This window comes from Pagrus pagrus (genome assembly GCF_965226575.1).
Source record: "Pagrus pagrus genome assembly, chromosome: 10".
NCBI classification, from domain to species: Eukaryota; Metazoa; Chordata; class Actinopteri; order Spariformes; family Sparidae; genus Pagrus; species Pagrus pagrus.
Genome location: NC_140194.1, coordinates 29,767,521 through 29,899,655, shown reverse-complemented (window position 1 = coordinate 29,899,655; position 132,135 = coordinate 29,767,521). Strand labels below are relative to the sequence as shown.

The window sequence follows — 132,135 nt, the reverse complement described above, 5'->3', positions numbered from 1 at the left end:
ATACCAGAGATGATCTGCACATATGCTCCACATATTTTATCAGAACACACAGGGATGCATAGCACAACTACAGCATGATGAAAAATGAAAGAAGAAAAGTCTGGATATATAATGCAGAAATGTAATGCAGGGCACATGGGGTCACAGAATAGATTTGACTAGTATGAATATGGTGTCAATCATATGCTTTGACCTTCACCACCTATAGACCCAGTAATAATAATAAAACCCAGTTTGTTAGACAGCCAAGTCCACCACCAACAAACCACCATGTAGGGATGTCTGCTAGAGGAATGCAGTTCATGGAGATCCTACGACAAGGAGCGCTGAAGCTGATCTGAAGGTTTGTCCAGTGCTTAGTTAGATGCCTGATAGTTTTTCCTGGACAAATTGATATTTGACAAATTATCTGCATGTCAGTTAAGAGATGTGATGTTTTAGTAGTTAAGTTAACACCATGCATTGAACTTGCATCTTCAATGGAATCTCTTCTTGTATTTGTGTCAGAAATGTTTGTTTGCTCCTGTGAGCTCAGGATGTTCAGCCTGCCTCGGGAGCTGCTGATCCGGTCTCACACTGCAATCATCCGGTCTGTGCTGTTCACATTCATCACTGTCTGCTTAGGATCGACTAACCTGCCCTCCATTCAGGACACGTCCAGAGCAAAGAAATGGGCAGGAAACATCTCTGCGAAACCTGTTCCAACTTCTCTCCTCTAGTGGGCGCTGTAGAGTATTGTATGCCAACACAACCAGACATGAGAACAGTTTCCTTTCACATGCCATCACTCAGGTGAACACTTAAATCAGCCATACACTGTCAATCAACCTTTATCACAAAACATCGACTTACCTTTTAATTATACATTACATATTCACAGGCTAAAACACGCTGTGTTTAACACATACTGAATAGAGTTGATTTTTGGTATTTCGAGCCAACACACTGGATTTTTCAGCCTCACTTGTGACTGAATGGAAATTATGATTGACAATTAAATGTGTTTAGTGCTGGAAGGGAACAGACTTGTCTGCTCTCCTCACCTTAAATATTTATGATGCAGATTAAAAGGGGAAATAACTGGTCATGGAAAACATCCTTCTAATGAATAATGGAAAGTTGTGAATGTTTCTCTTGTCAATCCGACTTAAACATCCACTTCTGTTATTTATCCGTCCACACTGGTATAAAACTGCCGTGATGAATCAGTCCAATCACCAACAGATTTTCAATTAACTGTCATTTTGGTCAATTAAAGAACTTCAATTAAGGCTTGTTTCATCTCTTTTATTATTTCTGGCCCAAATGAGGAATGAGAAACAATCAAGGGCGATGACGGGTATCTACCATCTTGTTCTTCTTTGTTTACTGTTCTGTTTTAGTGCAAGTTGATTCTATGTTGCCTCATGAAACTGAATTGTGTTGTCAGTTTTAGCCGGGACAGATGTCAATCTCACCAGACCTCTGTGGGTAAGTAGAAGTTAAATAAACACATGAATAAATTAGCTCTCTGTTCTTGCTTGGTCAGTAGACTTCTGCCCTGTAAACACCTTTAAAGATATCTGAACACCCAAGAGAGACTATATTTCTCTCTAACTATACATTCATTTTTAGATTATATTGCATTAATTAGTTTGAGTGAGAGAGGGGGGCTGCAGAGAAGTACTTGGACGCCCTCATCATAAATGTTGTCAGTTGCACTTGGGCTTGTTGTTATTTCTGCTTATGCAGACGTGTAGGTGTTCAGCTACGGCTTAATTTGAATACACGCCCACACACTGTTGCTTTGCTCTGTTTATCTCCCCATTCCCATGTTAACAGATTACTAAGGATACCACATTCAACCAGCAAGGGACGTATTTAATTCATTCAGTCATTTAAAGGAAGTAGCAAACTTCAACGCTATCAGGCTTTAATTGCTTAAGAGACTCTTTTACTCAAATCTTGGACTTCTCAGACACTAATTACTGTTTTTCCATCGATTTTTTTTCTTTGGTGTGTGTTTGAGTGTGTGTATATGTTAGTGTGTATTGTGTGTATATCACTCACATTGTGGGGACCTTAATCTGTTCCGCACTCACATTGTGGGGACGTGCCTTCTTCATGGGGACATGGTTATGATTAGGGTTAGTCTCTGATAAACAAGTCTGTCATTTTCCCAAAAGTGCTGGAAACACAACAATGTGTGTGTGTGTGTGTGTGTGTGTGTGTGTGTTCTCTCAGACTAAAGCTGAGTACAGTAAGTCAGCGTTTGTTAGTTTGTTAATGGTTGGCTTGGTTGATTAAATCAAAGTTAGAGTTAACCCAAAGCACCAGTAAAACCTGGCAAGGTAAGTGGTTTTGACACTGATCAAGGCGGGAATGAATTAATGAATGACCACATCTCTCCCTCATAACCAGACGGAGAAGTGTTCACCATTCACCGTTCACCACACATTTTCACCATCTTGTTAAATGGAGACACTATATTCCCTCTGCATGTGTGTGTGTGTGTGTGTGTGTGTGTGTGTTTGACCTCAGAAAGAACAAGGAAAAAGGAAGGGGGTTGGGAAGGTAGTATTGAGACCATCCCACGAGTAAGGAGCATTTATTTGAAAGAGCAGCAAACAAAATCACTTAGTCTGCAACCACACCATCACCAATGGGACTCGTATGAACGGCGCACGCACGCACGCACGCACGCACGCACACACACACACACACACACACACAATGTAATGGTTCAGGCCTGCTAATGGTTCCTCTGTGGAGATGTATTCTCTTCTTCCTGTCACTGAGCAGTGAATTACTGACTTGTTTGTGAGCTCAAGGTGGAAAAACATGCATGATCAGATGCACTAAAATAACATGTAGTAACACATGAATGCATTGCTAATGCACTAAAATAACATGTAGTAACACATGAATGCATTGCTAAGGAACATAAGCTGAATGCATGGAAAAACAGCCATGTAAAGACAATGTAATGTAATGTAATCACTTAATCATTTATCATGGATGTTTGAGCAGCTGACACACAGGCATGCATGTGAATTTTTAGAACATGTCATAAAAAGCTTGGAGAATAGATTGACTTGAAATGAGATCATGAATATTTCACATCTGCTGGTAAATCAGAGCGCTGCTCTAGACTTTGAGCCGCTTTCAGCTGTCCACCAGAGCTGGCAAACCTAACTAGATAAAGCCGAACCCACAGGGACCAGCTGCCTGATGACAGAGAGCATGCTGGGCAGGAACCCCTGAATAAAACAGGGACTTGAAGAAATCCTCTGTGGGAAGCACCAGCGGTTCAAGGAGCTGCGTATTTACATGTATGTGCTGCAAAGTCTTCTCGTGGGGGTTGGGGTTCTGTTTTACATATCATTTAATCTGGATCCTATAACCTTGTTAGTAATTGCTTGAAAGCTGCCCTAGATTACAATGCTTCATGGCTTTAACAGCTAAAAGGAGCATGTTTCAATTCTGCAGGAGGGTGCTGAAGTGAAAATTGCCCAACAGCGCTTAAGAAAAAAGTAACAGGCTTTGCTGTTTTTACAGAACTAACAAGGAATCGCTCTCTGGTAGTCTGGTGATGGATGGAAAAGCACTGGACCATAATGCAGCCTTTATCCCTGTTATTGTCACACACATACACTGTATCGTGTTATAAGAGAATCTAGGGATGGCCAGTCGGTAAACCACTTTGGTCAAGCCTTAAACATCTCAGCAGCCATGTTATGAATTACCATGACATTTAGTGCAGAGAGTCATGGTCTGCAGACTAATAGTCTAATGACTTTGATGAGCCCCTGATTTTTCCGCCAACAGCAGTTTGACATTTGTCGTTTTAGCGACACGTTCTATCAACTATTAAACATTAAACAGGGACCCCTCAGGATGAACTGTAATCACTTTGGTGACACGTGAGTATGACTACCTGAAAAATAAAAGACTCAAAGCTAGTTAGCATGCTAAAACTGCAAAATCAGCCCCGTCGCCAGAAATAAGTGCTGGCTATTAACGTTTCTGCAAACCACTGATATGTTCACATTTGAGCATGTCATATAGTACATACCATGTTGACATTTCTACAATCTGTTTCATATTACGCTCACATAATATATTCATGACTCCCATGTCAGGAGGTGAAGGGGATGGTGGTGGAGTCTAAGGTCGGCGACAAGGCTGCCAAGCAAGTGACCGCAGTTCGAGACTGCGTTTTCAGCATTTGTCAGCATGACATCACTGGATGTTTTTAAGGGGAACTCAAGGCAATTTCAAGCCATGTTTGTGGCAACCAAAACAGATATTTTTGGCCAAAACATGATCTTCTCCTAACCCTAACCAAAGCATACTTAAAGAAACTTAAAGTTTTAACATATCCATGGTTTGCAGAAATGTACAGTGTCAAAAATGTATTCTAACAATTGGGTTGGCTTAACATCAGCATGTTAGAATTGTCTCTGTTATGCCATGTTAGCATGCTGATGTTTCTCATTAAGCACACACAAGTACAGCCTCTCACAGCTGCTAGCATGGCTGTTTGACTCTTTTATGTAAGGTAACATGAGGCCATGGACTGGTATTAGAAAATGCCCCACCACCCCACTGTGACTTAATGAATGTTACTGAATCATAGAATTCAGTGATCCTGCTAAGGAATGATGACATTGACAAAGAAATTGAAATGAATTCACCAGTAGATCAGAAAGGCCATGGCTGATACTAAATCTGTATATCAGATCACTGCATCTTCACTACAACCCTTTTTTGGTTATGTAGCCCTCCCAACCAACTCTATTTTATTATAGCATTGTCATGGTAAAACCCCTTATACCTGATGACACCTCGAGCCTAGGAACTGAATTGGAGGGAGTCCACGAAAATATCAACCTTTTAATGTGTTTACTTAAACTAGAGCGTATGACTCTGCCTAGGGTGCAGAGAGGCCTGGTTAGCTTATTTTATAGCTACATTGTTATTGTGAACTTTAACACTCCCATGCATGTACCTTTAACACACTATAGCCCTAATAACACCACATTCAAATAAACATTTGTGACTGCAAATACACGTTGCAACAGGAAGAAGTGTTTATTACACAGAAAGAAAACATAGGCAATCGCCCTTTACTTTTGACCTGGTGACCTTTGAGTTCAGAAAATAAAATAAAAAATAAATAAATACCCGGGTTTTGTAAGTCAGTTATGGTACCATATCGTTGGCGCGCATGTCGAGTTGGAGCTCATGTATCCTTGTGAAAGTGTTTCTCAGTAATCACGGATAACCACAGTTTCCTCAAACCCTCGCTCAGAGGAGTGAGGTGACAGGAGATGAAGAAAACTAGTCCTGCTGACACGTCCTCGTGCAGCAGCAGTCTCTCTGGCGACAGCGGGGATCCTGAGCACCCTCTACAGCAGCAGCAGATCAGCGGCAGGCAGGCATGTAGGTCGGAGATACACTGAGCATAATTCAAAACACTAATAAACTCACTGTTCGTTCTCATACATTTCCATATTGTTACCAGCTCAAATAGTGCTCATACTCACTCAGGAAACTCGGCGCAAAATATTTCTCCCTCACACACACGCGGTCTCCTTCCAGCTAGCAGAGACGAGGCTAACTCTAGCTCTATACACAACGATAATGGCGTCTCGGACACTCGGTACAATTCCCGGCTGAAACAGCTCTGAACTCGGCTTACTTCCACATTTGGTACCGGTAACACACAAACTGACCTTCCGGTTTAAGGTTTTAGTAACAACAGTAACTTTATAGGGTCTCAAATAGCTTACAACTACTTTTCCATGGTGTTGTCACTCTTTTTCCTCGTCTCTCCCCGTTACTAGCCCGAGCCTCGTCTCCTCTCTTTTTTTTTAGTCCCACCCCCTTCCGAATCCGGTAGGTAATTGACACTCATCTCTGACAGGCACGGATTGGCTAATAACAGATTGATACCTGGTTACTCAAATAAACAAAAGAAACGTCATGAGACATTCACAAACCATGAAAAACATGGGACATTTTAGTACCTTCCCCAAATGAAGTGCACTTATTAATTTCTCTGTATTACTTCAAGGTTATTTCACCATAGAACTAATTTAACAGGCAATATTGCAAAATATACTGAATATTTGTAAACCCAAACACATGAAATAACATATCATTTATAGCAAGGCGCTACAGTTAATTCAATTATTTGATAATTCAGCCGTAAGATATGAACTTCATGTGAGTAATATGAACTTATTAATAGTGTAGGCAGTAATATTATCTGTCTTTGCACAAAAATGTAATAATTTTAAGTGGCTGCTCACAAGAGTGTTGATCAGCTGCATCAGTTTACATAACCTCAAATGTTTACATTCTATTTTAAGCTTGTGTTATATTTTCTTCTTTGCTGTATCATCTTACTGCTGATGCTTCAATATCCCACTTTATCCATGGGGACCACACAAGTGTCCTCTTACCTTCACAGCACAATAGAGAAACACAACATGTGACGGAGTGTTGTTACACTGCAGCAGAACAGTCCTCCATCGGTCCACCAGCTCTTCATCTATTACCTCAGGACAGGGTCTGCACCTGCATTATCCCTGCCTGCTGCTGCCAGTAATGCAGACCTACCACAGGTAATGATAAATAATTTGAACAAATATACAAATTACATCACCATCAAATCATTATTAGTAATATTATTGTAACACAATGAGATAATGAGAGTTTGAACGAGACTGGATTTTTGAGGCTGATACTGATATTGATATTGAAGAATTACTTAAAATATATAATTTACAAACTGTACAATGTAGTGTTTCCAAATTTCCCCAAAAACGATTCAGTAATTCTGTTATTTTGGACTGTTTTTTTTTTGTTTTTTTTAATTATTGGCCAATACTGATATATCTGTGATAAGCTAATAATGGTCAAATAAATTAGCCTGCTGGTAACACTTTTTAACAACCATCATTAATAAATAAAAATGTTTTGTTAATTCAACTTTAGTTAGTTTAGTTCATTCAGTTTAGTTTGTCCATCCAGATACTGTTCACAGATTAACTGCACAGTATTTATTAACATTTACAAAGTATTAGAAACATCAGTTGCAACTTTACACTAAACAATTGCTTAATAAATGGTTTATAAAGCATTTCATTGAAATAACTATGAACTACAGTTTGTTAACTATAAATTTACCATTTATAAAAGCTTTAACATATCCATGGTTTACAGAAACGTACACTGCCACATTCATTCTGGCGACTGGGTTGGCTAACCATCAGCCTGTTAGCATTGTCACTGTGATAATGTTAGCACGCTGACATTTCCATTTAGCTCAAAACACTGCTATAACTGAGTACAGCCTCAAACAGCTGCTTGCATGGCTGCCTGACTCTTTTATGCAAGGTAACATGAGGCCAAGGACTGGTACTACACAGCCCACTGTGACTGAATAAGTGTGGCTGAAATGCTTTATTTTCATTGAAATAGCCCTTAACCAAAGTTCAGTTAGTATAAATCTACCATTTACTAACTATAAAACGTTACTGGCCAGCCAAGAAATGGGTTAGTCTGGCTCCAAATATGATAATATATGATAGAAAATAATAGTGATTATACACATGCACCTTATAAAAGAATGGTCTTCATAAATCATCCAGCTTTGCTTGATGTGCAGTATACTGTAAGGCCAGTGTGGAAAGGGTGAACACATACAGTAACATTTTCACACCTGCAAGCAACACGTTTTCATAACCGACATTTGGACCTGTCATAGTAGGAACAGCACAGGTGTTACCGGTAACATGAAACTGTGGCAGCTAAATAAAATTCAGCCCGCCTTAATTTCATTATTAACACTCCTCATTTCCCTGCTGTGATATGACAAAATGCCTTCTGTGAAAAATGCCTACTTGATAAGATGCTGAACTGCTGCTTGTATACTCTTACTTCATCACACATCTGTATTTGGCAACGGATTCATGCTAAACATTTTTATGTCCTCATAGACTGCACATTGTTCCTCCACCTGATGGAGAAAACATGACAGAAATGACTACAGCAGGCCGTCACACACTTGTACATAATTGAAGTCCTGACCACTGTACATGTGCACAGGTGATTGGAGTTCTCACGACCAAGCACCTGTGAGCTCCTCCAGTACAACAACCAGGCAGTGATTCATTTCACTTTCATTCGCTTCACACTCAGCATGCAACAAAGCCACAGAATGGCTGCAAACGTGCACGTACAGCTTTGGTCCAGTGCGATCGCTGCATGAATTCCTGCGCCACATGTGGCAACCTTCACAGCTGGATGTGCAGAGAGCATGAGAGCCAAATCTACGCCACATACGTGTCACATGTTATGATATCAAATCCATCACTGCCTGAGCACTGGTGTTTGTGATTACCCAGTAAAGATGGAATCCATGGAATTCAGGTGGGGCTATGGATGAATTGCGTTGCATGCTGACTCCACATGTAGATGTAGAGACTGACAGGACATCATCATGGTACTGAAGATGTTTTTCAGCACTAATAAAATTAATCAGTGCAAAGCAGGAGTTAAAGGAAGGAACAACTTTCTTGAACCCTCTGTTGGAGAGAGCCTGATAACAGAGTGCAGGCAGCATGTGCTGCCAAAAGCTTTCCAAATAAACTTTAAATTTACTGTGCGATAAATTACATCAGGCACTTGTGGTGAAATACTTTCAGCTACAACAGCTAATCCAGGGGACTCATTTCTGTGTTTACTTTTCATTTGTTAAACTTACATTACACCAGTTTTCTGCTTTAACTTGTCAATCTGAAATAAATGCTGATTGCACAGTGTAATGGATGAAGAAAAATGACACCATCCGCGTATAGATTGGTGATCCTACAGGGTGGATTTCTCCTTGAAAAATGAAGGTCAAATTACTGCGAGTGAGTCTGTCAGTGTGCAACCAAAACAGGAAGAGGCAGTCTCTTCTCCGGTCACGATCCCCAGGTAACGGTGGAATGACTTGAATAACTGTGGAAACTCTACACTACAGAAGAAAAAGAAACCTGCTGATGGAGGAGGCAAAGAAGGTGAAGAGGGAGAATGACACCGAGTTTAAAACTGGAGAGCGCTCTGGTGATGTCCGATATATGTTTCATCTTACCAACTAGACTTGAGATGAATCAAAACCAGCACTCTTTCTTTGGACAGTAGCCAGGAAGGTAATACCACAGGGAAACACTAAGGAGGAGGTAAAGAATGGTTTTAACAATGGTTTAGGAAGCTCAAACTACCTGTCCTGATATAAGGTTTTATTACTGAGTGAGTGGAAAGTTGCTACTTATGTTAGCTAAAAATAACTTCTGAAAAAATACCTTTGGGTTGGGTGTGTATACAGACCACTGGCTTCAGCACTCAGTGGACAGTTGTCCGTGTGTCTACCCCCCAACCCCCACCACCTGCCCTGCCCCTTCTCCTCACACACTAATGCATAGGCATACTGATAATGCATTTACATGTACATCTTTCTGCTGGCCTCCCTTCACCTCTCTGGAGGGATGCTGAGCCCAGGGGTCATTTTTCCTTGATGCTGCCCTTTGCATTCCCTGGAAAAGTCCAAGTAGTGCAGTTTAGTATGCACACACAGTGTTGCGTTTGCCCTGGGATCAAAGGAATGTGAGGGAATTATGTTAATAGAGGGCAGCGAGCCAGACTCAGAGGAGGTATACATACACTGGAGGAAAAAGACAAGTGAGAGAGAGATCTATAGTGAATCTTCCCTTTAACACGACATGTTACATAATACTCAAGTAATTATGAGCCTTCTAAAAATGGAGTGTATACCGGCTAGGAAGAATCAGATACTGGATAACAAATAGAGGTTTCCCACAGGATCATTCACATTGTGGGGGGTCCACTGAGCTTTACAATACCACCAGGGAAACATGGGTCTTGATGGTCCCCAGTGGATGAACTGTTCTATTAGATAAACTCCATACGAGTCCAATTTTCTACCTTGTATGTAAAAAGCAATGGCCCAATTTTTGTATCATTTTCTGTTTGAATGAACAGTTCCTTTTGAGAAATACACTAGAGCCTGAAGGTTAGCTTAGCTTATCATTAAGGCCAGAAACAAGGGAAACTGCTAGCCTATGTGCGAAGGCAATCCCAGCAAAAACCAAGTATAAAAACAACTGGTTTTACAAGAGGTTATGTTCCTGACTGTTTTGTCTGGGCGCAGTGGCTTACTGGTGCTGGTAGGTGGACTAGCTGTTTCCCTGTTTCCAGCCATTGTGCTAAACTAAAGTAAATCTTTATTACAGCAGATGATAAGTGGTAATGATTCTTGTCAGAAAGTGTTTGGTGGTTAGACAGCAGTAAACAACAAAAAAACAACAAAACAACAGCAGCAGCTAGAGGATTGTTGGTGGTGTGAGAAATAACCTGAGGACTGAGTGGCCAAAGAGAAGTCTTTCCATCCAAACTTTTGCTAGAGCTTCATTTCAAAACATGTTGAAATATTCCTTTAAATATTTTCTCTTTCATGTATTGAACTTCTCTACTTGGAACATGATGAACATTCAAAGGACAGTGAGGAGGTCTTGAGACTTTTATCTCCCATGAAGGACTAACACTTTATAAGCTTTTAAGAGCCTCTTCAGGTCTACAGCAGGTTAGTTTAAACTCAAAAGATTTGTGCTTCGTACAAGCATAAAGAAGATTAACATCTCCTCTTTTCCTTCCACAATGAAAGGGATGTTTTCTCTTTGGATAAAGTGGAAGATGTAACTCCTGAGGGCAGAGCAGGACAAAACCTCTCCGGGAAACAAGTGGAGATTGAATGACGTAATGAACAGGAGATGTTGAATGTGTGCTTTTGTTTGTGTGTGTAATAGCCCCGTTTCTCACAGATTTACTGTAACTGGCAGCAAATGGGCTCTTAATAAAGCAGATGAACCATTAAGATGCAAATTAAACTCTGACTCAGACGGATTATTGCAGTCGAAGAATCCTTTATTAATTGATGACTAACAATTATTACTGCAAATCGGCTTATTAGAAACTGAGGAACCTGTGAGCTCTGATGAGTGACTCACTCACATTCTAATGAGCCATGAAATGTGCAGTTGTAAATGTTGATACAGTAAGTTAATAGACTTTGGTTCAGATGTTCTTGATGAAATGGCTGCACAATGGATATTTAGTTTGGCTTATTATGGATTTCTAAAACTTAAATACATTAATATGAATAAAAATGCTACTAGACACAAGTTTATTAGTGCTATTACAATTGTTTGCTTTATTTAAATGGAAAAAATAAGACTGGGAGAGATGAACAAAGACATGTAACAAACTTAAACCAGGCAGTTTTCATTAAAAGAAGTTTAACACTTTTGGGAAACAAACTCACACTATGGTGAAATGAGACTACAGCAATACTAGACTACAATAGTACTTGGGTTAAAGTATCTAGTAATCTGATAAATTGCTGTCAGTGATGTCAGTCTGTGGCTAAGTTGCATTGTGGGTAATGTAGGCTCCAGGTTTTTAAACGTATTCCACTGGTTGAATTGAACTCCTGTAACACTGTTGGGCACATTATGGTTAGTTCAGAAACAAATGATCAAAAGTGATACAACAGAAGCTTTTTATTACACGCTTCTTCTTTTTCAAAACCTGGTAAATACATTACCCACAATTCAACTGAGCCACTGAGTGACTTCACTGATGGCAATTGATCAGATTACATGCAGCTTCCTTTGGAGCCTTGAAAGGCTTTATACTACTCTTTCCACATACTGTATGCAGGAGTACACACCAAGACCTGTAAACACACTTTAATGTGTCAAACTGGAGAGTATTAAAGTTCAAATAAAAGTAAATTATACATATTTATATGCATTTAAAAACAACATATAACAAAGAAAAAAAAACAGGCAGTTTTCATTTAAAGAATAGTTTATCACTGTACACTATAGGTCAACAGATTTGTTCCCGTTTCCTGTTTTACTTTGAAGTTTTACCCTTGTGTGTCGCATTGTGCTTGTCACTTCTTCCTGTGTGTTTTTCCGTTAATTCCCTCACCTGTCCGTGTCCCTCCTCACTTCACCTGTTCCTCGTCCTGTCACTAGTGTGTCTGTATATAGCCTTTGTTTTCCCTCACGTCTTGGTCTGTGTTCCGTATCCTGTTACTCCGTCATCCCTCTGTGATGTCCCGTTCCCGACCTTCTTTGCGTTAGCTCGTAGCCTGTGATAGCTTGTGTCCGTCTTCGTCCATCATCCTCCATCTTGGTTTGTCTCTCCCCGTGTTGCCTTCCAGCCTCTTCCAAAGTGTTTCCTCCAGTGTCTCCTCATGTCTCCAGTTTGGTATGTTCCTAGTTTTGGTTTCTGGTTTCTCTTTTGATTTGTACGTTGCTTTTGTTTGCACTTTGTTTTAGCCTTTAGTTGTTACTTTGTTTTTGTCTACGTAACGCATTTTAGTTTTTCTGTATTTCCTAATTTTTGTGTAATTCAGCTTGGTTTATTAAAAGCTCGCCTTTTGTTTCCCCCAATCCTGCTTCCTGTGTGTGTCTGCACTTGGGTCCTCATTGAAATATACCGTAAAACATTTTATATTTTGATATTCAAGCATTTTTCTGATTACCATTAATTTTTTGATCCCTGATTAAATAAATGTAATGAAATATGGGTTACTTTGGCTCTGATACCGCCTGAAATCCGCAAAGGAACTAGTAACAGAAGTTATCACATAAATGTAGTTGAGAAAAAGGTACAAATATTTGCTTCCAAATTGTAGTGGAGTGGAAGTATAAAGTAACAGAAAATGGAATTACTCAATAAGTATCTCAAAATTGTAGTTTGTACATTGTTTCCAGTCTTTATACTCAGCTAGGCTAACCACCTGCTGCTGTAGCTTCATATTTAAGGGACAGATATGAGAGTGGTATCTCAAACACTCTGTACAGTCATAATGTACAGAAGGTGTGTTGTGTGACCTCAGTTCCAGTTGAGACTTTCAGTGTCCCTTGATGGTATGTAATGCATTGCTGAAAGAACCACACACGAGCATAGAGCTAAACTGTGTTGTTTTACCTCAATGCCGAGCATTCGTACGGCAGCCTGCTAGGACATACACAAGTCGTGACGTCACACAGCTACAGCAGGCGCAGTTATCAACACTGGTGCTTACGAACACAATATGTTACATCTCCCCTCCTTAGAAAAATAGACAGTGTGAGTGGGGCAGTTCAGGGGGGCAGGAAGGATGTGACTCCTTCTCAGGCAGACTTGGGGGGTCAGTCCATTGTTCGTCACACATGTAGTGGCGGGGACTGTTAGCTGCCGCTGTGCTTCTGCGCAGATGTTGGCTGTTGCGGCGGTACTGCTTGCCTCCACAATCCACCACGTAGGACCGAGGAGCACTGTATGGCTTAGACACAACTCCAGGGGACCATTTGCTGTTGCCAGGATACGGCTGCATCCTGATCTCATCACCAGGTTTAAGAGCAACAGGAGGGTTTCCTGCTCTCTTGGAGTCATAGTAGAACTTTTGAGTGCCTTTTGTCTTGTAGCAGGCGCTTCACTTTGAGGGGATTATAAGCTGTTGGTGTGAGCAGGGCTCGAGCAGCTGGTAGCTTATTGCGAGGTCTCCTGCCCATTAACAGCTGTGCAGGTGACTCAAGTGGAGTAGTTCTGTAGTCTATCAGTGCAAGGTGTTTGCTGCTTTACTCCAAAGTCTCTTCACTGTTTGCACTGCGCGCTCTGCTTCACCATTTGAGTGCGGAGTGTGTGGTGAAGATGTTTAGTGTGCTATTCCATAGCTTTCACAGAAGTCTTTGAACTCCTCTGAGGAGTTCTGACGGCCATTATCAGACAGGAGCAAGGATGGGATCCCATGTCTAGAAAACTGAGCTTTCAGAGTCTCTATGACGGTGCGGCTTCTCATGTCCTTTAGTTCATCCGCTTCAATGAACATTGAGTTGTAATCCACAAGCAGAATGTACTGTTTTCCATCAAACTCAAACAGATCTGATGCCACCTCTTCAAATGGCAGCTCTGGCGTTACTGTCAGTTTGAGGGGATGTCTGGGCAGTTTGTTTTGAAAGTCAGCACACTTGCTGCAATTTCTGACCGCCTCCTCAATTTCTGCACTCATACCTGGCCAGTAAAGCACTTCACGTGCTCGCTGTTTGCTTTTCACCATCCCCAGATGAGACTGGTGAATGAGTTTCAGCATGTGCTCTCGCATGGTGGGGGGAACCACAATGCGTAACTCATCCCCATGAGTCCATCAGAAGAAGCAAGTTGACTTCTTGAGTCCCAGTACGGCTGTACAGGCATGGGTGCATCTCGTCTGCGTTCGTGCCAGCCACTTTGAATTGTCTGTAGGAGACAGCTTAGCTCCTCTTGTGTGCACTCCTTCAGTTCTGTGTATTTTTGGTTGCTGGCTGAGACAAAGCTGAGCATGGAGACACATCCTAGTCCATCGATCTCTGGCATGCACTCTGAAAGCTGTGCTCTGGATAGCTTGTCGGGCAACTCCATGTCTTTTCCTCTCCTGTACTGTGCATTCCTGTACTCCTGTAGGTCGTACCACTGCAGGCGAAAGACGCATTCTCTGGATGCGCATTGGAGTGGACAGCAGGGATTTTTTGTAGATGTCTTCGAGAGGTTTGTGGTCGTTGGAACACTGTGAAATGCTTGCCGAATATGTAGCTGTGAAACTTTGCACAGGCATGGACAATAGAGAGCATCTCTTTTTCAATTTGCTCATAGCTCGTTTCTGCATCAGTCAGTGACCTGAACGAGAAGGCTATGGGCTGCCCATTCTGCAGGAGAACAGCTCCTAATCCATTACTGCTGGCATCACAGAATATTTCCACGGGTTTCGCAGGGTTGAAGAACTGTAGCACTGGTAGACACGTGCACATCTCCTTGAGTCTGGCGAAGGCTTTCTGCTGCAGTGGTTGCCACGCGAACTCCACATCACTCTTTAGAAGTTGACGCAGTGGAGCGTCCACTTCACTGAGGTTCGGTATAAACTTTGAGAGGCAGCTGACAAAGCCCAGAAAACGGCGAACACCATCTTTGTCAGTTAGTTGCGACCTGCTGCACTGCTTTGATTTTAGCCGGGTCGGGCTTGAGCCCATCAGCAGTTATCAGATGACCCACATATGGTACCGTTGGTTGGCGGATGTGGCACTTGTTGAAGTTGAGCCTGAGGTTGTAGCTCATTGCTCTCTCAACTACTTTGCGCATATATTGTGTCATGCTCCTCCACTGAGGGGGCTGCCACGAGGATGTCATCCATGACACTTATGGCTCCAGTGACAACTTCAAAGCATCTCATCTATGATGCGTGGAAAGATTTCAGGGGTGCATTTTAGTCCAAATGGGAGCCTCAGCCATCGGTACCTCTTGATTGGTGTGTTGAAGGTCGTGAGGAGGGATGAAGGCCTCATCCAGTTTTATCTGGAGAAATCCTGATTTGGCATCCAGAACTGAAAACACTTTAGCACCAGGCATTGTTGACACAACCTCTTCTATGGTGCGCATCGGGTGGTGCTCTCTCTTTATGACCTTATTTAAGTCACTTGGATCAATGCAGATTCTTATCTTGCCATTACGTACTACAGCTACCATTGAACTCACCCACTCAGTAGGTTGGCCAACTTTTGTAATGTAGCCGTCTTCCACCATCTCATGCAGCTTCTCTATAATCTTTGCTTTAAGTGCGGCGGGTTGGCGGCAGACGAGATGGACCACACCCCTGACGTCCGGATCGATCTTGATTGTGTATGTACCTGGTACCTGTCCAGCGTTAGGGTGTTGCACTTGGTGCCTGTGTCAATCCTGAACAACACTTCCTGTGACAGGATATCCAAGTTTACAGTCCATGTATCATCCCCAGATCTCTCATCTTGTGTAAGGTTGATGTTCAGTATCTGCTCCTCTGAAGAATCCTGGTCTGGTTCAATATCCACTGTGTTGAAGAATCAACTGTTAACCAGCTTGTTTTGGTGAAACAGCAACTGTTACAGTGTAGTGTTGCAACATGTAACCGAAGACTGCACACAGTGAAATACATCTTTAACAACAGAAACATGTTAATTACACTCTTCGTACATTGTTAAAAAAGTGCGAGGCGGAGGCAACGTGTCTCGTTTTGGTCACGTGCGATGCTGACTGGTTAAACAGGAAGTTACTGTAGTGATCAAGGCTCTCTGAGTGATAAGGATCACTTCTTCTACCTTAAACTGCAGCGTGTAAATAACTGGAGCCAGGCATAAACTGAGATTCGAAGTATGAACAACATGTTATAAAGTACAACCCTGATTGTACTTTATAACAATCAGGTACGCTTGCGACGTACAGTTACCCAGTGATTGGGTTTGTGGCAGTATGAACACACTGATCCCTTTGCTGGGCATTTTCCTTTGCTCCATTTATGCTCTGGATCTTTCCCACAGCTTGTGCAGCTCCTCTGCCTGTTATCTGGTGTTTGTTTCTGGTGAGTGGGTTTTGTCTGTCCTTTGTGCATTTTCTTATTAGGTGTTGCATGTTTGGGTTTCACAGTCACTACAGACACCTTTGCTGCTTATTCTTCTTCTTCTTTCAAACTGCTGGGAAATTTCAATAGCTTTCGGCGTTGTCAGCTCCTCACCTCTATCCAGCAGCCTTTCTTGTACTCTTTTTTCTCTCACTCCCGCGATGATCATACCTGTCAAGTTTTGGATTTGAAAATAAGGGAAATTTTCCGGCGCCCGCCGCAAGTGGTCCCACCACCCCAACCAAGCTCCAGTATCCCTTACATTTTAAGACAGGTGTACAAGAAAGCTAAAATCACTACTTGTCAACCACTTACAAACTACAATTGGCTTTATGCACAGCTCCACTACTTCCTGAACTTCAGCCAGCTCCTTTAACTCCTGTCTTTCATTATTGGACACATTCATTAATCCAGGTGTGTCTGATCATTGTTGTTGTGACTACTGAGGTCAGGCACACCTGGACATTATAACCTAAATGGAAACACAAAAAGGGTATATGAAGAGCATTTATTTAAGGATTATTTGTATATTTTCTTTTATTTTCATTCCACACATTCTTTTCATTTTATATTGCTTTTCTTTTACAGTTTTTCTTTTCATTTCACATAACTTTTCTTTACTGTTTTCTACTTTATATTATTTACCTAATAAAAGGATAGTGGGGTGGGGGACTGGTTTACTCCTCCTGATGTGAATTGTTGTACACATATGTCACACATCATCCATCTCTCTCGTCTCGCACTGTCACTCCGACAGTGTCACACTAACATCGCGACAACTGCCACCTACAGTTACCGTAGTAGGCTACTGCAGGTGGCAGTTATCGCGAGGCTAGTGACAGAGCTCAGATTGGGAATGCTTTTTAATACTCCGCCCGGGGATAATGCCACTGTATTATTATTTTTTTAATAACGCAGGTTAAAATACGGGAGATTTACGGGAAAATACTAATACAGGAGAACCGCGGGAAAGAACGGTAAAATACGGTATTTTCCCGGCCAAAAAGTGATACTTGACAGCTATGGCGATGATTGCATCAATTAATATATCATCCGGATCAGGATATTCACAGTCCATCAGGATGAGTCTCTCAAATCCTTCAAAAAGTTGTCAAAACTTTCAGTCTGACCTTGTTTCTTCTCCTTGAAGCGATGTCTTGCAATCCTTTTATTCTTTCTTGGTCTGATGTAGCTTGCAAACTTATCCAGCACCTTAGAGGGATCCTCTTTTTCACCCACAGCCCAGATGAATGTCTTGTACACTTCCCTGCCCTGCTCCCCGGGCCACGTACCTCGCCAACCGGCTTGTTGTTTAGCTGCTAGCTCCGAGAGCAGACCGTCAAAGACGAACGTGACATGACTTTGGAATCTTCCAAACTCTTGGTATAAGTCGGCAGCTTCCCAGTCGATCCTCGGGTGCTCAAACTGTGAGGACGCCATCACCGATGTTTATTTTCTGCACTTCAGACTTCTGACACCATGTAATGCATTGCTGAAAGAATCACACACGAGCATAGAGCTGAACTGTGTCGTTTTACTTCTGTGCCGAACATTCGTACGGCAGCCCGCTAGGACATACACGAGTCATGACGTCACACAGCTACAGCAGGCGCAGTTATCAACACTGGTGCTTACGAACACAATATGTCACAGTCTAAAAACTTTGTCTTCCATAGCAAGAATAAAACTCTGGTAATCAAACAAAATAGGCCTAAACTGTGAACACTTAAACTACAGATGTTCCCAATATTCTTACTCTCTTCACAGTGCTATTTTTACAATTTGAAATATTCAAATCCAAGAAATCATATTTCATGAGCACCCTCAAAACACTATCAGATGCTTCATTCTTTACACATTTCCTATAATTTTGTAAAATATTTTGTGTTTGGTGGATTTGGAATCCTGCTAAAAACAAAAATGTTCCGAGGATTTGCGCAACATAAGTGTGTGTGGTTAATTATTGAATATGTGAATTGACTGTTTTTTCCCCTCCGCTGCTTCGAGATGCATGTCCTCAGTGAAATGTTTCAGTCTCGGAGGTTTTACATAAAGGAAAATGACTGCAGCTATTATCATGGGAACTGTCACAAAGTGCTTCTGTCTGATACTGTTTGAAGCTGAATGCATGTCTAATTGCTGCTCTCATTGTATGAGCTGAAACACCATGCCCACAACCTAACTCCTGCAAAACATCATTCAATATTGATCATTAGTAGATCAAAAGCTATTGTACTTCATCTAGCATTCATTATTCATCAGAATACTTTGCTCGTGATATGTGGGCTGACTTCATAACACTTAATGTCTCATTGTATCGCACAGTTCACTTAAACAGGCAGCCCAAACTTGACATCAGTGGCAGATGTGCAACATCGAAGACTTTGGGTTTAACAAGTTCATCAGATATAAAGCGCTCAATATGTAACTTCTGCCACTCTCTACATCATGACAAAACAGAAAGTGTTTGCTGAGGGTTATGTGGGGAGAGCCGGGCAGACCATGGAGAGGGGAGGGGCACAGAGCCAATGCTCAGAGCCGACAAGCTCTGGAGGAGAGAGGCGGCTGCAGAGCCAGACCTTCTTGAGGAATGAACACCCAGAGTTACATCCAGTTCTGTTCTGTTCACCGTCAGGAGGAGAGCTCAGAGATTACTATAATTAAAAAAATTTTTTTTTTTAATTATTTGTGTCCTGTAGTGTTGAATACTGACTGAGGCTGGAGGGGAAAACTTTACCTCATGAGCATAACGTTAAAGAGACACTAGGGGAGAAAAGAAAAGAGAACCAGAGTCCATGATGAGTGCTGAGTTTTTAGTGAGGCACCTGAATTAAGTCACACACGCGCACACACACACACACACACACACACACGAGTGATCTGGCTGTTTGGGGCAGTTAACACTTTACAATTGAATGACCACCATGAAAGTCTTTCAGACTCGACGCAGGCACAAATAATATTTCACAGTTTGATTCATGTGAACACTTGTTAGCCGACTTCCTTCCCCACTAAGTTCCCCCAAGTTTCAGGCAACCAATGTTACCTTGACTAAACTTGTGAATTTCTCTGGACATTGTTGGAAACATTCGGGATAATGTAAGTACACAACTCTTACATGCTGTATTATACCTTAAGTGTACAAAATATAACTCTAAAGTGCGACCTAACATTCAGTTTTGTCATGAGTCTTTTTCATTTCATCTGGATAGTTAAAGGGGCAATCCACTAATTCAACATGTCAGTATCAGTTTACTAGTTATGGTGAATACAACTCAACCTGTGAAGGCTACTGAATAATTGCTTCTAGAGAGCTTTGTTGAGCCTGAGAAAATAAATCCTAATGATCATATACTGTAATGATGTAATCAGGTATCATCACGTATTACAGAAAGCAAAATTGCTGGATCTTTATTCATGATGAATCATCTTGTAAAATAGTTTCAATGGGTTTATGATCATGTCTGGAATATGTCTATAATAATGAGGGAGGCCAAGATATAACTATGATGTTAAATGTCAAACTACAAAAACACAATGTCTGAGTTTGAATCACTTCTTCTATTTATGGGCTCCAGTATCATCTTGAGTTGGCCATGAGTTCCTTATAGCCTACATGATTTTTATTCTTCTAGCTCCATCTAGTGGACGGACATTGTAAGTACAGTACCAGAGCAGAGGGAGCCGTTGGGGCTACAGTCTCAGTGACCATGCAGTCACTGAGACTGAGACCCCCCCCCCACACACACACAAATACCTGCATTGGAATCCTTTTACCGGTCTTACATTTATGATCCCTTCAACCTTTTGTTTTGTTGACATCAGCTTTACCAAAATAAATGTCTTTTATTTTTTTCTGACCTCATTAACACCTCATTTGTAGAAGAGTAGTAAAAGAGACAGAAAACAGAATATAAATCATGGAAAGATAAATAAAAATAAGGAAATATCTTGTCTTATATGACATATGGATAATGCATAAACATAACAAACCACCCATCTTATCCAAACAAAAAAGACTGTCAGACACAGATCCCTGTGTCTGCATCTTCCAAAAGTTGGCATTAGCACAATATCATATTCGTGATATTACGTGCTATAACTCCTTCAAAATAACATACTGAAAAAAAAAAGTTATTGGCCTTGGTGGACTAAACATTGCTGAGTAAAGACAGATGGTTCAAGCACCTGCATACCCTCCAAAGCAGTCTTCCATTCCTGTCAATGTCACCATCACTTCAACTTCAAAAACACGTGACACAAGAATGTCTATGTGCCTTGAAAATTTTGCAAAACCTCAACTTCAAGTCTGCATAAACACTAATACACAAGAAACAGCATCCCGCATGTTGTAGAAACTGACAGTATACTGTGTGATGCTGACTGTTGATGCTGGCTATGCAAAATGTATTTTATTTGCACTGAAAATGTTTTAGTTGTTAAAAAAGACTATTTGTGGAGCTCAATTTTATGTGGCTGCATCCATTTCTGTACAAGGTGCAGTATTTTCAGTGTGTGACGATAAAGTTATCCAAAAGTTTTCAGATTTTCCAATCCAATGGATTTCATTACTAATTACGGCCATTTAGTTTGTATTCAGTAACCGACTACATTTCAAAGTAACCTGATCCAACCCCAAAGGGAGTCCATGAAAAATGATAATGTACCAAGTTGATATCTGATCTGAACATTCAGAACATTACAGCTGATCAAAATGAGTCCAGTGAAGACATGATTTTCACATTTACAGTTTTTATTGTAAAGGTGGTTTCTTAGAAAATAGTCACGTGATACAGAGGCAAAGAAATAAAAGAAAGAGGCCTGAAAACAGAAAAGAGTGAAGGCAACAGAGTCAAGAAAACATCTACAGAAAATAGAAACTTTGGTGATGACATTCTTATTAAAACAGGAAACATGATCTAAAGTCATTCTAGAAAAAGATTTTACACGTCACTCATCATGGCAATACAATGAAAAGCTCAATAAAAACAATACATGAAAATAAAGTGTGTCATAACCAAGGCCCCTGGTAACAGTCTACTGTATGTTGAGCCGTCTACAGTTTGTAATACTATAGAAAAAAACACTGCAGCGATTCTCCATCTAAACTCTTTTGCAGCAGCACACGTGTGAGACGTGACACCTCTGTTTGTGGAGGCAGACGGTCATTTATCTATCTGTTCAAGACAACATCTACAGCAGAGAAAGCAGAATGTCCAACCAAACATGATCATCTTTGCACATGCTAAAACAAGATCTTCTGACGGAGCGAGAGCTATCGCAGGTTTAATGCTACATCAGCTGAAACGACAGATAAACAGCAGTACAGTATATAAAGACTAATCGGAACAGTAGAAAACATCTCCATTTAAATGCGTCTGTTTTATTAGGGAAAGTGGTTTTTAGTACTTACATAGTCGTGTCATTTATAAGTGTTGGTTAGATAGTAGATATACAGTACATCCATACGTCTTTAGAGACTTGCTGTATGAGCATCTAGGTCTTGCAAAAATTCCTACACCTTCAGTTTAGTCTGTTTTTATTCTTTTTATCATTAAGTGACAGTTTTCAACTTGAAATAGTCCAGACTTCCAGCAGTTTGTCTGTGATTTAAGAAGGACTACCTTCTGGGAAAGATTTACTTCAATTCAGATTTTCGGATATTATTCTTTAGTTTGTGTGGTGGTTAAACAGCAAACGCTCTCAGAAGCAAACCAGCTTTAACGTGGTAAAAATGCAACATGGAGACTTCATCAGCGATCGCTTCATATTTGTAGTTGTGTGTGCCCTCTCAGCAGACTACTAGTGTTTAAGCCGTAATCACTGTGTATGAAGCGCATTAGTTTTCCTTAAGACATTGCTTCTCCCCTGGCTCGGTACCTTTTTATGGATGTAATTATGTTGCCTGCCTTTAGGGCTAAAGTCAGGGAGCAAAAGTCTATTTGAACATGTAAATACAACAGATTATAGCATTGCCTGCTGTCTTGTCCTAAAAGATATCTGTGGCTATTTCAGGCAGGTATAACTCAGATTCCAAAAAGGTTAGACGCTGTATAAAACACAAATAAAACAGAACGTGATCATTTCTTAATCATTTTTGAAATTGGAAATTGGAAACTGGAAACAATAAAATGACAATACATTTAATGTTTGACCTCAACAACTTCCCTGATTTTTGTAAATATGTGCTTACTGTGAATTTGATGGCAGCAAAACACCTGTTTGGAACTTTCCACATGTAAACAGGTTCATGGGTACCAGGTGATAGTATCATGACTGGGTATTGAAAGGCTCAGTCGTTCACGAGCAAGGATCGGGCGAGGTGCATCACTTTGTGAAACACATGACTGTATAAAGGAGATTACTACATGGGCTCAGGAACACTTCATAAAATGATGACTACATTCTGCTTTTATTTAAGTTATACACAGCATCCCAAACCTTTTTGAATCGGGGTTGTTGTTTAATCGCCCTGTGTGGGTGTGTGGGTACACTTTGCTTCGTTCACACTCACTCTTATTATCATAAAAAGCTAATCATATGATGGTAACAATGCAATTTGAAGGCCGGACTATAGCTTTGTTTGGAGAAGGTATCTTTGTGTCAGTACAGGGAATACAAAAATCCCAGGCTCCTGTTTTCTTTTTCCTCAGACAATAACAGCAGATTAACGAGAATTTGCAGGAAATATAAGGATTGCAATTCCAACCCTATTTCATACCCCAGGGGCCAAAGTTACTGAAAATGACCAGACAAATATTGCATGTTTCAGAGGCAAATCTACTGTTTATTTGTCTAAAATTCCTGAAAAGAAGGTATTTTTGCAGGACACAGACGTTACTCTCTAATACTTCCATTGTGGTCTAAAGTAAAAGTCAGGCCTGTTAACTACATGCCTACAATGGCTTCACTAAACAGCACATTATCATATTCTCCTTATTTCCTCCTTTCCTTCCCTCTACTTACATGAACTCATCTCCTTTTTTCCGAAGTGTCAAACTAACCCATCATCTTCACCTCCCTGTACACTAAAAGTTAATCCCCAGCATCATCTTTATCAAATAAACCCATATTTTCAGGACTCATTTATTCAACCTGTTGCTCCTCTGCCCTCCTCTGTAGCTCAGTAGTGCCCCCTAGCAGGGATGAACGTTACAGGCACGGATCTCCTTCCGGTCCTTACAGCTGGGTATCAGAGGGCCTCTAGGTCTTTTCCTCACCACCATGAAACGTTCCTGGATCCCCCCTCCGCATGGTTTGGTACAGTCCGTCCAGCTGGTCCACGGCTGCATCTTGCAACCTGCTGGAACTGACAACAGACAGCAACATCTCAACTCTGCTCAGGTGAAACCTTTAATATTGATGACAACAGATTATTTAAACCAACCTGCCGGCTGCTCCTCGACCGCTGAATCTTTTCCTTGTTTACCCCGTCTCCGTCTCTTTCCTCCTCCCCCTCCTCCTCCTCCTCCTCCTCCTGCTCCTCCTCTCTCCTCCTTCGTTTTCGTCCGGCACTTCCTGATCTTGCATTTCTTCCTTTGGATGGTCTCGGGACAAGCGCTGCCGCCGAACTGCGGCTCCAGTTTGACCATACGGGTCCGAATGGTGTGTCCTTTACCGCAGGACTTGTTGCACTCGGACCACTCGGACCACTCAGACACCATGCAGTCAACGGCTGCAAGGAAGAACAGAAGGAGGAACACAAATGGAAATGTTAGAGAAAGTTCAGTTCACAGTCTAAAGACCACATTTTCAGCCACAGCGTGTCAAATACTCTTCCAGTAATCACAACAAGCTCGGAACAAAAACAAAATGGATCTTTTTACAGCAGCCATGAGATAAATCAGACAGTGAACTGCTCAAGCTGAAAGACAGCCAGCCAAAACTTTTCAACCTGCCAGACTGTCCATCAGTTAGATCATTGATCATTTAGGTGATTAATCGTGCGTTCTGATCCTCGTCAAACTGCACATCAAACAGCGACTCATCTGGCAGACTTTCAGCCCAATTCTAAAATTAGTCGGGGACAGCTGAAATGAAATGTAGCTCCATCGGCACAGTGTCTGCCCAGCTTCAGTGTGACTAAACAGAAATTTGCAGGCTATTTAGATTCATTTCTTTCCAATCACTAATTCTTTATCTGTCAAGGCCACATTCAGATCAACAGTGACCCTGAGTGTGAAAACGCAGGATTCCTTTACATTTGAATCGGCCCAGTCCATCTGCGCAGCGGGGTGCCAACATACAGTCACCGAGCAGAACAATGTTAGGTAGTCAGGCATACAAATTGAGCCTGGTTTAACTTTTGCTGCAACATGCTGAGCTGGCAAATCAAATACGTAAAAGTGCACAGTGCATCATTAATGCAGGGCCACTTCTCATCTGTATCTCAGTTCTCAGGCCTGCTCAACAGCCGGTGTTTCCAGTCCTCTGCTCTACCTTCTACAAACTGCCACCTCATGACATACGGCTCTGCATATTACCAAGGTCAGAGGAGAAGAGAGGCATACTAAATAATTACTGAAATGCAGAGTGGCTATAGGGATGGGAAAGGCAAATGATGTATGGATGTGTGGCTGGGCCATCGTTGACATCCAGATTAACAGAGGTGAAATGAAAAGAGGCATGTTTGTCCTCACGGCACTCGGGCAGCATGCACTTCTCCGTCTGCTCCAGCTCCTCGGTGCACTCTGCAGGGTCAGACTTCAGCATCCTCTGACGTGTTCGCAGGCCCCGCCCACACGTCACGCTGCACTCGCTCCAGTCGGACCAGGGCGACATCATGCACGGGATGGTATCTGCAGAGGCACACAAACACATACGACAGTGAGCGCTGATTATCAGGTGGAGCTGTTTTATGTAATAAAGCACACTGATGGTTATTTATCTAACCTGATTCACACTCATGTACAGCAACTCTGTCTCATCTGTTTGCTTACTCGTCACAGTGAACTGATCTGAACTTAAGTATATATTTACTTAATTTACTAAGTAAAAATCTAATGATGTAAGTGTAATAAAACTGCAATACCACGGAAATAAAAGGAAATGAATATGTGATAACTCACGACATTCTGGCATCATGCACTTCTCCACTTCAGCCACCTCAGTCTTACACATGGACCCGTCTATAGGAGGCATCTTCACCATGCGCTCACGTCTCCTCATTCCCAACCCACAGGTGGCGCTGCAAGGGTCCCACTCACCCCACTCAGTCACCACACAGCTGCTGGGTGCTGTGGGAAGGACAAAAACACAAAAAACACATTAGTAGGTTCATTTTAAAATCTAATTTTAACTTTGAATCGCAGACACACACACAAACCCACACAGCCGTGCACAAAGAAAGACTCACAGCATTCATCGTTGACTACACACTTCTCCGTCTCCTCGGTGTTGAGCTGGCAGAGCGAGCCGTCCTCAGGATACTGTTTGACGTAACGCTCTCTAGACCTCATCCCCATCCCGCAGGACACACTGCAGGCCGACCAGCTGATCCACTCCGACATCATACACGTCGATGGCTCTGTCCACCAGGAACAGAAGAAAACACAACAGCGAGGCCTATCACACAACAGATCCCCTTAGAAGAACATCTAGACATTTTATTTTTTCGATTTATCACTGAAAGGACAGAATGAAAAAGGTACGTTTTTTAAAAAAAGTGAAGTTGCATGATGCAGAGGTTTTCTACCTGGAAATTATTGTCAACAAACATTGTGATTGGTTCTGTGGGACTCAGATAAACACACAGTGCAAGTTTGAAAGGTCTGCTTTTTGTGGTTGGAAATTGTCATCATTGTAGAATTCAGTTTAACATACATCACAGTCATCATTCTTCAACTGTAGCTATTATTCTCTTGGAATCTTTCTCCTCCACACCGTTTCTGAGCTATGTAAAGCCGCCATGAGACAGGGTGGCCTCATGACATAATGATAACCCTGTATAACAGTCCAAGTAATGCTTCAGGGAGACATTTCAATAGTTGCCATTTTGTCAGCTATCTTGTGAAGAGTCAAAGATCGTGTTCTTTCTTTTTAAATGTTGCTTCTTGTGGATTTAACAGTGAGAAATCTTTAAAGTGTGTTTGTGCTTTTTGTTCTCTGTTTCTGTTGGATCAAGACGAACCGGTGAGTCACGTTCTACTTTGTTTAGCAGCTGCTTTTTTATTTCAAACTTTTTAGCCCTTTTGAATGTTTAAAGCTGTGTTTCATAATTATTTAATTAAACACTCTGTAAGCCCACAGGCCACTGCAGTGATTTAATGATATTTCTATAGTTAAATACTTGAGGGAGAAGTTTTGATTATTAAAGCAGCTGCTGGTGTTTTTGCACTCTGACTGAGGTGGGCTGTATTTTATCCAAGGACCGACCATAATCACAGGTTTATAAATTGAATCTGCAAATTTTTTGGCCTTGTGCAAACTGTACTCCATATTTAATGTGGATCCACTCATTTCTGAACTGTAATACATACAAAGGAGTGCCTACAATCCTGGATCTGATTTCCCTAAATGTCCAGCAAAGTGTTAACAATTAGTTCTCAGATCCAGCTTCATGACATTATGTTTACACACTTGCATTTGTTTTTCATGTACATGATGACTGCTTGAAGCAATTTGGTGATCAGCGTCTTTCTGAGAACCGTCATCATGAGAGGCCACCGATTCAATGATTACTGACCAGTCTGTGCTATGATCTAAGATACAGCCACAGTACAAAGGTGCAATGGTATGGAGGTTAAAAAAATGACTTATTTATCAATAATTAATATATATATATATTTAAATTTAGTACATACAATAATGAAAGAAGGAAGGAAGGTTATGCATTTTTATTATTACAGGCTTCTATCTTTAAAATATGTATTTGATTTTATTCATTACAGCATTCATTTAGGTATTTTTTTATTCATCAATGAAAATGTCATGTAGGACCATTTGGAAACTAATGCAGGACTGAGTTTTGACAGCAGTAATGTAACACTTTGCCAAATGAAGGAATGAACCGAGGATCGTAAGATGTTCAGTCTAACAGTCTCTCGACTGAGCTGTTTTGGCTACACTAAGTGCTGAAGAGCCCTTCAAAAAAGGAGGATGCCTGACATGGACACTTGAACCCAGTTCCTCCAGTTACAGGACGCTCTCCCTTCACACCACACTCTCTACCAGCTGCTGGGATTTCAGCCGTTAAGTGACCTCAAAGTTGAAGGTGCCGTTTTGAAAAAGCTCCTCCTCAGAAAGTGCTTCAGCTCTGTTTTAATAAGGCAAGTTGCCTGAGGGACAATTCTATTCACAGCATGTGCCTGAGGGAGTGAGAGTCAATATGTATGACCAGCTGAAAGTGAACTGCAGCTTCTCAGGCTTAACAAGGCTCCGCTCTGGTGTCTTTTATCATTATTAGCCAGCATGGCACTTCAAGATCTCCCTATTCTTCACTTACAGAGTCACTGTACAAGTCTAACAGCCCTTTACTGCTGTCTCCTTCAGACACCTCTTCTGACAGTGTTGTCCTGCTGCAGATAGTATATTAAGGCCCAATCACAATACACCCTTTCCTCCTACCACGTAGCCCTACCACTCCATTTTGTGCCTTCACGTCGAGGGGCACGATGTCTTGAATCTTGTTGGGATAGTGTGGTAGCAGGGCAAAGTGGTCATTTCTTTATAACATGAAAATAAATGTGACTAATTTGCTGATGTCATGGCAGCTAACTAGCTAGCTAGCTTGCTAACAATCCATTATTATTGCTGATTTTTGTATGACAGTCCTGCATTTTGACGTATTTGAATCCTGCATCCTGCCCTTTGATGGCACATGATGCCCGGAATTGAGTCCAGCAGTGAAGTTCAGTCTGGCAGGGTGGGTGTTGCCTATAAAGCATCGCTAACATTATTGGCTAGGTATTTTTCTTTGATGACATGATTGATAGCATGAAGTTGTGAACAAAGTGTGAGCGTCCATGTTGTCCTATCTCCATCAGGTAAATGCAACCCAGTCACCAGAATAAATGTTAGCCAAGCACGTGTAGGAGAGGTTAAAACTGAACGTTTCTTTATGTGACGACTTTTTTTAACTTTCTCTCTCTCTCTCTCGTCACAACGTTGTGCTTATGTTTAGGCACAAAAACCATTTGGTTAGGGTTAGGACAACATCGTGCTTTGGCTTAAAATATCTGTTTCGGTCCCAACAAACAGAGCTGGAAATGTCAAGAGGTCTACTTAAAAACAGCTGGTTTTCATGGCCGAAAATGGCCCGAGGTCTCCTCAGAAACACAGCTGAAGATGTTCCTGCCTTCCTGCCTCTAACTCTACCACATCCCCTCCATCTCCTGGTGTGAAAGTCAACTAATAAAAAAATGTACGTGAACGCAACATGGCATGATATGGCACATCCCTATCCCAGCCTTTGACATGTACCAACTTGGATGCATCTGCAGAAACGTTATATACTGACCTGAGTGAGGTGAATGGCAAATGGCATTGTGATAATACCAGGATCACCACTGCAATGTAAGAGTAATCACAGCATACTGTAAATGTCCGACATCTACCAATACCCCTTGTAACTCTGTCCTCAGGGGCGAGGGGAGCGCGTGAAAAAGAGGGGTGAGGGCAAAAATTGGAAATGAGATTGAGCTATTGTGCACAAACAGACCTCGTCAAAGGGACTTTATCTATAAATGAAAGATGAACTTTGAGCAACTTGGCATGGCTTTTTCTTTGACTCACACTTGACTCTCTCATACTCTGCCTTCCAACAAACTGAGATCAGCATTGCTTACTGCCTGTGGCCTAATAAAGCAGAACTAAGTGAATCATTAATAAAAGATACAGGTATCTCCAGCTTGGAAGAGGCCTCCTGAGAGCCAAAGTGTTTCCCAGGAATATTAATCATCCCGGGCGTCGGTCCCTGCTCAGCCCCACCATGAACCCTGCAATTATCAATCTCCCACCGCACGCTAACGGAGCGCTAAATGAAAACAAAGGAGAGGTGCCCAGGAACAAAATGCTATCCGTGTTGCTGTCTGATAATCGATAAGAGGAGCAGTGAAGGCTGGGAGTGTGTGTGTGTGTGTGTGTGCGTGAGAAGCTCTCTCAGCCTTGAACAGACTGAGCCTCACTCCTCTGATAGCTGGCAGACATGCTGGGAGAGAAGGAAGAGTGAGGAGGCAGAAGACAGACGCTGACTGTGCAGCCTCGCAGCATTTGTTCCAAACTGACAACTTCACTGAAAATTGGACAAAAAGCAAAACTCCTGGGGTTTCATGCTTATATTTGTTGCAGCATCGCATCGCAGCAAAAGAGCATCAAACTGTTGACTTCGATGAAAACCAGAAAGAAAATCTTCCCGTTTGACAACAACCAAGATAAATTGGGAAAACTTAACGCCAATTTGCTTAAAAAACATCTGTCAGCTGCTTTGATACTTGGATTACTGTGAACCACGAATCTCCGCTTTGTTAAACACGTCTGTGCCTTTGCATCTTCACTTTGTTTCCACAGCTTAATGAGATTCCTGAACGTACACAATCCTCCTGTTGTCCCTGTTATCTTTAACATAACGATGAAAGCATGGTGAGCTGATGTCTTTTAGTCAAAGACAAACAACATCAAATCCTGGTTTAAGCAGCCTGGTTGCAGGAGCATGCTCAGCATCGACAGCTAATCCACTTAATCTGTTATGTATCAGTGAAGTAATTAAGGTTTCCAATCACCAATGCTTACACTGTGTAATTAGGGATTTACTGTATTTTGTGACATGTTCTCTTGTATGTAGCCATAACAAATTCAGATTTGCGTGGCCTTCACAGGCAGCTTCTGCTTTCACAGTTTACAGATTCTCCTTGTAATCACAGAGCTGCCACCTGTTCCTTCTGTTTCACCTGTTTTCTTCAAACACTGTGTAATCCTTTACAACAATAACCCCTATTGTCATGTAATGGCTGCGCAATTAAATTTCTGGATAAAATAATCCCACTGGGCCTTGAAATATAAACGAGGCCGCGGCTTTGTGTTTTCACTAGATTCCATCAATTTAAGCCAGAATGAACCATCCACGGTCACTGACTCTGTATAGTCGGGATGAGATAAACATCTAAACTTTAATCTGCTTATTATTTTGAGGGTTCATTGGTCGCCCTGACTCCGAAAGGATTACAGCAAAATAAATGCTTGTTTGTGTGACGCAGAAGAGGAGGATATCAGTGTGTTGATATTCATGCAATAAAATTATGTTTTCCTGACTTTCGAGAGTTCAAAGAAATGTAATTGACCAGATAAGCATGTTGCATAGCTTTGCCAGAGTTCAACCAGTTCAGAGGTTAACCCTGAACAGTGAGTGTATGCATGTAATGAGTATGTCAACATAGAAAGGTGGATGTGTGAGTTTGTTTATTTAGTTTGTCTAGGCAGAAAAAAAATGAGCCAATGAAGATCTTTCTCTTCTCATTAAAATGTCTTGCCCAAAACTACAGTGTTCCTTTAAGTAAAAGTAAAGATATGGTGTTAAAATATTACTTTGATAACCGTGAAAGAGGCCCATACCAATAGTAGGCTACTCCAGTCTTAAAGTATCCAATATTAAATGTCCTTAAGTTTCAAAATAACATACGTAACGTAAATGATTGACATATGTGTGCATGTATGTATACACACACACAAATTTGTCAGCAGCGATGGCAATTGGTGTCTGACAGTAGCACCCAAAAGTTGTGCTAATTGGAATCATGCATTAAAGACATACAGCAGGATTTCATTAACAACGTGGTGCTTTTGTTGCCATGCTTGCAAACATGCTCAGGAAGAACTCATGTACGAAGTTTCATCTTCTTAAAGGCAACAGTATTGTTGTCAGGTAAACACTTACTACGGCGCCCTCCTGCTGGAATTGTATGAAAACTGACGTATTTGCGCAGTTTGGCTCTACGTTCAACATTACCAAATTTGGTCCTAATCGGATTTAACATGGAAGAGTTAGGGCCGGTCAACGGCATCAGGCAAGGATTGAAAAAAATGTGATTGTGCAAAAAATATTGGGGGATCAAATTCAAGGAACCCACTGAACAAAATCTTTCCTCTACTATAAATGTTTCATGAGTTATTAGCCAAAATGTAATACCTAATAACTAACCACCTGGTTGAGTACATGCTTTAATATGTTGAACATATGCCCGTAGGTCATCTGTGTGTCAAGCACTTATAGTTTATGAGATATTCATGAATGTATGCGACTCCCATAGACGGCCAACAATATCTGTGATTTGGGTATTGTTAGTTAAAGCTCGAGTGGCTGAGAATAAGAAAATATATTATGTTTCCACACTCCAAACCTGAAGGGAGATGTTGTAAATTGAAGAACGGATCAGCTGAGGATTAAGTCTGTTGTTACTGCAGTGAATGAGAGTGTGACAGTTGTCTATCAATTAAGATTTCGATCTGACATATACAGCATTATAGAAATACTGTTCTGGTCTCCAAACACTAGTGCGCTACACTCTGGGCATTCAGGTGACACACTGATGAGGGATTGAAGAAGCTGTTAAACCCTTCACTTCTTGGTTAAAAAACTTCTAAATTAAACATTTTTAGCAAGAGCATGGTACAACATTAAGAGATCAAAGCTTTGGTAATGGTTTAAAGCTTAAATTGAGCCTGTAGCTGCACGTGTGTCACCTCAGATCTCATGACTGAGTTCATAGATAGTTGATAGATACTCCTCTAGGAAGCCATTAATTTTAAAATTCATAAAGCAAAAAGCAAGTATGACAGGTTTAAGTAACATCACACATCATCACACATCAGGACTAATAGTGCGTCAAAAAAAGGGAAGAAGAAAATGGAATAATAGAGATTAAGAGAAGAGCAGTGTTATCGCTTGTCAATGATCACACTGATAATAAAGATTCAAATAACTGGAGTGTGAATGCGTCCGCACTTTTCTTTTGCATCCTTAGGGCCCGTGGCCACAGTTTTTCTATGTGGACACAGGTCCTTATGTTTATTCCTCAAACCACCCTGGTGGTCACTCCCCTCACCCATACACACTGTTAGGGGCTGTATATTCAGCTGATCACATCTGTGCAATAGCACAGCAACACAACGACACTGTTAGCCTATCATCCTGCTGCTGTCTATTTCAATATGATTCTCTCTGCCTTTAATACGTTCATGCTGCTTTTGTACCTAACTTTCATCATCAGTCTCAGCAGAGTCATCAGCTGCCCCACCGCCACTGTCTGGGGATCACCTGTCTGCTGCTCAGGGCAGACGACCCCTGATAACAAAATCTCCCTGTACAGTTAAAGATTTTCTGTCAAGACTTAATTATCACACTGTCATATGACACAATTATCTTGACTTCAGTCACTTGATTGAAATATTAGTTCAATAGACTTCTGTTATCAGCTAAAACAAGATCACTGATTGAACATGTTGTGAAAAATCTCAATGACTGTTTCAGCCTGACTTTAGTCCCTCACCCTGCATGTGTTGGATGTGCCACCAATTTCACACCTGCTTTACAAAGATGGTACATTTCAGACATACCCTGTGTCCCAACACCCAAACTACCATACTATTTAGCATGCTAGAAAAATATCTAGTGTGTCCCAATGTGAAGTATGTGAAATGCAGTATGCCATATCTACTAAACAGAAACAGCTTTAAAATCATATTGCATGTGTCAAAATACAAAGTTTACAGTGCAGTTTGACTGTTCAATGACTAAAAAGGGTTATATATCCTTAGTAAGTGTTTTTCAGTCCTTTTTGTTCTGGTGATACATGTCCTAAGTCTGATCTAAATTGCTTTCTCTCCTGTGTTTATGACTTGAGCACTGGTGGAAAAAAAGTTTTGCCAAGGTAATCTTTCTAAGTTACTTAATTTTGTTTCCAGCTGTGAAGATTTTTTCAGGAAAAAAAAAATAATGTGTGAAATTGAGTAAATAAAAATATTTCTTTTAGTGTGTGGTACCGGATCTTTTGTATCAGTCACTTCCACCAACATAGTTTTTTTAATTTTCTTTCACCAGACCAGTCATAAACACAGGAGAGAAAACAATTTCGATTAGACTTAGAAAATAGATCAGTGGGAAAAAAAACAATTCTCACTCGCTCCTCTGGGCTTCCGTATTTTGCTGCTACAACACAACTGATTTAAATGATCAGCTCGTCATCAACGGAAACATCTAAAAAACAAAACAAAAGCGCGAACACCAGCATGTTCTAACATTCTCACAGCAACACAGTCAGGAAGCTGATGATGTTTCCTATGTCGCCATTTAATTTTACTGGCTAAGCATGTTAGCAACTGCTAATTAACACAAAATACAGCTTAGGCCAATGTATTAGACTCATTCATCCTGTGGAGAACAGGAATGTCTGAATCATATTTGGTGGTAATCCATGCAATGGCTGTCATGAAAATTCAGTCTGGACCAAAATAGTGTACATGCCTCAGAGCACCAGCATTAGTATGGCTTAAAAGTGTTACTCATAAACCATATTTATGTCCCAGCACGGTTTGAAATATTTCTGCTTGTTGACAGCAGCCTAAGGTAGCTGCTGGACTAATTTTTTAAATCTAGTCTGAAAAAATGGCCTGCCCCAGGTTTTTATGTGCGTTAATGCCCTTTGGTGAGATACGGCTTCCTTTTTGGCCCTGTTCAGAGCGAATTAAAGAGCAGTTACACTCACTGTAATGAGGGAAATGAAGAATGATTTGCTCTCCTACTCTGGCTTTGTTACTGGAAGTGCTTCCACATGGTCAAATAAAGGTTATTTATTGAAGGGAAACTGGCTGAGAATGCTTGTTCTCTTCCAAATCCTGCATTAATTATGTCTATATAGTTCTATAAATGAACCTCTTCCCAGTACAAGCACCGACGACCGCTTACAGCCAGTACAGTGGAGAGACATTTTCCAGTGGGAGCAGGTGAATAACTCTCATAACTTTTAAGCAGCCACTGTACAGTGTATCTGTGTGTGCATATATATGTGTGTGTTTTTACCCTCAATACTGCATCCCGGCCCCATGCAGGGCTGGAAGTCTTGAGTATGTGGACACGGCACGCTGAGGTCCAGCTGGGCCTTCAGCATCCTCTGCCTCATCCGGCGGCCTTTCTCACATGTGGCGCTGCTGCATGCCGACCAGGGAGACCAGCCTGAGTAGATACACGTCTCCGGTGTGTCGTCTAGGAGAGAAACACACAGGGGTGTTTAGTGATTGGAGGAGATGTCGAAAAAAAAAGAGGCATTCTAATATTTTTCATTTAAATCACATCTTTGTTGCTAGTTAAATTTGCTTTTCAAGCCTTCCTTTTCTATTTTCATTCCACTACAGCCGCTGAGCTGATCTGTCACAGTAAAGAGGAGGGGTGGGGATTGGGGACTGGGCTGACACTGATTATTTAACATGGTATCCAAAGGTGATTACCGCAGGTACTGGACCACAAGAGGCCACGGAGTGACATCTGAAGGGGGGAGGAAGGAGCAGAGGGATGGCGTTGGGGAGAAAGAGAGGAGTGTGATTTGTGAATGTCTTGTCCAATTATCAGCAGTAGCAGAGCTACAAGAAGTAGCAGGGGTACCAGCTTCAATTAATAATGCTCTCTCGGGGGTTCAGAGAGGCAGAGCAAATGAGAGGAGAGGAGAGAGAGAATATACCATCAGGCCTCAGGGACAAACCTGAGTGGCTCCAATTCTCTGGGATAACTTGTAATGACAGAAGAGAATGAGGGGAGAATGGAGCTGGAGACGCAGAGAGGAAGGTAAGAGGACAGTTGGGTTGATCTGTAAGTGAAAGGAGTGGAGCTCAGAGCGGAACAAGGGGACCAGCTGGAATAGATACTCACCTCTGTAGTGTCAGCTCACGCAGAGAAGAGGGGAAATGAGGGAGAATGAGAGGACGAATAGAGTACGAGCGGAGGAGAAAGGAGGAGGGGAAGAAGCAAATGGTCTATGACTGACTGAGGAGGACATTTATAAGGCGGCGGGAGATCCTTGTTAAGAATTCTGCTGCGTCTGCAAAATCCTATACCCTACCCGAGGCCACTTACAGTAAAAATAAGCACAAAGCACCCATGTACATCGCCAACATCGTTATGCACCAGTCTGTCCTGTATAGCCGGTATGCAGGTCGACAAAGAGGTAAAGACTATCTGTAACTCTGGTGCCCTAGCACTGATCCCTCATCGTAAATCCACAGTCTTTATACCTGACTACATATCTGTTCAGAAATTAACCTCGTCTCATGCAAAATATGAATATACTGTTCATTTAATTTGCTCGATATGTTTGGGGGAATTGTAATTGCTGCCTTTTTTTCCATTTAGAAAATGTGACATCATTTATCTGCATTGAGATAATACAGAGGAAGTTGGGTTTCTGTGTTCAGTGTGGTTTAGGCTAAAACACTTGGTAAGTTTAGGGAAAGTTTAAGTCAAGTTTCGAAAAAGTCAACATGTTCTGTCATGTGCGTAAAGTCAGTGTATATTTAACCACAGGTAGACCACAAGACTATTTGTGGGCCACCATAAAGATGTAGTAAAACATGAAGTTAGCCTAGCTTAGCATAAAGTAAGTAACTTTTGCATTACCAAAAATAAAAACCCCCATGCAATTCTTTGTGCATGTTGTGGCTTATATTGTCCACAATAATAACAGGAATGACAGATGCAATATCCCCTTCACACCCCTTTATAAATCTGTTATTTGATTATAAAACATAAAATCAGTGTGGGACAGGGGTGCATGGAGCCTAACACGTTTTATAAACATGTTATCTCTTGCAATTCAACTGCAATGCAACTGAGGGTACCTCAAGTAGCAGCAGAAGACTAATGGATTGGAAAAAGATGAACATTTTGAAGACACATTCAATATAAAACTCGCTTACTTTGCAACAAAATACACACATTTGTTGTACAAATCAAATCAAATCAAATCAAATCAAATTAAATGTAATTTTTAGGACACAGGATTGTTAAAATCCTATATGTTTTTGTTCTGTGTCCAAGTATCACACCTCAAATGTGAGAGAAAAAGAGAACTAGAAAGAAACAGAAACTTGATGTATCTCATATGCTGTACTGCTGAAACATCATGGTCCAGAGTGACAGGATCTGTGATGCATGACAGAATATAAAGTATGTTAGATAAAGACAGGACTTGCTCCAGACGCAGCTGTGTTGCTCTGCAGCTGTGGGTCGCTCACCTTCTCACAGCAGGGAGGCGACAAAGCCCAGGCAGATGTGTAATCTGACAATCTGACCCGAGCCCCTCTGAGACTCTACTCAGACCAGTTGTGTCTGTAATGAGCTACGTGTGTGTCCTTGAGCATCATCAGACACTGAATCCCCACAGTATCTGTTCAGTCTGTGAGTCCAGTGAGTGTTTTGCAAACAGAATGAACTGATGAAGCAGTCAAGTTCAAAGAACATAAAGAAATGTAACATCCTGCAATGACAGGGGCTGATTATAAAGTTATTATATCTTAACTAATTATTTTATCTTGTTTAGGGTCTTTCCCTGATAACTGTAATCAAGAAAGTGTGTGTGTGTGTGTGTGTATGTGTGCATTTACTGTACCTTCATCCTTCTCCTCCTGTCCAATATCAGCAACGATGTCATCTATGGTGTCTGGGACCACATTACACTGCTCTCCCTGCACACACAAGGAAAACTTGTATCCAAAGCTTCTCACAAGGCGAAGCAGTCTTTGAGGGGGGAACTTGATTTGTTACCTTAAAAACAGTAGTTTGGCCTTTGGCTGTGTATTACAGCCTGACCGACTGACCGATATTATGGGCCGATATTGGCCAATCACAGATGACCTGTATTGGCTGATATATTGAGCCGATATGAGACAAACCTTTTTAGAGAGAATATAATACAGGAAAAAAGATGCTTGGGGTAATTTATAACTGTTAAGATCCTCGTGAAGTTTACTGTTTCAGTGCACTGATGTCATTTTAGACAACAAAGTTAACTGTAGAACAGAACAGTATCCTGCCTCCATTACGTATCTTTGTCACAAGTATTTGAGGGATCAATGCGAAAAAAGTGTTTGCATCAGCCGATATATTAATATATCCACAACTATATGACCACACCTCTACCAATGTCAGATGCTTTCTAAAAAGTTTTATTTCACACTTAAGCCCACACAGTTTAACATACAACATTGTACCTTTCTAGCGATGCGTTCCACCACCAGCCTGGCTACAGGCATGATCGCCCCTCCCTCGGGGTCGTAGAACGGGCTCTGGGGGTGGTCCAAACTGGTCAAGGGTCGGATCTTCTCCTGAGGAATGGTGGGCTTGTTTGGTGACTAAAAAAATGGAAAGGTAAGTGAGCACGTTAATGTATAATATTTAAACAATGGATGTGTTGTGTAAAATGTGTTACTTGTGATGATAAACCCACAAATAATTATCACCTGACTGTAGTTTCCCTTCAGCTCTATGGGGCATTTTAGCATCTTTCAGCTCATTGTTTTGGTTTTACAGCCAACACCTTTCCAGTTTTGTTAAGTGTTACTGCTTCCATCAGTGCTGTTTTCAACCAACAAGCTCTATGAACACATTTTTCACTACTTGACCAGCACCAAATAGTAGTCTGATGAAGTTAGCAACTAACTGGCGAAGCACTGAGCTGCTGAAAAGATATCCCCTGCTTTAGTTGGTGGAGATCAAATTAAAGATTAAATCAAAACAGTATGTAGATTTGATTTTTATTCATCAAGCAGAAAGGAACACAACTCAAAATGAATGCTAATGTTGCTCCAAGTCTGCTTGATGTTTTTAAAAGCCACTGTTTGCTAACAAAGTCAGCCTCAACAGCTTTATAATGTAGTTGCTAACATGTCAGTGTTGTGTTTACAGCTGGTTGAGTTGCAACTCAGCAGCCCAAGTAACAGGTTTAAAAGAAGTGATGCCACTGGAACACTGTGAACCTTCAGTAACCTGGCTTGAAAAAAAAAAAAATCTCTGAGCAGAGTAAAACACTTGGTGGACATGAATTTAACACCCAGCAGAACACCTGCTGTACTCAGCATCATCACAGAAGGTGTTTAGCACTACAAGGCCCTTTCAGTTTCACTTTCATCTCCCTCGGTAGATAAGTTTGAGTTTTCAATGTCAATCTAAAGGTGAATTAGCTCCGACGGCTCTCTAATGATCAGAGGGAAAGGGACGTGCCCAAATAAGATGCTACAGGTGACGATGGGGTCATGATTTGAAGGGGAACTATTCCCACCCTCCCACATTAGCATTACGATGCACTTGGTTTTGGAATGGATATTGTCCTGGAGGAAAACATCTGCTCTTGTACACTGAGTACCAAATGTGCCTGAGGGAAGAGAGTCTGAGTCTTCCACTGAGGAATGGTTAGAGTAATCAAAGTTAAACAGCTAAAATTTAGGGCATGGGAATTAATTGTGGGACAAGAATACTAATCCAATAGCAGCACATAGTGTGTGCATGTCTGTGAAACAGGCTTTTAAAAAGAGAACAACATGATTTCTCTTGAGGGAAGGAACAGTAGAGCTGCAGTCATTTATGCATGCAAATTAGATTTAATAAAAAGTCACAACATTACAATAGCTGCATTGATTTTATACTTCATTCAGACCAAAAATGGTGAGGTAGGCAGGTGTCAGGGGCCTGAAAGAGTGGCTGCTTCTCCCATCAGCCATCTGGTCCTGGGCCTGTTTTCTGTTTGATCTCACTATGCATCATTTATATCAATTTTAACAGCCCTTTAATTAGGGATTCGTGGCATTGTTTCCAGGTAGTGTGTGTCCATGCGGGCTAATGTTAGAGCTGAAAAAATCTCTACAGAGAGAAAAGATAAAAACACATGACAACATGAATCATTCTCTTTGTTCTCACAGGTTCGCTCAGCGTTGCCGTTGTAAGTTTCAAACCAACTTTCGATGAAATATATGCAGGAGTGCCTAATAAGAGGAGGGGAAGACATCTACAAAGGAAGTGTACGAGGAGATATGAAGTTACGTCCTCATCGACACTGCTGTAACAACAATGTTGATGATTCTCTTTGTAGTTACAACTTCACTGAAAGTTTCTTCTCTGACATTTTGGTTGAAAAAATACTTGTGTGGATGAGACCAAACAGAAGACAGCCATCACTTGTTGGAGACAATTACAAACTACAGCTTACACTGTAATATCTGCAAACAGAAAGAAACTATAAAGTCTTTGCTTTTCATACAGTGTACAGGTCCGGAAGACATGTACTTCCATGTCTCCGTCTGTAGGTGGCAGTGATTTAATGTCTGCTGTACAGTAGGATGCGATATCTGATGGTAAACTTAAAGAAATAAGCAGTGTGTTTCCAGAGGAAGAGGCATGGAAGAACACACGGTCAGCTTGGAAACTGTAGTTTTAAAGACCTTCAAGGACCAAGGAAACTGCAATGTCCAAGCATTGCAGAGTTCTGCTGTGTTCTTTTTTCCATAAAGATGGATCCACATACATATATTTTAGAAAAACAACAGCAGACTAGGGGCAAATACTACTGTCTAATCTATGTGTACTTTTGTTTATGCTCAGGGTCAGAGAACTAAGGAGACGAGATAAAGAATCTGATTTAAGGCCCAGAACAGACAGGACTGCATCCACTTTAAAAAAAGGACCAGAAGCAGTAGAAGAATTAAAAGTGGTCTGGCTTTATGCTGGTGAGGTTTTTGAAAGGTATTTACCACCTCCCCTCAGCTGGATAAGCTCCTTGCTTATTCATGAGGTTGTAAACTATAAATAAATTGCTGTAGTCTCCAAACATTGGGTGAATATGGATGAGCACCTTTCATTCTGAGGAGGCAGAAAACTAAAGAAGAAGTTTGTCTCGGGAACAGACAAGTAAGAGTCAAGTGATGTGAAGCTTTGAAATAAATGTTCTTTGCTGCTTTTAGCTAGTGAGCAATAAAGCTTTTTTAATTTAACTCAGCTTTCACTAGGCCAACTGCATTATCTCTAACAATAAGACTAGTGCAGGTACTTAGTGCACCTTTACATTAGGCACTGTTAACATACTACACGTCAGTGATGACCTTACGTTTATGAAGATGAACTTGGCTGACATTTCTCAGGCTATCATTACCATTCAAAGTGTGAGAGAAGACTCTTTCCTTCCTCAGTAACACCTGGTATTAACATGGGATCTGTATCCGGACACGTTATCTGGATAATAAATTGTGTTTACATTTGGTATTTTTGATGCGTTCTTGTTATCGCCATTGAAATCAGATCTCTGTTCTCCAGAACAGCCCTGTAGCTGAGGTGGTGGAAAACCAGTCCCAGACTTCTTTAAACAATCAGTGAGTTGTGTTGAGTCAGGGGGAACACTATAAACTTTGTGAAAAGCTCTCTATGATTATTCCTTTCTTTGCACAAGATATATTGTGTCAGTTTACCCCGGCATCTTAATATACTGGCATGTAGATTAATGTGACTGGATTAATTACATGCTTTGTTAGCAGCAGATCATCCGCACTGATGTGTGCAACACACACATAGTCATTTCTTACTGTATATCAATCATTTCCCAGTGTATTGCTTACATTTTTCATGCTTTTCTGTTGAATGAAAGCCACTTTTTTCAACGGCACAGAATAGTGGCATAATCATTAATTAGAGGCATGTTGTGCACAGATGCCAGCACTTGTTCAGACTGCGTTAACGGCTACAGACACAATGTGTGCCAGACTACGTCCAGATGTGGTCATAGCACGCATTAACACGTGTTTTTCCCTATGTGGATTATGTGTCAGATCACATTTTAATACCCGGTGTAAATGTTTCTGCTGATGCTATTATCACCTTGCTTATTTCATGAATTGTTTTTTTAGTTTGTCATCGATCCATTTCAGCCAATTCTCTAGTTGTCCTCCATGATGGCAACTGTTTAAGCAGATTGTGACACAGCTGCAACACGCTGGATGTTACACCTCTCGGGTTTGTACCACTGCCATCGTATATACATAATCTGCTAAATTAGTATAAATTACCTCATATGTGACACCATTGTCAGTGCCTGCATCCCAGGGAATGAGGTCTGTCACCAGCCTCTGGACCCAGCCACACTCCTTGGTGCAGAGGTCCTCTCCTGACAGCCCCACATTCCAGTCCGGGCTGGGTCCGAGCATGGTGAGGAAGGACATCAAGTGACGGGTCCGGTCCACAGAAAACTCTGCTGATGGAGCTGCTCGCCTGGTGACAGGGGTCGGCGACGTAAAGAAAAGACAAAAAGGAACAAACAAAGAACATAGATAAATAAACTCCATTTTAAATATGATTTAAATGAGACAGCCGTAAGCATGTTTTGAACATAATCATCTTAAGAAAAACAGTCTGATACTGCAATTTTCCATTAACTACTCTGTCGATTCTGATGTCATGACCTCTGACCTGAGTCACACTCGGCTAAACGCTGGATAATTGAAGCGCCAAAAGTTCCAATTAGTGGCAGAAAATAGCTCATAATGACATAATCTCTCTGAAAGTCCAAAAGCTACTGAAAATATATTGAGGGTAAAAATAGGGTCATTTGAAGTTTCTTTACAAACAACAGTCCTCGGTGTCTTAATTATGATGTGTTAACCAAGGCAGAAGTGCCAACACTTTTGTTCTAGTAGGCAACTTTGCATGCGGAATTGAACAAAATGAGCTAATATTTCATACTCGCACTGACTGTGTGACTGTGTGTGTGCATGCATGTGTGTCAGTGTTCTCATTAGTAAAAATAATAGTGGCACAATATATCGCAAATGACAGACAACGCTAGGAGGGGTAATTAAACAGATGTTTGGTGAAAGATACAGTACATTAGGCAGTGTGTGTGTGTGTGTGTGTGTGTGTGTGTGTGTGTACTCATGCAGTGCTGAGGGCTAGAATTGTGATAAGTTTCTAATTGCTCTTGAACTAATTCCAAAGAGTGCACTGGATGCCAGAGTGTGTGACTATTCAGACAAGTCAGTCTGGCTTTTAAGATCTGCATAAGAGAAGGACTCACAAAACAATTAAGAAAACGTTTTTCTTAAATGTAGACACTGCAACACAATATCATCTGAATTTCAATTATTATTTATAGCTCGTTAACTTTTTTCCCAATTTGTAAGTACTGTATTTATCCTCCTAATGAATTAATTGATACCGCCCATAACAAAGATTAGGTTCCTGTGATTCATGGAAAGGTCACAATATGAAAGAATTCTGTAAAAAGAAAAAAAAGAAAAAGGAAACATGTGTCTCACATTGTTTCTGTTGATCATCCAAAGTTTTTTTAAAATTTTGTAGATGTAGCATTTGTAATTTAACGTGTGATGTTTTACAAGTGTATTGTTTTGTGCGTCTCCAAAATATAAATTTTCATGAACAGGGAGACATCATCCCTGATATTAGCTTTACCGTCAGAACAAAACATTGTAAAAATCCAAGGTTACAGAGTTTTTTAAAATTACAGAGATGTAATTACATAGGAAATTGAAAATCAGACACAAAAACACCAGAAAACATGATGAGTAATTGATCAAAACATCAGGAGCTCCAGTGTGGGTGAAATGTTCTCAGTCAACTTGATGTAAAATTCAATACCTCCATTTGTCAGAGAAAAAGGTTTTAATGTCAACTGAAATTTTCAATTCTCCTCCAATTCATGTTAAAAGAAGACAAAAACATATTATAAATATAAACACTGTCTATGCTTCATCCACGGCGGTGGTCGCTACGGGCAGGGGTGGACTGGAAACAACCTTTGTTCAGCCAATGGAACAATAGCACAGAATATGAAGTTCCTCATCTATGACTGCATAAAGCCTGCCTCCAAAGTCGTTCACTGCCCACCCCATCTTTTGTAATGTTCAGGCACAAACACACAGAAGCCTACCCAAAACCCCAGCCCCGCCAATCCCCCACCAATCGTGATTATTCTTGTTCCACACACTTACAGATACCACACTCCTGTTTTAAAGATAAAATCACTTTGACCTGTCCGGAAACCCAAAGACTACCTTCTAGTTCTGTGAATATTGGCTATGGTGCAAAGCCTTCATTCATTAGGTTTGAATTGATTTTGAGAACTTCCAATGAAAAGAAGTATTATGGACTTGATTACATTCAAATCTGAATGATAGCTCGTGTTGCCAGCTGTCAAGTCACAAAATATTTATAATATCTGGCCATGGATTTGAAGCAGCAATCTATAAACTGCAAGGCAGCTTCTCTAACCCCTTGGCTACCTAATACCCAAGTTGCTGAGCTTTTATTCCTACAAGCCCAGCGTAATATAGCGGGCTAAAACTGGCCCTGTGCCTCATGTCTCTGGTCCATGCTGGCAAGTTCCATGTCCACTAATGTCTGGAGCATGTCTCAGTCCTGTATAGGCTGCGAAAGTCAAACAAGATACAGTATACTTGTTGTTTGTTAGTGCTCTATGACTCAACATTTGGGAGAAGAGAGAAAACCTGTGGTGTTTACCATACTAGTGAATCCCACCTGATGTTATTTTTCATTCACTTTATTTAAAACCTACTGAGTTTCAGAGAAGGCTACTGTAGGAAGTGCTGGAACTACAGATGGGACTACGCAAGAGCTAACAATGTCAGCCCCTAGCTGTTTAACTGCCTTTGTGCCCATTGGAAGTAAAGTATTAATATTTATTAGTGCCTGTTCACACATACCCTACATTGCACTAATCAAATAACACTACTGACATTTCCAGTTGGACCCAAAAATGTTATCTCCATGGAGGTCTGTCTAATGTAGAGGGCAGTATTACTGCAGGAAAGGAAATAAAACTTACATTTCTTCTTCTTGGTAATCACAATTCTGACCACATAAGTCCCACACAGGTCAAAACCAACACAGAGCATATATCTAAATGTGAAATGCTGTTCAAACTTAATGTTGCTGTCTCACATTGTCCTGATGTTGCTCCCATACAAGTTTTCTCTGAGTGAATCTGACGTTGAGTGATACTTACAGGTTGAGCGGCTGCCATGCCGGCCACTGAGCCTTAGTTTTAATGACAGTCAGTACTTCATCTCCCTGCGGATGAAAGAGAGGGAGACAGAGAAGGAGAGAGAGGGAGAGAGGTACAAGAAGCAATTTGTCACTAAATGGGCAACGATAAAGGCAGCAAAAAGAAACAGTGACAGAGAAAGGCCAAGTATTCCACTTTTCAAAGGCTTAAGAGCCTGGACAAAGTATGTGTTATCAGGACAAAATGGCCCTGTGCTGGTTTATAATAGCTGTCTTTTATTCCAGTGGGGAACCTACGCACTCCCACTACTCTCTGTAGTCTCTCTGTGGCATTACGGCCACTTTAAGGAGTGCACAACACATTATCTATCATAATGCATCGGATGTAATTACTCTGCCAAAAGCAGGAAGACAAATGATGGATTTAGTGGAGCGGAGCAGTTGATTAGAACTGAATTGGAAAGTTTGTATGTGTCCTTTCTGGTTTCATAAGAGCCTTTATTGTGTTTTCTCCGCTTCTCCGTCTTTTTTTCTCTCCTTAACTCACACTCGGCCATCTTCAAATACACACACAAACACACAAACACACAGCTTCAGTTTGGGATATGCCTAAAAAAATGTTTTCTGGTTGACTGAAGGTTCCACAGTCGCCTTGAAAGCCTCCCCTCTTCCCTGGGGCGATGTGAAGAAAACAAGTGTGTGAGAGGATGTGTGTGTGTGTTGATGGGTTTTTCGCTGGGTGTCTGCACTTGTGTGTGTGTGTGTGCGTGTTTGTGTGTGTGTGTTTGTGTGGATGAAAACAAGTTTACAAGTCAATGTCCATCTTCTCTTCAGACTAGCCCGGGGCTCTGAGGCCTCTCTGGCCTCAGACCTCACTCCGTCCTCTCACAGACACACAAACACACACACACACACACACACAGATGGACACAAGTGGATGGATGTGTATATGAATGTAGACAGCCAGAGGGACAGAAACACACAAGCTGGCATGATATCAAGACACAGCAACGGATGACTATCCAGACAGGAAGGGTTCCACTGGCTTATGTGGGGGGAAAAAGATGAACTGGTACCTACACAAAGTTCAACTGAAACGCAACTGGTTTGGAAAAATAAATGGAACAATCCTTTAAGGTGGACTTTCTGAACAGAGGTTATTTTCTCAAACCTCTGTTCATGACAGGATCACATGAACATAAGCAGCAGGGACAAAGGGTTTTGGTGTACCTGTTGTTGGTGCCCGCATTGGGCCGAAATCATTCATGTTGATAATCACCAGCTGGACATGGATGTCAACAGAGAATGCATTGAGAATGTGTATTTAAAAGCTGGGAGTTGGAATGGCTAGCTGGTTAGCATGCTAACATCAGTAGATACTCTCACACTCTGTTGATAATATTAGTTCACTGTATAAATATATCTAACAAGCAACAATAAAGTTTTTCTTTTAAATAAATGTCTGCTAGTTGACAATGACTGATCGAGGTAACACAATGATGACTGAGCCTATGGCCAACTGAAAAAACATTACAATGTTTAGTATTCAGTATTTAGTATCACAAACTGGGAGTCTGTGGTGACTTTCCAGGTGTTGCAACAAAGTCTGTGACAAACTGTTCATCAAAAATGTGTCTACAAAACAAAACATCAATCATTTTCTACAGCTGTTGACGGCAGATCAGTTTGAAATATAACAGGGAGTAATGAACACAAAGCAGAGCAGCCACAGTGAGCTGTTGGATGAAAAGACTCTCAACTTCACAACAAGAAATAACCAACTCACGTTCCATTCACTGTGCCCTGCTGTTTACAGACCCATGTCATGTGCAGCATAAACTCAGACCACAGCTGCTCATAATAATTGCCTGACTTCTTTATTAAAACAATAACTTGTTTTGCTGCATGTTCTATAAATGCTAACTACAAGTGTTGCCAAATCAACCATGAACAAAATCTTAAGAATACAACTTTAACGTTGGCTAGTTTTCTTGCTCTCCACTCACTCGATCCTGTCCTCTGCCATGTTTGTCACACTGCCTGAGAAGAAGATGTATTCCCAGCGCTGTCGTTATTTGGTTGTGATGACTTTGCGGGTGACTGACGGGCTGTCACTGTCTCAGTTGCTCGTCCTTAAAGTGGAGAGACAGCGGACAGCTGTTCATTTGAGTTCAGTGGCAGCTCTGTAGAGTTGTGTATCTGCGACTTCCTGACATTTCAGAAAACTCTGAAGCAGTGGCCGCAATAATGTTGCAGTGGCGGTCCACTGCTGCAAGATGTATGTGAAGGAAACACTGCTCAGACTGCATGCTCGCAGAGGCTGAAAACACTTCTGATCACCTGTTTGTTCTGAAGAGCTTTGTCCTTATTCCATTCTAGACAGGAAATGATGCAAGGCATGAATATATGGACATTAAGTTCAAGCAGCCTATGGCTTTAGATTATTTATGTCATTCTAAAATTTGAAAATGTCCCAAATTGTGAGAAAAATATGTATTTCCAAGAATGTATTTATTTTATTTGACACTTTTCCATTTGTCCAAAGTGAAAACACTTTGTGCTCAAATCATAGTTCAAAATGACTAATGCACTTTACAGCAGTTCATGTTTTTCCCACCGTTGTAGGTCAAATGCAAGAAAGCCAGTAATTACATGTTTCATGTCCCACTTTCTAGATAAACGTGTATAAAGGCTAAGCATGTTGAAGGTAATTTTCTCCATCATTCTTTAACTCCCACCATCCTCCATTACCAATGCTTTGGTGCAATTTAGCTAGAAGGGAAAAAATCCCATCCCAGTGAAACAGTCCTGCACATTTTATGGCAGCCCTCAGCCAGTATCACATAGACCGAAATGCTTCATGGAGGCTGGAGGAGATGCAAATCTTCCTGTAATGGTGTTGTTTGTTTACAGTAATTATCGTAATGGCACAAAATGACTGTGATTTAGCAATGTTTAAATGCACATTACTTTTTCATGAATGTTTTCAAGGAGAAGCGAGAGTGGAACAGAAGGAGAGGGAGGTGGAGGTGGAGAAGCTGGTCAGGTAAGGACAGCAAGACGAGGAGAAAATTGTGGGGAGTACACATCACGTCAGTTTGGCTGCACGTTACTACAAGACAAATTCAGAACTGATTTTAAGATTCTATTGGTAACTTTTAAAGCTATTTGTGGTCACGTGACGATGTAATTACACGGTGTGGCCACTACAAAAACTGGCTTCAAAGCCTGGCACTCTTCCTGGCGGCATGGGTGTAATCCAAAGCCTCCGGAAGCCCTGAAATGCCACATTGATTTGAAAAGAAGTTGTTTACTCTCTTTTTAAAGCTGAAATCTTCAGAGATGTGCCCCCACCCTGAGTCATGACCCCCCGGGTTTCTAGATGCTCCATCCACACTCTGACTCTGTTCGACCCACATTCATCCCCAGGCAATCAAACTCCTTTTGATCCCTCTCCTCGACCCCGATCCTCCATCAAACACGACCCTCATCCTATCTATCTCTAATCTACTAGCCATTTCAAATAAAACTACTTTCATGCTTTACAGTGGTGTGGTCATTGTGAAATCTGCTGCCATTCATAGCAGGTGTGACAGCAGTTAAAATGTAGAGGAAAGAGCTAGAGTCCAGGTCATATCTTACAAAGAATACCAAGTGACACTGCTGGCAAACGCACAGGTACACGGTGCTGAGGTGAAGGCCTGAGTAAAAGAGAGCTGTGAATCACTGCTGTCCGAGCAGCATCTGAGCTCTGACAGCACATTTAAAATCTGTTTCTAGACCGTCTGGCTGATGGGTGGGGAAACAGCGACAGCATAACAGAGAGAGATGGAGGGACAGAGTGATGCAGGGCATGGACAAATATGAAAGCAGCGATGAAAACCACACTGCACAATAGTTAAGTGGCCTTGGAGGTACACAAAACTCTATACAACTCAAGATAAGAGCTTTTTCCATTCAACCACATCTCACAGACTTCAGCATAGGGAGTTCGGTAAACGGTATATGGCATATGGACTCCATGAATATGACAGCGGACGTTTCTGTGTGTTCATTTAGTCTCTTGTCCAGGGTCCATGCTGTTTCACTTATCTCGTGTTCCCAACAGCTGTCATTCAATCCTCCTCTGAGGATGGTTTGAGGTGCTCACTGCGACTAGAACAATCTGGATAGGTAATCTGACAGGTCAGCCACATATGGGAGTCCTGCTTTTGGTCATACCAAGTCAGCAGTGTCCATTCTGGTTCAGAGTTTCACTCTCTGTACCCGTCTTTCTATCCTCCTCCTCACTAACAAGACATTGTTTTCTGTGTAGGAGTACCCTTACCACGGATCTTTTATGTTGTTGATGGTTGAAGTGAGAAATTCGGATACTGATCATGCCTGCTGGTAAAGACTGAAATGCAGTTGTTGCTGTGGGAAAAGCTAATGATCGAAACTTAAACCCTCACATTTTTTGGCCACTTGGGGGCAGTTGAAACAAGCTTTACACAAAAAACTGACTCTCCTTTTAAGATTACATGGCAAACTTGTTAGCAAGCACTTGCCAATTTATACTACATGTTTGTCATGTTTGTGTCCACCTCAAGAATGTGTCCAGAAAGTGTAATATTCACTCTGCATTTAGCTGCGTTTTTAGTCTCCACCAACACCTTACAGGAAATGTATCATTCTTAAGCGGCAAAATATTACACAATGTCCACACAGTGTCAGCGTGTGTACTGTCTGGTGGAGGTCAGGTTGTGTACTGCCAGTTTGGAGCTTTTTGCACTGGACTCAGCTTCCGGCTGCAGCCAAAAACAACACTTATTTGAGCAGTGAGAGTGAACAGAAACAAGACTGGGAAACCAAATGAACAGACGGATCTGTAGAGTTCTGTAGAGCTGAGGAGGTCAACACTACGGGCATCCTGTTTCATTTCCAAGGTCAAGAATAAACTCTTCATGTGCAACAAAAAATGACATTGTTACCTCTAAGTTTAACCTACCGTGCTCTGGATCTTGTCGTGCATTAGCTATGCATTGTAATATTTTAAGATAGAAGCATGAATTTTAAACACTAGACGACAAAGGAAGAAATGAGCAAAAACGTTTCCTAATTTAGAAAGATGATCTTTTTGCATGATAGAAGCATTTGCATCATGTTGCTTTTTCCAGAATTGCAGAATTTGGACCACATTTTGCCTGACGGCTGTATAGAGACACATTGTTTGAACAAGACAGAGGACAACACAAAGACAGCCTGCACCATTCCTTCCCAAATCCCCTCCATGGTCTCTGTTCTGCCCACTTATCACTAGCTCACTTTGGAATGAAGTTTTGCCTGGAGGGACTCCTCCACACGGCGGCATGAGGCTTTGTATTGTCTTTCCAGACTTGGTCTAATAAAGGAAAATGAGCCTGGGGACTTAGGGAAAAGGTGTCTAATAAAAAATCAACACTGCACTAATGCAATTACAATTGCACAGGGGCTGCGGAACAGATGGATGACTGGGCCACGATGTTGTAACTCAGTCGGATAAAATTCACAGCTTAGGTCAAAATGCGGGAACACACACACAGACACACAAGTCCAGTCACACTTGTAAGGACTCAATTAGAGTTACGGCAGACTGAGAACACACACATGGTTTTATCTAAAGGTGACAACATGATGAAACATTCTGCCCTTGTGGAAATAAATTGTAGTTCCCCTTGTCTTCGAACCGTTGTCAAATATCATGTCGAAAACACACACACAGAATTTCAGCTCAGCAGGTTATTTATCAACCACCTGTGACATGGATATGAAGAGCTATGGAGTATCATCTGTCCTACTACATTCCCTCAAGCTAGCTGCTGTAATTGCGCTGTACAGAATAACAACCTGTGTTTTCCCCTATAGCAAAACCATAAACAGATTTGAAATAAACATAACCCATATCTTCTTTCCCCCGAAGGCCTGCTGGTTGCAAATCACAATCCAATATTCAATGATTTAACATTTAATATGTGTGTTTTTCTTTTTTTTTTATCATTTCAAGGTTTCTGATTAACTCGGTGCAAAGCTTCTCACATAAAATATTTCTAATTCTAGTAATAACTTGATCATTCCACTCTGTGGCCCCTGGCGATACGGTTCATTCCCGTCTCCATGTAACCCATCATCGCTCATATTCCAGCAATTTGCGTAAAATTTTAATACTTCACATTAAACACACACTTAGAGCTCCAGTGTTCAAAACAATGAAGCATTGCACCCCCCATTAGAAGTGAGGTTTTATGAGGCTTTGACGACAGTGTTTCCAATTTTAATGATGGCAGCAATGTAGCTACCGGCAAAGGTAGCAATATTAGGGTGTAAAAACATGCTGTTTTATTGAATGTAGCCAATTAAAGTCCTGGTGTTTGTGTAGGAGAAGAATTCCCTGATGGTTTGGGATTTATAGATAGTGTATGTGCTGCAACAGCACACACACACACACACACACACACACACACACACACACACACGCACACACACACACACTGTTCATAAACCTCAACCACAACAAGGCCGTTGATAACATTTCATATACTGTATATAGTATATAGATTTCGCAGAATTCTGAATTCTGGAAGGCCAATCTAATCAAGATTAAGTTCCTGGTCCAGGAACATTTTTTGCTAGGGTTTGGCAGAAACACTTGTGTCCCCATTGTGTCCTAGAACAGGAGGCCTCAAGCACACCCTGAGTTGTTGTACGAGGGCCTCCAGCAGCACACTACTATACCCAACGCAGAAGACAATTGTCCTTGTCAAGGAAGTGGCCAGAGCCATAGTAAAGCCCAATATCAGGTGGGCTTCTTGCAACCACTGGTCCTGCTAAAATGTAATGTCTTCTGTGAAGGCTAGATGAAGGAGGCCTCCAAGAGAAAGACACAGTCTGTAGACCAGACAAGCACATTGTGTGCCAGTCAAGGTTGGCTATAGATGTTGTCTGTTGTTGGTTGTAAAAATCAACATGAGTGCCTATATTCTGTCCCAGCCACAGAAGAACAGAAGAGACAGTGGTTGCGTTTCATTGTTAACGACAACATGCCGGCTACTGTTCCTGTCTGTTTGTGTGTGCTAACCACTTCACATCGGACTGCTTCAGTAACGAGGGTCAGTACAAAGCTGGCTTTGCCTCGACACTGACCCTCGTAAAAGGATCAGTCCCAACCATACAGGACCCAGCAACTGCACCCGAGCCACAGGTACGTGTCGCCACGTGTTGATAGTATTTACAGTTGCCTACGAGTTTGGTGAAGTCAGCTTGAAAGTGGCTAACTAGTTAGCTCCGCTTCGGTCCGCTATGCAACGGCGTTTGAAGCGAGTTTAATGTTCATAATATTACGAGGGAGCTTGGTTGTCACAGTAAAAAGTCTGGAAACGTGCAGACTGGAGACAGAGACTATGCGAACAGTGTCCAAGAGTTTGGAGACTGTGTTGGAGACAAACACAGCTTTCGCTAGCTGTTTTTAGATGTTACCTGTTGCAGGTCAGTGGGGGATGGGAGCCGGGTGGTTGTGTTGGGGAGTGGGGAGTCTCTCATGTAATGGTGGACAACACACAAATTCCTGAGTGTTGGCTTATTAAGCTTATGCAACCAGTTGAACGACAGCATCTCGGCGAGCCATAGAGATACATCCACCGTAAACATTAGCACATGCTACCGCTAGCGTAAGCAGCATCCTCTCCCTGAGAGGGGCGTGTAGCAGGCAAGGCAGGCGCTGACAGACGGAGCTCATTAGCATTAAAGGTGCAGGCACAGAAACAGCTGCTCTCAGTAGAGCTCACTTCAGCGACTTTTAGACAGCTGACATTCAGGACCAGGATGGGTTTGGGGCAATACATTTTGAAAACAGTGTTGTTGGACCTCTGACAGCTGTGTGGAATTGATGAAAAACAGTATAATATGGGACCTTTAATCATAAAATAGCCTTAAGGGGTGCAAAGACAAAACAGAAATACACAAACCATGAATGTCAAATCACCAAAGTTTTTGCAACTTGAAAAGTTTTGTGTTCATGTAGGACACCGTCACTCATAATAACTAGCCAACTGAGACATTCAGTTCTCAGGATCTTAAAAAAAGAGTATTGTTGTGTAAGTGTTATGCGTTTCATATGCCTCCTCTTTCAGTCAGTGCTACAGCCACAATACTGTGTGTGCACCTGTGTTTTTGGGACACAGTGATTTTGCAAGTGTGTGTGTGTGTGTGTGTGTGCGCGCATTTCCTCCAACGATATTATAACCCGAGGCCTTGGCAATCCATCACACCAGTGTCAGGTGTAATATGTGACACATTCACCTGAGGAAACACTGTCACATAAGTCAGCATGGATCACTGTCACGCTTCGTCCTGGCAGACCTCTCTGTTTGTTACAAAGAACCAAACAGGCACAATTAATAATGTCTGAAGAATGAGTGATGAGGATTTCATGTTGTGAATACAACGCCAGGCTCACAACTATGTGGCACAGGCCTGGATATGCGCAGATATTTGTGTATACTGTTTGTAAGAAATATGTGAGCAGAAGAACACCCAGGGATCATCACATTTTAAAATGCTAATGTGCCTCTTGCTGGTATAACTTGCTGATTTGTTTATCTGTTTACTGAGCCATTTAACTCTGAGGTAGTTTGGAAAAAATGGATGACTCCACCGAATGAGCAAATAAATCATTTTCATCAGTAATGTAATATAAAAACATGTTATGATAGATGAGAAAACACACAAAAACAGAATACTTTCAAGCTGGGATAAGAAATTAGATGGATTTCATTACAATAAAAAATAAATCGACTGGCATGAAAGCGCTTTTGACAACTGAGGCTTTGCAAGAGAAGAAATGTGGACGCTTCGTCAGAAGCCATTTGAACGTGGGTTTGAAGTGGATCAGGAAATGGAGATGACGTTTTAAAGACTGCTCTCCAGCCGACTGCAGCCACTCATCCAAGACCCCTCAAAGGCTTTTGGACCAGACACATGGCTTTAAATCTGATACATCATTATCATCAAGATCTCCCAGAGGGTGAGAGAAGAGAAGAGAAGAGAAGAGAAGAGAAGAGAAGAGAAGAGAAGAGAAGAGAAGAGAAGAGAAGGTGGATTATTTTTGCTCACCTGTATAATAAGTGTATTGTGTAATGAGGGTCTTGTATCATTAGGGGGTTTCTTTTCCTGTCCAGTTTCCTTTTTGTCTAATTTCTCTGTCCTGTTGTGTGTAATCTGGAGCCTACGGTGACTGTGATTTCCTGCCACTTTGGCAAGAAACCTTTAATGATTGGCTCCATTATTTGCTGGTGTGGTGAAAGGAGGGTCCTGTCGTTTTATCCGAGGTTATGGATTTAGCTTTTTCTACAGCAGGCTACATGCTGCAGTCTTGAACCTTTTTTGGCTGTAATTTAGGAGGAAGGCAAAGGTCATTATGTGCTCAACTGAGAACTGGTTCTTTGCCTCTGGAAGCTGAGGTGAAACATTTCTTTTTGAAAAAGTACAAACCGGAGAAACAGATCTCATGACTGTGTTACAGTAGCTTTTCAGGAAGAAGACAGCACAATCTTTTTCCACTGACTCCTCTGATTTTTCTGCGCTATGAAGATTTTCACTAAAATGTGTATTTATGCCTATTGTAACAACCATTAAAAAACTGTAAATACACAGTTCATACCAATGTCCACACACAGTTCATGAATTTTCATGTTTATTCTCATTATATTTTGCCATATGGTGAACACACTGTTGTGATTGGCTGAATAGCTCCGAAGTATTGGCCCAATCAGTGTAAATGTCAGTGTTAACGTGTCAGTGTTTGCTTTAAGGAAATGCTAACACGCTCTTCCCATTTAAAGAGTACATTGCAGAAAAAAAGGACAAGACGTTATGACCAGAGAGATGTTACGATACATTCTGGATAAGCTCCGACATATAATCACATTTTTGCAAACGCACATGTCAGCTATGGTGTACTCGTAGACTTTATAAAAACATGGGCGTGGCCATAGGCTTCTGAAGAGCCATTGTAAAGTTCAATATGGGTGGCTCTGACCGTTGCCATCTTTTCAGTGCTTGACTCTGCCCCCAGCTCTCCAGCTCAAGCAGCTGTCTGCCAGTTAGCAGGGTCGCTCGTTAATCTGAAACAACAACGTTGGCCCCTCCACTCTTGCACAATTCGTTTAGCAGACAGTTTGATAAATCCAGTTTAAATGTGTTTTGAAATGGAGAATGTTTTCATTGCTGCCCCTTGTGGCTACTGTGTGCTTTTCTATACTTTGCATTGGAAAGCTTCCTAGAATCCCCAAGAGTGGGCTACTCCTGGGTCCTTCCATACCAACTCACCCAGGGCCTCTCATTATATACTGTATCATTAAAGTCATGGGACCTTGTGAAATCTTATCACTTTACTCCAAATCCTTTTTAAGGTATGAATTTGTGGCCCTCTGAATTTCAGCATTTTTGTGATTCTCTGTGCACTGGCAGCATCAGCAATTGCTTATTTATCAATGGATTTGGGTATTAAGCAAGATCTGTGGCACTCATTTTCTTTACAGTATGTACAAACAAATAACCAAATAACTAGATGTGATAGAACTACATAATATTAATACTACACAGAACCAAGATTCGGTTGTGAGAAATTGAAAACTAGTGGAGATATGAATTTTTGAAAATGACAGATCCTTTTCAGGTAAAAAAAAAAAAAAAAAAAAGATTTCCTGTTATTAATTGTAACAATTCAGCAACAACTATTTAAATGAATACATGTTGCCAAGTTTCCTTAGGTTCTCTTGGATCTTCGAGACAAATTTCAACCCAATCCAGGGCAAAATAAGCGATTGCTAAGGCTGAGAATACACAGACGGAGAATCACAAAAATGCTGAGATTTAGCTCAGATGGCCAAAATGAATAACTCTAACAGTAAAGCGATAGGATTTGACAAGGTCCCATGAATTGAATAAAAGTTTAAACATGATTTTTTATCAAGAACATGACATGAACTGGGAAAAGTTCTTGATTTTAGGTGAGTTGGCATGGAATGACCCTCCTTCATTTAGTTTACACCATAAGTATGTAAATTAGGGCTTGCGTTGTGGGCACACACCAATCATTTCATCTATGAGGTCTGACAAAGGGCATTCGCAAAGGTAAGTTTGGTAAAAATGTGTCATCAATCTGATATGCAATGATCAGTTCCCAGTCAAAAACAACACTTGAATCAACTGTTCACTGCAGACTAATGATAATGACTAGTTGTCTGTGAAGACAGAGCTGCAGACTTCATCTGAGGCCACCGTTGGGTTTGTGAAATGAAGCATCTGGGAAGCCAGTATTGCAGTAGTCTCCAATCACACCAGTCAGCTGGGGTCAATCTTAAATATCAAATCAGGCAGTGATTTACACCCTGGGCACTGTGTCACTGCAGCTGGCCTGCTGGTGTGGGAAGGAAAACTAGCAATGGACAGGGTCATAACTATGACTTTAAAGCAACTTCCTCAAAGTCTACAATTCAAAGCACGCTACACAGTACAAGATTTCTTTCAAAAAACATAGCCATTTATGTGTGCAACATGTGTCAAGTAGAAAGGCGTCGTAGGGGGAGGAAGGAAAGGTGAGTAAGGTCACAAAGTTGTAAAAACAAACGGCAAAGAAAAACAAAAAGCACAAGTAAGGATGGGTGTCAGAGGGAGAGGGTGTTCAGGGAGAAGGAAGCGGGGTCAGGGGAGAGTATGAGAAGTGGAGTTTTGTGGAGAAGAGAGCAGAGAAAAGGGAGAAGCAGGAGGTCACAGAGGGAGTGAAAGTCCAGTAATTGCTTTGACCTTGAGCTGAGCCGAGGTGTAACTCAGTCAAAGACAGTGATGAATTCCATGCCCTCGGCCCTGTCGCGGGAATAAAGTCACCGCTCGCAGGGATTTTTGTTTATGACCACTTTAAAAAAAAAAAAAAAAGAGCGCACAGAGGCAGGACAAGACTGGCTGAAAGAAAGTCTGGGCGGGCGGGTTTCACTGCTGCCGAGGGAAACTGTTAAATGGAAAAGGTGGACTGGAGGGGATGCTTAAAGGCCAGAGGAACAAGAGAGACTGCAGTAGAAGATATTTGAAACACGTTTGGGGCAGATGGATTCTGCTCTGTGTGACCTGTCATGGGAGGATGTTTATGACCGCTGATAGACTGAACGCTGGAGAGGGACTTGGAGAGAGAAGCACTCACACTGCTTCTCTTTGTGCTCTTCTCTGCGAGGCTGCAGCAGCTCCAGAGTTTTCCAGCGAAGAATACATTAACAGGTTTTTCCTGCTCATTAAACTTTCATAAGGCTTATAGCTGCTACAGGAAAATATGTCATATTCTGAAATGGCTTGCACCATGTAACCCACCGCATGAAAAATGATCTTTTATGAGCCTCGCTTTGTGCTTTTTTCATGCTGCTTTGGGTACTGAAGCATGTCACATATTATTAGTGGTACAAGTGTTCAGATCCTTCAGGCTGCTTAAAGTGGAACTGAAATTCAAATTTATTTTTGCCATTTTTGTGTTTTTTTTGTTTGTCCACAGTTTGCTCACAGATTTGGTCAAAGTTGCAATAACCAAAAAGAAGACATTTAAATTTAATGATGTCATTTTTTGATTCAGACTGGCACTGTCAGTTTTTTTGTGATTGAATTAGTTTTTTTTATCTGTGTTAGTTCCAAGACTACACAGTTAGCTTGCTGAGGGTGATGTTAGCATTTGCTTTCTGTGATTTGAGCACTGTCCATATTACCCCATGCCGTGATTTGAATCAATGGATAGCATGAAGAGGTTGCATGTCTACCCGGTGCTGTGAGTTTTTGTCATTGGTCATCACCGCATCGGGATGCATAAAAGAAAGACTGCTAAAGCTAGCTAGAAACCCTCTTTTTTTCCAAACTACTTTCAGACTGCCTGAATTCCGTATCTTGCCGCTCTCTTGTAGAGAGGCGCTGACAGTTGTAGTAAAAAGTTGCCCTCGGCATCCTGAAATTAATTATGAAACCTGTTTCTGTGATGTCATTAATTATTTGCTCACTTTCACTGCATATCTATGGAGGACTAAACAAGACTTAAGTATAAATAAATAAATAAATAAATAAATAAATGCATAAATAAATGTATAAATAAATGCTGAAATAAATGAATGAATAAATAAATGCATGAGTAAATGTATAAATAAATACAGGAGTAAATAAATAAATGCTGAAATAAATGAATAAATAAATAAATGCTGAAATAAATGTATACATAAATAAATAAAAGAATAAATAAATAAATACATGCTTTATATTTATTTCTACATTTCTGTTCACCTACATGTATTTATTTCTGTATTTCTGTCCATATGTTAATGAGGTAAGAGGTCCTAACCTCAGTCAACAGCATGATTGGTTACAGGAGTGTGCTCGATTCGGGTCGACTACTTCTGCCTTACTAGCGGCGCTGATTGTGTACAGGAATGTTGTTGGCTACCAGCCTGCCCGCTCAGCTAACCGTTAGCTGCAGTTCTGGTTTAGTAATGGCAGTTTTTGTACGAGCGAATGATTGCGAATGAATTACGATCATTAGCGAACGATTTAGAGAACCATGCAACCAACGACTATGTTCAGTTTCATCTGGATAGATTGATGGATGACTTGGCTCAGCTCAACGCCGATATGGATGTGCAAACTGAGCTAGCAGTGTTAGACGGTCTGGAAGAAGTCGCCCGCCAACTTTACATCCTGTCAGAGACAGAAGAAGGGACCCTTGGACGTCCGTCGTACAATATACCCCCCACTTTAATCGAAGCACACCTTCTCTTGGGGCACACTGCTAAGGAAATAGCACAGGTGCTCAGAGTGTGCGAGAGAACAATTCGTCGGAGGATGGCACAGTACGGAATTACTGTGCCATCCTCCGATTTATTTATTTCAGCATTTATTTATACATTTATTTATACATTTATTTATTTATTTATTTATATTTAAGTCATTTTTAGTCCTCCATACATATCAACTTATAAATGAAACCATGAACACTGACTTCAGTGGGCTCCGTATTTAACTGCGCACAACAGCGTTCTGCATGTGACAGCATAGGACATTTGACTGTTCTCTTTACCATGAACACTTCACACTGGAATCTGATATTTGATCCATTTTTTAAAATATTGTTAACAGCTGAACAAAAAAAATCGGATCCATGCAATGAATCCTCACTGAGCACTCAGGCTTGCAGTGTGAACGTAGCCGAGACGTCAGCAAATACTACACACATAATGACCAGTAATGTGTCAGGGTGAAGCTAGGCTAACAGGCTTCCACTTTCTAGCTAGTAGCCTTGTTCACTAGCTTCCACTTTCAGAGTGGAATACAAAATTAACAGCACAATGGTTTATTTGCATTTCCTGTCCATGTGAACTTAGTTACCACCAGAGTACGTCGAGTCTCAAATACCACTTGCTGGTCAAGCACACAGCTGATGCAGAGAGCCCTCCTCCACCTCACCAGAGGCAGACCATGCTGAATAGTTTGCAACGGAGACGCCTCAACAACTCTACATGAGACAAACTTTCAACAGTGATATCTAAATGTGTGGCTGCAGCTCGCAGGCCGATAAACATTGTTCAGTTGACCTTTGCAAGTGTAAAGTTGGACACTACATTGTGTTAGTATTACCGAGGAGCATTACATTCAGGTCAGTATGACCATCTGTTGTTGCTTGTTGGGCTTGAGTTTGTCATGTTATGCTTTCAGCATATTTTGTGAGCATGCAGCACCTTTGAGGTTTTCAGGAGAATATTCTGGACAGTATCTGTCATTGTTCTGAATTGTTGCAATAATGATAATAAACATACATTTGCATAATTTAAGCTTATGTGTCCACTGCCATGTTGATAAGAGTATTAAAAACTTGGAAAATATCCTACATTTAGAACAGATAAAAAATGTGTGATCAATTTGTGATTAACCACGAGTTAAAGGTATAGTTGGTAATCCTGTTCAGAAACACTTTTTGTTATACTGGGTGAAATGGTCTTTCCTCCCTGAGAGTAGTCCATACATAATGTGTTCAGAAAAAGGAACGAAATAAATCAGACCTCTGTGGCAGCTGCAGGCCTGTAAAAACTCTGACCAATCCCTCCCTCTCGGTCCGAGTTGAAAGAACCAATCAGATGCCTTCATGTCTCATCCTGCCTGCACCCCCCTCTGTCCCCCCCCTCCTCCCCGCGCGCACTCATCACGTGTCACGTGTTGCCAGATATATTCAGCACACTCCATATTGAGTTAGCAGGAGATACACACTCCAGGTCAGAAGGTGGCGGTAATGCACACCTAAAAGTTGTTTGCCAACAGCCATAAAACAACAGTAGAAGAAGAAGAGTTAGCAGAGTTAGCAAGAGACAACAATAGGCTACGTGCACGTAACTAAGGAGTTCTACTTCCGCCGCCTTGAGTGTGCGCTCGACCATTTCCGGGTCACTCACTGCATTGATTTTGATCGCGCAAGATGGCATATTTCACCCGTTGTTTACAAGGCCTCCCGAAGATTGACGTGAACGATGTCCACAGGATTGTCGACCACTGTTCACCTGCACCTGGTTGTAAGCGCGAAAAAGGGTTTAAACTGTACATATCAAGTTACATCCACAACTTTGAAGGTGAGTAGCGCTACCTCAGCTGTTAGCTGCTAGCTTAGCTGTTAACGTTAGACAATGACTAGCTAGCAGCTAAGTACTTCTAATCCACATCAAATCGTGTCAATATACGACATACTTTATTAGTGTTATTAAATACGTTGTTATGCTGATATGATTAGCAACTGGTTGTGTGTATTTTAATTTGGGTTTTGTATTTCCCCTCAGTGTCCAAGAGAGATCCAGTGACAGGTGTAGTGTGTGTGAGGGCGTTATGTCATCCGTCAATGGACAGATCAAAACCACCTCACAGTTTAAGTGTAGGATGAGTGTAGCGTTAAGATAGCGTTAAGATAGCGTTAAGATGGTTACCCATGTTCCTGGGTTAATCGTGTTCTTTTGGTTCTTTGCTCTAGGTTAACCATGTTCATTTGGTTGGCCATGTTCCCCATTCATGTTAAAAACGACCAGTGTACGCTTAGTGCTACGTTACTACTATGTTTTCACTTACAGCAACCAGTGGTGTAGTATAGTTTGCTTTTCCAGGTATGCTGAACATCCCAGCTAGGTGAAACACATAAGATAGGTATAAAAGTTTATGTAAACCTGCTGAGTCTAGGTAGGTATACTGCAATCTTGGTACTTTTTAAGTGGGGATACGGAGTGTACCTGCAAACAAATGGACTGCACCACTGACAACATCAAAAGAAAAAGATTATTAATCCCTTTACTAACAGTGTTTACAAGAAAACAGTTAAGTTTTTACTAACTATTTTAACTAACAGTGTACAAAAATAAATAGTAGCCTACTTGAGTAATTAGTCTATATAAATATATGAAAAATCAGTTGTGCTACTCTTTTTTAATATTGTTTTGACATTTTTAACATCTTGTTACAGGTGGGGCTGAAGGATTCAATCCCTGTAGAGCTGGCCCATCACAGCTGTACATGTGTAGCTGGATCAGTGCTGTGTAACCATTGTGTGGCTCTACTTTTCCAGTCTGCACATTATTCTCAGCTTGACATTCCAGTTGTTCCACCAGTGCTGAGCTGTACGGAGAGTGAACAACAGTGGCACAAGCCAAGAACCCTGGCAAGTCTTGGAATAATGTAACTATAATTTAAATACTACATCTACACACACACATCACATACGCTCATCACTGCTATTATGGCCTATATTCACAGGGTGTTAAACCAGGTCCTGTCGAGAAGATGGCTGTGATGTCTGCCAAACCAAAGCAGAGGACCATGGCCGAGGGAGTAAGGTGAGAATTCAGCTAGTAGTTAGTAGCCTATTAATTCATTTGTTAGGCCTACTTTTCTCAATCAAATCAAGAAAACTAGTTTTGTTACTTGTAGTTATGAAGTGATGTATCTTACTGATGTTTCTCAATTTGTTTCAAATAGGTCCACACTGTACAAAGCCATCAGTGGAGAGTTGCTGGACCTGTCCATTCTCAGAGTGTCAGAGATCTACAAAGAGTTCACCCCTGTTTCTGCACCAACCATTTGTACAATGGGTATCACCTGTGAGGTGCCACTGGTGGACTCTGCACTCGGTTTGGTACAAGCAGGCAGTCCCCTGTCATACCAACAACCCAAGGCAAGAAGTTGCCCTGTTGCTCACCATGACGCTCCACCACGTCCAGATTTGCCATTGGCTGGCTGCAGACTGGAGACATCATGCTGTATGTTTGTTTTCACTGAGCATCAACAGCTGCACTTCAAGTCACTTGAGGTTACCTGGGAGATGGCTAAGAAAATAGAGGATGCAACTAGGGGCCAAAGTTCATCAACAGACTGGCATAGACTGAGAAAACCCAGACTCACCTCCTCACATTTTGGGGAAATATGCCATGCTAAACCATGCACCTTAGAAAAGATGGCAGACCGGTTGCTCAAAGGGGTCCGTCAGACAGCAGCAATGAAGAGGGGTCTCGAAATGGAAGCTGATGCCATCGAAGAGTACTGCAAGCTCAAGAGGGTGAACCACTACCCTTGTGGCTTCATTATACACCCTGACACTCCATGGCTAGGTACATCCCCAGATGGGGTTGTTTTTGACCCAACAGAAAGTACTGAATTCGGCCTTGTGGAAATAAAATGTCCAAACATTAAAAGCTATGTGGATTATCCACATCTGAAAATGAAAGACGGCAACCTGGAATTGAAGCAGGGTCATGGCTACTACTGGCAGGTGCAGGGTCAGCTGCTCCTAACAGGGATGGAGTGGTGCGATTTTGTGGTGTTTGCAGAGGAAGACACCCTGATTCAAAGAATATACCGGGACAGTGGTGTGATGCAAAAAATAAGAGAGAGAGCAGACTTCTTTTTTTTCTACACATACCTGCATAAATATCTGCTGTAATAAAATGAATTATCAGTAAACAATGACTTCTGAGAACTGTCTTGTTCTTGTTGATTTCTCATTATAATGTGAGGCCTTCAAGTGGGTTGTTTTAAGTTCATTTAAATTTATCAAGTAAGTTATTCAGTAAAAACATCATGTAGCTTCACTGGAGAGCAGGAATGAGCTTGGACAGGATGTGTGATTCTGATTTTAAATGAAAATATAACCATTTTAAAGCAATTTAAGAGGAAATGAAACAGGAAAACTGGATTTGTAGGTTAAAAGTAATATATTTTAATTTAAACTAAAGGGAACTTTAAAAAATCTATGATCTTCAGCGATCTCTACTGACAAACTGCAGAACTGCACCAAAACATTTATCATAATCATTTATTTTCAGTTTATGCATGTTAAATACTTAATGTCACCTTTAAAAGAAAAGTACATAACAACTACTCGACTCAGACAGCGAGCAATCATACAATCACACCAAACTCAGACGTCAGAAGACAAAATAACAACAGAAACAACAATGAAACTCATCTTTAAACCCCTGTTGTATCCACCCTGGGGTTCCTTCCCTCTGCAGGTGACTTTGTTATCCTGCTGAACGCCGGTATGAGCATACCTCAAGCAGTTTTCTTCAATCAGAAAATATGAACTAAACAGAGTTGTAACATTTTTAGGATTGACCACTTGACTCAAAGTGTACACAGCAAAGGTGAACCCACACCTATGTATTGCTAGATTTTAAACTAATATTCAATGAGTCACGCCCACTTGAGGGAAATTAAACAACATGAAGGGAGACCAAGTTGATATAGATTTCAAATAAATCATTTAATAATTAAAATACAAGTCAGCAGATGTAAGGCAAAACTAACTATCTAACTAGTAGTGTGAATCAGTATATTGTTTGTAAAAAAAAAAAAAAGGTAAAGGAGGAAGAGGAGCAGCCAGCCATGAAGCAAACAGTCAGATTTCTACCTGGCTCTTATGTTTTCTCCAGTCTTTGACCAGCGGTCCATTTTGGTAATTGCACAAGATGCAAGCTACGGTGAAAAGTTGGCTAATGCTCCCAGAAATAGACAAAGGGATTACAGTGTCAAAAAGTTTGTTCTCCTTAACCCGCCTTATTAGCCTTTCAACGTGAACTCGCAGCCGCGCGATCGACTGGGTCTCCAGGACGTCATGTGCTGCCATTTGCTCCTTGTTGGAGCGGAAGGCAGGCCTGTGAAGTTTTCCTGGCACAAGGTTGTCCACCCTAAAGCCCTTGTCCACCATCACAGCGGTGTCAGGGGACAGGAGAGGTATGATGCCCGACAGTCTGAAGAGCTCACGGTCACTGATAGAGCCCCCATAGAGCGCAGAAACAAATGTCAGAGGACCATGTGGTGCCATGCCAATCATGGCCTTGAAGGTACAGTGTGATTTGTAGTGTGAGTACACCTCACTCTGTAGCACAAGTGAGGATGGAGTTTGGCACTGCAGCTCTGTGCAGTCAACAATGACCTGAGTGTCTGCATATTCCTTGAACTCAGGAGGTAGGTTGGCTGTGATTTCTTCAGGTGTCATCCAGATACACACAGCTCCCAGGAGGCAGTAAAGAAAGTTTGCCCAGGTTGTGATGATTCTGCTGGCTGTTGTCCGATGGATGTTGAATTGGTGGCCAAGCTCTCTCTGTGTGCATCCAGTTGATAGATAATTAAGAAAAAGAAATAACTCATCTATGGGCAGCAACTTAGTTGATTTGTTCGATGTTCTCTTCTCAGCCACAGAGACCGATGCTTCTCTGGCACTTGTCACACGGATCATCCTTGATGTTGCTGGCTCGATGAGCCTCCAGAATGCCATCAGGTGGTCATAAGAATGGAATCTTTCAAACAAAATACACAAAAATAACATTGTTAGTCATGGTAGACTAATTTAGTTACACAAGGTCAATTATCTTACCTTTTACTCTACTACATTTGTTTTACATGAAGAAAATACTTAATGAATGGTTGTGTCTAAATTTCTGACTGAGTGCTGTAGGTAGCACATGTTTGGGCCTAATCATATTACTATGTTAGTCATAAATTACAGTACTTTTACTTTTGATATTTGATGTACACTTGAAGGAAAATACTCTTGTAAGGTGGACTTTTAGTGGAGCAACATTTTACCATGTGTAGCCCATCTTTACTTTCACTCAAGTACAGGACTTGTGTGATTTTTCGTCCATCACTGTTAATATGGTACAATACATTAGCTTTCTGTGCAATTCAAAACACCTTAATTATGACTTACCTGGTATAAAATCGGATGTCCTCATCCGATCCTGCAAAGCGCTTCAGTCCAAAACAACTCTGCAGCTGGAGAGCCTGAATTTGTAGTTCGAGCTCCTTTACTTTCTGGCGAAGTGTATCATTTTCCTCAGCCAACTGATCTGCGATCATTGTTGTTGTAGGAGTAAGACAGTAATCATGGTCTGGTGCCAGGGTAGCCACCTCCATCTCTTCCTCTGAGTCGATGTCATGGACAGGAGGAGGGCTCTCCGCTCTGGGTCTCCGCTCCCACACGCTCGCCCTCGGTGCCGGTAGTTGAAAATTATTCCAAGAAAAAAGAGCAGGAACGGTCCCTTTCTTCAACCTTCTCAATTTCCCCGGCTTGTTAACAAAATCTTCCTTTTTGAAATGCCTGCTGCAAACACGACTTGTCTTGCTTGGTGTGAAGTCGTCCCGCCGTACTCTCACCATCCATTCGGCTCTCACAGACACATCCACTGGAAAGCTATGAAAGCTTATAGTACTATTGTACCTCGACGAATTGGTACAAAGGGGTACACAACAATGGAGTGCGGTCTTTTTCACGCGTTGATACGCCAACCGCCTCTCTTTTACACGAAATCTGTTCATATTAACGTTGTCAATCTAGCGTCTCCGGAAACTAGCGTCTCCGGAAAATCTCCCCAGCAACATGACCTACCGGAAGTACTCGAGCGTACACTCAACACACGGAAGTTAACCGGAAGTTCTATTGTGCTCGTAGCCTATGGCAGAGGAAATGCAGCCAAAGGTAGCACTTCCAGAAGTGATGAAGAGGTTGCTGTCTTTCTGTTGGACAGGTAATTATTTGTTTTGCTTCGGGGGGATTTGTTATTTTCATGAAATATGTAACGTTAGCCAACTTAGCTACTTTTGTAGCTTGTATTAGCCCAATGCTAACGGCTCTCCTCTGCCCTGCTGACGGACTGTCTGATGCACGTTCAAGTTTGTGGGGGCGGGGCTTTGGACGGAGCACTGACGGGAGGGGGAGAAGGGGGTGGAGCTTAGACGAGGTGCCACTTTCAAATCTTGCTAACTCTCCAACATTACCAACTATACCTTTAACTATGGACAGTCATGCAATTAATCATGATTAAATATTTTAATTGATTGACAGCCCTTATATATATAAATACATACTTTTGGCCCTGACTGTTGGGTGGTTTCATCTCAAGCAATACATTGTATTTTATGTAAATGTTCCGTATAAGTAAGTAACTACAGGCAGGTTATTAGCTCTACAATCTGTGCACTGACCCCCACTGAAAACATTTCCCCCTATCCATTTCTAAAAACAGAAAACCCCTAATTAAACTAATGGAAATGAAGTTACAGCGTACTCTAACGATGCAACTGCAGCTACAACTTCTACTTGAGTTCTGTGGTCCTCTCAACCACACGTGTCCCTTGGGGAAACCGCAGTTATTATCTTGTCACAGGGCCCGATTGGTGCGTTGAACACAACTGATTACACCAAGGCTGATTGGCGCAGAGTATAACTGGCTAAATTTCCTCTAATGAAGAGGGATGTGAACTGGTGTCAAGCTGCTGTCACGCAGTAAATGCCAACCTAACACGCATGCCTGTGCTGACACGTGGGCAGTGTGGTTGAGACGAGGGCCCTGATTACACCTTATCATCCAATATCCGGCTGATAAGTGTTTAACAACGATGGAGTGACAAGGATAACATGAGGCGGAGAAATCCAAGGAGAGGATGAAGAGAGGAAGACGAAGAGGACAGAGGGCAGCATGGAGAGATAGGATAAAGTAAACACAATTGAATTTTGTGTCTTTACAATGCATGCAAGCAAATACCACTCAAGTTGACCCCAGGTCTACATCACATGGAGATGGCAACCTCATCAGGTTTAAGCCACACTAGCAGAGGAGCTCTGTGGATGACAGTGTCGGTCGGTTGGTCGACCACTTTGACTGAAATGTATAACTAATGAATGGATTGCCATAGAATTTTAATAAGTTATCCAGGCTCTCTGACTTTTCCTCTAGCTCCATGAGGTTGACATTTTTTAATTGCATTTTTTAAAATTAAAATGACAACTGATGGATGGATTTCCCCGAAGACGAAAACAAAATATCCTATTATAATAATTATATATAAATAATCCTGATGACTAAGTGATTCGCCTGACTTCATCTAATGCCACCACGTGCCATGTTCTTTGAGCTAAGATGGTGAACACGGTAAACTGTAGCATCAGCATGTTAGCAGAGCCACTGTGACACAGCTCCAGCCACATTCTGTGAGTGAAAAAGAGCTCGTACAGTTCAGTGGTGAGATCTATACTGCAAGCTTTTACAACAAGTGTAAAATATCACCATTTTTAGGCAATAACTAACTTATATAATACAGTCGAAGGGGCTGAAGACATTCATGTAAATTGAATAGGAGATTAAGTGGTATAATAACAACACAACTCATAGTCAAAGCACCACATCCAGTGGAGAGAGGAATCAGGATGGAGCAGCAGGTCCAGCAGCTCATGATAAGAAGGTGGAGGCAATTTCCTTTCTCAGGGCGAGATCATACGGAGCATGATTTGCAGGTTGCAAAGTTGCCAGGCAACTACCGAATTAAGTCAAAGGATCTTTTCTGTAAGAACTCTGAGTTTGGGGAGTTAGAAATACTACTTCCGAGTCAGCGGATCCACCTTGTGAATAAACAACATTTGCATGCAAGAATGTACAGGTGAAGGGCTTGCTTTGGCTTTAATTGAGGCTGAGAGGCTGCTCCAAAAAAACATGCTGGACGGAGAGAAACAGAACCACGTGGTAGATGTGACACAGAATGAGGTGAAATCACAGAGAGCACAACCAGTTGGTCCAGGAGAGTCGTCTGGATGATGTTCCATTTCAGGCTTGTTATTACACTTATTTCAGAATGAGTCAGACAATGTGACAGTGACGTCAGCCGCATTTCACCTCTTCAGTTGAAGTACTTTCAAGTGTCAGCTGGATCAAGACGCCTTTTACTGCAAAAACTACCTGGTCCTGGTCCTTTCGCTGCATGTCATCTCCTCTATCATCCCCTGTTCCTGTCTGTCTTTGACTATTAAACAAAGGTAAAAAATACACAACCTACGACAACCTTCATTGGTGCTATGTTTCACTCAATTATCACATGATCTTATCTTATCTAACTTGTGAGTTTGACACAACTTGCAAAGCTCAGTGAGAGCAGCTAACAGAGTTAAACTCAAACTTGTAATACTCCGAAAAAGAAAAGCAAGTCGTAGGTGAGGGTGTATGCGAGGGCAAGGAACACGGCTGTGAGACAGATTCTGACGAGTTCTGCTGCGCGGCCCACACACGCAGCAGCAATCGAAGCAAAATGCAGCACTTCATAATCCTCATTTGGAGTTCATCTCCCAAACAAGTTAAAGATGAGGACAGAAAGTTGAAATAATGATGATACGAACCGGCAGCGTTGGTAAGAAGAGAGGGAAATGAGACGGAAGATGTGGGAAGTGAGTAAGAAATGAGCAGATGGATTCATTTCAGAATAGAAATGAATTGCACCAAAGCAAGAAGGTGTGTAGGTGTACCAGGTGACAAACAGGGCTCTGTTTACCATATGTCACACCGCTGATGTGTTGGGGATTAAAGCTTCGGTCCACATGAAAGAAGCAGCCTCATTATAAAGCCCCCAACATATTGCTACAGGGTAGGCATGTGAGGCTAACAAGCTACTGTACGTCCCCAATTTAGTGTCAGTCATCTGTGTTTTTCTGTTACTAACAAAACTATGACAGCACTGATTTTAGCATGCAAAAAGCCCACATGCCCAAAAACACCCCTTTAGATGAAAACCTAATCTTTCTTCTCCACTCTAATGAGATACAATGGAAAAGAATAATTAGGATGAAAATCTACGGCAGGAAGTGCAGTAATAGCTTCAAAAAAAATCTTTTCATTATTTCGAAAACTGGGAGACGGACTCGGATCTCGCCTCAGGGCAGCAGCTTGGGAGATAATTGGGGATTCATGATGTGATTGTGATTATTGATGAGAGAGGAGAGGGGATGGTTGGCCGCTGTTAATCCCGACCCGCCTCCAACAGAGCCGCCGCTGACACAAACAACAGGTGTGGACTTGCATTTTAGTGTTCATCCAAGGCTCTTAATGAATACAAATTCCCAATTAGGAGAGGATGGAGGCACAACACACACACACACACACGCACACACATACACACACACACACACACACACACACACACACACACAGATGCTGCAGATGCAAACATATAAAGTGGCAGCTGGAGAAATAGAATAGTGTTCCTTGTGGAAAAGAAATACTGGGCGATGTGTTGGATTAACGAAAGGTGAGCGAAGGTGTGCTGTCATTTCTCTACGCCTTCCACTAGATCAATGTTTGCGATGGAAAATACACTGTAGATAAAAACAAATTCAGAGCATGGTATGGATTCATGAGAGGAGGTTGCACAATCAGACTACATGAATGTTTGGATGCTGTTAGTTCTTGACCTTGGAAACACAGTAATCCACAAAACAAAGTTCATTCATCATTTGAAGCTACATTACTGATAAGAAAATGGTGAAAAAATTCATTCAGAAGTGTCAGGTGATGTCATTGTCAACTTGTGTGTCGTCTGACCAACGGTCCACAACCAAAAGTTAGTCTTCTATCACACATCTCAATAATCAGATGGATATCAAAATGGTCTGTCATGGTTTGAGTTTTTGGTTCGAGGTGCAATCCTGAGACCAGCTTTCAAGACACTGTCCTTACTTTAGCTGCACTTGAAGATTGTGTCAGTGAAAATCAAAAAACAAAAAGCCCACTGAGAAATGAGCGAGACCTGCTGGACGAAGCCTTTACTCCAGGGCTCGTCTTTGCTCTTGTTCACTTGTTTACGACTCAAATTTGAGCAGTTAAACAACCCGGTCATTTTTTGTGTCTATAAAATCTGGTGCATTGCATTGTGGGATTGTTAGCAGAAATTAGTTATAATCACATATATTTTATGATCTACATGTATCAGAAATGCTGCCGTTGTAATCTGTGTTTTCTGTGATTCTGGTTGGTCTGGGGGAGGGTCACTCCTCTGTCGCTCTCTCAGGGTATCTTCTATGTTTTTGTGTCTTGGGCTACATAAAGACAATTAACTTGGCATGACTTTGACTTTTGTCAGTTTCTTTGTGGAATTCTTTATTGCACTATTAAGCTTAACTCAGAATTTGGACAATCAAATAAAATAAAGTGCAGTAAATAGTTTGTGATTTTAGACACAACTCAGGACTAAAGTGCTTAGTAGTAATGGGCCCAGTAAGCCATATTCCTGTGGTACCTCACAATACACGCTGACATGGTCAAGAGCCTTCTTTAAGTCAGCAAAACACAAGTAGACTGGATGAGCAGACTCCCATGACCTTAACACAGGCTAATCAGGCTGGAGCCTCTTTTCCAGCACCCTGGCATAACCTTTCCCAGGGACGATTCGGCATCGGATACCTTGATACCAACACTGATAAAGTTTGTGTTTAGTCTGAAAAGACCTTCAGAGGAAGGGGTCTCACCTTTTTAAAAAATCAATGCTTTTCTCGTGTGGATTATGGCACTGGACTAAAGAGGACACTGCTTGCAGAAATGAATCAATCAAGCTGAAACTGTAGGTTCAGCTTTGGGTTTACACTCCTGTCAAGTGGGATTATGGTCACTTCCTCATCACATTAGCAACTTCTCAAAAACTCAGTGTCCTTTTTCCCTTTTCAGTCAGGCTTAGACAAAATCCCCTTACCACCCTTCCTTCCAAAAATGGAGCCGAAAACCCTGACAGAGAAGTAAAATGACCAAACAAAATAAAACAAAGTAAGACATGCCAAGGACAAGACAGGCCCCGCGGTGCCAGCCAGCCTAACAAACTGTCTCGCTACAGCCTCAATCTCTTCCATTGATTTGCTGACAGGGGATCTTTAGCCCCGAGAAAAAACGATCCATTCTGGACACCGCTCTCCGTCAGGGCGCTGCATTTTGAAACACCTTATTAAACATTTACGACTGGGCGAGAGTTATTACAACCACAATTCTATTAATCCAATTCATCACTTATACATCACTGGGTTTATACATTTGGCTCTGCTGTCACATTATCTTTACACACACACTTTCATTGAGGCCTTTTAAAAAAGTACCCATTTACAAGATCAGCACGATCACATATATTCAAGAACGAGCATCGTGACATATAATATTTAATGACAGATGGATGAACAAAGAGTTAAAAGAGTCACATAAGGCATTAAGGAATTAAAATGTCGGCAAATAATGGAAGATAAGGCCATTTAGAGCCAGCAGTCGTCTCCACAGTAAAGAGGAGCTGATAGAACAGTGTGAAAGCACAAATTCCCTCAGTGCATCTGAGCGTCGAGCTTAAATGAAGTCCCACTACAAAGTGAAGCGTTAAAGCCTTTCAACACTAGATGAAAGAAAGACAGAGGCATGAGATGCGCTTTGAGAGATGTCGTCATCCTGTCTAACAGCAGAATGTAATTGAGTTGTAAACCCTTCTAGTCAACTATTACCAATAAACCTGCTGTAAAATCCAATTTGGATTACAAAGTAATCTCTCTAAAGAATAAATATATATGTGCCAGGTAGTCTTCAGGTTTCTGCCTTTAAATCATGTTGGATGCTCCATATGGCTCTAAGAGGAAACCGATAACTAACAAGTCTGCCTTTCAGTACCCAAACCCCTGGGTGCTGATGTCCATAAACCTCACATTAATGTCTGCCAACGTAGCTGATGTGCGCTGCTTTATACCAAAGGGGATGACGGAGGGAGATATCTCATGTCAGTGAGTCCAGCTGTCTCCGGAGTGCTGCTCACCATGTTTACGACAGTTTGTGTTTGACTTTTAAAGTCTGGATTTGTCCGTCCTCTGCAGGCAGAGGCATCTACACCAGACACCAGGATTTATACCATCGTCACTTGCCAAAGATAAAGGAATGACGACCAGTAATTTGGATTTTCATACATTTAGTAACCAAAATATAAAGGTTTTCACAAGCCATAACTCTGTTTCCATGGCAACACATGAGGGATTGACTAACACCTGGAACAATTGTACCATCCTACAAGGTTCAGAACGAACCTTGTATAAGGCTTAGCAACAGGAGATAAACTGTTCCGCCAGATAGATAAAGTTATGTTAGCAAGATTCAAAGTCAGAAACATTGCGTACCGAAGACAAACAGTAAATCTATTTTGACGATATGTTTAACAACACTAGCTTGCCAGCAAATGTGATGTAACATGATCGCTTCATACAGTAAGTTTAGAGTAGAAGTGAAGGCTACTTCCTGCAGCTTTGTGTGTTACAGGTGCCATCCTGCGGTGTTCAGAGGATGATGCACTCAAGGACAACACTTCTCAGCTTTCTTTATTTGATGTATTGCTAACGTCAAGGTGTATGCAGTCAGCTAATGCCAATGCCACTCATGTTAGGTTCAGGCTAAAGTGCATCAATTTAGAACGGTGAACTGGAACTACTTTAGTAGGTGTCCGTATATCAGAAATGAATTGACACCCTGCAGCCAATCAGAATAAAGTATTCTCTCAGACCATTGTATAAGCATTGAACTTTGACCTGATGATGCTGCTACATGAAATGTTAAGGGATCACTAAGTTGCTACATTTCATTCAGAAGGGAACATAACAGAACGGTTGAGATCACAAAAGTCATTTGTATTTATCCTCCGAAGATTTTGTGCAAATCCATCCTGCAGGTGTTATAGATAGATGATAGAGTGATAGATATTTCACTGGACAAGTTGGTGGAGCAAGATAAGAAGTCACAAGTTCACCTGAGAACTCATAATTCATCCTCTGTAGACCATTGATAGCTGTACCGAAATACAGACAATCCAGTTGTTGTTGAGATATTTCAATATGTACCAAAGTGATGAACAAACGGACAGAACGGCATTGACATCCCTGGATAACATGGCTGAAAAACCCTCAATAACTCCATTTAAGATGGGCGCATTTTTCAAGAAACATTTTTTTAAAACTTCATATAATACGTGGCTGTGTAATTTCCTTCTAAGCAAAAGAAAGAAGTCTTCTTTTCTAAAGAGCAAGAACATCTTCTTCTCTACATTTAGAATGGCTCTATGAATGTGTAACTGTTTTCCTTCACCTGTGTTACTGCACAGCAGGCAGCCTCACATCTCACCTGTACCTGCATCACATTTTCTGTAATCCTTTACAGACACACTGGCGTCTTAATGTTTCCATTAAAACATAAATAAGATGTCCAATAATTAACAGGAAACTATGCTTGCATTGTCAATGAGACTGATCTCTTACGTCCTTTCAACTGAACATTAAGTCAAACACCTTCAGTGACAAACAACATTAATTAGGGTGCTAGCCCAAGGACGACTTAGTTTTTTTAGAGTAAAATAATCCTGCACAGGAAAAGTGCATTCTGAGCCTGTCAATGTCCCCTAATAGCACACCTACACGATTCAAAATGCTGCAGTTTTAAAGGAAGAATTACATGAAATAAAAAAAATATTTTCTGCGTCTAATTAATCATCATGGCCAGGTTTGTGTCCTCAGTCCTCCTCAGGGTCACTCAAATAAAGAAATCTGCAGTAAAAAACATTTTCTCTATTAAGTACTTTCCTTTAACAGAACACAGATATGGTCTTAACATTCCACCTTGTGTGTGTTGTGTCTTTACCAGAATCTGTTTCCATCTGCTTTTATCTTTCCACTGAACACGTGCATTCGGAAATGTTACAGTGATGATGCAGGAGGTGATGAAATTCGAGCGAAGCAGTTATTAATTGGGGCTCGAAAGCTGAGGTTGCAGAGCACAAATGAAATAAAACAATCTGTCAGACTAGGAAGGATGTGTCTCAGCTGTCACTGTCTTCATCCTCCGCTTCATCCGCCCAGTTGTCTCCCTCCCGAAACTCTCAGCCAATTAGAGTTAGTTGTGAGACATTGTCCGTCTGTCAGCCGCCAAAAGCTTTCCAGAGATCCCCCAGGACCGACTCTGTGAGCGGGATGTGTGTGTGTGTGTGTGTGTGTGTGTGTGTGTGTGTGTGTGTGTGTGCATGTCCCATTGTCATCAGCTGCTCCCTGACTTAACTACCTCTCACTCTTTCACAGCAAGAACTCAAGATAGCGTTACATTATACGACTCCCACGTCTGCACGTATCATAAAGATACACAGAGAGGAAAAGACACACACACACACACACACACACACACACACACAAATCCACTGCCAGGCTGAGCTGTCTCTCATTTTCCACCCACCTCTCGCTCCCGGAGACGAGAGAAGTTAAGTCCAAATATAGTGCGGCTGACAACACCCTCCATTGGAACCTGCTCTATGACCAGCTTGACAAACACTGTCAAATCACCCGAGGCCTAATGAAGTGCAGCACAGACATGTATGGGTGTGAAATGCATAAATTGAGCAAAATAAAATGTGAGAACTACATAACCAAACAAGCAAAGCATCTTCTCTACAGAGCAGCAGCCAGAGGTTAAAGGGGTAATGTATTCCATCCAGTTTTTATCGAACATGATGTGTGTCTGATTAAAAGGAACATGCCTTGAGGCAGGGAGAAGTGCGAGACGTCAGGTTTGCGGAAGGCAACAGTGTGAACTCATCAAGACACCTCCAACCAATAGATATCAAGATGGGGAGTTGTTATATGATGAATAACAAGCACGCTCTGAAAATAAAATTATTCCCCACGTTTCCATCAAGAAGTGCTGTTGGCATCAGTGTGTCATTATTTATGAAGGCCTGACAAGCTGCCTATCACCTCTCATTCCCGAAGGGACGATGTGATGTGACACAGATGCTCACAACACATAATTATAGAGATTAAAATTACATTGTCTTACCGCAGAATGACACCCACCCCCACCTCTATTTTTCTCTAATCCCTTTGGAAGTTGGAACTGCCAGAGATGTTTATGTGTTTATGTAACCTATTTTCCTGCCAGAGCAGGGATAAAAATGTAACAGTAACATTTAATGTACAGGTCCAGAAATGTCATGTTAAGTGGGTGGTAATTACGAAGGAACATATTTAAAATTTTATTGAAATTACCCTCGAAGTACCACAATAACCTTTTTGCATACATTTACATTTTTTGAAAACACGACTTTCACGATTGTTCTGCTGCTTTCCAATAAGCAGCTGATAAAGAACTGGTTATATCTTCAAAACAATGCAATGTGCTTTACTTCTGCTGATCAAGCCATTTATTTTCCAGCTAGTTTCTGTCTACCTTCCCGACAGCAGGCTGCTAAATTGAAATGAGTTGTTTCAGCTTTATTTCCAGCTAGTTTCTGCCCAACGTCTGCAGGTCACTAAATTGAAGTACAAACCTTAACCATTTACATTTTTTACCAATTACTAATGCTTCAGCAGATAAGCAGATTTTCTTTAGTTAGCCACCACAAATTGTTAATTACTGACAAAAAACAACTGCATAATCAAGAATCAAGTTAATTCTTTCCCCATTTTAAAAGCTTCATTCCTTAATTGCCTATCGAAGCCTAATTATAATTATGTCTTCACTGCGCTCAAGTTAAATGTCACTCTTTTTATATTTTGAGACAACAAAACATTAGCAAATACATTTTAAAAAGTTAATATGTACAATCACAAGTACTGTGTGATCGTTGTTGCATTGGTGAGAATGTAAATGTACTTCAAGTTACTGACCTGTAGAGGTTGGACAAAAACTAGTCGGAACATCAGCAGCTGCAACAAATCGACGAACGAAAAAGTTACAAATGTATGGACTGTATGCCTTCACAATGCCTATTAAAAATAACATGAAGAAGCAACAAAACAACCAGAACAAACCACTAAAACTAATGATAAAAATGTCAGCTAACGTCACATATCAAAAGCTGCGAATAGTGTTCACGTTACATTTACCTAACTATCTTTAGTGCTTATGGGCTATTGGTTAATTAGCTGCCTTATCCAGACAGGAACACTTGTTAGCTACCATTGGCCTGTAAGCTAACATCAGTATGTTGAAAGCAGGTAGCAACTGTAGCTCATGTAGCTTCACAACGCTCAGAAACTTTAACTAACAAATGACTAAATAAGGTCTGACTTAAACTAATGAGTTGTCCATCAAAAGCCCAAAAGATTTTATTTCAAATAATAAAAAAATAATCAGATTTTAAGCAGCTTTTTATGTATCCACACATTTTGCATTGTAAAAATGAAAGGACTTTGAGTCAGAGTGTAAAATGCAGATAGAGACGGAGGGACGGAGCTGACTACTACTCCCCTTCACTGCACGCATGATGAACAGCAACGCTGGCTAACGACCAAACTGACGGAGAGAGAAACGTCCCTGCTGAGGGATTTTGAGCAGCACCACAAAAACATTTCTCCTGCGAAAGTGTAGACGCTGTGACGGCTTGACAAAACATCTCGGAGAGCGACGGCGGTTTGTGAACATGCACACAGAGATACACTCCGAGAAGGAGAAAGTAAATCACTTAGCATTACTTCCTTCGCTCTTAATCTGACAGGTGTCAGCCATGAGAAAGGAATGAGAGGGAGACTTCGAGTGCTCCTGGAGCGCCTCGTGTTTGCTTTCTCTATTCATTGGTGCCGTCCGGACTTCTCTGCAATAAAGCAATAAAGATGTTGGGAGTTTGTTCGTGTGTGTGTGTGTGTGTGTGTGTGTGTGTGTGTGTGTGTGTGTGTGTTTGCCTGGTAGCCTCTCTGTCTATCTGTGGTATGTCTGCAGCAATTTCCTGTGAAGTGTTTTGAGTAGAGAGATGAAAGTGAAGGATAGTTCGCTTGTTCCTGTTCGCCCGTCCCTGCCTTCTCTTCCTCGTCTCACCCTCCACCCTTCTCTGACAATCTGTCTCAAGAAATAGGCCCGTAGAAACAGAAGAATAATCAAATCACTGAGAAGAAAGAGAAAGAAAGAAGGAGAGCGAGAATGAGAGAGGCAGAAAAAAGAGACAGTCAAGACAGGTGGAAAACTGATGCACTCATTAGACCAGACGCAAAAAAAAAAAGATGTTTTGGGGTATTCGTGAAGAGACGTCAATCAGTTAGTCAGTGAGGTGTTCAGAGAAAACATAGCGGTGGAAGAGGATGCAGAGATGGATTGAAGGAAAAAAAGGAATAGAATTAGGAGGGGTGTAATGACAGAAGAAACGGAATAAAGAAAAGAAGCATGCAGGCGAAGAGAGAAAGACTCCATCTTGCCGGGCTTCAAATCATGCTTCAAACATCCGGTAATTCAACCAATCAGCGTCCTACAGCTAAGGCCGTAGTTTGGTGCGACAAACCAGTGAGAGGAAAAAAACAACAATGACGTTTGATAACCGCATCTAATAATAATATAGAATATAGTGAGAATAATATACAGATGTTTAAGTGCCTTGTTCCTGGTTCGGTACTCCGTTTCGGACGATACACAAAGTCCAGGCATCAGAGTCAGGAGTGGGAAGGAAAAGTTGGTACTGCTACATCTATCAAACAAACTCAATTAAGAAAGACGAAGGAAGGAGGAAAGAAAGGAGTTGAATCGAATGATGGAAGGCTGGAGTAAAACAAGCACTAAAGGAATGAGGCAGGAAGGAAGAGTGGAAGACTTCCCTGCCTTCCTCTCTTCCCTCCTGCCTTTGGGAAAAGGGAAAGAAATTACATGTGTGGAAAAAACAACGAAGAAGCAAGGTGCAAAACAAGTGAGACATGAAACATTAGGAAGACAGGAAGGAAAGAAAGACTACACCACTGAGGAGCATTAATCAAGCTGCACACCAAAAGACTTGAGCCTTGACAAAAGCCTCAGACCATCAGTAGAAATGAATGCACCTCCTGCCATGACCGATCTCTCCAGGCACAGAGAAGGTCACCGTGACACATTTCACATTTCCAACAGTCAAACTTTTTGTCAAACTGGGACTTTGTAATGGAAATAAGTGACACTTTTTACAGAGGAAATATCAGCCGCGGCTTTCCCCAGAGAGGCCTGATAGATTCTCGCCCAGGGCGATATATGGCCCGGCGTAAAGGCTCAGGGCAACGTTTGGAGGGAAAATCTGTCCCTGTGTCCACCTGTCTTTATACTGCCTCCTTTGTCTCCGTGCTTGAAAAGGAAAAGGTGAGCTATTGACTGCTCCCTACAGTGCCAAAAGCTGAGCCAGTTTTTAAAAACACGTTAAGCTTCGGCACAAAAGAATCGCACGTCAAATGGCTTTTAACAACAGCCTTAGCCATGACAGGCAGTGCCCCGGAGCGCCTGCTGAGCGATGCACGCAGAAAGAAGACGAACACAATTGACAAATCCTTTTAGAGGTGAGCAAGAGTGCAGCGCAGAGCGTGCTAGATCAGGTAGACCTTGAGATTTTGGATGCGGAACTCACTGGGGAGGCAGAGAATTGCATTAACTTCATTAAAATCTAATTGACTGGGCCTGTGACAACACTTCTCTCCTTTAAAGTTGGTACAAACGGCTCGATGGCCAGCAGCTCTTGACATTTAGCTGTCTGATCACCGTGTGATCACACCTGGCTGAGAGCATGTGGCATTTCACAGGCAGTAATAATTAGGCAGCTGCGGATTTTTTATTTTTTTTGTCTCGTGGCAGTGGCGTTAAAAGCACTGAGGATTTACATCTCGGCCAGCAGCTCTTCAAATTAAACAACCTCCACTCGCGTGATGGTTTTACGCTTTCGTCTGCATGTGACATTTCCAAGCAGTCAATAATAAGATGCGCCGCGTAATTTAGTTTCTTGATTAAGAGAGTGGTGACATTAAAAAGATACTTTTAGTTCCTCTGGACAAAGGAACACATTTCTTTCTTTTCCCACTTCATCTACTGTCGTTCAAAATGAGCTCAGGCAACAGTGAATCAAATACTGGCGCCGGGATGACACCGACCTCACCAACAGTCCCAAAGCCTCAGTATTTAAAGAATTGGGAGTCGAATTGAGACTCAAAAATCATCTTTTCTTTCGAATAGGACCCTTAAGAATAATAATGATATGAGGAGTGTTTCCGCGTTACACACAATCACACTGAGTACAATGCAGTGAAACTTGCTCCCTGTGTTTAACCCATCCCTGAGGAGCTGAGAGCAGCTCGGGGACCAACTCCAGAGTGCCTTGGTCAAGGGCACTGACTGGAAAATGAACCTAATCTACTTGTTTTTTAGTGGTGAAGCATATCTGAAGAAAGCTCCTTTTCCTGAACAGCCTGTAACACACTCACTGTGCCTTGTGCAAGTACCCGTACAAACAGACTTGTTCTTAGAGTACAGATGGGTACACACTGTATGACATGAGCCTGCTTCTGACCCAAGTTTAGAGCCACATGACTCATCCTAGAGTCGGACACGTGAAATCTAGCTTTGTCGAGCGATGTTTGCCACGCAGTGTACGGGGTCAGCAAGGAAGGATCAGATGCTCTAGAACAGACATCCAACGTTTCAGATGAATTTCTGACATGTCAGACATTCTGAGGCCAGATCGATCGAGCTGCGACAACAGCAAACAGCCCTGTTTGAGGTTTCCTCCTTCTTCTATCAGGACCAGTATCAATGAGAGAAGGGTTGGCAGGAATATCAAGAGAGACATAGTCTGACCCAGTACTACAGATACATTTTACCACTGCATATGTGAAAAAAAATGCCTTTTATGACTCCAGACAGAGCCGTGTGATATCTGATCAACTGACTTCAGTGATGTCATTTGTGTCAGCACCTGTGAAGCTCAGTTTTTGGGTCCACTAATACCACCATAATACTTTACAATATTTATTTCTTAAGTCCTTCAGCTCTCGGGCGTCAACTTCTTTTCCAGAGACTTACTCACACTTGCGTACAAGTGAGCTGAAACCAAGCTCAAATGAGCAATTTCCGACCGGTTTGTGCGAGCACAGTCCTCGTCATGCTGCTCTATTAGCTATAAAGGATGCGTTCAGGCAGCTTCACAGACAACAAAAGCGCTTCAAGATCTCGGCACGTTTAAACCTGTTGTTAAACCCTGCTACATCAACAGTGCCAGTGCTTTGAGAGATCCATTTTTCAGAAAGCAGACCAAGCTGTGACTCTCAGCTGGTGTGCAGAGATGTGCGGTGTGCACTGTGGTATGAGCTGATATGCGCCTGAAGCCTTTTCCAAATGAGCTTTATCACACATATTTTCCACAAGCTCATGCATGTCGGGCCCTGTCCAGTAGGCCTCTGTGCTCACATGCTCACAAGGGAGAATTTTGATGGACGGCATCACGGCCAAGTCTGAGTTAAACCAACAAGCAGGAGACGATAGATTTATGTTATCATTCTGAATACAACAGCAGCAAGTCGACAAACACCTCAACTCTGTTAGTTAACATTGCTGAGATGAAACAGGTGGTTGTGTCAACACCTATTCAGCGTCTAAATATTTGCTTCCAGAAAAAACTTGTGTGTGTAATTTCTGATTTGTTATTAAATTCTGCCGCACGACTTTCTGAACAGTATGACGTCGCTGACAAGCCTGAGGAAGCACCTCTCTGACAGAGGTGTTCTGGCTTGTACTCGTATCATCACAGTGAGAGCTCTCAGGTCTGTCTCTTCACCGCTTGTCTGTCTGCGACTCTGTCTGCCAGTCTGCCTGTCTTGTGCCGGGCTTTGGCCAGTGTTAGTTAGGGGGAGCACGGGTCGGCGCTGGGCTGGAGAGGTCGGTCTTAAGGCTTTGTCCACACATCACCACAGCTGATTGCTCCTGTGGATGGTTGGGATTCTCAGCTAAGACAGGGATTACTGACCCATGTCGGCTTCCCACCTTTACAGCAGCCTCTTCGATGTTCTCCCAGTCTGAACTTAGACGCCCCAGAGAATTGAAAAGATGTGAGTGTGTGTATGTGTGTGTGTGTGTGCTCGAAATGATAACTTCAATATCTCTTTCAACAACCAAAGAAAACTGTTTTATCTACACGCATGTGTGTGCAATGTACATGAGGACTAAAACAAACACTGGAACAAACTTATCACTTCCTGGATGAACACACATGTAGTTTGCTTCCCTTTACCTGACAGAACTTCTTTTAATTATCACCTGAGATTAAAGCAGCTGACGATCCAAAGACGATTTTGACACGACATGTAGCACAGCATGACCTCAGTTTCGCACGTCTTATTCATTTCACACACACACCTCTATTGCAGTTTAATATAGATTGAATATTCTCATGAGACTCAACAAAGGAAACGTTTACGAGTTACTTAAAGGAACAGTTCATCCATTCTCATCATTATCCACTCATCCCCATACTGATGGAAAGTCAGGTGAAGTTTTGTAGTCCACAATCATTTCAGGAGCTTCACAGCAAAACAGCGTTGCAGCATTCTCCTAAACAACTGAAGTAGATGGGGACTTGTATTAAAATGTAAAACCGTGTACTGCCAAACCTCACCAGACTTTCCATCAACATGGGGGTGAGCAGGTAGTGACAGACAAGTCTGTGGCATACTCCAAAGAGGTTTGATCATTATTTGCTCATTCTTCTTTGCATTAAAGCTCACACATAACATTAACACACATCCAGGAGAACCCTGGAATGTTTTTTTTTACACTCGACATTTGTACAAATTAAAAAAACAAGATATCATTTGTTACTTACTGGACTTCAGAGATCTCGATATGCAGATTTTGTTATCGTCAGACCTCCAAAATGTAGAAATATCCCTTTAATGATGTTAAAATGTTCTATTCTAACAAGCTACACAACTGTTTGCTGAGAGGAGGATTGCATTTAATAGTTCGGTCACGCTACACGACCTTCTTTCTTGTAATCTGGAGTGGTTTGCACTTTACGTGACAACAGGGGATCACACAGTGCGAGATCGCACATGTGACATGTGACACTGGAATGATGAGGCCCAGCAGTCCGAGTTGTTTGTGCGCTGATATGCAGCAAATAAACAGGGTGAAAAAAATATATATGGGTGAGAGGGATGATTTTTGCAGTTACATCATAGAACTGCCTGCCCTTATTGAGGTTCAGCTTGTGAACAGCTTGTGTGTACGTATTCTGACGGGCCATTAATGTGCCCGTTTCATTCAAATAGATGCATGATAAGACTGGGTTCAGAGAGCTACTGCGGATGATAGCAGAGGAGAGAGGGAGAAAGGCTACAGGCCGTAGTTTGTTCCTAGCTCCTCCACCTTCAACCAGGTATCCAGCAGGTGTCGCGATGCTGCTGCGATCACGTCTTTGATCAGTTCACACATGGCGAAAGTCGCACACGGGAGCGTGCGCTGATTTGCCTCTGATCTGGGGCTTGTGTCGGCGATCAGCTGCTGGAAAACCAGGGCTAAAATCTTAATATTTAATACTTATTTCATATTTAATATTAATACTTTCTAGTGCTGACATTAATCAAATTATCATGGGATCGAAAAATGTTGACAAATAATTCATTATTTTTGAATCAAATGTGATCATTTATCGATGATTTGCTGTTTTATTTCATTTTACCTTTAGTGTTGTACTGTAAACTAACTGGGAACATTCACTGGACATTATTTGGATAATAGAAATGATCATTTGTGGCAGCCGGTGAAGTGAAACAGAAGTAATTCTCACTTCGAATTGCTCTACCTGCAGTTTGCCTGCAAGCAACGAAGACCCGGACAGATTCCTGACTCGTCCACAACAGAGAAGCTGCAGCACTAATAGCATGTCTAATGCTTTAGACGTTCATACCGCAAAAACACACCAGTCTACTATACACTAAACACATTGTGGGACCTATACTTTATCACGTGAACGGGACACAGGACCTTATTTATTCACTGATTTAAAAAATGTTTAAGACTCCCTGTTACAAAGTCCAACAACTCAATAGCTGACATTCCAGTGTACAGTTTACAATCGAGCTGTTTCTTTCTGCAGCTCAACTGCTGACATTCCAGTCTACAGTACACAATCAAGCCATCTCATTCTGCCATGAACTAGGCTGAAGTTTCCATTGTGTCAGGGTAGTTATTAGCCCAGAGACAGAGAGAGCCAGCCAAGAGAGGAGTTAGGGCTGTCCGTCAGCCTCTAATGTCTCCGCACAACAACCCAAACCTAAACTGACAGGCACACACCACACTGACAGCCCACTAACAACACACTATTGTTCCCTCGCAAATGGCCAGGACACACCTTTCAGTGCCCGCAGAAGAAGAGAGTGTGGCAGAAAGAGGACGCACAGAGACAGCCACATACTGTGGGCCTCAGTCCAGCAACCAGCACAGCAGCATATGTATAAATATATATATATATATATATATCATTCTTTGCTGTGATACTAATATACTGTGTATTAAGTACATTGTGTGGAAAGTAATTTAAGAATGGCATGCTAAAGTCTGCCTGAGGACAATTTAAATACCAACATTGATTTTAAAATACTAAAGACCCAATATTACCATAAAGCTGTCCTGTTCACTGTAACACAACACTGCCTACACCATGACCTAATACAACCAAAGATGTTAAAGACGTTGTTAAAACTAATTCCACTTTTTTTCAGTTACCACGCTATCAGATATACAGATAGCTTTAACTAGATAGGTATAGTTAGGTAGATGAGTCAGTCACAGTTCAATCCCCTGATCCTCCTGTCAAGGGAAATGTTCATCTGACCAATTGCATGCTCTACCAGTACGGTGGGACACTGTTTGTTCTCCTCGCTGTTTCAAAACGGAGAAAACTAGCAACCCATGTTGATCAGACTATCATGATGACAAACCAGTTGGGTAGTTATATGTGGGAGCATTTTGAATTCAAACACATAGATAAACAAAAAAATGTTATAACTAGGGCTGTCAATCAATTTGAATATTTAATCGTGATTAATCACATGATTGTCCATAGTTAACTCGCAATTAATCGCATATTAATTCCAAATTTTTTTATCTGTTTTAAATGTTCCTTAAAGGGACATTTTTCAAGTTTTTGATACTCTTATCAACGTGGGTGTGGACAAATATGCTTGCTTTATGCAAATATATGTTTATTATTATTGCAACAATCCAGAGCAATGACAGATAAACCGGTGGTCTGCCTTTAGAGGGGCAGGAGGGCCCTCTGCTTCAGCTGTGTGCTCCACCAGCAAGTGGTATTTGAGACTGGACGTACTCCGGTGGTATCTCAGTTCACATGGACAGGAAATGCAAATAACTTTGTTCTTGTGGAGAAAACCATCTGGCAGGGCTGTGAAGCTGAACTTGTCTTTCAAAAGACCCTTTTCTTGATCTATTTCTGCTCAAGGAGGTTTGTTTCTGCTGCCATCCACAACATTACCGCTTAAACGCTTCGATTTCCCAAACTACGGGGCGGGCCGAGGGTCATAATATGTGTTGTTAATCGCATTTCCAAAAAAATTAACGCCGTTGAGAGGAATTTGCGTTAAGACGTTATTATTGCATTAACTTTGACAACCCTAGTAACAACATTTTCTCTACAACATGCACTAGTGAGCTAAATTGTTTTAACAGAAATTCAAACAAGTAACATGTTAGTACTGGTTCATTCAAACATTGTGTGTCTTAATATGAGATGTCACGACACTCAGCAACCCTGCGCATGCAAGCATTTGACTCACCTACACACACACACACACACACACACACACACACACACACACACACACACACACACACAAGCATGCTTAAGCACATATCTCAACCATGTCCTGTTATGCACTCTCCCCTGTCTGAGCTATCTTTCAATATCTCTACACACACACACACACACACACTTGAGGAGCTGAGGCAACAGCCTGTCCTCTCCGGGTGCTATCCAGTGGATGCCTTCCAAAAATATCAGATCCCCTAAAGGCATAGTTCACTCAAAAGAAGTCTGCTGATGTTTTCCAATCGAGTCTGATTTCAAGCTGAGAGCAGCACCACGCACTGTCAACATGCATCTGGTTTAATGAGAGCAGGAAGGCACTCTATGTCACTTTGCAAACGCTTTGCCCACTGTGGAAATGAGAATTTCACTGTATCGCACATTCATCAGCTTCCATTTTGAGGGTGTGTGTGTGTGTGTGTGTGTGTGTGTGTGTGTGTGTGTGTGTGTGTGTGTGTGTGTGTGGGTGCATGCGCGTCTTTTCAGATTCTTCTTGCCTCAGCCTGTCATTAACCTCTCAGTGTGTTGTAACAGCCCCTGACATATCACAAGGGGGCATGAATACATATGATGATGATGCTGTATCTACATTGTGTATGCTCTGTTGAAGGTGTCAGTCAGAGCGCAATTGGAGTTCTTGGAATTTACTTTTTTCTTCATTTGTGTTTGATGCCTCCACTTTTTGGCCAATTTCATTTGGTTTGACTCTGATGTGGAGGTTCAGAACACATGTTAAAAGCCATAAAAAATCACTTGTGTTACATTAAAAATGGAGATGTGACAGAGAACCCGCAGAGACTCCATCTGATGTCCACCCTACCTTCTGTCGAATCTCCTCTTCCATCTTGATGGGGGAGCCAAACTCAGCAACCTGACGGACGCCCTCGCTGGCGTAGCCTCCGTACTCCCACAGCACATATCTTCTGGAGTGAGACGCACCAATCAGAGCCGACCAGTGGTTGGCTCGTCCTGGGCAACAGGAGGAGAGATGACAAAAATTTAGGTTGGAACTGTTTGAATTCTGATAGATGAATAAGAGAGGGAACACTAGCTGATTGAATGGGAAGCTGCTGTAGCTGACTGTCTAATGTCGTCCTTATGAGACAAGGATAATGAATTATATTTTTCAGTTGGTTAAACTCTGTAATAGATTATTCACAGAATGTCTCTATGTAAATTAGTTAAAGGGTAACTCCACAAAGTTTAGACTTTAAAGTGTGGTTACAGGTCTTGGGGAGTTCGACTGCATATGTGAAAAAGTAGTGTAAAGCTTTTTGTGGCTCCAGAGGAAGCTGCATGTAATCTGATAAACTGCCTCCAGTGATGTCACTCAGTGGCTAAAGTTGGTTCCAGGTTTTGAAAAGCAGTCCACTAGTTTGTCCAACCACAGTTTAATAATGAACCTAAAATGATTTTCACCTCTCTAATGTTGTCTGGTGCCACTACCTCAGCAAAGCATCTTGTCAGTCAATCTTGTAGTCATGTCAAGTCCCCGGACTAATTCCCAGGAGGCTTAGCCAAAGCTCAGTGTCATATCATTAAGTTTCATAAAAAGTTAAAGTTATTTATGTGCATGTTACTTGTGACATGGCCTCTTAAGTTTGGACTTAAAGAGCACCAGATTGTATTTAACAACATTTTCAAAATAAAGGAGATATATGTTTATCTACACACATGCAGATCGACAGTGTTTCCTCCACTTGCATAATGACTGCACATGGTTTGAACTCACTTGGGTAGTCCTTTGGATGCAGTTTCTCTGACCAGTTGCCGTAGAAGGTGAGTCTGTACTTGGCTGTCCCGCAGGCACAGCACTCCATGGCGGGAGCCTCTGTGGCTTCACCGGGCACCCGCTCTACAGGGAGACAGGGTGTGAACATGGCACACAAACACACACAAACACACACACACGTTAAGATGTATAGGTCATCAAGATGCACAAGCCAATTAAATGAAAGAAAACACAGACGGGAGTACACACCTGCATAAATTACCAGTTGAATGACTACAATGAGAACCATTGGGAAAGTCAGAATATTACATTGTTGCATTAAACTGCTATTTAAATGACACATTAGCTTTGACGCAGGCTCATAAATATTCACATATTGGCCTCGACCAATGTTTTTCAAAGATAGGTCAAGGGGAGTTGTTGAATATTTATGAGTCGCCAAATTATTCGGGAGAAACTCGCACTTGACATCTAAGTTATAGCAGAATGAGTAAGCAAATTGAAAACAGGCTGGCTTGATTGGCTTGCATAATAGCCTGGAAAATTAGATTTTTTTTTTTTTTTTGAGGAGAGGAGAGATTTTATGAAAGTGAAATTCTCCTGAGATTGAATTTTGAAAACCATTTGTCCAGGCTCTGGTTTTTATTGTACAATAACGGTGTGCATCAGACCTCAGAGAGTCCCGTCACCACACTGTCTCAGCAAGAGTCTAGTGTTTATTTGGCGAGTGGGCAGCTTTCCAAACTAGGCATCTTTCTCTGCAGTGAACAGGTACCAAAAAAACTACGGTGATGCTCTGTGGTGAAATTCAACGCAGTATTAAAATTCCTCTTAGACTCCCAGGAGATCTGTGATTCATTGTCCTCACAGTTTTTCCTGCTGCTTGTATTGGTTTTATATCTTTTTTAACCACAGTATGAAAGACAGAGATGCTCTACTCTGTAAGGGGGGAAGGGGAAACGACAGAAGATAGAACAAGTGATAATGGCACCACGATGAGCGGTCGAGGATGAAACAGCCAAAGAGGGAGAGGAAGAGATGATAGGCAGCTGTCATTACCTTTCTCACACAGTCGAATGGTGAGAGAGCCTTCATCCTGGAAATAAATGATCCTCTTCTGGACGATGCTGGCCCTGGAGAGGCAGACAGGGAGGTGGTGAGAAAAGGAAAGGAAGCGAAAAAATTGAGAAATTATGAGAGAAAAAAGGGACAGAAAGTTGGATAGTAAGAGGGGTGCAAAAAGGGCATTGGATGGATAATAGTGTTGTATTTTTTTTTTCAATATCTGATCCATGTAATCCGTGGCGAGAGAGGAAGGTAATGGGTTCTCCGAGATTTCACAGTGGACACAGATTACACATCTTTTCGTAGAAACGGCGCTGTATTTTTCCAGACCTCATGACACAATCACACTGCTACAATATGAAATGTAACAGAGCAATCATGCCCACGGACATGAAGAAGAGGGCGCTGGAAATTATAGTCGGAAGCAGGAATATAGGACTTTACACAGGCTGAGCACACAGACACATTCTAACTTATGAGCTAATATTGGCTGAAAATGAAACCGTCCCAATGAAAATAGGTTGTTTTTACCCATATCCCTTACATTCCTCTTCAGCAAAATGAAATGAATTTCTCATGTTGCATAGATAGAGCTGCCAAAAATTGTGTGTGATATCACTCCTATGGAAACTCGATAAAGAAAGGTAAAAAAAAGATTGTCAGAGGAACAATAAGGTCTGGTGGCCTTGCAACACTTTAACAATGAGTTGCAATGGAGTTGCATAAAGTGTCAGTACTAGTTCAGCAAGTTTGCACATTTTCCTCAGATAAAATACTTCCTTTTATGAGTGTGCTGTCATAAAATAAAGATGTAGATAAAGCTGTGATTGCTGGCCCTTAACATGGCTCATCCAAAATCGAATCAAACTTAGAAACTAAGACATTTATTGAAATGTGTCTTATAGAAATCTGGGTGTTGTTTCATTTCTACACCAGCTTCCTAAACTCTGTTTTCTGGAAGCCAGAATTAAAAATTAGAGCGCCTACAGGGACCAAAACTCATGAATGCATAATTTCTACATTAGCCTGGAAATATTCATGAAAATACTCAAATTTATAGAACTACAGTGAATCATATCGCATGTCACAAACCTCGTTCTACATTTTTTAACTAAGTTTTCTAACATACCAACTACAAGGGAACAAAAACCCTCCCCTGGGGACAAAAGCACCTAACTTCCTTTTCCACTGTCTCTATAACACCTCCACCTTTCCTCTTGTAAGGTGGGTGCATCATATGAAGGTTTCTAATTACTCCATCACACCATACCAAATATATCCATCTTTATACTTTCATTCCAATATAACCGGATGACACTAAAGTTGATTGTGCAATTCTTGGCTTTGACACGTGTGAACTATTACCCTGCGCTGCGGTCCAGCGCAGCAAGAAATGATCTGCAGATGCTTGAGAAAGTTCAAAATCAAGCAGCACATGCGGTCCTGACCTGCTCATTCAGATGGTGGAGGTGAGGGGAGACCTGTTCTGGCTGAGGGTGGAGGAGAGGCTGCTTTACAGCATCTTTCTCCTGGGTAATATGTGCATGAGCTCCCCCCACATCCACAACTACCACTTTAAAGAAAACTGCTCTGTCCTTGGCAACATTTACCATCATTTATCACAAAACTTTTGATTAAGACTACTTTTAATAACAGCAGATAAGATTGCTAATGAGCCATAAATATTTAAGGCTACAGAGTGCTGCAGGGATGACGTAGTTTCATAGGCTAACCGTGAAGCATCTCCCCGGTTCCCTTGACAGAAGCCTACCTGATTTTGAGCGAGCAGACGAGCCTGTGTGCTCGGTGTGAAGGCGTTTAATCTTCGTCTCATTTGGCAGCTTTTAAAAGACATGTAAAAACTTGCGGAGTATGAACCGATGCATTTAAAGAACATTATACCGAAATCTCTTGCGCTTGTGTTAACTACAGATCTTATTTCAGGCATCTAACCGAAAACCCATTCAAAAAACAAATTGACTTTAAGACAAGGGAACCAGAAGAGCTAAAATATTCACTTATTTCCAGGTTTCAGGACTCATTCCTCCTGCACTCTATTTAGATTATTATGACAAGAATATAATGGGTAAGTGTAGTGTTCCATATTGTGTGGCTGTGGGCATTTAATGGTACATAGTGTGTAGGCTGACTGTATCACAGGCTAGTACTGTGTCTAGATTTGTTTTACCTGTTAAATAAAAAGTACTGTACGTGTGCAGTATATGATTTAATCATGTCAAATTGTCATACTTTATTTGTCCTGTGGACTCCAGGTTAAAGCACGTAAATAAACATAAACTTCAGTTTGGGCTTTAACAGCCTGGTTTGGAGGTTCTGAATCTGACTCACACTGACAGCACACCGACATGCGTCAATCAGACAGGTGACTGACAGGCAGGAACGCACGCCATGGACAAAATGTGCATAAAAATGTCCTGGTAACAACCATTACATACAGTTAGTAGATGTTAGTGCACAGGAGAGCCAGAGTTGTCCTGTGACTCTCCAATACTTTAGGATACACCACCATCGAGAAGCAGATGAATGACTGTTAGAAAGACAAACGTATCATTAAAGTAGATCATTGCACTGCTGAGGAATCTGACTGAAGACAAACTGGGAGGTAGAACTAAAAGAGGAAACTGCACGACAATCACTGAAGACACATACTGTATCTCGCCTTGGCTTCAGGTAATCCTCATTTTTATTTGATCATTTCAAAGCAAATTAATGGCCTGTCCCAAAATTACTCTTCAGAATTATTATCTTTTAGCAGGAGCAGTTTGTGGACAGCAGACAACTACAGCAAAGCCCGGATTAATGACCGAGAGAAATCAAGTCTCACAGTCAGAATGCCTGAAATCAAGCAGGTTATTGCATCAGAAAATGCCACGAAAAGCTGTGCTATATAATATAACTGTGTCATATAAATCAGAATACAGAATGATTATATAACTGCTTTTTCTAAAAGCAGTATTTTTGTAACAGCAGAGTCTTCGGAGTGTCTGCACCTCATACAGCAGAGAGACATAAAAGTGGGATATGAAAGTGAGCTGAGCAGCACTGACGGTGGAGACAGAGAGGGCCCGGCGACATTAAGTAGGAGTTATCGGTTATATTGCTCCTATAAATCTTACACAGACTGAACGATGCAATATACCCTGCAACATGGCTTGACTGCTTGGGCATGAAATTGAAAACAAAAGTGAAATATAAAGACTATTACTGAGCTATCTTTGATAGTTTTTAAGTAAATTCTGTAATAGTTTCGACAAGGCTAATGATCACTGCTTTATTTATCAAACACATCCCACAATGAATCCAGTCGCTTGGACAAAAAGATTTTACATCTGTTCACTGTGCGCTGTCAGTAAAATTGATTCATACCTTCAATTACACCTTCTGCCTGTCTTTCATTAAGATATCCCCTCCTCACTATCTGTGAATCAGTTGGTGAGTTTCCTTGTCTCTATTTTGAAAATGTGTCAATTACAGGCCACTGTGCCTCAGAGAAAGCAGACAATAATAGAGACATATGAAGGAGGAAACAAGTTCTAACAAGATTGCTGCATGTCCCTCCGGTCCTAAAGAGGTCATAAATGACTCAATACATCGTCTCCAGTGCTCTACAAGGGGAGTGTAAGGCCATGCTGCGAGAGTTGTGAGAAAGTTTCTACTTTACATTTACCTTGAAATTCTGCAACGATTGTTGAGTTCCTAACTGACATTATACATTTTCCACTTTAACTCTTTTCCACATGGCCATTTTTACTTAATTATAAGCAAAACTGTAACATTTTCAGATGCCTGTGTTGCTGATGTTACTATGTTGCAGTTACTGATTCTGGAAAAAGGTATTTGACTGTTGAGTCTCATACACTTTGAAGTGACGGCAAGGAAAATCCCGAACAAAGCATAATACGCTGATAGGAGAATACAGGCAGAGGGCTGGAGCTCTGCAGATACACACTTCACGTGGGTCATGACTGATGATTGAGAAGGATTTTTTTTTGTGTGCGAGTCTTATATATTGTGTTGGAGGATAATTCTGCACGCTGTACATTTAAACTGGTCAGTATGCAGATTAAACATTTACACATATCTCACAGATGTGATATGTTAGCCGGCAGCCTCTGTGTTATGTTTTCTGGTACTTTTTTTGTCTTAAGGACAGGAAGGCTCTATAAACCAGACCATCACTGGTACCCTTCTACAGAGCATCAGTGATATTGGTGAGATGTCTGCACAGAGCCCAAAGGATATGAAGGCAACACCCACATGTTGTATCTGATGAGTACCACCAGAGTACGGAGCAGCTTCTTTCCTCCGGCTGTGACACTCCTCAATTCATACTCTGCACTCCACTATAAATAGTTTATTTTTGTAACTTGATTAATAACTAGTTATGAATATATTAATTAGTCGGTATGTGTTTTTGTTTTGTGTGTGTGTGTGTGTATGTTATGAGCGACTTAAAAATGTCAAACTCCTTATCTCTATTATTCCTATATGTACACCTAGTTGGCCAATAAAGCTGATTCTGATGCTACATGTTCAAACAGTCTGTTTTAAAACTCTAATAAATGTCTTCTCTCCTTGGAGGCAGTGGAACAACAACTGATGAATTATGACCTTGCTATGGTGAATGCACTAGAGAGCAATTCACATTGGCTCATTGACACAGCAGACAGCAGAGCAATCATTTACAGTTGTATTACTGGCAACTGGATGAACATGCAACCAACAGTCACCTTCTGGCTCTGTCTCTACCAACAAAACCTCCTTAAGCTGCTACATGCTCCACTTTGTTCACCAGCTAGCCGCTAGTGCCGTTTGTGCTGTGCAGGCAGTGTTTGGTGGTTTTATGATTGTCTGCCAGCAACTTGGCTGCTTTTGCTGCTTGAAACACAGCTGATGTGAGTGGTGTGAATAAACCACAACAGTAAAGTTGTGGCTGTAAAACCGAAACAATGAGCTTAAAGACAATGAAAATCTGTGTAGACCTGAGGGGAACAGCGAGTTGGGGGAATGATTTCCTGTTGGTTCCTTACTGTGAATTAACCCTTTCACATTACACTTAGTCAATGAATCTATTGATTATGTGAAAATATTGATTATTGCAGCTTTAAAGTGAATGAAACATGTAGTGTATTCTTATGGTACCTGTGTCCTGCAAAAATAGGCCAGCCTAACAGTCACCCCCACATACACATAGGTATATTATATTATATCATATAGGAAACATCATAAAATGGCAAGGTTCGTGCACAGCCCAGCACAGGAAGGCTCTACAGTGGGTGATTAAAACCGCCCAGAACATCATTGGTACCATCTACAGAGCATCAGTGACACTGGCAAAGTGAGATGTCTGCACAGAGCCCAGAGGATACTAAAAGACAACACCCACCCAAACACAATTTGATCACAGCACTTTCCTTTGCCATTTCCCCTCTGACTGTGGGATTCAGCACCAGGCTTCTTCCATTAGATCTGGACTCTCACATCCGGTCTTTTCTCTGGAGACGTCCTCTCTCTCTGACTGTCATGTCAAACAGCACACCCATGAAGCAGCTGGCTACTTGCCTCTGCCACTTCCTGATGTACTCTAAACGCCTGGCAGCAAAATGTAATGCAGATGCCTATAAGACGTTGCTTTTAAACATGCAATGGCACGTTTGGCTATTGTAGAAAAAATAAATATTTGTCTCTGACACAAAAAGACAATCTTGCAACAAAGAATATCATTGCCTCAAAATCTCTGTTTCCATCTGTTTCTGATCTGCCACACTGCTGTTGGCAGATTCTTATTATTGCCTGTACTTCCCTTGCCTCAGACTCCTCATTAATCCTACTTCTATTGGCATCTCATGCCTCATGCATTATATATATTCCACATCTCAGCGACATGTCTGCTGACTTCTCTTATACCCTGGAGGTTTAGACGGCGCTCCCCGCTGAATCTGCAGCACGCTGTTTGGATTCATGTGGAGAGCTCTCCAGAGAGCAGTGCCAACACATACGACTGTGTTACACTTTCATACAATAATGTTTTCTCTCCCTGACAAGTGCTCCTGGCTGCACTAATACACTTCACAAAAGATCATCAAGTCACATTTAAAAACACAAATCATTTCTTCCTGTTTATTTTTAGTTTATGTCTTCATTTGTTTGCAAATATGACAAAAAACATTTTTTTTAAAAAGAGCCTGTGTAGATAAAACAGCAAAACAAATAACCAGTAGGAGTGGACAGTGACAGCACTACAGTGAAGTTGATGATGAAGAAATTCAGAATTCCTCTGCATCTAAAGATAAATACCTTTTTTTTTTTCAGGGAATCACATCTCACCTCCAGTGAACACAGAGCAACTTATAGAGGTGGCTAAACTATATTTAAAAATCCTTGCAAAGACATGAGAGGAGGTAAATTCACCCAGCTGGATGATGCAACTTGGGGTGAAGACACGTTTCTCCGAAGAGTTAGGACTGCAATTCATGACCGTAAAGAGAGGGGAGGGTGTTGTCTTTTAGTTTCCTTTGGGCTCTGCGCAGACATCTCACTTCACTGATGTCACTGATGCTCTGTCGATGGTACCAGTGATGTTCTCGGTGGTTTTTAATCGCCTTCCTGTCCTGGGCCGTGCATTAGCCATGCCAGTTTGTGATGTTTCCAGTCAGGATGCTTTCTATTGCTCCTCTGTAAACGTTGACCAGAATGGGATACGATTGCACCAGAGCCTTCGTAAGTGTATATTTCTGGGCAAAAAAAGTAGTGTGTTATGGGTCTGAGATGGCTGGTTAAAGAAGTAGCACCACAGAAAGATTCAGTTTGTAGCACAAATTCGTTTCTGTATTTATCATTCACGGGACTTTAAAGTTGACATTAAATAGCAGCAAATACCCAGGCACCAGTGGCGTCTGCCTGAGCAGACTTGAAATAATCCAGTCCTGTGATCAATACTAAAGGCTTGTCTCTGTCTGAGACTGCGTCGGGACAGAAGAGTTTAGATCCTCCTGTCAAGCAGCTTCACAGAGTCTCACATTCAGACTTGTGTTGTCACTGAACGAACAGACGACTGGTGGCCTCTTCCTCCTCCTGGAGGCCTCCCAGTAACAGCAGCAGAATACTGATGGGGAGACCGAGCAGAAGGTCGATGTGAGGTGAAAATGTGATGAGCAGACGGCCGGAGGGCAGTGATGGAGCGAGAGGAGAAATGTAAGTGTAAACTTGATAAGGAGATGAGACATGACAACAGGACAGCAAAACTTAGATTGGAAAACAGTCTGCCACACACTCTTTCTACTCAGACACACTCACTTTAATGTCTCTCTCTGTTTTTCTTTTAGCTCTGGGTGGAAATGTTTGCAGACACTGAAAGACTTTTCAGGAGTTCTTAGAGATTAAAGAACAGATTTGAGATGAGCTCATCAGAACTACCCAATGGACCTCGGTGACCCGAGGTGGAAAACACAAACAGAATCTCTCACTCACACACACACACACACACACACACACACACACACACACACACACACACACACACACACAATCTCCCATGTACGTATGTACACACCATGCTGCACACCAGGGAACTTGCATATTCAGGCATGTCGCGTTTGCAAAAGATAAAAAAGCAAAACAAGGCATAAATATAAAAAAACCTTCCCACTGAAAATCCTCCTCATAAGATGCAGCAGTTGAAAGTGGAAGACGCTTTGAAGTTGGAGAGCGGAGGGAAATTGTGTGGGTGTTTCACCATTATTTAAGCACTCTGAGAAGATTTGTCAGTTTCCCCAAGAAACAGAAATGTAATCAAGTAGTTTTTACTATATATTCTCCAGATATCAACAAAACTCTCTGGTGCCAACTAGTTTCATCTACAGAGGTTGGAAGATCATTTCAAAGATCTATGTGCGAGAGTTGTTTTCTTTTGAAACTGTGAAAATGTCTCCGGGTAAAAAATCACATATCAGTGTAAACATCTAAGCAGCTTTGCTTTTTACTTCAGAAACATGTTTTTTTGGCACTTAAAGAAGTAATAAACCTTAAAGTTGCACTAATCAGTAATATTACTATAATGTGAAAGGGGTTGGTCTTACTGACAAACCCAGAGACAGTAATCAGTTAACCAGAGCTATACAAAACATTTTAGCTTATTTTAGTGCAACTATACTGTTTGGATCAACTGATGATTACTGTTCTCAACAACCTAGTTTTAACAACTGCAGGCAGCAGGTTTTAGTTAAAAAGCTTTAATACATTAATCTAGCACTACCTGCCCAGTACAAAATTAGAAACAAGCTGGTGAACAAAGCATTAAACTGCTAAAGACAATGCTACATGACTGCTTACTTGTCAACAGGGGCCTGTATGGACATAAGAGATCAAGCTGCGAGAAACATCCTCCTACAACCAGTAGGCGATTTGAGGGGGGATGATGGGGGATGCCGTCCCCCTTGTTAGCAAAATTACCAAAAAGCATCCCCCTTGTTAACCTGCCATCACTCTCCATCCCCTATTTGCCGAAAGTGTGTTACAAATCACAAGCGGCCGCGATCAGCTCCGGCGCACAGTGGAGTCAAGCCGTGCACGGCCGCTTTGCGTTCCAGCTGCCTGGTTGGTTTTTGACGGAAGCCGCAACAAGCTGCACAGAGCAGATCACGCCGGCAGGAAGTCAGAGACACAGGAACGGGTGGCATAGAGCATCCGGTCAATTTTCAAAATAAAACACTGTGTGCAGACTCCTGATTGTGTAAAAACGAAAAATGACCAGATCAACAAAATCTGAGCAAGTCAACAGAATCGGCTCCACTTCTGTAACTTTCCCGCTGGGTTCTCTTTATACATTCATGATGTGATGCCGTGCGGAGGGCAGAACAAAACCTGTAGCAGACACGACGTCATAAAACTTCCGGTGGATTCCCAGCGCATCTCTCGTGTAGAGGAGGAGCACAACAAGTTTGCTTGTCTGTTCAGAACATAGTGGCTTATGTTATGTTGGTAACTGTCATTTTTGTGCTGTTTATAGTTTAACCATCAGTGAGGTAGCTGTTACATTTCCTGACACCAGCTGTTTTATCCCCCGTTGAAGCGCACTCTGCTGGACAAACTGTGTCATTACACCAATTTTAAATTAGCCCAAACATGTTTTTCTGCATTATAGTTTTTAAATATAAAGTTTTTCATATCGATGCATATCGGACAATATATATACGACGATATTGATATATCTGTGAGAGGCTAATATCGGCCGATAAAATCGGTCTACCGCTAAATCGGTCAGTCTCTACTATTTTGCACAATGTTCACTGTGTGTCCTTCAAGGAATTTAGATGGTAAAAAATTCCAAGGGGTCATGTAACTTAAAATGACCCTGCTTGTAGTGTATTGTGAGAAACATGACAAAACCCTGCCTGAATAAACTCAGTCCACTGCATGCAATTTAAAGGTGTATTTACTCATTACTTTAATACAGTTATAAAAAGGCAATTGTAGTAGGGAGAGAAGGAAGATAACTGGATAAAATGGAATTGTAGAATTAGAAATGTCAGATGGTTAAGGCGTCCTGCAACAATGTCTTTTGGGAGGTGTACAGTACATAGGTGTGTCAAGCTAGGGTGGTGCGCCCATTGAGCCAAACCCCCTGTTAAAAATTAACAAATTACCTACTGCCTACAACCACGCATAACATACACTGTCCGGCTGCACCTGATTGGACCGTTTAGAAACTCTCTCTGGGACAATGAAAATAGATCACCATAATGTGTTTCTGAAAACATTTGAGGCAGGAAATCCACCCTGCAGCTGCTGAATCTGTCTTCATTTTAGATCGTTTAGTTTTTTTTTGTTTTTCTGAAGTTTCCGTAGGTGGCGGTCGAGTTGGACGCACGTTATTTGCATAAATTAGCCAAGACCTCTTTACCTCTTTTTAGACCACTTTACACAAATAGCGGTACCCCTGTAGCTCAGTTAGTAGAGAGTTGGTAGACCTATATGCAGCTGTGGCGAGCACACAGCCTCTGTACGTGGTGCACTTCATGCACAGAGGCTGTGTCCTTGGTGCAACTGCCTAATAATCGTATCTAACCTATTGCCCACTGCGGCATGTCATCCCCTCTCCACCCTGTTCCTGTCATTCCTTGGCTGTCCTATCAATAAGCCATGATAAAGGCCAAAAAAAAGGGGGGGGGAAATGCAAATGAAGGAGTGGGCAAAATAACACACATTGTGTCATGACGCACATCAGTCATAATTTTATAAGGTGATAATGATGTCTCACAAAAAACTGCGAAAGTGCCCTTTTGGATTCCTCTGTGGTAGATAAAACATGATTAAATGTTCCAGTTCATTGTAAATGTATCATGACTTTCTGTGTGCAGGTGCCCCGACGAATGCAGCTGGTGCCCTTTTGTTATTTCGCCCCCGCCCCTCGAAAAACATGAGTCCGCCACTGCTAACATCACTGGTACTGGATTATATCAGCTGCGACTCATTTCCTTAATACTTCAATTCCATTTGACAACAGGAAATAACATACTGTAGCAGCTGTCGTGAGAGAAAGGAAGAATGACTGAAATATACAGTATATATTATTCTACTAATATCTCCTATTCAAACATCTGCATTGGAACCATTATTTAGATTAGGTATTTTAAAAAAAAGCTAAACCTTTAATTGCTGTGTGTCTGATATCAATTTAATTAATATTTAATTTCTTCCTCATCTCTTCTCAATTTCAGGTTGTAGATGCAGGTTATGAATATTAATTAGGGTGCGAGAAAAACAGACAGCCAATTACAAACCTTAATTAAATCGTTGAGTTAAAGCTACTTATAAATGTCATTACTTATAAATGTTGAAAGCTCAAACTTAATTGGATTCAATGAGGAATTTGACTTGAAAAGCAGATTTGATGCTGAATCGTTCAGCAGAAAACTGTCAAAAAACCAAAGCTACTCTTTGGTCAGATGGAGCTAATCGTGGGCTGAACTGACTGAAAAACATGCTTTAAAAAATGATTACATTTTAAACACAGCCTCTCTTTTTGCCTGAGGTGAGTGGCCATGGTAAAAGCTCAATAAAACTCATGTAATGGACGTCTCCACTTTACCTATCAAGACACACTGTTGTATTATCCCTTGTATAACAATAAGTCATGCCAGGATTCCTGTTTGCTTGTTTAAGCCAAACCTTAGGTAAGACACAAGAACAGCAGGGATGGAACAAAGGTATCAAAAATAAACACAGTGAAGCTAAATATGCGTGGCAGAAAAGTTAAAAACATGGTCAACACAAGCATGGGCTTCTTCAGCACCTGTGGAGGCTCGGTTGCCTCCACCTCAGGCTACATGTTGTTTCAAGTAAGACAGCTCGGCAGGATGAATGACGACAGTTGGGGCGAAAAGCTGACCAGCTGAGGAGGAGGAGGGCAGGCCTGACAGTACACTTCCTGCCTCAAGGAGAAAAGTTGCACATTGTATCTTGAAGTAGCTGTTAGTTCCAGTGCCAGTAACGGCTGAGACGAGCAGAGATAGCTCATGATGCAGAATGCTATTTGAAGCGGCTGACACGTTCTGCTTGCCAAGAAACTGATGAACTGTTTTTAACAGCTGACTTCGTTCAGGTGTTCAGCTCACACATCACTTAACTTTGTGAAAAGAAGTGTAGTCCCAAGTGGAGTGGGAGTGGAAGGAGCAGCATGCCTGTAAACACGGCTGTTGTTTTCATCATCTTAATTAATTCATTTGAAAACTACTGTTTGTTAAATTTTTGTTCCATAAAATGGGAAAACGCAAAGATTCTTCCAGTCTAAGCTTCCATAATCAGATTGCTGGTTTCCTGTTGTTTTGATTTATTGGCTGATTATTTAAGCTCTAATCTTGAAGGATCATTTAATGGGTAGAAATGTGGTTGTGGCCGTCAGTCTTCGCCGTTGTGACAACATTGTACTTAGCAAAGTAGCTGTTGAGATTCTTGACCAAATTCCTACAACCAACCCACTTACATTTCCACAAAACCAAAGACATTTCAAGTTTTACATTTCTCTTTGTTGCATCTTGTCTAGGTTCAATTTTCTATTTCTCTCAAAACCACCTGGTTAGGGTTAGGAAAACATCATGGTTTGGCTCAAAATACCTTAAAAAACAGCTTGAGATGGTCTGAAGTCCCGTGACAAATAGTTGTCCTGGTCTCCTTAAAAAACACCCAGTTTAGCTGCCACAGAAACATCTGAAAATGTCCCAAGAGACCCGACCTGCAGGCGCCCGTTTGGCAGCCTTGTGGTTTTTGATAACCACCACTGCCCCCTTCCTCCGGATTTAAAAGTCTGCTAATAAGCACAAAATGTGAGTGTGATATGGCACGTTTCAGTACAAATGTCAACTTGGACGTATTTGTGGTTTACAGAGACATTACCTCCTCACATTATATCCTGGTGACTGGGCTGCGACAACAATGTCAGAAGACATGAGCAGTCCCAATCAGAAAGGTTGCAAACAAAGTTCAGTCAGATCATCTAAACCAGCACCGAAGTGTGTCTGCCCATAATCCCTCACTGCAAGGGAAAACCTACAACATGTGCCAAAGATGGTGTTTTGGTTTTAAGTTTGGGGGATTTTTAAAAAATAATTTTATAGTCAGCTTTCTTGCCTCTTTTAAATCAAGAACATCACCATGTTCCCACATCTTAGCAGTTAGCTTGGTGAATAGTTTTCCAATTAACTGTTCACAACTTAACATAAATCACTGATAAAGAACTATGAACAAAGCTCATTTTCAAACATTCAACAGTTTCAAATCGAGACAAAATGTCTGACTGTTGGCTAAAATGCAATACTGTCAATTGACTCACTCTACTTCACTCAACTGATGTGAATTCCCGTCTTCTTTCCCTTGTTCTCACTGTTTCCTTTTCTCTCCAGTTCAACCAGTCACTCTCTGCTTAAACATTACTTTAGGTCAACCATAATTGGAAGGTTTTTTAGCCTGCTAGCATGGAAGAGCTAGCAGCTTCTTCATGTTTAAAGTCTTTACACTAGACTAAACTAACCAGGTGCTGGCTGTAGCTCTGTATAGAATGCAGTATCCATTTACTCTTCCATTAGTAGAGATCAATTTTGCTATCATACTGTATTTCTTAACAACGGATCTTGCAAGTCTTAAATCTCTAGTTTATCTAGTACTAAAAATAAGCCTGCCAGCTCTGACACCACTCCTCCAAAAAAATAGTTGCATTGATTTTGAGATAGCAGGTGCTGAAGTTGGCATCAAATTAAAAGAAAACAATCTTGGAGGCCTGCTGAGGATTGAAGGACAAAACGAGATTTCAACAGCGAGGGAAAAGTGTTGGAATGCTCCCAACTCTGTGAGGTGTTTTACTTGAAGTTCCTTGGAATAAGCTGAGAGATGTGTCTGATGTGCTGGAATGGAATATATATATGTGCTGTGGGACACATACCAATCCTAACATCGCTGCAGACAAAGTACAACTCCTCATGCATAAAGCATTATCCAATGGTACCTTGAGTGTCAGTGGTCTTAATATTATGGCTGATTGGTGTGTAAATATATGTGTATGGAAAGGAGAGAGAAAAGACAAAGAGAGGGGAAGAAAGAGCATTCCCATGGTGCAAGTGTGGCGATACTCCATTGACACTGGATGATGTGGGGTCATAAGCAAGTGAAAATATGCGGATTTGGTGATCTCATGGTTACATAGTTCCTCCTTTGAATACAACACTGGCCAGTATGAAGGAGAAAAGACTCACAGGAGGCGGTTGCTAACGTCGTCTACTAAAGTGACATTTATAACACAGACCGACTGCGAAGTATCTCCTCTCTGACTGACATTAATTTGCTATGAAGACCTCCCCAGCAGCACCATGGGGAAAAATCAAAAAAACTGGTCTCAACAAAGATAAAGTGAAAACAGCAGAGAGGGGATAGTTAAGGAAGAAGACAGAGTGAGACAGAAAGACGACCGTGTTAGATGAGGCAATGCTGAATCTCTATCTCACCGCTGACAGACAAAAGTGACAGTAATACGAGGTGAATTTGCATAGCAGATGTTCCCCTACGCAGGGCTAGATTTATTGGACTAGCAAACACTGCGATGGCTACGTGCCATCTGTCATACAACAGCGGCAGATAAATTAAAAGTAACAGCTGTGAGTATACTGTGGAGGTAAGGGCAAGTTATAGCATCTTGCTCAGAGGAGGAAGAGACGCGTGTCAGGGAGGTTATTCCCTTCGGAAGTCGGATGAGGAGATGGAAATGAGAGAGGCGGAAAGAAGTACAACTGTGGAGGAAGAGGGAGGGGTGCAGACAGAGGGAAGAAACTATTTCAGAGGCGTATTCATTCTGAGTTATCATTTGTATTCTCCACCTGTACATATTGCCACAACTCACTGTACCTGTATGAGCCGACATATCATTTTCAGGTTGCGATGGCATGAGATTTACACCTTACGATAATCATCTCAGAAATTATTACTTAATATTATTATTGGTCACAAGGGAAAAATAAAAGGGTTTTTTGGTTGAACTTCATTATGAGTTCACAAAATATTATGACCTGAAAGAAATTAAACTTGAACTCAACTTGAAATATACGTATGTCTGTAGTAACACTCTGAGGTGATACTATAGTTCAGGGGTCTCAAACTGCCGCCCCCCGGGCCACTTCCGCCCCCTATCGTCACTAAGTTTAAATCCCACATATTGCCAAATTGCCAAATTTTTCGCTTTGACAACAAATCCTCCGCCATCACCTTGTCATTTAGCTCTCCTAACTCTCTCCATGCTAAAAGTTAAATTTGACTCCTGCTGCTGGCCCCGCTGCTGCACCAAGTAGACGCTTCCGGAAGTTGCAATGTGTTGGACTACTGATTTCTTTTTTAAAAAGCAAAATGACGGTGGGGGCGGTCTGAAAGTAATGTAATCAGCGTAAGCCTGACCATGGTGTAAGACCAGGAAGACCGACTCTACCACAAGCCTAGTGCAAGGTTTAAATAAGTTACTTATGAGGAAAAAAGATTTGCACTGGTAAAAACTGCAAGAAATACTGCGCTGTCTTGTAGTACTTGATCGCTGAAGTGGCCCTCCTACAAGATGACAGTACGAGCAGTCAATTCTGATACCACCACACACCGCTCCAACCCAAATGATTTGTTTGTAAATGCACAGGTGGCATGAATTAAACTTAACTCTTCATTACGTATTTATTTTAGGAGCTACAATAAAGTACTACATTTGTAGACGCATCAATCGTAGACAAACAATCCCTTGTTTCTTTGTTTCCTTGTCTTCTTGCTTTATTCGGCTGTCTATCTAACGATTTTCTCCTAATTCCACAACAGCCTGTGGCTCTAGTGAGAACAGCATTAAGAATGAATGTGTTCATCATGACGTGAGCGTCAAAGTATTGTAGTCCAGGGGGCTAAACACAGACTTCACCGTGTTCAATCAAATTCAAATATTTTCCTCCACAGAGCAGCTGAGGTCATGGTGTGTAAACTAAACAGAATACATACACCTTTTAATCAAAACTTTCATCATAGGTCTTTGTGAAAATGCTTTAGTGATTCAGAGCATGCATCCCCTTGTTTAAAGTTTGATTTCTTACAGGTTTTCAGTCTGGCAGTGTTAAGAAGAAGAGAGGGCAGCTCAAGACGAAGCAAAACATCATTTAAGTCACCAGATAATCATCAGACTTGTCTCGTGTACACTTCAGAAGAGCTTCACATTATTCCTGTTCGGGTTGACTATGTTTTGCACTGGACATATATATATTATATACATATAATAGGATAATTAGTGCATGAGCCTTAGGGCGCAGTCACACTTGGCCCAGTTGCTTCGTACCGTGCCGAAGCATAATTGTCCCTCCTCCCCAGTCCCCTGCTGGCCTGCACTCACTTCGCTCCGGCTGCAACCGGGCTTGAGCACGGTTACCTCTCTGACTGTGAACAACACAGAGAACATGACTTTACTGACTTTTTGTGGCTTACTTTGTGTTGTTTTGGTCATAGACGGCCTCTCAAATTCCTAGATTTTTCCATTATGCAAGGTGGCGTAATACCCATCATTATACATCACGTCCACGATGCATACCCGTGCCTGTGCTTGTGCATGACCAACCATACCGTGCCGAAGCACACCTCTTCCAACTGTGCCAGGGCCAAGATGTGTACTGTGCGTGAGCACGGTACAGAGTGCTCACACTAGTCAAAGAAACTGGACTTCTTGGGCACGGTACGGATGGCCTAGTATGAGTGCGCCCTTAGAAGCTTAGAAGAGTAATGTGTCGTCACTATTATTATTACACACAATGAACAGTGTAATTAAGCATTTTTGTGTAAAAAAAAAAAAAAAAAACAACCTTTGCCTTTTCTTCTGTTCCATCCATTAATGTGATTTTGTTACTTCTCTTTAACAAAAAGTTTTGGAGCATTGGATTTGGTCAGCCGGTTTCCATAAATGCAAGTGGTCTGATGTCCGAGATAAAAAATATCTTCTTCATACGTGGGACAGATGGGTCCTGGTCCTCTACCTTGGAGTCATGGCAAGTTAATGTCTACTTTAGATAGTGAAACCAAAGCTGCATTTTTTGACATAGATAATGCAGGGGTTGTTTGAAGTCGAAACCCAGTGAGAATTATCAGCAGACTCTAAAGTTTCTCTCAGTCTCTCTATCTCAGTGTTTTTGAGCTCATTGTTTTTGGTTTCTGGCCTGGTCCAGAATCATCACTCTCATCTACATTGTTTCCAGCCATGTAGATTTTCTGCAGATGACTTTTTAAGCATATGCAGTAATGAGAGATACAAGTCAAAAAATAGAAGCTAAAGCTGATTTTCACTTCTAGAATAAGTCCAATGCATAAAATGCCAGAATTGATGTGAAGCTATTCTGGAGCTTTCACAGGAGAGGTTTGACTCTTTGTCAGTTAAAAGGCTTTGGGACAGTAAACCCACTGTAGTGTACCTGCCCAGTACCAAACAGCAGCCAGACAAAGTTAGCTGCCAGCTGGTGAACACGGTGGAGGATTTCGATGCTTAAGAGCCAGGTAAGGTTCTCAGGATGTGGAGACCAAAACAGAGCTAAAAGAGGAGCAAATATTGGACTTACACTCACCACGTGGACAGAAACACAACTCCACTCAGAATGCTGATGTTGCTTTGCATCTGCTGGATGTTGAACGAGGCAATTCAGCACCCATATATGCTTTAATGTGATAATATGACAATGCTGAGGTTACAGCTTGTTTTTACTGTGTATTTGTTTCAACAGTCATTTAATTATGCAACACCATACTGATGTACAGTATATTGCCTGTTATAATAGTGTACATAGATGCATGGTGAACATTGTGATAAGGATAACTTGAATGTAATTAGAGAACTGCTGCAATGATAGGCGGCATATTTTACAGTTTTACAAACCCTGTCAGCATCCTATGGTGGACAAACCATGCAATAATAACATTTCAAAATCGCCTCAAACATATATTTTAATTTTTTGTTGCGATTTCTCATTTGTTATTATCAGACATATACACTAATACCAATATACAGTATCTGATAATACAAACTATATCGGTTAATTATCCCCCTAGCTGATTTCTCAGGCTGCTCTTTAACACCTGAACGTGTTCCTCTCATCATTAATATTCATAGCACACTCACTGCTTCAGTTACCACCACACCACTGGTTTCACAGCCCCCTCCTGTTTCACGAGGAAACACTCAAATCACTAATGAAAATGAGCAGTCTCACAGCTATTTTATGCAACCTTTAAAATGACGGAGAGAGCCGATAGCGCTCATCTACTGTGTGTCCACATGATACAAGTCCAAACCCTTATATCTGATACAAAGTGCATTTTTCAGGAAATCACAGTTTCAGTAGTTCTACGAGTTGCTGCCACCAAACTTAGGTCACACACACGTATACACACACACAAACACACACATATTTGCTCCTCTTGAAATAACAGTGCAGGTTTAGCGTCACACCTGCTTCAAACCACAAATTGCCCCCGTAATCATCATCTGTCTCTTTGTTGTCGAGCCGGTCCCTTTTCACAAGCCACAGTGTGTCGTGGCTTCTGGAGAAACATCTGGCATTAGCTTACTTAATGTGTTGCCTATAACCACTACACCACCATAACGACTGCCTGTAAAAACAGCCATGAAGTCCAGATTTCTCCTTTCTAATGTGCAAGTACAAAACGAGAAACAGTAGATAAAGTGCTCATGCTGTTGTGTGTTTGTATAAGTTGATGGATCATATCGGTGGCTTTTAATTTAATCTAAAACGACTTTCTGTTAGTACTCTCCATTATCCAGAGCACACCATATGGATTTGAGATTGATTTCCTTTCTTTTAGGCTGCTTCTGATTTTGATTCTGTCACTGCATGAAATGAACGTGTGTGGATATTTGAAACGATCGCAGTTAATCGTTTCTCACCTTTATTTTGTCAAAAGAAATATCAGCACTAGGCATGGGCCGGTTACCGGTTTCAAGGTATACCACGGTATGAAAAAGACAAGGTTTCAAAACCACTAAAATTTTCCGTCATACCGTTCCTGCGGTATGAGCGTTTTTTTTTTTTAATGTGACATCTTGTCAGAGAGAAAGTAGAGGTCCCTCACGCAGAGTGCAGCTGCAGTGTAAAGTGCCCTCCCCCCCGCGCACCTGCAGTTGCTGTGAGTGACAAACAGCATGATGGCTGAAGGAGGCGAGCCCCCCGAACTTTTCCCCCGTCTAAAAGAACCAAGTCGGCTACATGGGAATACTTCGGCTACCGTAAAAAGCCAGACGGCCACAGCTCGGAGAAAGAAGGTCGCCCATGCAAAACGTGCTTGCGAAAGGTGGCAGCCCGAGGAGGCAAAACATTGAATATGATAGCGCATCTATGGGAGCACCACCCGTCGCTGTATGCTAAATTCAAGGTAAAGTTAATGTTGTCTTGAAATGAACGAGCGTATTAGCGTCTGACATTAGTGAAATGAGCTTGTTACTGAGGCAGATGGTAGTTACCATATCTTATCTTTTCTATATCTCTGATAGTATCTGAGGCAGATATGCTAACTAGCATGCTAAGATAGATCCATCTTAGCATGCTAGTTAGCATATCTGCCTCAGTAAAAAAAAAAAGTTATCCATAACTTTTTTTCTTTCATCAATCTTTATTGCTAAGCTGGATAACACCAGCTAGCTTCTCTAACATGAGGTGAAGAAGAGAAGCACATGTGTAATGTTTTTTCCTTTTTTTGTTTTTAAATACAGACATTCAAAATACACATTTTAGAGCTGTAATCATAATACCGTGAAACCGTGATATTTTTGCCTAAGGTTATCACCGTCAGAATCTCATACCGGCCCATGCCTAATCAGCACATTCAAGTAACTCACCATAATGAGTGAGGCTGGTGGGATTTTAACTCTCTATTTGTATTTGTTTTCAGATCTTGACATCTGACACTTGAGAGTCAACTTCTGAACAGTTAATTGCTAGGGAAAAACACATTCACGTGATTAACTCACTCAATCACGTCTTCTTTTAGTTTTCTGACAGTAAGGGTGAATTGAGTAATTCAATAGGTTTCTTTGGAAGCTGACTGTAAAATTTTTGGATTTTGTAGTTTAGGAGAATTTTCAAAGAAGGGCCATGGGAAGTTACTTAATCTAAACTGGAATTACCGCCTGGTGGTTGTATGCCTCCGCACACCGTGCAAGTTGCTTTTCGTGAGCTTTGGCATTGAATAATGTCCAGAACAATTTCTGCAAAAGATATTATGATGTCACTGTGAAGTACCCCTTTTGGGTATTAAATGTTATCACTTCATCATTTTATTCTATTAGACATTTGTGTACAATTCTGTCATAATTATCTTATGAATTGTTGCGTAATGGACAAAAATGTTTTTTGTGAGGACCTATTGACCTTTGACCACCAAGGACGTAAGTAAACACGATGCGTCCCACCACAGCTATTGCAAAAACACAAATTGCATTAAAAATTAAGTGTTTTTATTACTCCACTTCAGTTCAGAGGGCAATACTGCACTTTTTACTTCTCTGCATTTATTTGACAGCTGTAGCCACTACTGTAGTTACTTTTCAGGTTAAGATTTTACATTAAAAAGCATATAGGCAGCTTATATTAGAATACATTGCTAAAGATCACACCATGACTGCCAATCATTTTTGCTTGTGACTAAAATCAGTGTGTACTTCTGTCTCCTTGTCATGTTTCAGATGTCGATGAGTTGATATTAGTTCAACTGCAGACATTTACCCTCTAATCATCATATGGTTTCGTTTCAATTATTGAATATTGATATTATTGGTATTGTTTCAAAGTCCAATGAAAAGTTAATGCAATCCAATGTTCTTCATAGAAAAGCAAATATTAAAGAAGTACGAAATAAATATGAAAACACGTAGGAAATTTTTTTTTTCTTCGTTCCTCTCACATTAATAATCTTATGACCCCTCAGATTTATCTTGAGACCCTTAGGAGGGGCCTGACCGTCAGGTTGGGAACCACTTGACTAGACTAGCTAACCAAATATGAAGTTGTTAAACATTGATCCACCTCAACCAGCTATAAGAGTAAAAAGCTGCTTGCACAGTGATGTGTTAGTTGTTAAAACAGTCACAGGGGGCATTTTACTGCAGAAACAGTACTTTTACTTTTGATACCTTGTGTACGTATTACAGCTCGACTTGTGACTTGCAGGAACCATGACATGCAGGATCATGAAAACATGACTTTTAGTTGTAATAGGGTACTTTTGCATAGTTGTATTGGTAGTTTTCAGCTAGGCATCACGCACTCAAGGAGAATGTTCACAGAGGTTCTTCTCTCTAATCTCAAACCTGCACACACTATAAGACTTGAAAATAATGGCGCGTCACACACTACAGGATATTATTAAGATTATCGTTCCAGAGGAGGCGATGCAGCACCTCTTTTATCCATCAACAATAGTATGCTAATTAACATTAGCCTCAAGGGTTAGGGTTGTTTAGCGTTGCTTGGCAACATCACTCCAGGATATCTCTCTCATTGGCTATTGTGAAAGTACTGATGAAATGACAATCTGGTTGTCCAGAATTTGAATCCTAGATATCAAACATGTTTGATATTTATCAGGCCGGCCCTCATGAGTCTGAGGCAGTTTGGGAGGTTACACACTGTTTAAGTACATCCCTAACATTACCAGATAATTTGGGCCAAACTTTGAGACCGACTAAGCTCTGCCCAGATTCCTCCTCTGATTGTCGGGAAGGGCAAACCGGGGTTAAAACAGCCCTTTTACTCCTGTACTCCCCAGCCTTACTTAAAAAAAAGATGATGATTTTTTTTTGCAAGCAAGTTGATTTTGATATTGTATTTTTGCTCTCCAACAATTGAACCATATCAAACAAAAATAAAACTCACTTCAGTATAACACAGCCAGCCCCAGTAGGCGGTGCGGTCCAGTAGACCTGTATCCTGGTGCGTCTGCGGGGTGTGCTCTCCGTCACTGCAGGGGCACAGTTGGTCATGAACTGTGTGTCATCCTCATCAATGATCTAGAAACAGAAGAAGGGGGGAATTAACAAATTGAAAAGGAAATGACAACGCTTTTGGAAATGTCACCATGATCTTTCAATGGCCGCCCACAAGAACTCTTCTCTTACTGTGGTCAGACAAGGCTCGATGAGATGACTGATAATTCTTTGTCACTCATACATCAACTTTAAACCTTCAGATACTTGACCAGACAAATGCACCACTCGCTAGGTGCTTGCTTCTAATTATGAAACAGGAAAAACGTAGTAGAAATATTGTTATTGTTTTCTGAAATAATTTGAACAAGATATAGTTCAAAAGCTCATTGCCATCTAATAGTTGGATTCTTGATGAGATACAGATTAGGCTGGCTCAGTCTTTCTCAGCTGGATGTTTTTAACCACACCAGCTATGTTGCTCCAGGGATGGCAATGTAGGCAGCTCGTTCAGTCCAACACTTTGGTCCAGACTGTAATATCTCAACAACTATTGGATGGATTGCCATGAAATTGGTCCAGATATCTAAAGTCTCCAGAGGATGATACTACTACGACTTTAATGATCCCTGACTATTTATCTAACACCATCATAATTTCGCCAATGTTTCTCTTTGATTTATATTTCTTACAGTTTGATTGACGTTAGAATGAGCATTACAGCCTTATAGAGCTGCTAGTGTGGCTGTAGATGTGTAGAGATGGAACTCCTTAAGAAAAACATTTGAGCTTGGACAATGCAGTCCAGCTTTACTTTGGTAAGAAAACAACAAGCTTTATGGCAAATCTAGTCCAAGTTTAGTAGAAAGTAATTGTCCAGTTGAACCATGTATTACAAGATTGCAATAAAATTATACAACTGTTGAAAATGGGTTGGGGTTAATTGCTGCTAATACACCTCTGGCAATCCATTTTATTTAAAATGACCAACCACTGAACCATACATATAATACCCTGGAGGATTATCAGAAGGAAAACAGGACCGCCAAAGGCCACACAAGGTAATAAGTCTCCAGATAAATGAGATCATAATAGAATAAGCATAATAGGACCAGCATGGCTTTTAAAGACCAATACAACTAAAACTGTTAGCTGCTGTTTATGTGTTAGTGCTCTCGTCATGTTTGTTCACTTAACAAACCACATTAACAGGGACTAAGTTTTAAAGAGGTCATATTATGCTTTTTGGGTTTTTGCCTGTCCTTTATTGTGTCTGCAAAGTGAAAAAACCCAAAGTCCACACCAAAGGGAGTTACTCTCTCCCAAAGAAACCATGCTCCTGCACTGCCTGAAACGGCTGGTTTGGAGTGGAGCCTTTACTTCCATAACTTAGGCGTTATTATATAAATAATATATATATGCTTACCAGCTGTAGCAGCATTATGTTGGATCACACTACGTTGCTCGGCATGACCGCCCTACTCTGCCTCTGATTGGCTACATCCTGCCCGTTAAGTAATGTGCATGTGCAACTCTCACCAAAGACTGAACAGCGGCGAGATGTCTCACTCCGTAGCTAAAACGGAGCGTTCAAGACACAGTGAGAAAAGAGGTGCTGCAGCAATGCACCATATGAGAAAAATAATGTGTTCTTTGAAAATGAATGTTTGTAAACCTATTCTACTAGGACCCCCAAATAAAAGTATGAACCTGAACATTAGCATAATATGACCTCTTTAAGATTTTATCAAAGGGGAACCTATTCACTTTGCTTCCTTGTAAATATGTTGCGTGCCCTCAGAGTGAGTAGTCTTTCATCATCAGTGATCAGAGACTCAGAGAAGCAAAATGTTTTATGTGCTGAGATACTGTATGGTGGGAGCTGCAGAGCGCAGAGATGAGGGAAACATGCATGTCCAGTTTTATCCAACCTTAATCTCAGTGGTTAACTGATGTCTATACTTCATATATCAAGACAACCCCAGTAACAGTAATATGACCAATCTTTTATTCTGCATTAACGACATTAACATAACATCTTTTATTTCTTCAATGAATCACAGAGGAACACCAGCTTCAGCCAAAGCAAATCGTGCAGGGTTTTGTATAATAACAGTCTTGTGAATTCAGGATGTGTCCAGCTCACTCCCTTCAGTTCTTGCACCTTGTCAGACATTTTAGAGACTAAACACACACACAGTCAGAGACGCACATGCTGACATGGCCTATGACCTTGTTGCTAGTGTTCTCCAGCTGCCTCAGCTCGACAATAACAATGACCTAACACCCAGTCCTCAACTCCTGATAGCACATCAAGAAGTAGACAAATGTCACAGACAGCTCTTTCCTTCTTTGTTTCTTTTTCAGTTTCTTTCTTTCACAACACTTTCTATTCCACATCCAAATGCAATAACATAGATGCACACTGTGAACACACTGAAATCCATTCAGACCTGGGAGAACACATACAGAGCCCACAAACGCATACATACTACTGCGTATCTCTGTACTGACTTCCTCATACCTCCTTATATACAGCTTGGTTTACTTTGTGTCGGCAAGACTGAAGTTCTCTCAGTCAAAAGCAGACACAAACAACTGACTAAACGCCAGAAGAAGAGAACGACACAGAGAGTGGGGAAAGAGACATGAAAGAGATAAGGGAAGAAAAGGCGAAAGCGAGAAACACAAAGAAAAGGGAAGATGCAGGCTTAAGGAGAAGACAGACACAGAAAATTGGGAGAGAGAGGAATATGGAGATAGATTAAGGGTACAACATGATGAATTGAAACAGAAACTGCACATGGATAATACTTAAAAGAAATAGCTACTGTCTAGACGAGAAAAGGCACAGATATTTTCTGTGATGACGCTGAATGCTCAGATGTATATACGTACACACTTAAAATCAATCACAATAGCAAGACAAATATGAATAGAACAGTTATCCATCATTGTGTTCTTTCAGGCTGATTTTTCTACTGGACAGCACTGCAGTCATTTGGATAAAGACAATCATAATACAATTAAGTCTGTCAGACCCTAATTCAAGCCCAGAGCCATGGCTGTCCAGGTAATGTTCTAAGGTAAGACGGTCAGTGCCAAGTCAAGACAGAGATCTGACGTCAGGTTCCTAGTACAAATAGTCCAATCTCATAGACAGGCAAATGCCAAGTCAAGACTATAAAGTCCTAAATCAAGACCAGAGTCATTACAGTTCAAAGTAATGTTCCAAGTCAAGACAGCCAATTTAATCAAATATCAAGTCAAGGTTACAATTAGCATGACTAAAACTCTGGGTCCTTAGTCCAGATAGAAAAGTCTAAACTCAGAACAGTCAAGTCCTACACGAAGACCAGAGTGATGACCGTCCAGTCCCAGGTAATGTTCCAGGTTAAGACATTAAAAGATATTAACAGTTAAGATATTTGTATGTAAGAAACTCCAGGGCCAAGTCATTGCAGCCAAGTCATGTTCCAAGTCATAACATTCAAATCCCAGCCAGAGTCAATTCCCACAACAAGACAGGTAAGTACAGACAGTCCTGAATTCATGTCATGGTACCTGTGTTTTTTTCCTTTTTCCATTAAAATACAATATATTTTCAAAATGGCAACCCAATTCAAGACAGACAAGTCTGAAGTCAAGTGAATGGGTTAGCATGGTTAACTCAGGATACAAACAAGTCAAGGCAAGAATCAACTAAGTGAAGTCCAAAGTCTACACAGTCGATCAAAGTCAATCAAAGTCTCAAGTCATTTACTTTGTTTCGAAGTAATAGATTCCACATTTCTTTTTACAAATGGCAACCCAAAATCAAGACAGGCTAGTCCCATGTCAAGACTAGTAAGACAACAGTCAAGTCTGTAACTGTTGACTGTCTGTAACGCTGAGTTTAAAGTTAAGACGGACAAGTCCAAATTCTAGATGTGCAAGTCGGAAATCACACACGTTCAAGTCCCACATCAATACTTAGAACAGGTAAGTCTTAAAGTAAAGTCCGAAGTCTGAAACATTGGCTTCAAATCCTCAAGCAATGCCCAAGTTCGGCCCCAAGTCAGGGTAATGGAAACCCAAGTCCTATTCCAACTCAAAAGAGTCAAGTCACAAGTCAGCACAATTAAGTTTCAGGTTAAGACAATCCAATTCAGTGTCCAGATAGACAAGTCCCACAACAAGCCCCAAGACCTAGAATTTAGATTCCAAGTTGTAGTTTTTGCATTTTCATTCAAATGTTATTTCAAAATGGAAACCACCTTGTTTAAGAGCAGCTGCTCTCTCTCTCCCTCTGTGAATGCTGATTCCTAAAGACTCCTTAAATTTGGTCTCAGGGGAGGATTGGGTTTGAGCCTGATGACTTAAATTTAGGAGTCAACAGGGTTCAAGTCAACAATATGTTACCAAGTGGGACTCAAACTTACGACATAGGCAATAGTGGTATTACTGTCATGACTTTCATTTAAACAAATTAAACTGGAAAAAACCAAGCGCGGTTAGGGTTTAAGCCATATTGTTCTATCATTCGTAATAGAGAATGTGTGAGGGATGGAAGGACAGACAGAAAGAGAGACAGACAAAGAGCGGGAGTGTGGGAAGACTGGCAAAGGAGCGTTTGTTTTCACTGCAGAGGCTGGCATGTCTGTGTGTGTCCACGGTTTGTCTATCTCAATCTCTCTCACTCAATCTCTCGCTCTCTGTTGAGACGGTAAACACAGATGCTTCAGAGTGCCTGCACAAGCAAATGCAGAGCCCTGTTCAAACACACACACACACACACACACACGGACACACACACACATACACGTCATCACACACACAAAGAGACAGGAGACAGACAAGGCAAACCAAGGCTTGAACAGACACCCCGGATCCCTGGAGAAAGCTGACAATAAGAGTTATATTAATGTGTGTGTGTGTGTGTGTGTGTGTGTGTGTGTGTGTGTGTGTGTGTGTGTGTTTGTGTGTGCGTGTGCGTGTGCGTGTGCTTGCCTGTGTGTGTTAGTGTTTGCACACATTGCACATTTGTAATTAAATGCAAAGCAGTTACAAAGGAGTGAATACAGTTAAAACCTCTGGGACCTGAGCGTGGAGATGAAACTTTTTGGAGGGAAAACACGGGCAGACAGACAGACTGATTGAAATGTCACGTCAACACTTGAAGATGAGCTTATTTCAGAAAGTAACAAAGTTCTCTTGCTCGATGAAGACCTCGAAGGCGCTGACATTTTGCCTTGAGCTTTCCATCAATCAAAGTTCTACTATTACTGCAGAATACCGCTGAGATCTTGGGGCTATCACAAATATTGCATCATATTACATTCTGTGCATGAGCCACCCAACCAAGGCAGCAGTGTCACATATCCAAACAGCTTCTCTATAAAAAATGACTATATGTGTGTATGTAGGTTTATTTTCCAGCAAATGGAGCCAATTCTGTGGCTTTGGGCGTTCAATAACACAAAACAACATAGGCGAAGAGGGAGCGTATTGTTCTTTGGGTGTGTTTAATACAAAAATGGCCCCAAAGCTCTTTGTAAAACCCAGCTTTATACAGTTATATACACATTTTAGTGCTATAAAGCTTCGGAGAAGTCAATTTAAGAGAATTTTTTTGAAGCTTTTGTGAGCTGTAATGCTGTCATAGTCATCGTTCCGAGGAGTGTTTGTGTCTTGTTTGTGTTCATGCAGACTACAGCCATAAATGGTCCGTCTCTATTCTACTTGAATAGTAGAAAAAAACTAAAGTCTGTCATGTCCCTTTCTCATCTGTTTTTTCTTTTGTGAAAGCTCTGACGTTATTGGGGGTTTGGTGTGAAAAGCTCTGACAATAACAACCAAAGTCTCTCACCTTGACTGAAGAGCGTACTCAGGGAGAAGACTAAATGACACGTGCGCTGCAGTGCAATGTGGTAAAGTGAAAGACTTTCTCAAACATGGCCTAGCCGTTTACAAACACTTTGACAAATGCTTTCTGCAAATAAAGTTACTCTGAATTACTTACTTATTTGTTCCAACTGGTATCATCATTTCTTTCTCCTGACAGAAATGCCGAGCCATAACTGACAGCTGTTGAGTCGTACACCTACAATATCTCCAGTTTCACTATGTTTTCTCTAATTCTCAGGCTACATATAAAACAGAACTACCCCTGTCAGTCACTGGGTGGTTGGCTTTGTTTTAGATTTAAAAAAAGAAAACCAGCAAGAAAGAGGGAAGCTTGAAGCAAAATAATCAGTTAATAATTTTAAGGGAGTATCATGGAGATTGGTTTGTCCTTAGCAATATGGACCCTCACTCAGTTATTAACAAATGAACCGAAGACCTCAGCCAGAGTGTTGGGCCATTTGTATTCGTAGCAAGTAAACACAGCCGAGGTGTATGTGTGGGCATGTGTATATGAATAGGGTTGACTTTGTTTGTGTGTGTCTACTTGTGTGTGCATGTGTGTCTGTATTCCAGCCTTGCCCACTCAGTTTGTTTAGGCTACTGTCAATGAGAAACAGCTTGAAGACACTAGACAGGCTCCTGCTCAGACCAAGGCTGAGTCACAGAGCTGTTGAGACCACAGCAGTCACCCTCCATCGCTTCTGACTTTCAAACAATAAAAACTAAGTGGTGGCAATTTCTATGACAAACTGAGGTGCCTTTTTCAAGTCATTTCACCTGACCCTGGCTGCTGGTGCGTATTATACCATAGTTTCACACAACATTTTTTTAAGCATTTATCTGCCAAAAAAAAGAGTTTTGTTTTTTCTATTCATAGATGGTAAAATATTATGACCCATACTGTATCTAGTCTCCATCTTTGGTGCTACATTATCTTCATTGTGGTGTTTTCATACACTATGTCCCACAGATCAGCTGACAATCAAACGGTTTGAAAAGTAATCTGAGGCCACAAATCCCACCACAGAGAACCAAAGCTTAATTGCCAGTAATGGTGCCCCCAGCTTCATCGTGTATGCAGTCCATCAAACAGCTCATTGTTAGAGGGAAGCCACTGAGAAAGCCACTAGTCACTAGTGACTTCTAGCTGAAATTAGTTGGTTTTTTTTGGGGGGGGGGGGGGCATAGGCAGCGTGAACCTCCTGAGCAACATGACATCCTCGTTAAACTGAAAATGAAAATGAAAGTGAGGGATCACTTCTTGCTGCTGGATTAGCAGCTTGTGATCGTTGGTTGGGGGCATGTTCAGGTACAAGTTGGCCGGACCTTCTGTTCATATCTGTTTTTAGGCCTCCCAAGGGCAAAAGTACATTTGCAGTTGTAAGGACTACAGTGCATAGAAAAACTCTTAAATCCTTAAACTTAAAACCGCTCTCCTCTCTGCTGTCAGCTGTCATTTCAGGCATTTGCGTGACCTTCTTCCAACCTATCCTCCTTCAGCCCTCCATCCAGTGGCTAGGTTCTACTCACCAAAATCAACTCCCCCGTTATCAGATCTCCAGGATCCCCCTTCCTCCATCACCACCACCAGGCTCTAGACTCCACCGGGGGGGGGGGGTTCCTATTCTATGCACAGCTTCATCACCTCCCCAAAAACATTCTTCATCACGATGGAGACTTACCGCCAAAGACTTACTTCTTGTTCACTCAAAGAAATTACAAGTCTCTCCTGATTAACATGGATTTTCATGGTTGGGAAGCCAGTGAGGGATTAGATCCTTGTTGCGTTTGTGACATCTGCTTGCTGTTTGGGATGACTACGTGAAGGTGCTGTTGGGACCTATTGTTTGCAAAGTTTGGTCAGTGATAGCTGCTATCATAGCTCAATGCTCATTCTTAAAATTGAGCCGGTTGTATTGAAAAGAAACGCTTTGCACAGCAAAGACACAAACACAGCAACAAGGATCTAATCCCTCACTGGCTTCCCAACCATAGAAATCCATTTTTCAGACCATAAACACAACAGAGAAATGCTTTGCTCAGCAGAGCAAAAGGTACATGTTTAGAAAGGAAAATATAAAAGCTTTAGGTAAAGCTTGAAAATATATTGCTTTAGATGTTCTGTGGTACAGATCAGCATAATAGCCATCCATTGAAACATTCACTGATGGAATGTGACTAAGTACATCTACTAATTACTTACAATTTGAGGTACTTTAGTATTTTTATTTACATTTTCTGTTACTTCAAACTTCTGCTCCACTACTTTGTGGAAGCAAATGTTGTACTTTTTTACTTCACTACATTAATTTGATAACTTTTGTTACGAGTTACTTAGTAGATCATATGCTGCATCAGAGGTAACAATAATAATTATGAGGTAACAATAATGTTAAAAATTGACTGACAATAATCAGTCAACCCATTGTTTACAGTTTATACACAGATGTCAATATGAAAATGAACAATGTTTCATTTACTTTTACTACAAAGTGAAGTACATTTACTGCCAGAAAATTACTTTTGGTACATTTCCTATCAAATACTTTTTGATCAAAGGTGTTCTGCAAATCTCTGTACAAATCCATATTGCACACATTTCTTGTATCTATTCACAATCCAACCAAAATGATTTGTCACGTCCTCGTGGAAACTCATTTTCTCAAACACTTGAAGAGCCACAACTGAATCCCTGGTAAATCACTCAGTTAGAAATGGTTGCCCCTCGCTTCTAGTCTTGCTGCATTATGTATTTACAGTAATTGGCCATCATCAGTGCAACGTACAACATTAGTCATGCAAACCTCATGCATCTGAACCAACCAGCTTGTCGAGCAGAATGAAGAAAGCTGTATGTTAAGCGTCTTCCATCTTCAGTGGAAGTTCCTTGAAGAAAACAACCACACAGCTGTACTTCTAAATTCCTGTTAATCCGATAAACAAGGAGGGATGCGAGTCTCCTGTGTGTATCTATCTTCGGATACTTAAAGAGGAAATAATTACTTTAGGATCACATCTTAGTGTGATTATGCTGCGTATCAGGTCACCATCATTCCAACTCTACACACATCTTACACATCCTTTTCTTTAAAGTCTTCTGAGCTCTGCTTGGCTTATGTAATTGCCTCCATCTGAAACCTATGTCTTAGCTTTGGCACTTTAAACTGATTTGGTTTGTTTATCCCCAGCTAAACTCAGAACCCTAGATAATCTGTGCAGAAAAAAAAGAAGATAAAATCTCGTGGCTGCTCATCTCTCCCCTTATCCAAACAAGCTCCACTTGTCTCCCTGAGCAATAACAAGGCCCTGGCCTCGATAAATATGACCCATGTACCATACTAACACAAGGAGGGCTGGGAAAAACACACATGCAGAGCCACACGTATACCCACATGCCCATTCGGTGCATACATAAGCACAAAGACACACATTTCCAAAGCAGACAATGACTACAGACTCAAAGGGATCCTGAGTCGCGCGCACACAAACACACACACACACACACACACACACACACACACACACACACACAGATTCACACTCACAGACATACTATCCAAGGTCTGACACATTAAGGCTGAAGTCTTTAAATGTTAATAATGGGGACAAAGAGCAGATTATTGCTTAAGGAAAAAAAACAATGAGCAGTGACTCGCAGTTGTGCTGTTTTAGTGAAACAGCAGGCGGGCACATTCCAGGACGGCTGCCAGAAACAACCGAGTACCAGAGGACGAGGAGAGAGAACGGCCGTATGAGGAGCCACAACTGTGTTCATCTGGCCCCTCTTTCACCGCACAATAACAATCGTGACATTGCAAAACTAGCCGCATAATTAACTTGGGGAAAATAAACTGACAGGAATATGAATTGTTGTATAAACTTAATTTTACATAAGTATTATTATGTAAACCGCTCTGATAAAGAGAGGCTGAGTTTGATGGATTGAGGTCATTTGGATAAAAAGCCAGACTGGCTGTCACGCTGCATCTTCTCTTATCGACTCCCTAATATAAGTGGGACACAAAGTACGGCGTGTTTAATGAATGGAATCATTTTGAAACTAATTTATTTTACTACTTGAATCAAAAGTAAAGTTTTCATCGGTTAACATCACGCAGGACACGTCGACGTCTCAGAACTTTTCTGAGCGAAATATATTCTTTAAACACTTGACAGTGATGTGACAGCAGCTTATCTCTAGAGGCCTTATTTTATTCCCACATGTGGATTTAAGTGTCTATTACAACTGTCAATTACGGAACAAAATGTGTCTGATGGATTTGCCAATATGTATTAAACAGATTGTAAAGCCAGATTGTCAACTTTAATTTTGTTCAAGCTCAGCCCACACTGTTCCAGTTTCTGCTCACTGCCTGCTCCCCGGTCTCTGCCTCACTCCACAGTCTGTCGGGACTATGAGGTTCAGGCTGAGAGGTATTTATTGTGCGGGGAGCAGAAATCAAATAGAGCAGAGTGAGCTGCAATGTTTGAGTTTGAACTGTTTAAACCAAAATGATCAGAGCAATTCAGACAAAACCAAGGTCCTACTGTGAGCTAGAAAACAACATGTTTAGTCTGTTATCCTCGTTTTCACACAACAAGCTGTGTTATCCTCAGGAAGAACCACACTGAAGACTATACACCAAACACGTCTGTCCTGACTCCAGCGACTTTATTTAACCTCGTTAGGGAGGCCACACACAATCACTCTCAACCTTTTAAACTTAACACAATTTTTCAGACCCTTTATTAAATTTTTTTAATGATGCCTTATTTTCACTTTTCATCCCAAGGCTGTTGTTTGTTTTATCATCGGTAGAGCAGTGTGTAAACTTGAAAAGAAATTTAATTATAATTTAGAGGTTGAAAACTTGGAGAGTAAACCCGGAGGCAAAGCTGCTGCAAGATGCTAACTGTCAAACTACGGCCAAACACACTGTATGAGTCTGTACACCATAGAAGAGTTATAAAAAAAACACACATTGTTAAGAGGAGGAAAGTAAATGAAAAAATAAGACAAAAAGACATTTTCAGTGTCAGATACCAAGCTCCCTACGCTCTTTCAGTGCCTGTAGTAACTACATGAAAAAAGGAATGCTACATTTTGGTTCAGTGTGTCAATACCATACCTCCTAAGAGCCACTAAGGAACAGGATGATTGACAATAAAGAAATGATCTTGAAAGCACTCAAGGACCAAACAACTCTGCCAAGCCTGCACAACCCTCAGCTTTGTGACTTTTTAAGTAAAGAAAATGGTTTAGAAATCGCATTTGCATTTGGATTTGCATGAACACACACATGGTGATAGATAGTCACATTACACATATGCCAGGTTTTCATTTACATAAGGGCAGTTGTTCATGAGAAAATGCATGTGATTTAAAATGCTCATTTCACAATAAAATGTGCAATATGTAACAATTGGCCACATGTTGAATTTATACTCCTATACTCAGATAGCCATGCAGCTAGTGGTCCGGACTCGGAGCTCAGAACAGCGGGAGAGTGTTGGTGTTTACACTGCTAGCACAGGAGCTTTGTACTGTGATGGGCCGGGGATAGCTGGTTTGCAATACAATACATTTCTTCACATTCTGTTGATAATTTTAGTTATTTTTTTCTTTTAACTAAAATCCTCACATAACACACCTTTAACTAAGTATTAAAACTAATCAATTTGCCAAAGGCTGAATGTTAATTGAAATTTGGTTCAAATTTCATTAAAAAAAAAAAAGGAGCTGACAAAGAAACAATGGAGCTGAAGCATTCTTGTGGTCTTTTCTGGATTCACTTAATGATTTGTATTTAAACCTAATACAACCAAGATGTAGACAGCCCTCAGTATTGTTTTTGGTGGTTCGGGGACCTAAGTTCAAATTATGAGCTGTTTCTTTTCGGCACTTTTCTGTTTCAATCTGATTACGCCTCCATGCCCTTAAAGAAATGTAGTTTTTTTCAGTTTGGTTTAGAAGAACTTGACTGGCAGAAGTGAATGAAACGGCATCTGTGAGACAACATCAGTCTTGGACCTCACCTCACTAATGCTTGAGTAGCTGAATGGGACTAAATTCTGCCGCCAGGCTCCAAAATCAGGTGGAAACCCTCCCCTGAAGAGTGGAGGCTGGTAGAGCAGCAGATTAATGGGTGTGATTTTGAGATTCCCATAGGCTTTGATCCGATGTCCACATGCTTTCGGACATACAGTGTATGTTGTGCTCAGTTGCCAGTTTATTAGGTACATAATGCAGTCTAATACAAACAGTCCTGCGATAAAGGTTCAGTTTTTGTTTAAAACTACTTTAAAGAGGTGTTGATTCCACTTTATGACCATTTTGGATGTTGCAGTTTGTGGTGCTGTTTAGCTGTATTGTGTTAAACTGTGATGTATTATATTAATACTATAACTGTTTATTGGTTTTGGTTTGTTGTGTCTGTGCCCTGTGGAGTCTTCTTGTAAACAAACAACAGTTCTCTCTACAGTCAGTGTTTCTCACCAGAACACACGGTGTGTAATGTAAGTAGAACAAATCTGATTTTGCTGTAGGGATGACAATATCTGTCTGCCTGTCTGTCTTCAGTCAGTCAATCCAATACTTTGGTCAAGGCAGAGCAGTGGTGTGTACAGGGGGGGTGTGGCCCAATTGTTGAAAAACGTGCGCTAAAGTGCCCTCTTGGTTGGCAAAACACACTAAACTGCCCCCTTTTTTTTTCTTTCTCGCCCCCGCCCTTCAAAAAGTCTGTGCACGCCACTGAGGCAGAGGTTGAATCCGTTAGCGTTGTCATTATGAGCGTGTTAGCATTCTGATCTTAGCATTCAGCTCAAAGCAGCACTGCTTTCAAGTAGAACCTAACAGAGCCATAAGCATGGCAGTAGAATACTAGTCTGGTTTGAACATTTTAATTCATCCCTTTTACTTGCCTTCGCTCTTTTTATTTTCCTGCCGATGCCGGCACATTGTAGCACATTGCTACATTTCTTTGCCCGTTGCCGCCGCCAACTGACGATCAGTGAAAAGGCGGGGAAAATGGGGGCAGGAATTTGTATCACATTGGCTGCATCTTTGTGCATGCGTGGGCACAAGATACAGAGCAAAACAGGAAATCATTCGCAAAAAGCATCCCTAGTGGTCAGAAAACCCACAGGGTACCTTTATGCTTCAACGAGTGACGTTAAACACTCAAGCCACAAAAAACTCTGGGGCCAATCCATATATCAAGAATTGATGACTGAAGTTTATTTCACCCCATCGTCAATGGAAACCCAAACTGAAGCCAGCAAACAAAGATGTTCCCAACATGATAAAAGGGAAGGTTCAGAGTTGAAGATTGGTAAATACCTCACACTCACTGTTGTCTCTGCTTGCAGGGGAAGCATCACAACAAAATCTAAAACAAACATGATTATTTGTTTCAATCTCTGTGGAACCAAGAAGCACAGTTTCCCCAGTCCTCTTTTCAAAATGTTGGTGACATGAAAGCAGCCGCTTGCTCTGCTTGGTGAGAGTCTGGTTAGGATCAGCATGTGGAAACACGGCTACAGATGTGTGTTCCTGTTTACACTGAGCAGGAGGTAATTGAGGAAGTCTGGCTCTCTCCTCAGGAGCTCTGTGCTGCTCAGTGGGAGCTGTGTTACTACTGAACCAAACATTTCACTTCTTTCTCCTGCTTTCTCTTGAACTCTCTGTTTATCTGTCCTCGCGTGCCTCTTCCTTTCCTTCCTCCTTCCTCTTCTCCTTCCTCCGCAAGAGGAAGCTCCTGCTACTAAGTGAGAAGGATGCATCACCCTAGAAGAGCAAAGAGGCAACTCTCTTTTCTTCTGTGTCACAACAGGAGAGCTTTTCTTCCACCTTCATCCAGGGGAGCTGTGTTGCATCTGTCGGCAACACCTCCTTTAACCTCCATATCAGGAGACAGTGGGGAGCAGCCGAGTCGACTCTCATGTGCATTATAGCATGCAAATGAGTTCATCTTTTGCAAACTTTCCCAGAAAGCTCAGTGCGCATTAAGAATGCAGTGACTCCTTCTTTTCCTCTCCACAGCTGCTTATCCTTACCTGGAACTGGCCGGTGTAGTCGTCGTCTGTGGTGCCCTCTCTGCCCTCCTTCAGCGCAATGAGGGTGAAACCTCTGAAATAAGCAGGGCTGGTTGCCAGGAGGATCACTGTAAAGCAGAGAGAGAGCACATTTACTCCACAGAGACAGCGAGCAGTAAAGAGGCACATACACTGACACATCAGGGTCGCACCGCATGACGCAGGGTCACCGTGGATGATTCCAGGGAAACACGCATGCACGCAGCACTCCTGTTAGCATCAGCCCAGTGTAGGAGAGTGAGGGCTGTAAACAGAGCTTTAGCATCTCACACTTGAATAAAAGCGAGCCTATAAATCTCATGTAGGGAGTTTGGGCCAGGGACAGGAGCCATATAATCAGATGTGGGTGGAATTTTATTCGGCTCATCCCCTTGTAATTTTTAACCTTGCATTTTCATACGAGCCCATTTATCTTAAAACTTGCTCCCGGTGCAGAGAACGAAGATGTCAATATTTTCAATCTTTTCCGTTTTTTAATAAGTGAACTTATTTGCTACTTAAAGACCGTGAAGGTTTGGGAAATAACTTCGTTTTTTTCTCTGGTGGTGTCCTTCACACATCCCTGACAGCTGATTAGAATTTAGCCCTGGATTGCCTAATGTGGCATCACAAACAAAAAAAATGCATGATCTGACGTATGATCTCAGTGTGAGACTTCAAGACAAGGTGACCCTCGATTTTCCCACTTGTTTTTGAAGCCTGGGACAAAACTGGACTATACAAGGTGTTATTACTGTCAAACACAAAAGAAAAAAAGTTTCAGTGGGTTTATTTGAATATTAAAGCATAAAGTTAGGATTTGAAACAGAGAAAATGAACAGGTGTGGTCTGAGTTGAAGACTCCTTTGTGTTTGTTCTAACTTCTCTCTGAGAAGTTCTGCGAGCGGGTCAAAGTCTTTATTTTATGTGGCCAAATGCACCAGGCAGGATAGGGACTTTAAATTTGTGGGGGTCATCTGAATTGGAGCCAGATTCCTGTGTGTGTGTGTGTGTGTGTGTGTGTGTGTGTGTGTGTGTGTGTGTGTGTGTGTGTGTGTGTTTCCTTGCTTGCAGGAAGAAGAGAGGAAATGTATATAGGTCAGATATTAACACTAAGTAGCCTTATCAAACTTTGCCTGCGGGAGTCAGAGGAGGCTGACTGACTAGTTTGGAAACTGTCTCCTTCAGGTCTAGATTACTGTGGCTGTTACCTACAGTGTTAGGTGGTTAGACACACTTAAGTTCTCTGGAAGGATTGCTAGACAGAGTAGTAAAGTAGTAGCAAGAGTAAACAAGCTCTGTTTTCCAACTTGACAGACAGTCCACTTGAAGTTAAAATTGGCGCAGGTTTACGCACTGATTGCGCTGATGGACTCTGTGAACTCTACCTCTGTAGGTGCTGCCAGGCTGGTAGCTTTCCGGGTCCCCCTCCACTCTGAGCCTGAACTCATGGTGGCCATCCCTCCGGGTCCCCTGTGTCTGCGCCCGGAGGATCCGCCCGCAGTACCCGTCCGACCTGCCTCCGGAGGGCTCCTCCACGAAAGCGACGGCATTGCACAAAAAACTCGAGACGAAATAGTATTGCAAAAGCAGCAGATGCATGTACATTCCCATTTCGGAGCCCGGAGATGAGTGCACAGTGGCAGCTCAAAACAAAAACCCAGCGGAAAGACGAAACAGCGGACAGGCGATCAGTCCCAGCTCCTTCCCCAACAACTCCACCAAACTACAGCGGCGTCACACTCAGTGGGAAAGGTGAAGAGAAAGGGACGAGTCCATCCTGAAGTGGAGAGAGCGCGTCTGGGACGCACCACGGTGAAGTGGCGGAGAGAGGAGCTGTTCCCGCTGCTGTTCCCGGATCAGTGCGCGCTGTTGGTGGGGAGTGTGGAAGCAGCTGGGGGAAGAGGGGGAGGCTGTGAAATAAGTGAGCGCGGGTGAACGCAGCTGTCTGCTCGACTTGAGGCGAGGGAAGGTCCAAAGTGGAGCTCCGCGCTTTAATAAGAGCCAGCCCTCCCCTCAGTACACACGCACACGCAGACAGCACACACGCTGGCTGTGTGTGTGGCTCTCACACACTGAGCTACCTCTTGGGAGAGACACAAATGTTGTGTTTGCTGTTCAAAAACGACAGTAAATTTTAAATTCTCATGCACTAAGGGGGCCACATGGGAGTTGAAATACTTAATCAAGTTGTATGAGGACATTGTGAATTTAAAAGTGAGTATCAGTCATAGCAAAACTTAAGACGGAATAGACTTGTGTTTATTAATCCTCGTCTCCTGTGCGCATTTGTGCTCCATTATTTGCTCGATAATTACGGTTCATGTAACGTGTAAATTAAGTTTACACGTTACATGAACAACAGAACAATAAAACGCTTAAATGTCTGCTTTGCATTTACTGTGAGCTGCATGATGCTTGAAAGACACCGTGAAGTTAGAGAAGGTCACTGTGAGCACTGCTGTTCCACTTCAATCTTTTTGGTCCTGCCCGGTGCGTATTTACGCGTTTTCTTTTGCGAACGCGAGCAAATGAGCAGAAGACATAATTTAATATCACTAAAAGACAAGCACAGAGAAATATTGGATTCCAAGTTACAAATATAAAGTAACTTATGCGCTTTTTAGATATAACGCACGCAGGGTCACCTGTGTAGATGCATTGGTTTGAGCAGCCTGCCCTGCTGATAGAGGAAACATTACCTTCAAATGTCAACGCTATTGATTGCTCCACGCTGATTATAAACACTTCCATCCCATTAAACCCTAAAGTGTTTCAACATGTGCGCAATAATAACGTTATCTGGTTTTATTTGATCATTTCCTCCTGGATTAAATTTTCTGTATGGACATCTGGGTTACATGAAGCAACCTCTCAGCTTTCCTCCTCACACACTCAAATCCCTTGTAAACACTTACAGGATAGACTTGCATGTACAATAGGGCGGGGTGGTGGTGGCGGCGGTGGTGTTGGGGGGGGGGGGGGGGCAGTGTGTTTTGGCCAGTAGGTGTCGCCAAAGTATCTTCGCACCTTGAAGTAATTCAGAGCTACTTAGTAAATTTGTCACTCTCCTCATCACAGCACCTTTTACTCCCTCATCTCCTCAAGTGTTATTATAGTGTAGAGAAAGGCACGAGGGATTATGGAAATGCGGGTCTCATATTAAATGTGTAGTTTGGTCTCAGCTGAAGCAATGAGATGAAGTTAGATGACGTTTTGATCCTTCTCCTTTTTGTACTTTAGTTTGTTCCTTTTAGCCATTTTGCAATCCTCCTTTATATTCTGTCTGAGGCACAGACAGGGACAACTTCATCAACGTTAACTTTGACTTTCCTCATATATTTGAAATACTGCAATCAAAGGATCAGTGTCTATTTATAAGAAACAAATGTGTGTGTTTGTATTTGTGTGTGAGTGTGTGTACCTACTAAAACCTCACGGAAATGAGCTTGATCAAATAAACTTGTTCCAAAGTGATTTGCTCACATTTTTGTGGCTTTTTATCCACATGCCATGTGTGCCTGTGTGTGTGTGTGCGTGTGTGCGTAATTGGGGAGTGATACCAAACTGAGAGCAGTTTTCAGAGCTGGGGCTGGTTAAACTAAACAGCATCAGGCTGGATGTCTGTGTGTGATGGATCCCATCTGGAGTGACTCTGCACTATAAACTGTCTGACGGATGGCTGACGTCTGGAGCGTACCCTTGACCGAGATGTGAAGTCAATAACAACCCAATGACCTTTCAGAACGAAAACAACCTGTTTGCACAGCAGCCAGCGACATTCCTGCTTCCAAACATCCAACTTTTTTTTATCCAGTATGAGGAAATCAGTAAACTATTGTCCTTTCTGTCTCGCTGAACATCATGAAATGGTCACAAGTTAATCTTATTCAAAATTTACATCCAGCTGGCTGGCTCGTGGTGGTTTTCTATGCCATTTTTTACCTTTTAAACTTATAAATAGATGTAAAATGCTGTGATTTTCAAAGTCCCACAGCCCCTCTGATAACATATCAATTTGTCTTTAGTCAACTTGCCAGCTTGAATAAGACTTTCTGGAGGGTAATAAGGTTCTGATGCAGGAAGCACGGGCCAAAAGGGTGTATTAAAAATGAAAATTGCACTGATCTTAGTGTGTGGAAGTCATTTCCTCTAATGGACTGTAAGGGTCCTAAAAAAGCCCTCGGTATTGTGCTCAAGTGTGTAATAGAATTTTTAATAATTTTCCAAAGTTTTTTTTAGTTCTGCTCATAGAAGGCACAACTTCAGTTAGGTTCTTGTCACAAGATCAAGTAATGAAAGTGGATTGAATGTATTGCATTATATAGGTTAAGTGCTCACTGTCGAGAGAACATATTCCTCATTTCCTTTTGTACGACCAAAGGAGACATGTTGGACTGAAGCAGAAGTGCCACCACTACATATCAAATGTACTTAAGTAAGAGTGCCTGTTTGGAAGATAAACATAACAGAGCTTCCTCTACAGTTAAGTGCTTATAGGCAGTGGTGTAGTGGTCACTGGAGAAGTGGGTATACTCTCAATTTTTTCCCTTTTTTTAACGCAGCCCAGAAAAACGGCCTGTTTTAGCAACAGTGACATGTAAGACTACTCTATTTAGTTTACCCTAAAATCCATCAGTAGTATTTGCTTATTGTCACATAATTTCTGCTGCTTGATCTCAGGGAGGAAGGATTATGAAATTACTTAACCAATACTGGCCCACAGACTAGTGAGAGACAACTATGCATTTTGAGTGAACTATTCCTTATTCCTTAGTCCATCCACACTGTGGATGGACTAAGGAAGGTAGTTAACGTCTTCAGCCAGGAGGATGATCTGAACAGCTGTTCTATTTGCACTTAAAATGTTTTTTGTCTTTTCAATGTAATTTTCAATCTATGAAATCAATCTGTTTCTTTATTTTTGCCAAGCTTCTCTCAAGTTTCACTCTTTCAAATAATCAACCATCTACAGAACTTTTCAGTACGCTATTTTTCTACTTCTTCTCATCATCATTATTATTATTAAAAATAATATTGTTTAAAGTGAGCCTGTTATCGTTTAACAGAAAAATACATCATACAAGCAGCAACTTTTGCAGCCTTGTCAGTCTGATGGCGAGTTCTCACTTTCTGTCATCACTAACATGCTGTTTATAATCAAAGAAGCTCTGAGGCTTTGTTCTGTATGTTATAATACAAGATTTCAGCATTGAGCTACAATCAGGCAACATTCATGACTCTGTACAGTCAAACTAACCAAAAACTTCTTATTGATCATCATTATAAAGTTTCAGGGCGTTCCTGTAACCATGGTAACTCACGGTGCCAGAGGGGAGGGAGAGACGCTGAGTGAAGCCGTTTACACAGATACACTGCAGACAAAGTCCAGACTATAGTTGTTGTTTCACACTTGTAGCACACAACAGGAGACTCTCCGTGTCAGACGAGTTCTCACGTGCTGACTAAACTCAGCTGATAACGTAGCAGCGCGACGAGTCCCTGCTAGCTAAGCAGCTAAACTTTAGCACCGCTCCGTGTTGAGATCCCGCCCTGTGTGGGTCACTACACTGTCATTGGTCAGGTGAGCACACGCTGTTAACGATACCATTGGCTGTAGAGTGTGACAATCTGTCAATAAACATCAGCCAACAGTTCAACGATCTACATTGATCTCACAATCGTACTGCCATGCTGCTACTACTAGCAGCAGAGCTAACGTTTGCCTCGACATAATCACTTTGAGTGCGCTTAAAAAACGTGGAAATGAAATTAACTTGACTTTCAGGGGGGTCCCGGTGGGCGGCCCCCCCCCCCCTATACAACGGTAGGGGAAACACAGGGGGGATTTAGAAGTGGGTATACGCAATGCTGACTGAAAAATAAGTGGGTATACGCCGTATACCCGCGTATACCCTGGACTACACCTCTGCTTATAGGCCCATTAGTCACATGTGTGTCAAGACTGTTCACATGACATGCCTCATGCTCAGTGTCCATGCTAAAGCTTTACATGAGTAGCCTAAACACTGAGTTACTCATTACAGTAATATGACACTGTTACGACACGGCTCGTTTTGGAGAGCAGTAACATATTTGGGGGAAAAAATTAGGTGGAATGCGAGACTGGGACAGATTCTGGTTAAAATCAGGTGTTTAATTAACTAAGGAGAGTGCTCTTGCACCAGGACATTTCTCCCATGTATCTGCATAAATGATTAAATCATCGAGGTAAGCATTGCAGTTTGGCAAACCGGACAATACGGTGCTAACTACGCTCTGGAATGTAGCAGGAGCGTTACACATACCAAAAGCCATCACATTGTACTGGCAGAAATGATCGGGGATGACAAATGCGGAAATCTCTCTGGCACGGTCCGTTAAAGGTACCTGCCAGTAACCTTTCAGCAAGTCTAACTTGCTAACGAATTTTTCGGTGCCCAGGTTATCAATACAATCCTCCATGCGAGGGAGAGGGTACGAATCTCGAACTGTAACTGCATTTACTTTGCGGAAATCTGTGATAAACCTGGGGGAGCCATCGGGTTTGGTTTTTGGAAAAAACACGGCGAACTCCACGGACTTGAACTAGCAGAAGCCAAATCATTTTGCAGGAGATACTCTACCTCCTGTTTCATCAACTGACGTTTAGTCTGATTGGCACGGTAACGGTAAGCATGTTGTTTTATGGGGCGCCCATCTTTTACCTCTATATCATGTTCCAAGACAGAAGTGCGTGTTGGAACATCGCTGAATAAACAATAGTACTGGCCAATCAGCAACTCAAGATCACGTTGTTGTTCAGCGGTTAAGTGCTGTAAACAGCATGACAGGTTTGCAAGCATCTCCGAATTTGGGAGGCGGACCGGCTGATGTGTAGGGACGCGCATCTGTGGATCATCTCCGTGGGGGGCGCCCACAGACTCTGTCACAATAAGAGCAGCAGCTTTAACACCTGACTGTTCGGCTTCTAAGGGCGTGGGAACAGCAGAGCTCACATTGTCCTCGCAGGACTGGTAGCGTTTCAACAGGTTTATGTGACAGACTCTAGTCTTACGCCTTCGGTCTGGAGTACATAGTACATAATCAGTGTTGCTAAGACGCTCTTTAACAACATACGGACTGGAGAATTTAGCTGCAAAAACGGACCTGGTGATGGGCAGCACCAAAACTTTATCACCTGCATCAAAATGGCGAGATACATCGGGACGATCGTAATAGCGCTTCATGACCGATTGTGAGTCACTAAGGGTGGCTTTAGCAAGGGCGTGAACTCTTTGAAGGCGCTCCCGGAACTGGGTGACGCAGTCTAATGTGTGCCTTTTGGGCACAGAATCACGTGACAAGAACTGGTCATGCAGTGATTTAAGCGGCCCACGGGGGGTGTGGCTGAAAACAAGCTGTGCAGAACTAAAGCCAATCGATTCCTGCATGGCGTCACGAGCAGCAAACAAGACAAAGGGGACTCCCTCGTCCCACTGTTTCTCAGTCTCCACACAGTACTTTCTGAGCATCGACTTTAGCGTCTGATGCCAGCGCTCTAAAGCTCCTTGCGATTGGGGGTGGTATGGGGAAGACACGATGTGATGCGCACTCAAACTCTTGAGTACCTGTCTGAAGAGACCAGACTTAAAATTAGAACCCTGGTTGGTCTGGATCACCCGCGGTAATCCAAAAGTAGAAAAAAACTTTAGTAGAGCTTTAACTATGGCACTAGCGGTTATCGAATGGAGTGGAATAGCCTCTGGGTAACGGGTGGCAGCGCACATAATAGTTAACAAATACTGATTTCCACTTTTAGTTCGAGGTAGAGGGCCAACACAGTCAATAATCACTCGCTCGAATGGCTCTGCTATCACAGGGATGGGGTGCAATGGCGCAGGAGGGACACTCTGGTTAGGTTTTCCAACATCCTGACACACATGGCAAGCACGGCAATGTTTAGAAATGTCCGATTTTAGACATGGCCATTAGAAATGTCGGAGGATGGCTTGATATACAGTACAGACCAAAAGTTTGGACACACCTTCTCATTCAAAGAGTTTTCTTTAATTTCATGACTATGAAAATTGTAGATTCACACTGAAGGCATCAAAACTATGAATTAACACATGTGGAATTATATACTTAACAAAAAAGTGTGAAACAACTGAAAATATGTCTTATATTCTAGGTTCTTCAAAGTAGCCACCTTTTGCTTTGATTACTGCTTCGCACACTCTTGGCATTCTCTTGATGAGCTTCAAGAGGTAGTCACCTGAAATGGTCTTCCAACAGTCTTGAAGGAGTTCTCAGAGATGCTTAGCACTTGTTGGCCCTTTTGCCTTCACTCTGCGGTCCAGCTCACCCCAAACCATCTCGATTGGGTTCAGGTCCGGTGACTGTGGAGGCCAGGTCATCTGGCGCAGCACCCCATCACTCTCCTTCTTGGTCAAATAGCCCTTACACAGCCTGGAGGTGTGTTTGGGGTCATTGTCCTGTTGAAAAATAAATGATGGTCCAACTAAACGCAAACCGGATGGAATAGCATGCCGCTGCAAGATGCTGTGGTAGCCATGCTGGTTCAGTATGCCTTCAATTTTGAATAAATCCCCAACAGTGTCACCAGCAAAGCACCCCCACACCATCACACCTCCTCCTCCATGCTTCACGGTAGGAACCAGGCATGTAGAGTCCATCCGTTCACCTTTTCTGCGTCGCACAAAGACACGGTGGTTGGAACCAAAGATCTCAAATTTGGACTCATCAGACCAAAGCACAGATTTCTACTGGTCTAATGTCCATTCCTTGTGTTCTTTATCCCAAACAAGTCTCTTCTGCTTGTTGCCTGTCCTTAGCAGTGGTTTCCTAGCAGCTATTCTACCATGAAGGCCTGATTCACACAGTCTCCTCTTAACAGTTGTTCTAGAGATGTGTCTGCTGCTAGAACTCTGTGTGGCATTGACCTGGGGCCTCATGTATCAATGTTGCGTACGCACAAAAAAGTGGCGTACGTCATTTTCCACGCCAACGTTCAGATGTATCAAAAGTGAAATGACCGTGGAAATGTGCGGTGCCCCACGGCAGCTTCATGGCTGGCGTACGCACGTTTCTACAGCTATTGTTCCTTTGGCGACACTCTGAGGTGATGCTGTGAAACTGTTAATTATGTTTAAACAATTTGTCCTCAGAGTAATGTGTGCACATTACATCAGAGACACGGACAATTAACACACGCGTTTTCAATCATATGGATCATAAATGATAAAAGCATGCGCAAAGTGATGAAAAAATGCCATTAACAACGGCAGCCTTGGCCTTGTTAGAAGACATCGCAAATGGTAATATCAGACATGAGAGGGTGTTTAGAGAACGGGAAGATCTGTTGGCAAATGACGACAACTGGCTCATGAGTCGTTTTAGGT

At 41.6% G+C, this 132,135-nt stretch overlaps 2 protein-coding genes across 2 annotated transcripts; both read right to left on the bottom strand.

Moving 5' to 3' along the window:
- Positions 1 to 21,248: 21,248 nt before the first annotated feature.
- Positions 21,249 to 124,692, bottom strand: spon1b (spondin 1b). Its single transcript, XM_084365415.1, has 16 exons — positions 124,120 to 124,692; positions 122,714 to 122,820; positions 108,723 to 108,856; positions 87,265 to 87,338; positions 86,206 to 86,328; positions 85,294 to 85,442; positions 44,512 to 44,576; positions 41,540 to 41,741; positions 37,703 to 37,843; positions 37,102 to 37,177; positions 34,524 to 34,706; positions 25,869 to 26,039; positions 25,582 to 25,749; positions 25,153 to 25,311; positions 23,901 to 24,188; positions 21,249 to 23,822 (listed from the first exon to the last, which is right to left on the bottom strand). Exons 1-16 carry the CDS (start codon positions 124,343 to 124,345, stop codon positions 23,650 to 23,652), a joined length of 2,439 nt encoding a protein of 812 aa, XP_084221541.1. The 5' UTR covers positions 124,346 to 124,692; the 3' UTR covers positions 21,249 to 23,649.
- On the bottom strand, positions 63,428 to 65,788 carry LOC311264508 (uncharacterized protein). Its single transcript, XM_084365418.1, has 2 exons — positions 64,783 to 65,788; positions 63,428 to 64,369 (listed from the first exon to the last, which is right to left on the bottom strand). The coding sequence occupies exons 1-2, from the start codon at positions 65,388 to 65,390 to the stop codon at positions 63,469 to 63,471; spliced, it is 1,509 nt and encodes a 502-aa protein (XP_084221544.1). The 5' UTR covers positions 65,391 to 65,788; the 3' UTR covers positions 63,428 to 63,468.
- Positions 124,693 to 132,135: the final 7,443 nt, after the last annotated feature.

Coding starts and splice junctions, on each gene's coding strand:
- LOC311264508 (XM_084365418.1), bottom strand. CDS start 65,390: ATGAACAGATTTCGTGTAAAAGAGAGGCGGTTGGCGTATCAACGCGTG. Junction 64,370..64,782: donor GACATCCGATTTTATACCAG/GTAAGTCATAAT, acceptor TTTGTTTGAAAG/ATTCCATTCTTATGACCACC.
- spon1b (XM_084365415.1), bottom strand. CDS start 124,345: ATGGGAATGTACATGCATCTGCTGCTTTTGCAATACTATTTCGTCTCG. Junction 44,577..85,293: donor AAGAGGAGATTCGACAGAAG/GTAGGGTGGACA, acceptor TTTCATCCGCAG/GGAGATGAAGTACTGACTGT. Junction 34,707..37,101: donor ACAGGAGGAGAAGGATGAAG/GTACAGTAAATG, acceptor TTTCTCTCCTAG/ACGACACACCGGAGACGTGT.